This window comes from Prionailurus viverrinus, chromosome E2, assembly GCF_022837055.1.
Source record: "Prionailurus viverrinus isolate Anna chromosome E2, UM_Priviv_1.0, whole genome shotgun sequence".
Classification (NCBI taxonomy): domain Eukaryota; kingdom Metazoa; phylum Chordata; class Mammalia; order Carnivora; family Felidae; genus Prionailurus; species Prionailurus viverrinus.
In genome coordinates this window covers 44,093,994-44,237,798 of record NC_062575.1, presented here as the reverse complement: position 1 = coordinate 44,237,798, position 143,805 = coordinate 44,093,994, and the positions used below count along the sequence as shown (strand labels likewise).

General features: G+C 44.3%; 3 protein-coding genes, 3 long non-coding RNA genes and 3 pseudogenes across 9 annotated transcripts; 3 read left to right on the top strand and 6 right to left on the bottom strand.

Moving 5' to 3' along the window:
• Positions 1-5,316: 5,316 nt before the first annotated feature.
• Positions 5,317-19,464, bottom strand: ZNF599 (zinc finger protein 599). Its single transcript, XM_047836807.1, has 4 exons — positions 19,142-19,464; positions 16,155-16,281; positions 15,711-15,806; positions 5,317-7,817 (listed from the first exon to the last, which is right to left on the bottom strand). The coding sequence occupies exons 1-4, from the start codon at positions 19,157-19,159 to the stop codon at positions 6,292-6,294; spliced, it is 1,767 nt and encodes a 588-aa protein (XP_047692763.1). The 5' UTR covers positions 19,160-19,464; the 3' UTR covers positions 5,317-6,291.
• Positions 19,465-23,953: 4,489 nt separating this feature from the next.
• On the top strand, positions 23,954-24,129 carry LOC125153840 (uncharacterized; annotated as a pseudogene).
• Positions 24,130-35,624: 11,495 nt separating this feature from the next.
• LOC125153631 (uncharacterized) lies at positions 35,625-39,444 on the bottom strand. The gene is made up of 3 exons (XR_007147526.1): positions 39,215-39,444; positions 38,320-38,437; positions 35,625-35,722 (listed from the first exon to the last, which is right to left on the bottom strand). It is a non-coding gene; the product is annotated as an uncharacterized LOC125153631 (long non-coding RNA).
• Positions 39,445-46,971: 7,527 nt separating this feature from the next.
• On the bottom strand, positions 46,972-57,465 carry LOC125152558 (histo-blood group ABO system transferase-like; annotated as a pseudogene).
• On the top strand, positions 56,885-57,017 carry LOC125153841 (uncharacterized; annotated as a pseudogene).
• Positions 57,466-76,561: 19,096 nt separating the features above from the next.
• Positions 76,562-78,436, bottom strand: LOC125153633 (uncharacterized). Its single transcript, XR_007147528.1, has 3 exons — positions 78,383-78,436; positions 77,870-77,908; positions 76,562-76,852 (listed from the first exon to the last, which is right to left on the bottom strand). It is a non-coding gene; the product is annotated as an uncharacterized LOC125153633 (long non-coding RNA).
• A 14,782-nt stretch (positions 78,437-93,218) lies between these two features.
• LOC125153629 (uncharacterized) lies at positions 93,219-116,570 on the top strand. Of its 2 annotated transcripts, XR_007147521.1 has the most exons (4): positions 93,219-94,262; positions 108,804-108,932; positions 114,636-114,710; positions 116,485-116,570. It is a non-coding gene; the product is annotated as an uncharacterized LOC125153629 (long non-coding RNA). The 2 variants fall into 2 exon arrangements; XR_007147520.1 differs by lacking the exon at positions 108,804-108,932 and having other exon boundaries at positions 93,225-94,262.
• A 2,182-nt stretch (positions 116,571-118,752) lies between these two features.
• Positions 118,753-128,751, bottom strand: LOC125153552 (zinc finger protein 181). 3 transcript variants are annotated; one of them, XM_047836830.1, is made up of 5 exons: positions 127,989-128,751; positions 127,231-127,305; positions 122,515-122,635; positions 122,191-122,277; positions 118,753-120,991 (listed from the first exon to the last, which is right to left on the bottom strand). In XM_047836830.1, the coding sequence occupies exons 2-5, from the start codon at positions 127,237-127,239 to the stop codon at positions 119,514-119,516; spliced, it is 1,695 nt and encodes a 564-aa protein (XP_047692786.1). In that variant the 5' UTR covers positions 127,240-127,305; positions 127,989-128,751; the 3' UTR covers positions 118,753-119,513. The 3 variants fall into 3 exon arrangements, with proteins under 3 accessions (XP_047692786.1, XP_047692787.1, XP_047692788.1); XM_047836831.1 differs by having other exon boundaries at positions 122,191-122,274; positions 127,231-128,750; XM_047836832.1 differs by lacking the exons at positions 127,231-127,305; positions 127,989-128,751 and having other exon boundaries at positions 122,191-122,423; positions 122,515-122,641.
• A 10,498-nt stretch (positions 128,752-139,249) lies between these two features.
• Positions 139,250-142,594, bottom strand: LOC125152375 (major allergen I polypeptide chain 2-like). The gene is made up of 3 exons (XM_047834175.1): positions 141,404-142,594; positions 140,708-140,889; positions 139,250-139,464 (listed from the first exon to the last, which is right to left on the bottom strand). The coding sequence occupies exons 1-3, from the start codon at positions 141,462-141,464 to the stop codon at positions 139,384-139,386; spliced, it is 324 nt and encodes a 107-aa protein (XP_047690131.1). The 5' UTR covers positions 141,465-142,594; the 3' UTR covers positions 139,250-139,383.
• Between the last annotated feature and the right edge of the window lie 1,211 nt (positions 142,595-143,805).

Sequence of the window (143,805 nt, the reverse complement as noted above, 5' to 3'; positions counted from 1 at the left end):
GTGGGAACAGAAGGGTCTCGTGGCACGCATGCATTTCTTCTCAGTGGTGCAGCCTTCTCCAATAGTAACAGGGTTCCGTGATTAGATGGGCTCCAGGTGCTCAGACAGGATGCAGGAAGAGCAGTCCAAACACAGTTATGGGGTTGGGGTTGGCCCCTCCCATTGCAAAACACCTACCCCTTCAGGTAGGACCCAGGAGCCCTGACTGCAGATAGGAACGTAAAGGCCCCCAGGCGGAGCTATGGAGTCCAACTGACTGCAATAGACGTACCCTGCTTGGAGGGGTCCCAGGTGATCTGAACACAAATGTCTTATGGCACATGTACCTCCTCAGTGATGCTCTCTCCTCCAGTAGTAGTAGGCATGTCATGGCTGGGCTGGCTCTAGGTGCCCTCATTATAGGTAGGAAGGAAAGCGTTTCCAAGGACAGATTTGCCGTCTACAGTGCTGGCCTCTCCGATTGCAACAGGGATGCAATAGGCTGACAGCGTCTCCCAACACGAGCTATGGCGCTGGGTGTCCCACAGGGTCTTGCTCCAAAGCTGAGTGTTCCAGACAAGGAGCTGCAGCCTGGGACATACACACTGACCCCAAAGCTGCCACGATCTCAAAGGGCGCGCAAGCCCCGTAACCCCAAGTGGGTCTGAAGTGCTACTGGCAGAAGGTGAGCTGCAGTTCTCAGGGCCGTGCGCGTCGGCGGCAGCTCCAGAGCAGGACAGAGCGGCCGTGCCAGTGGGGAAAACAACTGAAGTGTCACCAAAAGCTGGCTGGGTGCAGAGATGTAAAATTTGGAATATGGGAGCGTCGGACTCGCCGGAGCTGACTGCCGTTGGGTTCCAGGGCCGCAGTTCGGGCTAAGGTCCTGCTGGGGCTGCCAGGATTCCCAAAGGGAAAGAGCTGTTAAAGCTGTCAAGAAGAGGCCAGAACCAACAGGCTGGGAATTGAGGATGTTACCTATATTGACTTCATCAGAGTCCAAGGCAGGCTTGGAGGGTGCGTCTGAAGAGTCCCGGAGTGAGGCTACTGCAGAGGCAGTGGTGGGTGGGCCAGAAAAGACAGGGGCATTGAAGAGAGTAGCTTCCTATTGCTGCCCATATAGGCTCCCAAATTGCAGCTAAAGGGTGACCCCTGCCCCAAAAGGAAGGGGGGAGTTTCCAGTAGGGCCGCTGGCCATCTAAGCAGGTGGGCTGGTGGCAGCTGTGGCCTTTGCAGGGGTTACTTGCTCCACGCTGAGAGCGGCCTGGTCACGTGGGAGGGAGCTCACGCTGGATCCTGGTGGAGACCTGGGGATGAAAGCCTGGCAAGGCAGAGTGCTGTCTGTGGCCGTCAGACCAAAGTCCAAAGCACCCTCTGAGGTCCGGTCTGCAGATGGGCTGACTGGGCCATTGAGGGGGACTGCAGAAGCAGTGATGAGCTGGCTGGTAAAGACAGGGGACACTAGTGAAAGAGACTTGAAGAGGAGTCTGTAAGAAAAAGGGAAGAGAATCCACACACATAGATGTAGGTGACTCGGTTCTCCAGAGGGCAGGCCTGAAGGAGAAGGTGCTAGGAGGTGGTAAGCGAAGTAGAAGACGCTGCAACTGTGGCTGTGGAACTGGAACGCAAAGGGCCTCTAGTCTCATTATTAAGCAGAACCCCAAAGATGGGCCAGAATCTATAAAGAGCGATGGTAGGAATAGGAAGAGGACGGTTAGACCCTCTGCGTCTCATTTCGTGATGGAGATCTGGTGTGGGAGTAGGCAAAGGGGCAGGTAGGATTGGGGCCAAACAGACAAGTAGGGCAGGTCAGTGACTGCTGATTTGGTAGTTTCTGGAATCTGCAAGGGGAAAGTGGCCAATGGCGAAATAAGCGCATTCCCTGTGAGAGCGGGCGCGCCGAGGGGAACTGCTGTCTGAGGTGGTCTGAGTTGTATCCTCCAACCCTGTGGCTGCATCTTCCTTGCGGTGCTGTGTTTTCTCCAGGCTGATGTCTTCGGCAATGACCGTACAAGGAAGGTGGGGGGCGGAAGCCTCTCACTTCGACCCCACGGCGGTGGCAATAGCAGCAGCAGTGGCAAAACTCGTGGCGTTGGCATTTTGTTTCTAGGACCTGCAACCAACCGGTGTGGCTGGGGAATTTCTCCTTGACAGACTCCCTAAAAGCCTTTCTCTCTTGAGTCTTTTTCTTTGACTTCATAAGGTTAGAGAGCTGAGTCCGTGGCCTTCATCAAGCTCTTCCTTCCTCACCCTCTCTGGTAGTAGGGGCAGGAAATGGCGGGGCTAGACACATCTGCTGCCCCTCTGCCTCACTCCTGCAGACAAGCGGGAGGCCTCCAACAGGGCTGTACCGCCTTTGGGTAAGGAGTTCACGGAAGGCGTCTGTGGTGTCTTGCCCAAGCTACCTTCTTGGAATAGAAGTTTCCCTTCTGAGGCTCAGGATGCTCCCAAACGTGCGACAACTTCTTCTGTCGCCAGAGACCTAGATCTTGATGGTATGTGCTCACCCCTAAGGGGGCCCCTTTCTGGAAGTCCCGACTTTTGCACGCTTTTCTATGGTCTTCTTTTGATATCCCCTTCCTTCACGCCCCTGGTGACTTCAGCTCAGTGTTTTTTTTTTCTTAAAGTGAAAACAATGTTAATTCCTTTCTTTCTTCGGAGAGAGGGAGCATGTGGGAACAGCAGAGAGAGCAAGACAGAGAGAATCCCCAGCAGGCTCTGAACTGGCAGTGGGGAGCCCGATGTGGGGCTCAAACTCACAAACTGTGAGATCATGACCTGAGCTGAAATCAAGAGTCGGATGTTCAACCGACTGAGCCACCGAGGCGCCCCTTTAGCTCAGTCTCCTTTAAACAAGGCTCTGGAGGGTGACTGGATGGCCCTGGCCTTACAGAGGTGACTACCTGATTAGATGACAAAGGAGGAAGGGAGTCAGTGTGTGTCCAGGAGGAGGGATCTTTAGCATTCCCGAGTGGACAGACACTATGAGGCACACGCAGAGAGCAGCGGCTCCTTCGGAGCGTCCCCCCGGGGCCACCAGAGAGGAGCACTGAGGCTGCCTGATCCGACACCACCCATTTGGCAAAGGGCCAGACCCAGGCAGAGATGCCTGGGGAAAGGGCCAAGGAGAGGTGCAGGGTGATCTCAGCCGGAATGAGAAGCACATGTGTGGGAGGGTGGGGGGACAGGGCGAGAGAGAAGCTTGCTGGGGCAGTTGCCCATGAAGGACGATTTGTGTGCTGTTGGGAGTGTGGTATGAAATGTGGAGGGCTCTCCTGGCTCCGCGCTCCTCCTTGGCAAAACGTGCACCGTTCGGCCTGAGGCTTGTGGCGCAGCTCTGGAACCTGGGACAAAAAAGCACACCGGCTAAGCCCACACCCACAAAGGGCGTGAGGAAAAGTTGCCAAAGGCAAAGGGCAGGGCCCAGAGACCGAATCCCGGCAGGACTTTCTAGCATTTCCTGACCTCCCACTGCTGGGTGCAGGTTCCAGACGGGCCTGGCAGTTTGGCGAGACTGTTAAAGACTCTAAATTCCGAGAGCCCACAGGACTGCCACCTCGGTGGCTAACTGGAGGGCAGAGGCAGAGGCAACCTGTGGTTGGGAGTCAGCCGGCCCATTTCCCTACGGTCACCAGAGGACAGAGCCTGCTCAGGGCCACGGCAGGGGAGCATCCTAGATCTTGCCAAGAAGGCTGTGACGTGCCTGAAAGAAAATGCATATGTTAGATAGATGAGCTTCATTCAGTCATGAGTCATACTGCTATTAACTCTGAGTCCAATGTTAATGAATCAACAGTATAGCACATCCAAAAGGAGGAAGAAACTCACTGGTCTGTAGATGAAGCCACTCAAGAAAGTGTTCATAGTAACTTGTATAGTGTGTGGTGAAGCAATGAGATGTGAAAGCAGCTGAAGTTGTGGATTTGTGAGATGAAGAAAAAAAAAAAGACAGGAGAGCATTATTGTGAGCTGAAAGCCAAAACTGAGAGTCATGTTACCCAGATGGGGAAAATGTTAAAACCCTGATCCGCCAGTGCTAGTTGGCTTGCACATTTCAAGAGGCAATACATTATAAACAGTGTTAAGGCAGGTCCTGCAGATCAGGAAACGTTACAGGAAAAGCATTAGGGGGAAGAGTAGGTTTCAATGCCAACGAGACCGGCTTGTTTTACTAGGCTTTTGGCAAAGGAACGTATATAATGCAAATGGCCTCCAAATCACCAGTCTTCAAATTATTCAAGTATCGTGCAATCTTGCAGTTGTGTGTCAATACCAACAGCAACCAACTTTAAGTACGAGCCCATAAAGGTGTAGAGAACTTCAGATCCACCAGAACTTAAAAGGAAACTCTGGTTCAGGAGTTCGGCATATGCCATACACCAGTCCGCTGCAGGTGGAACAAAAAAAATCTGAGAGATGTCAGAAGCATTCTGGGATGCTTCCACAACTGCTCATCCAAGAAGCTATATTTACTGCTATCTCCAGGGCAAATACTTTGCCTCCAGGGTTGTGTTAATTTTGGAGAATGCCCATTGGCCCATTGTTACGAACTCGCAAATGCCCACCCCAACCTAGATGTTCTTTTCATGCCCCTAAACACTGTCATCCAACCTCTCAATCAGGACCTGACATAAAAGCTTTCGTGGTACGCCACATGAGGGAGCTTTATTACTAAAGCTTACAACACCAACAAAGAAACGTGGTGGTTACCATGATGGACTATTGCAGTCAGTCACTATGTGTACTGTTACTGGTTACTGTGTTGGCACAGTCTGGAGACTGTCCCAACAGTGGCACAGCTTGGACAGCTTGTCCCAACAGCTTGGCACAGTCAAGCAGACTACTTTCAGGAACTTGGGAAAATGGCAAAACTGCCTGGAAATTTTCAAAGGCTTTGAAGGTGTTACCTAAAACATAAAGAACAGTGTCAAGTACATAATGCCTATCACATGACAAGTGAGTGGAAAAACTCCCAATGACGTGAGGGAAGATGTGGAAGAAATACTGACAGAGGAGGTGGTAGAACCCACAAATAAAGACCCAGGAGAGATAGCCAAACAAGGCACTGAGGTCAGTGATGATGAGGATGGTGATGAAAATCACTCTACCACTGAATGAGTCGCCTTTCTCGCAGCAGCCATATATCAGAAATTCTACTTTGGAAAGATGTTCCAGGACATAAAAGAATGTGACCCAATGGTTGAATGAAGCCTCATGCAATTTTTCAAGCCACTTCACAAAAGGAAACTGCTGATGTCAACAAGTGACAAGAGTCAAATTCCTGAGGTAGAACTGATACCCCACACTCACTGTCTTCCTCTTCTGCAGAATAAATACCATCAACTATGCCAAGGTCAAGAGGTTTCTTCGGAGTGCACTGCTCTATCACCACATATCCAACAACTCTATCAAAATTAGTTTTAGTTAATGTCAATCTTTGATTAATTTTAACCTTTTTTCTGGACTTTCTTCGCATGACTGTACAGTATAACACAGTGTATGTGTCCACATTACTGCTTACTGTGTTTATTGTGTGTGAATACTAAATTATGTATACTTTTTGTGTGTATCACTGAGTTAAAGCAGTATAGTAACAGACTAAGTTACACAAAATGATGTAATTGAAATATTTTTATTGTAAGGAAATACTGCATATAATTTATTTCTAGGGAACATGTATTAAATAAATGTCTTTTAAACAGAAGAAAAAATTCCATAATGGGTTACGCATTGATTGGTTGATGAAAATGTGAACAGAGGCTCACAGGAACCTTAGGAGCTATGGCTCAGTATTCACCAATTCAGTGTTTGTGATCAATGTACAGAATACAACTACAATGAATAACAAGAATTAACTCTGTGTGTGTGTGTGCGTGTGCGTATTTAAGTATTTCATGACTCAGGCCTCTACATCTCTCACAAACATTTATGCTCAAGGGTAAAAATCACAATGTTTTCGAATAAAGAAAATTAAAAAAAAAAAAAACAAAAGCTGGCAGCAGAGCTGCCTTCAATGGTCCAACTCTCCTGACTACGGGTATATAATAAACACATAAAGGAGATGAGGTATTTTTCATCTCTCATCCCCCCCATATCCCCACCACCCCCCCAATGACAAATTATCACAGGGATAATCACAGGATTATCACAGGAAACTTTCACAGGGATGACGATTATGTTTCTCTTCAGTATGAATTATCAGATAGTAAAATACTTCTCTGGCCAAAATGTTTTCCTGAATAGTTATATTCAAAAGAAAAGGTATTTCACCAGTACGAGTTCCTTAAAATTGAAGTAAATGACTTGCAAAGGCCTTTACACTCTGGTATGAATTTTTCGATGGTGAGTAAAGGATGAACTGTGGCTGAAGGTTTTTCCACATACACCACATTCGAAGGGTTTCTCTCCAGTGTGAGTTCTCGTGTGTTGAGTTAAGGCAAAGTTGTCACAAAAGGCCTTCTTACAGTCTTTGCATTCATATGGTTTTTCTCCAGTGTGGATCCTATTATGACGAACAAAATTTGCCGGTTGGGTAAAGGCCTTCCCGCATTCTCTGCATACATAGGGCTTTTCGCCAGTGTGAATCCTCATGTGTCGAGTAAAGGAAGAACTATAGTAAAAAGCTTTTGCACACTGTTTACACTCCAAGGGTTTTTCCCCAGTGTGGGTCCTATTATGTCGGATAAAAACCGAGTGGTGTGTAAAGGCCTTTCCACATTCACTGCATTCGTAGGGCCTCTCACCAGTGTGAATCCTCATGTGCTGAATTAAAGAAGAACTGTCACAAAAGGCTTTCCCACATTCCTTGCATTGAAAGGGCTTCTCTCCAGTATGAGTCCTCTTATGCCGGACAAAAGTGGAGCGGTGAGTGAAGGCCTTTCCACATTCACTGCACGCATAGGGTTTCTCTCCAGTGTGAATCCTCATGTGTTGAATAAAGGATGAGTTGAGGCAAAAAGCTTTTCCACATTCTTTGCACAGAAAGGGTTTTTCTCCTGTGTGGGTCATATTATGCTGGATAAAAGTGGAGCGGTGAGTAAAGGCCTTTTCACATTCACTGCACTCATAGAGTTTCTTTCCAGTGTGAATCCTCATGTGTTGAGCAAAGGAAGAGCTGTAGTAGAAAGCTTTCCCACATTCTTTGCACAAAAAGGGCTTTTCTCTAGTGTGCGTCATATTATGCTGGATAAAAGAGGAGCGGTGGGTGAAAGCTTTACCGCATTCTTTGCACTCATAGGGCTTATCTCCAGTGTGAATGCGCTGGTGCTCTGTGAGGTGAGACCTGCGTTTGAAGGCCTTCCCACACTCCACACACTTGTATGGTTTTTCCCCAGTATGAAACCTCGTATGTCGAATGAAGTCGGCCATATAACGACAGGCTTTCCCACATTCGCTGCATTTATAGGGCTTCACTCCGGCGTGAATCTGTTGATGCCGAACAAGGGCCCAATTCTTGCTAAACCCTTTTCCACATTCTTTGCATTTATACAGATTATTCCTTGCATCGGTCACAGGGTCTTTTCTGGGTCCTTGGCAATCATGTTCATGTAGGTCACCTTGTATAGTGACTCGCTCCTGTAAAATGGTTAAACACAAACTATCATCTGTCTCCAAATCATCATGTTTATGGCTCAACTTCCTAGGGCATGTCTCCTTGTGGGGGTCTGTTCCTGGCCTCAAGTTTCCTTCCTGCATTTCTGATAGCTTTTCCCGATCCCTGGCTTGCCCCAACCTGGAATCCCTCGAGGCTCCCTGTGTCATTTGTTCCTCAAAAGGGGCTTCCTCAGTGAAGGCCAGCTGAGAAGCAGTAAACTCTGTGGTCTCAGGTTTTGCTTTTTCACCTGAAGGAAATCCAATACAGAAAGGTGTCTATTAGCGACGTCAATGCAGAGCAAATAAAAATACCATCTGAGTGGAAGAATGAAGATGAAATCAAATCCTTCTGACGCCTGTGGCATTTACACATCTATCACGCTCAGGTTTACAATTTCTTTCTTCGCTAACGCACGCACTCTTGACATCTTTAAAAGCTAACCCGGGAAGAAAAACTTGGGCACGGCATAGAGGATGCGGAGTGGAGACGACTCCTCACTCCCCAGAATGGAGGAGGGTGGGCAGAGCAATGACTACACTGTGCGTAACGACTGCGCCCTAACACGTCATGGTATGACAGCACAGGGTACACATAACTTGGCCCACGTGGGAGACAGAAAGAGATCAGTGGAGGCTACCCAGAAAAGGTTCTATGGGAGCTTATTTCCAGAGGAGTGTAGGGGCTCCCTGACAGAAATAGGAGAGAAACTGCAGTGGATGACAAAGTACAAGTGTGCAGTGTCTTGACAGAATGCTGAATGCCAGGCAAGGTGAGGAGGATGAGAGCACGATGAAGATGAGGATGGAGAGGCAGGTGGGGACAGAGGAGACACGAAAGCTCGCGGTTCTGGGCTGTGCGATAGTGGGGGATGGTGAGAAGCTAGCGGGTGGGCATACAGAGTCTACTTTGTCTGGGTAAAGACTAGGTGAACAGATGCCAAATAGATATCATCTAGATGAAGAGAATTATAAATGTATCACATTAATGAAGATCTATGTGAAAAGGGAGATTAGTCATATAAAGTTCTCCTTAAATTCACCTACAAATTCCATACAACTTCAGATTAAGCGTTTAGCTTATAGAGTTTTTCAAGGATAGTGACAAGCTCATTGAGGAATTTATATAAAAGAACGAACACACCAGAATATCTCCACAGAAGAATAAAGCAGGGACATTTGCCCTTTGAGGAATTAGGATTATGATGATTAGATGCATCAAGGCAGTATGATGTAGGCATAGATTTAAGATAAACTGCCGAACTATCAAAGGAAAAAACAGAATTGAGAACTCAGAAATGTACGTATATACTTTGATATATGACAGAAGTAGCAGAGCGGCCAATGGGAAAAGGAGGGACTGTTCAATAAACGGATCTAGAGAAATCATTTGCCATATGAAATTGCATTCTTAACTTCACACCGCATAAAAAACTAACTCCAGACTGATTAAGACCTTACTGTCAGAAGCTCAACATTAACAGTTTTTAGTAAATAGTATAAATGAATATCTTTTAGATCTTGGCAAAGTGAAAGATTTCATAAGATACAAAAGCATTAACTGTAAAAGAAAAGACTAGTCAAATTGACTAAATATAATTTTTTAAAAGGCTAAATATCAGATAAAGTAAATGAGAAGAAGAGGGTCATTATAGAATGATAAAAAGATCAAAACATCAGGAAGATGTAACAATCCTAAAACGCATGCAACAAATATCAGAGCCTCAAATCAACCCAAAAACGGAGTTCAAAGGAGAAATAAAACCACAATTACAGGTGGGAAATTCAACAGTCCACTTTTTCATCGCAGAAGATACATATTGGCCAATGAACACATAAAGAGGGGCACCTGGGTGGCTCAGTTGGTTGGGTGTCCAGCTCTTGATTTTGGCTCATGTCGTGATCTTGTGGTTCATGGGATCGAGCCCCATGTCGAGCTCTGTGCTGAAACAGAGCCTGCTTGGTATTCTCTCTCTCTCTCTCTCTCTCTCTCTCTCTCTGTGCCCCTCCCTGGAGCACATTCTACCCCTCTCTCTCTCAAAAATGGATGAATGCACATTAAAGAAAAAAAAATATGAAGAGGTGATCAACTTTCTTGGATATGAGGAAAGGGCAAAAAGACCACAATGAGATACCATATATTTACCTGACTGAAAATAAGAACATGACAATATCAGGTGTTGGAAAGGATGTGGATCCATGAAATCGTTATTATAATGCAGGTAGAGAAACAGCAGGGCAGCATCTAGTAACGTTCTCCTTTTGCTTACCTGATAATAATCGAAAAATTCTAGCCCTTGGGAACACTACTAAGAGAAATTCCTACACATGCATGAGGATATAGTGTATGTGAATTTTCATGGCAGCACTCTTTGTGGGTGTGAAAAACTGGAAACAAGAAAATGCCCGTGAAGATAAATGAATACACTGTGTTATATTCATGCAAATGACTACAGAAGAAAAAATAAGTGAACTATACCAACGTGCCGGGTGAGTCTTAGCAATATACTGTTGAATAAAAAGTACAAATCACATAAGACAATGTAAACTATGATATGCTTTTTATAACATTCAAATAAAAAAGCAAAATATACACAAGTACAATGAAGTAATTTTTAAAGTTGTTTTGAGAACGTCAGTTTATAATGGTATTATAAAAATGTGTGCATGGGATACACGAACCCCTATGTTTATACCAGCATTATTTACAATAGCCATGGTATGGAAGCATCCATCGACTGATGAATACATAAAGAAGATGAAATACACAAACACAAACACACACACACACACACACACACACACACACACAATGGAATAAATACTAAGCCACAAAAAAGAGTGATATCTTGCCATTTGCAACAACATGGATGGAACTAGAGAGTATAGTGCTAAATGAAATAAGTCACTCAGAGAAAGACATATACCATATGATTTTGCCCATATGTGGAACTGTAGAAACAAACGAGCAAAGGGAAAAAAAGAGACAGACAGAGACAAACCAGGAGACAGATTCTTAACTATAGAGAACAAACTGATGGTTACCAGATGGGAGGTGGGTGGGGGGATGGGTTAAATAGGTGATTGGGATTAAGGAGTGCACTTGTGGTGATGAGCACCAAATGATTAAGATAAGAGTGTAAAAACATATGTCCATATCTTGCATTTATTTACTTACTGTGGTAAAATTTATATAAAATTTACCATTTTAAGATGAAACAATCTTAAAATGTAATAGAATAATTAGATGAAGTGGAAACATTCCTTGAAATATTCAAATTACCAAAACTGACACAAGAAAAAACAGAATATATGAATAGCCCTATATTTACCCTCAAAGCAAATCTTGTTATGGATGGAATGTTTGTGTTCCCCCAAAATTCATGTGTTGAAGCCCTAACCTCCAATGTGAATTTGAACATAGGGTCTTTGATAGAAGCAATTAAGGTTAAATGAGGTAATAAGCGTAGGGCCCTGATCTGATAGCATTAGTGTCCTTATAAGAAGAGACACAAGAGTGTTCTCCCTCTTCTCCCAACCATCCCCAGCACACACACCACATCTGGAAAGACTATGGTCTCCCTTTGTCTTCTTGTGAGGATACCAATCCCATCATGGGAGCTCCACCCTCATGATCTCATCTAAACCCAATCATCTCCCCAAATACTGACCTCCTAATATCACTCTGGGGGTTAGGGTTCCATCATATGAATTTTGGGAGGACACATAAAATGTTCCTAACGGTGTTACATGAGAAAAATCATACAAATCAACTAGCCCAGTATATGGCAAATATTCAATAAGGTGTAGACCACCATTTATTATCATTATTATAGGTGTTACATTTGCCAGTCAGAATGTCAACAGTAATGTAAGAACATTTTCAGTACTGCAGCGCTGAGAAACACTACTGAGTCTCAAAGAGTAAAGGGGAAGATGCCACCTGCTCCCCAGTATGCACAGCAGTGAGGACTACTGGGAATGTGAAATGGTGCAGTCCCTTTGAAACTGTTTGGTGGTTTCCACTGAAGCTAATCATATACCTAGACCATGATCCAGCCAGTCCACTCATTTGCATATTCCCAACAGAAATGTGTGCCATATCCAACAAAAATATCAAGAATATTCGTAGCTGTGTTCTTCACAATATTCCAAAAAATGGAGCCCAAGCCAAATAACAGTACAATGGGTAAATGAAATCTATTCATTCACTGAGACACTGCACAGTAAGGAATAACTCCAAATTTGCAACCGCATGACAGACTTCGGAGCAATAATGATTATCAAAAGAAGACACACATAACAGTATCATGTATTGTGGGGATCCATTTATAAGTCTTCAAAACTCATCTACAGTCACTGAGTTGAATGCCCATTATTTTTGTAGAAGGAGATATTAACAAGGAGGGAGCACAAGAAGCCTGTGAGGCACTGGAAATACTGTATTTTTTTGACCTGTGTGGTGGTACTCGGGTTTATATGTGTAAAACTTCAGGAAGATGAACCTTTAAGATTTGCACATTCACTATGTGTAAGTTACGCTTTAGTACAGCAATTAAAGAAAATAGTAAAAAATACTAAAGGGGAGGCCTAGACATCCTGTGTAGATGTCTCTTCAGAGAATGAGAAAACTCCTCCCGGAAGCTTGGTTGTTCAGGTGAAAGAGAGTCATCAACATTTAGAAGCTGTTGGAGAGCCAACAGCAATTTTTTTTCATGTTTCCCCCAGGGTCAGAAACTTCACTGTGTTTTCTGAGAGAAGATGAATTAGGTGAGAAGGTGAAGATACAGAAGAGGCAAGAAATAAGTTGAAGACTCAAGGTCCCTGATGCAGCAGACTCTTGTTTGGCTTCCTGTAATTCCTAACTTGTGATGCTTACAACCTATTACGATCCCTCTAGCTAAATGCTACAGGGCCTTGATTTTGCTTCTAAAGAACAGAATATGGCATTTGTAACAATGTGGATGGAACTAGAGTGTAGTATGCCAAGAGAAATAAGTCAGCCAGAGAAAGGCAAATGTCACATGATTTCACTCATATGTGGAATTTAAGAAACAAAACAGATAAACATAGGGGAAGGGAAGGAAAAATAAGATAAAAACAGAGAGGGAAGCAAACCATAAGAGACCCTTAAATACAGAGAACAATCTGAGGTTGGGGGTGGGGGTGGATGGGCTAAATGGGTGATGTGCACTAATGAGGACCTTTCTTGGGATGAGCACTGGGTGTTCTATGTAAGTGATGAATCCCTAAATTCTATTCCTGAAACCAATATTACACTATATGTTAACTAACTTGCATTTAAATTAAAAAGAAGAGAATATGCAAAATGACGGAATGTAAGAGATGAGGTTTTGTGTCCCATCCATCTTGCTGGAGTCTCTCCCACCATCACTTGATCTGAAGAAGGAAGCTGACGTGTTGTGAGGTGCGTATGACTGTGGCTTGCAGCCGACCCCAAGTTGTGCCTGGACCTCTGACCCACGGAAGGAAAACAGTAAATGAGTGGTATTTTAACCTGCTATGTTTGTGGTAATGTTGCCACACGGCCATAGATAACTAACACACCTGAAAAGGCAGGTGAAGGTGGGATCTAGATCCATGCTGTAGATAAGAACTCTGCTGCAGAGGTGAGTCTGTAAGGGTGAAAGAGCAAGAAAACCAAGCACGTAGCCTCTATTCTCAGTGTGAAGTAGGCCACAATGCTGAGTTACCAGTAACGAGGCAGGTGGCGATATCTGGAAGAAGGGGAGTGGTTGGAAGCAGACGGAAGACACAGAGCAGACCAGAGGCACACAGCAGATCCAGGGAGACCAGTTAGACTTCTGTCAGAGTCATGCAGGCAGGAGACGACTACAGCTTGGACTAGGGTGCTGATGCAGAACTGACAGAGTTGGTGAAGGTGACAGATTCAGGAGACATGGATGATGAAACGTGATCAACATTCAGGAATGGCTGGATAGAGGGTATGAAGAAGGTAGAGGTGTCGCGGGGTCTACTTTAGTTGCTGGCTTTCTTGACTTATTCGATGGTAAGACCATTAATTGAAAATTGGGAGATGGGAGGCGTGAGCCAAATCGTGAGGTCCCTTTTAGGATGAGAGTGTGAAGTACCTCTGGGATATTCAAGTGAAGATGTGGAACTGCAGAGGGGGGTGAAGATGTGAGATAGATTCTAGGGGTGAGGAGGGGGTGGCCAGATACTCACTGGCTGAGCAGCCAGAAGGAACACGAGAGGAGAGAGATCATGAACCGGCATTGGCACCTCTCTATCCACGTGATGGGTCCACCTGCCCTGAGCAGCTCAGATGTGGGGCTGACAAGGCAAATGTCTCCCTGAAGTTTTATAAGACAGGAGGGCAAGAAGACAACAAGGCTAGGGATTGTTTCTGAATATGTTTCACAAATGGGCGGACGGATGCATGCACGGATGTACTGAGGAATAAATGAATGAATAGGGAAGGTGGAAAAGGGAGGGATGCAAGGTACAGCTGGAGGTAGTAATCTGCAGCAAAAGAAAGGTCTATCTTTTCTGAATTCGGAAGGGAGTCTGAGATAACATTATTCATTATGACTAATAATGCATGAATATTACTCACCTGTAACCTTTCTTACTTTGTCACTTACTTTGGGTCAGGCAGTTAACAAACTTGTTAATTACAAGTTTCCTGCTATCTAATTACATTTCCAAACGATCCAATGATGCAGAAACTATCATTACTGTGTTTTCTAATGTAGGCTAGTTTAGCAGACCGAGTGTATGTTCATCATATTGCTGGCCCCTTCCTCTTGGGCACAGAGCTGAACCACATTTCCCAGTCTGATGCAACATGTAGCCTAATACCCAGCTCTTGTCAATGGAATGTGAATGGAAGTGAAGTATGTGTGCAGGCGGATATGACTACACATCTTCCTCAACCTAGGATGGGGTTACGTCCCAATAAACCCATCAAAATGCCTTTCATATACCTAACCTACCACACATCATAGCTTAGCCTGGACGACGTTAAACATGCTTGGTACACTTACATTACCCTACAGTTGGGCAAAATCATCAAAAGGAAAGACTGTTTTCCAATAAAGCGTTGATTATCTCGTGTAATTTACTGAATATTATACTGAACGTGAAAAACAGAATGGTTGTGGGGCGCCTGGATGGCTCAGTCAGTTAAGTGTCTGACTAGCTCAGGTCCCGATCTTGCGGTTTATGAGTTCAAGCTCCGCGCTGGGCTCTGTACTGACAGCTCGGAGCCTGGAGCCTGCTTCAGATTCTGTGTCTCCCTCTTTCTCTGCCCCTCCCCTGCTCACACTCTGGCTCTCTCTCAGTCTCTCTCTCTCTCTCTCTCTCTCTCTCTCTCTCAAGAATAAATACACATTAAAAAAAATTTTTTAAGCCAGAATGGCTGTAAGTGTATTGGTTGTTTACCTGCAGGATTGCATGGCTAACTGGGAGGTGCAGCTCACAGCACTGCTCAGCATCGGGAGACACTACCCTGCTGCAGTATCACCAGCCCAGGAAAAGATCCAAACTCAAAATTCCAAGTCCAGTTTCTACTGCATGTGTACCACTTTCACACCATTTTGAAGGGGAAAAATCCTAATTTGCACCACTGCAAGTTGGAGGCCGTCTGTCCTCTCCTTCTCTCCTATTCCCCTTGGCGAGTTGGACGGTGCCAGGGCAACCTTATAGCCCCATACCGACAACAGAATGCACCTGGGTCCCTGAATACGTGGTACAGAGTTCCCCTGCTGATCCACATTAACCATGGCATGAATGAGAAAAAAACTCGTTATCTGTTGACTCACCTAGATTTGGGAGTTTATCTTTTATAGCAGAGAGTTAACTTAGCCTAACTTGTCTATCAAAGGTATAGTGAGGTCATGCAACTTCCCCAGGGTCATGAGGCTGGTGAGTGGCTAAGCATTTAGAGCCGTGTCTTACTCAGTATACCACATTCTAACCCTAATAAAGGCAGAGTGTGATGAGGAGGAAAGACAGGGGAAATACGGCTGGAGTACTCCATCATCAACCAAGACCCCATGAACACCCATGGAATTTCAGAAACAGAGATCCCCCGGTAATCTGTCAGTTGCCATGAAACCCATCTGCCATGACACCCACCTGCCAGATTCTCAGCCACCTACCTGTACAGGTGCTTTTGGAGACGCCTCTCTTCCCTGTCCATAGTTCTTGCCCAGGCTCCAGTGGGTAGATCAGTTCTGGTTTGGGAACAGGATGTCCTGTGCATGGAAAAATAAATGGGGCATGGGTATATAGGTAAGGACAAAGGAAAAATTCTCAAGTATACACAGTTCAATCTCATGAACCATGAGATCATGACCTGAGCCAAAATCAAGAGTCAATCCTTAACCGACGGAGCCACCCAAGCACCCCGGAGAACTGTTTCTTATACAACAATCCCTGTCATAGACACAGGGATAATAATCAAAAGGTTAGACCAGAATTATGGTGAGGCTGTGAGGAGAGAAGAAGTTGGGTCCCAGAGGCCTTCTCAATCAGCCATGCTTAGAGAAAGAGGATGGAATGAAAGTCCACGGGTATCACTCAGGAGAGTGATGAGGTCTTACCCAGTGAGACCAGGAGCCCACAGGTCTCCAGCATCACCTCCTGGTATAAGGTCCTCTGGGCCAGATCCAGTTGTCTCCATTCCTCTCCAGTGAAGGTCACAGCCACGTCTTCGAATGACACTAATGCCTGCAACGTCAAAGAGAGGTGGTGGGTGGCTGTACACTTAATAAATGAGATGATAACCAATTGCTTGGCCACCAGCGCAAGTCCAGAAAGACCTGAGGCCTGAACCCCTGAGTAATTCCTGAGAACCTAGTTCTGTGCTGGGCTCAGGAGAGAGGCAGAGAGGCAGATGGTGCCTCTGACAGAATAAAAGGTGTAGGAGAGAAAAGCCTCCTGTGTAGGAAGCCACTGGAGAAAGACACAAACAATGCTTATCTCGTATGGGTTGTGAGCAGCAGATCGAAAGTGCTCTGGGATGTTGGAAGAATGGGGAAAAAGAACTCAAATAATGACAGTAGCAGCGGAGCCTTTCTGGTCCACACTGCTTGCCTGCATCTGAGGGCTTCAGATGCTGTGTTAAAGCAACCAAAAGCCCGTAGGTCTGGAGCTAGACTCCTGGAGTTTAAATCCAGTCTTGGGGGCACCTGGGTGGCTCAGTCAGTTGGGCGTCTGACTTCGGCTCGGGTCATGATCTCACGGTTCGTGGGTTCGAGCACCGTGTCAGACTCAGTGCTGACAGCTCGGAGCCTGGAGCCGGCTTCGGATCCTGGGTCTCCCTCTCTCTCTGTTCCTCCCCTGCTCACGCTCTGTCTCTGTCTCTCTCTCAAAAATAAATAAACATTAAAAAAAAAATTTTTTTTTTTAAATCCAGTCTTGTGAACCAACACATGCTAACTTCTTTCAACCTTGATTTCTCTATCAATACAGTAATAGTTTATGCTTCATCAGGCTGGTGTGGGAATTAGAATGTTCTAAAAGCAAACACTGCAAGAGTCCAGCACATGCAGTGCTCGATGGATTTGTGAATTTCTTAACTGTTTCACAGCCCACGAGGTAAGCGCCATCTTCTCCGTTTTTCAACCAGCAAACTGAGGCTCAAGCCATGTCAACCAGAGTTGTCATGCCTAATGAGACGGGGCAAGATTTGAACCCAGGTCCCTCTGGTCCAGCCATGGGGGGGGAGGGTTAGATTTAATCTAAGTATGAAAGAGTCCCAGAGGGAAAAATCTTTCTTTCTTTTTTTTAAGTTATGTATTTTGAGAGAGAGAGAGAGAGAGAGAGAGAGTGCACACATGCGTGAGTGTGATGGGCAGAGAGCAAGGGAGAGAGAGAATCCCAAGCAGGCTCTGCACTGTCAGCACGGAGCCCAAACTGGGGCTCTGTCTCATGGACCGTGACATCATGACTTGAACAGGAATCATGAGTCAGAGGCTTAACCAACTGAGCCCCCCAGGCGCCCCAAGGGAAAAATCTTTCACTCATCAATCACTTATTGGGCACCGGTGCAGGCCCAGCACTTTCTAGGCCTAGGGACAGAACAGACAACAGGACCTCACACTCCAGGGCTGGGGAAAGGTCCCCAACAAGAAACTAAATAAATGAACAAGATCAAGTCACACGGCCCTAAGGGCTCCAAGAACCAACAAAGGACAGTGAGGTGACTGAAAACATTAGGGGACTTATGTCCCCAAGGCAGGGCAACCCGGGAAGGCTCCCCTGAGGGGTCACTGGAACAGGCGGAAGTGAAGTCGGGGAGCGGGCCAGGTAAGAAAAGATGAATAACTAAGCCAAGTGGTCGGAGGCAGGATGAGAGTAAACAGGGTGACGTGCTAGAGAGTAACTGAGGGCCTGTTGTGTGTTTACATCCCCAGAGACACAGCATTCCTGTACACCGTCATTAATGAGAGTCACTTCACAAGCACAGGTTTTCCCCACTATCTGAAAGCAAAGTGTTCCTATGAAAACTTTTCTAAGCCAAAAGGGCAGTAAAGTGAAGAGTATCCCTCACTTTCTGGAAGTTCCCTTTACTGCCACTTTGCTTTTAAGAAAAACTTACATTGGCAACTCTTTTCACCAACCAAAAGAAATCCAAAGGCTAACGTAGGTCTGTCCTAAAAGCCAGTGGCAAAATCCACACCTTTGGAAAGTGTAGGAACCTGTATAAGAAAATGTGTTCAGCAGGAAAATGGATTCACTGCAAACCAACTTCACTTGTAATACACAGACGGCACCTGCAGAGTTCAATCCAGGGACTGTCTTGTCTTCCCACCTGTCCAGGAAACTTCTACTGCTATCAGAAAAGCAGCAATTCAGTCCGACTTCAGCCAGGTCACGATCTCGCGGTCCGTGAGTTCGAGCCCCGCGTCAGGCTCTGGGCTGATGGCTCAGAGCCTGGAGCCTGTTTCCGATTCTGTGTCTCCCTCTCTCTCTGCCCCTCCCCCGTTCATGCTCTGTCTCTCTCTGTCCCAAAAAAATAAATAAACGTTGAAAAAAAATTAAAAAAAAAGAAAAGCAGCAATTCAAAAAACGCGACTCCCCCCCTTACTTCTGCTCTAGAGCTCCCATCCCCTACAGACCTGTGGCAGGGACGGGCCAGACTGTCCCTGGAGTGAGCCTAAGAGCAGAGCAGGGTCAGGGAAGTCCCTCTCAGAAGCGCATCCAGAGTGATGTTCTCTGGGTCATGCTGAGCAATGAAGGGCACACGTCACAAGTGTACCCTCTCTGATTCCCTCAACTGAGAAAAATCGTTAATACACGGTATTCCAATTTCAGATTCGACGGAATGGAGGCCAAGGGCAGTGAAAGGCAAGCTGAGGTCAGAGGCAGAAATGGGGGTCTCCCCTGACAACCCCTGGCCTGGATTCAGAACCCGGGGTTGGAAGTAAGTAAGATCTGCTCCTCTCCCGCCCCCATTCCTCCAAGACTCCCAGATCCAAGAGCATTAAGAAGGAACGGGCAGGAGTCCCAGGATCTATATCCCATTGAGTGGAACCGTGCGAACACCGACCGCAGCGCGCGTGGGCATGTGGGACCCACCACTCACCAGCGCCGGCGCCGCCATGGGGCCCACGGCGGAGCGAGACTTCGCGAAGCTGCGACTAACGCCCGTCCCAGCGGGCTCAGCCGACCCCTCGCCCCAGCCCTGGGCCGGGTGGTCTGGCACCTCGGTCTCCGCTGTGTAAACGCGCAACAAGGTCCAAGGGGCCGCCTGCGGGTACCGCAGGGACGAAGGGCTGGTGCCGAGGCGGGGGGCAACCCCGTTACAGGTGAAGTCAGGGCTCAAATAGCTCAGTCTGCAAGCCCCTTCTGGGAAGCAGCCTCCCCCGGCGCCCCAATTACAAGCTCCGCTAAGCACAGACCCTTTACAACCAAAGGAGGTCCTAGAGAGGACGCCAGAAGTCCCGCCCACTCTGCGGCAGGAAACGCCCCTCTCCGCTCTCCGTCATTGGCTGAGCGCCCGCCTCTGACGTCAGAAACACTCCCTGCTGGGTAATGTAGTTTCTGACTGAATCTTAGTGATGGGGAGTGCACTTCCCGTTCTCTGAGAAACGTCGTGTTTAAGTTCCAAAGACAGGGCTATGGCTTTTAAGAGGTTGAAGGAGAAGCACATAGAGTTTAGCAGCCCTTCAGCCATACATAAAAAACAGATCCAGAATCCAACCACTTCTCCCACTTCCATGGCCCCCATACTAGTCCAGCCACCACCAAAACGTACCTGGACTAGTGTAATAGCCTCATCCCTTGCCTTCCTGCCTCCTCCCTTACTCCCAGAATCTGTTCTCCACTCCGCAGCCAGAGAGGCCACATAACTTCACTGTTCCCATCACATTCAGGAACACATCCAACCTCTCAGGCTACCACTCCACACCCAACTCTTACTCTCCTGATCTGCCAGAAAGAAAAGAGAGCCGTGATTCTCTGAACATTCCCAGCTCAGCCTCACCAAGTATTTGGACATGCTGGTACCTTTGCCTGGGATAACTTTCCACTGGTTGCCGGACATAGGAACCGTTCCATATAAACTCAGGACCTTGGGCTTGGGGTTTCCATAAGCATGTTCCCAGCTGAGGTCGAAGAAGATGAGGCTCTGCCTTCTAATTTCAGCTCAATGCTGTAAATAAGAGTCCTGTGAATGATATAATTACTGCCACATTTTTAGTGAGGTTGAGCTTTTAGTTGGTGATTTTGCTGTTTAAAATGGGCCGTAGACACAGTGCTCAAGTGCTGTCTGGTGTCCCAAAGCACAAGAAGGCTGTGATGTGCCTCATGGAGAAAACACATGTGTTAGATAAACTGTGTTCAGGCATGAGTTACAGAGCTGTCAGCTATGAATTCAATGCTAATGAATCAACAATATATATTAAATAAAGTGTCTCTAAACAGAAACATATATAAAATGACATTAAACATTGATCTATTGATGAAAATCTTGTGCAGGGGCTTATAGGATCCTAACCCTCCAATTCCCCTAGGAGCAGTGATTCCATATTCACTAATTCAGTGTTTGGGGTGACTTTACAGAACATAAGCTATGGCAGAAAATGCGAATAGACTGTAGCTGGTTTCCAGGGACTATTTAGGGGTACATGCAAATGTACGTCGGATCATGTGTAGACCAACGTTGGAAAGTGCTGCACAGAGAACAGTGGAGAATAGGTGAGAGATGGAGGCCAGACAGGTGGGGGACTCAACAGGGACCAGAAGTCAGAGTAAAAATGACACGCTGGCAAATGGGGAAGCAAAGGTAGAAATTTGGTGTGGCTAGTGACTTTGATAGGGAAAAATCTGTTATGAGATGGCCAACAAGGACTGATAGGGGAATTCCAGTCCCTGCCCGAAGACTCCTGTTCCGGGTTTTTCTTCCTACCCCGCTTGCCTCGCTCTCGAACAGGCTATAAATTGTCCCTGCTACTGATGCTCTGGGCTCACACCTCTGGAGAATGATCTCCTCTGAGCCCACCGGTGGAAAATAAACCTCCTGCCTCCCAAGATCTCCGAGTGCCGCTTGGTTCTTCTGCCCAGTGATCCAGACCACTATCCCTTACAACTTTGATATGAAACAAATGGTAAACATGGGGCAGTTTGCCAGTACATTTCAACTAAGCCTTTACATTATACCCTCCCCGGGTCCCCACTTAGCAGGACCTGGCCCACTGTGACTTCCCTGGCTGCAGCTGTACTTGTGTCTGCCTGGCCAAGCGCTGGGGGCTTCCGCCTGACCCTGCGCCAGTCGGGAAACTAAACGGGACCTGGAGGACACACAAGTCCTAAGGAAACATAGGGAAGATGAACAACCTAGCACACACAGAACGTGGGAACTACAACTAACATAAAGAACTGTTGAGGAAGTATCTCAGGCATAGCCTGGCAGTCCCTACAAGCATTGACCACGTCAGTGCCCAAATTCTTGGCACAGGCAGACCTCAGAAATATCAGGCGGAGGGAGGGGGAAGAACTTGGGGTAGAGAGGTGCCGCACATCCGGACACAGTCACCTGACTAGAGAGAGGCCAAGCTGGGTGGGAATCATTGAGCAGACTGGAAGAGTTCTGACTCCTAAAACTTCTGCTGGGCTTCCAGGCAGCAGACAGCAGGGCTGCTTGGGAGAGGGAACAGTGGAAATAGCCTCTCCCGGACACAACACTCAACGTAGGGAATCTGGGAATGAAGCAGTCCTCATTCCCATGGTCTGACTGTGGGAAGGATAGAATAGTATCTGGGTAAAAGGGGAAGTGAAGAGCCCAGGCCAGGATGGGGTGAAAGTGAGGGCCTTAGCAGGTGAGACTATAAGGGCAAAGTTCTCCAGCATCATGTCATGGTAGAAGAGTCTCTGAGCCTCATCAAGAAACTCCCACTCTCCCTAGGAGAGGGACACAAACACATCCTCAAACATCACATGGTCCTGCCATGATGGAGACAAGTAAGCCAGTGGTCAGCCTCTCTCCTGAGGAACCCTGTACTACCCTCCACGTGCACCCACTGCTCATGCTTCTGCCCAGATCCCCAAATCAGGAACATGGGCCGACTCAGGCCCAGGCACTCAGGCCGTCTCAGGCCCATGAGAGGTGCCCACTCTCTCATCATGGTGATATTGACCACTGTGTCCAGCCCACAGCCTCAAGAGGCAGGGGGAAGATGGATGCCATCTGAGCTCTGGGCCGTCCTTCCTGAAAAGAACTGAATTGCCAGGTCCGAGGTTGAAGATTTACCCCTATGCTTCCTTCTAAGAGTTTTGTAGTTTTACCTCATATATCAGATCTATGCTCCATTTTGAGTTGAACATTTTATACGGAGTCAGGTAAGGTTCCAACTTTATATCTTTCATGTAGATATCCAGTTGTCCCATCACCATTTGTTGAAGAGACTATTCTTTCCCCATGGAATGGTCTTGGCCATCTCGTCAAAAATCAATTGATCATATATATATATATATATATATGGGTTCATTCTTGGGCTCTCCTATTTTACTGCCAGCACCACACTGTTTTAATTACTATACATTTGTAGCAAGTTCTTTTTTTAATGTTTATTTATTTTTGACAGAGCTTCGAGCTTCGAGCTTCCAGCACAGAGCCCGACGCGGGGCTCGAACTCACAGGCCGGGAGATCATGACCTGAGCCGAAGTCAGACGCTTAACCGACTGAGCCACCCAGGCGCCCCCATTTGTAGCAAGTTCTGAAATCAGGAAGTATGAGCCTTCCAACTTTGTTCTTCCTTTTCCAAGATTGTTTTGGCCAGTCTTGGTTCCTTGAATTTCCATATGAATTTGAAAATCAGTTTGTCGATTTCTACAAAGAAACTAGCTGGGATTTTGATAGTTGAATCTGTAGATAAATTTAAGGAGTATTGCCCTCTTAACAACATGGTCACATGAGCACGGATGTCTTTCCATTTATTTAAGTCTTCTTTAGTTTCTTTCAGCATGTATGTGACTTTCCATATACAAGCTTTGGTTACATTTATTTCCAAGTATTTTATCCTTTTTGATGATTTTATAAATGAAATTGTTCTCTTAAATCCATTATGGGTTGTCCATTGTTGGTGTTACCAACACTCAAAATCAGTTAGTTGATTATGGATTGATTTCTTTAGCTTTTTAAGATGTTATCCTACTGCCTTGTGGTATCCATGATTTCTGATGGGAATTGGCTGTTGATCTCAGTAAGAATCCCTTCTACCTTTTGCACTGCTGGTGGGAATGCAAGCTGGTGCAGCCACTCTGGAAAACAGGATGGAGGTTCCTCAAAAAAATTTAAAAAATAGAACTACACTACGACCCAGTAATTGCACTACTAGGTATTTATCCAAGCGTTAGAGGTGTGCTATTTCAAAGGGGCACATGCACCCCAGTGTTTATAGCAGCTATCAACATAGCCAAAGTATGGAAAGAGCCCAAATGTCCACTGATGAATGAATGGATAAAGAAGATGTGGTGTACACACACACACACACACACACACACACACACACTGGAGTATTACTCGGCAATCCAAAAGAATGAAATCTTGCCATTTGCAACTACGTGGATGGAACTGGAGGGTATTATGCTAAGTGAAATTAGCCAGAGAAAGACAACTATCATATGACTTCAATCATATCCAGAGTTTAAGATACAAAACATTTACCTGGCAGGGGAGATACCATGATCATGAAAGTGGTTTTCCCAGGGGCGCCTGGGTGGCGCAGTCGGTTAAGCGTCCGACTTCAGCCAGGTCACGATCTCGCGGTCCGTGAGTTCGAGCCCCGCGTCGGGCTCTGGGCTGATGGCTCCGAGCCTGGAGCCTGTTTCCGATTCTGTGTCTCCCTCTCTCTCTGCCCCTCCCCCGTTCGTGCTCTGTCTCTCTCTGTCCCAAAAATAAATAAATGTTGAAAAAAAAAATTTAAAAAAAAAAAAAAAAAAGAAAGTGGTTTTCCCAGGGCGAGGTCTACACATTGCACTCAGAATGTGCCGACCCCTGTGATTTTCCTAAATGTGGGACACTCGACTGCATAACTTGTGGTAGTGGGGGACTGTGTTTGTGCTTTCCCCTAAACAAAAAAAAAATTTTTTTTAAGATACAAAACAGATGAACATAAGGAAAGGGAAGCAAAAATAATATAAAAATGGGGGGGGGGGTGCAAAACAGGAGACTCCAAAAAATAGATAACAAACTAAGGGTGCTGGAGGGGGTGTGGGTGGGGGAGATGGGCTCAATGGGCAAGGGACATTAAACAGGACACTCGCTGGAATGAGCACAGGGTGTTATATGTAGGTGATGAATCCCTGGATTCCACTCCTGAAATCATTATTGCACTATATGCTAACTAACTTGGATGTAAATTTAAAAAAAAAAAAAGAATCCCTTCTACATGATGAACCACTCCTCTCTTGGCTTTCACAATTTCTGTGTTGGGTTTATGACAATTTCATTATAATGTTACTGGGTGTGGATCTCTTTGAGTTTATCCCATTTGGAGATTTGTTGAGTTTTTTGGTGTTCAGATTCCTGTCTTTCTAAAGTCTGGGGAATATTCAGCCATTTAAAAAATTTTTTTAAGTTTATTGATTTATTTTTCAGAGAGACAGAGACAGTGTGAGCGGGAGAGGGGCAGAGAGAGGGGGGAGAGAGAGAATCCGAAGCAGGCTGTGCACTGTCAGCCCAGAGCCCAACGTGGTGCTCGAACCCACAAAATCATGAGATCGTGACCTGAGCCAAAACTGAGAGTTGGACATTTAACTGACTGAGCCACCCGGGTGCCCCAATATTCAGCCTTTTTTCTTAGGATATTCTTTCTGCCTCCTCTCTCACTGTCTCTACTCTCCTTCTAGGATTCCCATTATGTTAGTATCCTTCATGTTGTCCCACAGATACACAAGGCTCTGTTCATTTTTCTTTGTTCCTTTTACTTTCTTCTCCTTAGCTTAATTTCAATGGACCTATCTCTAAGTTCACGGATCATTTCTTGTGTCTCCTCGAATCTGCTGTTGAAGCTCTCTGATGAAGTTTTCATTCTATTATTTATTGTGGGTGGTCACTGAAGTCTCCGTTTTATTAGCTTAATGGTCAGATAGCTATTTGATAGGGACTTCTTTAAATGCCTGGCGACAAAGACAAAAATATGCTCTCCTATCCTTTATAAACTTCTTGGAGTAGGGCCTCTCCTTCCCTGCTTAGTCATGCCTTTTACATTTCGGCCTTAGCCTTCATTTTCTTTATGTGGAGCCTAAAGATCATCCAGAGGTGAAACCCTGGGGTCTTTTCAGGTGTCTTCTAAGCACATACTTGCCCTGGGAATGTACATGGCCTTCTAGATTCTCTGGTATATGTGGGAGCTTTTCAAAGCCCTTAGTAATCCTTGTACCTCCTTCTCCAACTGGCTTCTTCCTAGAAATTCGGGTCTGTCTACTGCTTCCAATGTCTGTTATCCCAATTCCCTGGCACCAGTGGCTAGTATATGCTTTTAGTTGTTTTTGGCAAGTGCTGCTTGGAAGACTACTCCAGCCTTGAGAAAACTCCAAGGCTGCCAAAAGAAAGGCAAATAAACCCCTGTGTCAAACCCTCAGAGAGCTGCAGTTGGATCAAAACGCACAACCACAATTCTCTGAGAATTTATCCATATGGCCCCCTTCATAGGAAAAACACCCATCCCCCTCTGTCAGTAGAAGCCAAGTTGACATCAACCAGAAAATGTTTCATTCCCAAAGTTTCCATTGTCTGAAGGATCCTAATGGAGAACAGCCAAGACCCGTTGGTTAAGAATATGGTCTATGGGTCTGAGGTTGTCTCTAGTGAGCAAACTCATGTTATAAAGAAAAAATGAGGGTGGAGTTTTTTAGGGTGCCATCTTTCTTTTTTTTTTAATTTTTAATGTTTATTTTTGAAAGACAGAGAGACAGAGAGACATAGCATGAGCAGGGGAGGGGCAGAGAGAAAGGGAGACAGAGATTCCAAAGCAGGCTCCAGGCTCTAAGCTGTCAGCACAGAGCCCAACACAGGGTTCAAACTCATGAACCGAGAGATCATGACCGGAGCCAAAGTGGGACGTGTAACTGACTGAGCCACCCAGGTGCCCCCCAGCTTTCATCCAAGTGAGGAATATAATCCACATTTCTCAGTTGGTCAAATCTATCACATTAATATCTAGGGAATATGGATTTTAATTGTACTCGTTGACATCTAGAGAAAAATCAAAATAGACATACTAACTTCTTCCTTACCCCCTCATAGTTAACTCATATCTCCCATTTAAAATTAACATTGATATGTCCTATAACCATACAAATACTTGTTCATTGAAGTAATATCTCAAAAGTAAAATAAATGAGAAACCACAGAAATGTTCAATGACAGGGAATTTGCTGAATAAACAAAGCCTCATTCACACAGTATATGACTCAGTACAGCAGCTTCAAGCCATTACAAAAGGAAGAGAAGGGAAGGGGGAGAAGAGAAAGAAGAAAAAGATGAAGGAGGGGGAGGAGGAGGAGGAGGAGGAGGAGTTGTTAATATATTCCAGTACAGTCTCTCAATTTTGCAACTACTTTTCTAAAGAAGCAGAAAATAATGTGTTTGGGAGTGTCCTTACATAAAAAGAAAACATTTCAAAAACAAATAAAATTAAAACCTAATATATTGGGAAAGAGAAGGGACATGCTGAACATAGTGAAGGGGCACATTTGAGAGACAAACCTTTTGGAATCAACATTGTTTTACGATTTTTGCTTGCCTTGGGTAAATGTAGCAAACAAAATTAACCTACAATAAAAAAAGTTAGGGGCGCCTGGGTGGCGCAGTCGGTTAAGCGTCCGACTTCAGCCAGGTCACGATCTTGCGGTCCGTGAGTTCGAGCCCCGCGTCGGGCTCTGGGCTGATGGCTCAGAGCCTGGAGCCTCTCCCTCTGTCTCTGACCCTCCCCCGTTCATGCTCTGTCTCTCTCTGTCCTAAAAATAAATAAACGTTGAAAAAAAATTTTTTTTAATAAAAAAAAAAGTTAACCTACAATAAAAGTAAAAATGAGTCATAATAACATGAAGCAGAATTTTAAAATGACAGCACGTTGCAATAAGTACTTTTCCTCTACCCACAGAAAAATTATGTCCTTTTATTGTATAAAAGAGAAATTCGATTACACATCTGTCGGAGAATATAGCTCTCAGACGACAAAAGATGCAGATTCGGGCTTCTGCTCCAGGATGGAAGAGAACATTTCTACAACAAAAAAGCTTGGTGAACATCAAATTTGTGACTCTTTATTTTCAAACCCGTCCGAGAGCTACGAATGCAGAGCAAATAACTGGCCTAAAATTTAAAAAGAGACTTTGCCTTAACAGAGCAGATTTGGGCTCGTGCTCCCCTTGTGTAGATGCACTAATCAAACACCCTGGTTCGACCAGACTGTCTGGATCTCAGCACTGAAAGTCCCATGTACTGGAAATGCCTTTCCTGGGACAGAAGTCCCAGTGTTCCGTGACAGGTGCAGAAGTTTGCAGCAAACCCACACACTAGCCAAAAAAATAGGAGCTGAAAGCAAAACCGTTTTTAATGCCAGGTATGGTAGAGATTATTGGCTCTCTGTAGTTGCTGTGGCTGGCCTGGTTCACACCTGAGTGATTCTGCGATGAGGCGTCCCGTGTAAATTATACCCTAACCTAATGTATTTTGCCACAGAAAGTGAAGCAGTTTCCTTATCCACGTTGGTCCCGCCTCGTATCATTCTTCTGTCTCAGTTCTTTCCTCTTGTCACATGTCTATCCCTGTATTTGTTTTCTGTCACTGCTCTAAAAGAGAAATGACCACAAATTCTGTGGTTTGAAAACACATGATTTATTATCTTGCGGTCTCTGAGCCCTTGAACTCCTGATCAGAAGTTCGAGGGCTCTGCTGGACGTTCTGAATAAAAATTCACAGGGACAAACTCAAGGTATTGGCAGGGGCTACAGTTTTCATCTGGGGCCCTGGGCCATCTTCCGCAATCACTGTTTTGTTTTTATTTCCGGAATTCGTGTCCTGCTCAGGGTTTCCATGCGTCCTCCTTGACTTTGAAGCCACAACAGTGGGTCGAGGGCTCCTCTCATGCTTTGAATCTCTCTTACTTCCTTTTTGATCGACCAGCCAAAGAAACTACTCTGCTTTTGAGGGCTCCTGAGATTAGAATAAGTCCACCCAGATAATCCAGGCAAATCTTATTTGAAGATCAACTGATTAGTAATTTACTGACATATACAAAATCTCATTTGCCACATAACACAGCATTCATGGGAGTCACACCTGGGGCAAAATATCATGGGTTTCAAAATTCAATCTACATGTTCCCTTTGATGTATACATTTGTTTATATCAAAACATATAGATATATCTACAGCTTCTTTAGCAGATTTATATATATATTTTAAATTTTTTATCAATTTTTTAATGCTTATTTATTTATTTTCTTAACGTTTATTTTTGAAAGAGAGAGACAGAACGTGAGTGGGGGAGAAACAGAGAGAGAGGGAGACGCAGAATCCGAAGCAGGCTCCAGGCTCTGAGCCGTCAGCACAGAGCCCGACGCGGGGCTCGAGCTCACGAACCACGAGATCATGACCTGAGCCAAAGTCAGATGCTGAACCAACTGAGCCACCCAGGCGCCCCAGATTTATATTTTCTTATTAAGAATAATAAGAAATTCTTAATAAGAATAATAAGAAAATAGGGGCGCCTGGGTGGCGCAGCCGGTTAAGCGTCCGACTTCAGCCAGGTCACGATCTCGCGGTCCATGAGTTCGAGCCCCGCGTCGGGCTCTGGGCTGATGGCTCAGAGCCTGGAGCCTGTTTCCGATTCTGTGTCTCCCTCTCTCTCTGCCCCTCCCCCGTTCACGCTCTGTCTCTCTCTGTGTCAAAAATAAATAAAACGTTGAAAAAAATTAAAAAAAAAAGAATAATAAGAAAATATAAGTAGGTCTGAAATTATTTGTATGACTGTAATAATTTTCCACACAACTCAGCTAACGAGTATCTTCACGTCACTGTTACGGGCTCTAGATGCCAGGCACCTTTACACAGCACAGCTTGACTCCGATTATGGTTTGTCTAAGTTCCAAACAAAGACTTTAATCATGATACTTTGCTTCTAAATAATGCAGATTTTCCCTGGTTTTTGAAAGCAAGTGAATCATTTTGGAGACGTTTTTACTTACTTGTATGGGTATCTTCTCTGTTTCACTTGATAGTCACCTGGAGGCTTACACACTGGGTCTGTGAGGAATGAATCCTGGCCTGACATCTTACCCCTGTCGGTGACAACAGAGATCTCATGTGTAAAGGACCTGGGATTGAAGCCTAATATCCAGACTTTCTTAAGTGTTACATTTACGTAACTCTAGTTATTTCTTGTTTTCCGTGCAGCCACGTATTTTCTTCGCTGCATTAAAATTCACGTGTTTGTGAATGAAAAAGTCGGATTCCACACGGTTGCACTTCTGTAAGAATACACTTCTATTTGTCCCCAGTTTCTCTTAAAGAAACTCTTGGTGTGTGCCTAAGTTCGCCAGGGTTGCCGTGACAAACTATCACACATCGGGTGGCTTAAACAACAGAGATTTCTTTTCTCACAGCGCTGGAGGCTAGAAGTCCAGGATTAGAGTGTTGGCAGGTTTGGGTTCCTTCGAGGTCTCTCTCCTCGGCTGGCAGACAAGCTACCTTGTCACTGTGTCTTCACAGGGTTGTCCCCCAGTCTGTGTTGTCTGTGCCCTAATCTCCTCTTCTGATAAGGACACCGGTCATATTGGATTAGGGTCCACCCATATGAGCTCCTTTTACCTTCATTGCCTTTCAAAAGCTCTGTCTCCAAATAGACGCACATTCTGAGGTAATAGGGGCTAGGCCTTCAACTTACTTTGAGGAAACACGATTCAGTCCGTGACGTTGTGAATTATGGCACAGCGCTCAGAAACTTACAACTATTTATGTAGGCTTTCATGGATCCTTTTACAATTGTTACCCACGCAACCACCACTAAAAGCAATGCGAAGAATATTAGTCATGTCCATAGTCCTGACAACTCCATCCCAGTCACCATGTGCTCCTCCCCCAACACCAAGAGGACTTCCATATCCTGACTTGGAAAGTCAGTATTACCTTCCTTGTTGGACAGGTTTTCCTATTGGGTATGAGTCCCAAGAATATGGTTTCGTTGTGGCTGTTACTGACCTCTATGTGAAGGGAATTATAATTTATGGGCTCTTTTTGGTCAAAGTAAACATAAGACGCACCCACGTTATCTCGGGTGTATGTGCAGTACCCATGTTCATTGCTGTTGAGCTGGCGAGTTATTCATTCCGCTGCTGATGCTCCTTTGTACCGCCCTGTTACCAGTAACACACCCACTGGTTGTTTGGTTATAACCACTGCTGCCGTGAGCCTCAGTCCATGTGCTCTGATGCACACAAAGTGCATTTTGTACCGCAGTAGTTTGCGCACTTAAAAATGTTCACCGGGAAGATATAAATAAAAATGCCCAGGAACTTAATTGCAGGCTTTCAATATGTAAGGCCAAAACTGACCAAACCAAAGGATAATGCACAAATTACAATCGTGTTTGGGGATGTTAATGCTTCTTTCTCACTAGTTGTCAGACCAAGTAGACAGAAAGCAAGTAAGAGTTCAGAAGATTTATCTTGACTTAGTGGCATTTGTAAATCACTATATCCAACAGTAGCTGAAATACTTCTTTCTCAAGTGAACGTGGAGTGTTCATAAAGTTGGCCTATATGGGGTCAAAAACTAAGTATCAACAAATTTCCAAGGATTGAACATATAGAGGGAGGTTTTTTTTTCCTGAACACAGTGGAATTAAAGCAGAAACTAATAAAATATCCACAAAATCTGCAATTATTTAGAAATAACATAAAACATATGGTTACGTGACGAATGCATCAAAGAAGAAACAACCAAAAAATTAGAAAACAGTTTGAAATGAATAGTAATTAAAGTGGAGCAAATTAAACTTTATGGAATGTGGTTAAAGCAGGGCCGAAGAGAATGTTACAGCATCAACTGTTTACATTAATCAGTAAGATGTAACAACAGTGATTCAAGTTTCCATCCTAGAACCAGAGAAGCAGAAAGCAAGTTAAATCCAAAATAGAAATAACAGAAATCAGAAATAGAAAATAGACAGCACAGAAAATCAACAAAATTAAAGTTAGATTTTTAAGAGACTGATACGATTGATAAATGTCTACTGAGATTAATCGTAACATCAAAAGTGAAAATTCAAATTACTACCAATATCAGGGGGAAAGGAGGCATTGCTACAGACCAGGAATTGTTAAAAGGATAACAAGTGATTATAAACACCTTTTCAGGAAGAAAATTGCAGATGCAAATAGTTTTCCTGGTGAATTTCATCATACACATAAGCTATTTTACCCGTGTTCCACAAACTCTCAGAAAATAGAGAGGGGACAGACTCTCCTAATTCATTCTATGAAGTTAATACCACCTTCATACCAAAACATAATAATAAAGAAATGTACAGATTAATATACCTCAGGAAAACAGATATGACAATCTTTAATCTTTTAGGAAATCAAAACTTGTCACATGCAAAAAGGTAACCAAGAATGGCCAAATGGAATTTGTAGCAGGAATTCGAAGTTGGTTTAATATTTAAAATCAATCAGTGTAATTCACCACCTTGAGAGAATATGCACATCTCAAAGCTGTGGGGAAGTAATTGATGAGGCTTAACACAGCTTTCAAAAAAATCCCTCAGTACGGTAGGAATCGGAGGGAATTTCCTTCATCCCAAGGCAAAGCAGGGTTAAGGAGTTACCACAAGAGATTATGCCTTGGGACACAGACTTGTAAGCCAGAGTGGATTCTGCGCCCCACTGCAGTGCAGCTTGGGTCCTTGCACCCGGGAGAGATTGCTCACGGTCAGCTGTGTGGTTTGCCACAAGGCTAAGACAAATGCCCCACGGGATATGCTGGCAACCGCTGATCTCTGTCCTACACCTTCTGAGGACACTGGAGCCCAGGGTGGCCTGTGGGTGCCTTATGAGTGCTACCAATTCAGACCTAGTAGGCAGCGTGTATGATGCTTAGAGGTGTGCCAAGGTGCTGAGCGCCTGACTATAGAAATGGTCGTCCATGATGCCCCACATGATGAGGGGGCACCATAGTCGGGTGGTGAATGCATGAGCTCTGCAATCAGACAGACTGGGTTCAAATCCTGGCTGCACTGCCACATGGGGGACCTGAGCAAGGTTCTAAGGGTTAAATGCTGTTTGTAATTTGTAAAATGTGTAAAAAGAGGTGAAGAGAACCCGCCTGCATGGAAGGGATATTGTGGGGTACGGCATCTGGGCACATTAGGGCACCCCACCCGCCCCCACCTCAGGACATTTTGCAACCCAGCCTGTGATGCTTGGGACTCACGCTTTTCCAGGACCGCCACAAAGGAGGTCTGTCTTGCTCCAGGACTGGCACCAGTCTCCTTAGGAAAGAGCCCAACCTCATACCCTCCCTCCGTCAGGTTCTCTCTTACACTGACCTAGAGCGAGCCAGGCCCCCACCGCAGCAAGACGCAGCTTGCCCCAGTGCTGGGCTCTGAGCAGGCTCTGCTTCCTCTGACCCCGGGACAAATGGCCAGTGGACCCAGAGGCAGGGATGGCCACAGCTACGGCCCTGGGCCAGGTGCCGAGGGGGCTGTAGACCCCAAGCCCTGGCGGTCCCCGGGCCGCTGGCAAGGAGCATCTGCAGTCCTGAGCTGTGCCCGCAGAGTGCAGGGGCACATCTGGTCCCCAACACCTGCAACCAGGTGCGGCTATCCCAAAGGGACTGCAGAAGGGACACCGGCCCTGCCTTTTTGCTCTCTAGTGCCCTTTCTTCCACTCATCCTGGCCAGTCCTTTCTCTGTCACACATTCCAGGGAGGAGTCACCAGCATCAGGCTGAACAGTGCATGGTTTGCCTCGGGAGAGCGGTAGTTGGGAGGCACGTCAAATTACGTATATTCGTTCACAGGAGCAGACGTGAACACGCTGCTCTAGGTGGGCAATTTGTTAAAGCAAGCTTCTGCCCTTCCGCAACTCAGCTCCTGTCCCCTGACCAGCTGGCACCCACCCATTCGTCCAGTCCCGGTGTTCCTGCCTCACTTCTACCGATACCTCAGTTTTCACTGGCCAGTCCATCACAGATTCCCTGTCACTTCCACTGAAGCAGTCAGTGCATCCGCAAACATGACCTCCAGCCTCTTTTGGAATTGGCCGTAACCAACATGGGCTCAGCTCCCCATTTCCAGGCATTCGCCTCCTGATTCCCCCGGGATCCACTGTGAGTTATCTCCTCCTGACGCAGGAAAATTCGGTGTGCAACACGTCCAGTCTGTACTAGTCCACTGCATTTACGACCAGGAAACCTACCCCCAATTCTGAAGCTTTCCTTGAGCCTAGGAGCCACCCCTCAGTCACATTCGGAGGCCCTGATGGGCAGTAGCAGAGAGGCACTCTCCCCAGTGTCTGTCTGTACCAGTCGATCCGTAACTGGTTTCGCAGTTACCTGCTTTCCAGCGGTCAGGACCTCAGCCACCTGGGCTTCCAAGCAAGCCTGCCTTTGCCTCTGATGAAACTGATATGGCCACAAAGCCCCTCCCAGGGTCCATGTGACATGCCCCGCCCGCCGCCGATAGATTTGCTAGCTCTCACCCTATGGGCAATCTGGCAGTCCCAGTACAAGCTCCAGATTTAACCTCTACTGACGCACAGGCACCCAGTGGGAGCACAGCTCAGTCAGCTTCTGCACGTCTGACATGCCCACGTTCCCCCTTTGGCATCGGTCAGCCGGGCTTTGGTGGCACCTCCGGGGTTGTCTCCATTTGCACAGCTGCTGCTCCCCGTGACCTGGAGCCATCATCAGGACGCCCAGCACTAGGCACGGCTCAGCTTTGGCTAACATCACTCCAGGCCCCTTTCTTTGCAAGGGACCCGCAGCTCTTTGGGTAAGGACGCTCTGGGGTCAACGTGTCCGCCACCCGCCCCAGCTCCATGTCTGAAGCGCTCAGCTTCAGGAAAGGCCTGAGGGCCACACCGGGCACCTCAAGTCTTGTTGGGGAGGCCGAGGCCTGAACATCAGAGTCCTGCCAGCCGGTAGCACCTCTGTTTCGTCTGCAGAGAATAAGGCTCCCCTGGGAGACACGTTCCTTCTTGCCCCACGTCAGACCACCTGGAACCCCCAGGCACCCACACCTGTTCCTACTGGAGGAGACGCCATCATTGACAACACACGTGCCTGACGACACTTCTGTTCCTTCCTGTGTTCCAGGCACCCGACCACCATCTGGTGCAAACGCATCCCTGCAGTAAGAGGGCAGCACCGCACCTGCGTGTGGAGGTTCTCCTAGTCCCACCTGGAATCAGAGCACTTGGGTTCCACCTGGCCGGAGCACAGGGACACTTCCAGTGAGAGGGGCCGGGACAATAACTGTGGTGGAGAATCAGTCATCCTTCCGGCGGCCGGCCAGCACCCTTGGGCCCCATATGACCACAGCAAACCAGTCACTATTGGAGAAGCCTGCACCCCTGAGAAGAAACACATGTCTGGAGATACTTCTGTCCCTGCCTTCTGTCACTCCTCAGGACCGGCTGGCCAGGGCACCACATGTGTGGCTGGAGGAACTGTTGTCCATGAATACAGTCAGGGCGCCTGGGGTCCACAGGTCCACAGGACGGGGAGTGTAGTAGTGGGACAGGACAACCGTAGGGTTTGGGGACACTTCTGTTTCCAACATCGCTCAGAGCAGCTGGCTCATGGCCAGAGCACATCTGTTGCAGTCAGATGGGACAACATCACTTTTAGGAAGACATTTGCAGTCTTGCCCTCAGTCGGAACACCTGGGCCTTCCCAGCCAGGATCCCCCCGCCCCCCCCACCTTGACTTCGTAGAAGCCACCACCACGGAGAAAACACCTGTGCTTGGGGCACTTTTTTACGAACTTTTGAGCAGGTCATATGTGCCTCTTCAGTGGGTCCGGCCAGGAGCAGCCTTGCTTTGGGGTATCCTTGTCACCTGCCCAGGGATTCCTTGGGGACACAAGCGTGGGGGCAGCAACCCAACCATTGTCTTCTCGGGCAAGAATAGGATCTCGGCAACCAGGAAGCAAAATCCTCCTCTCCAAATGGCGGGCAACCACCGTCCCCGCCTAATGGATTTTCTGTGCTGGGAATGGTCTCAGGCCCAACTAGTTATATCAAACAATCTTAACCTGTGTTTCATTTCCCTAGAGCAAGCGGGAGCCCCACCAGCTCAGTGTTTGTGTAGGTATCGAAGATTGTGGATTCCGCTGAGACTGGCCAGAGGTCAACACACTGCCTTGAAAGGTCCACAGTGGAGAGAAGGGAGAGATCTATGAATATCAAGCGTGCGACACTCTGGTTTTGACTGTTGGCTTGGAAGAATCCAGCTCTAGGCCAGTTTTCCTCTAGTCTCAAAACTGGCAGGACACCCACTGCTGCCTACAGCTGTCCCTCTCCTCTTACCCATTGGCTTCAACGGGTCCTTACCTTCTTTCCCAGATATAATATCCTCACACATACGTCGTTCTTGTCCAGTTGTCCTCCGCTTACGTATATGGCGGCTTTAACTCAACGAGGGAGGAAGAATTGACCTGTAGGTGGCGATGGGTTGAGGTGGCGATGGGGTGAGTCTGCAAAGCTCCGGGGCCCAGGAAACAGGGGGTGGAGGTGCCCCACTACTGACAGCATGAGCTGCCCTCCGAAGTCTGTGCGGTGAGTGTGAGGGACAGCAGCCCAGGAGAAAGCCAGGTGCAGACGGGGGAGATGGGGCGTGACTCTCTCTCTCCTCTTCCTCCTGTGCTTCTCCGAATACCTGCCCCCACTGGAGGCCACGTCACCCTCACCAAACAAACCACACTGTTCAACTTTAGTCATTTAGAAATAGTCTTGGAAGCATTTAGAATCTTGGACTCACTTAGACATGAGTCTTCCTTAAATTTTGACTCTGCCAATAATCCCCACGCGTTCACGCTTTGCACAGTGAGCTCGGGCTTGGCGGGAAACAGGAAGACTCATGCCTGCTTTATAATTTTGTAAAATTTAAGTCGGGGGCCAACCTACAGACATTGTGCTCATGCTGCTTTAAAGAATCAGAAATGGTTGTCTTTTCAGGTTAAACCACTGCATAAGTTCTATTTGGAAAACCGACACGTCTTCCCCTCCTCTGACCCACGGAACTATCAAACTGCAAGATATACAAAGTCACTCAAGCTTGGCTCACCTTAGAGTCATGCTGTGTGGCCACTAGACTTTCCTGCTGAAAACAGAATCTTTTCTAACACATTTCCAACCCACGGAAACCAACTTAAGATGGGGGAAAGAAAAAAACGCCGGCATGTCCCTCAGTCTCGTACGTATATGTTATTAAACATTCGTTTGGTGGTGACTCTGTCCTACACATCGCGGTTGACCTTAGTGATACAGAGTTTACAGGTGTCCCTCGCTGCACAGGAATGTACAATATGGTGAGAGTCGGATGAGTCAACCGAATATCACACGGGAGGGGCAGTGGTGGGGGTTTCGGAGCAGGTAGGAAGGACATAAAACGAAGTCTGGGACGGATGGGACATCAGTTACACCTCAAGAAGAAGAAGGAAGTGGCCAGGTAGACACGGATTACTATCAGGCTGGGGAAATGCCACATGAAAAGTCAGGGAAGGAAGAGCAATCATGACCCAGTGGACACCAGGTAGAATGTTTTCTGCGACTACAATATAATTAAAGTAGAATCAATAAGAATATGAGTAAGAATTCTCAAATATTCAGAAAGAATGCAAAACACACTTTTTCATCACGAATGTGTCAAAGAAAAATAAGGAAAATTGGAAAAAAATTTTTCATTTTTTTCATGTTTATTCATTTTTGAGAGAGAGAGAGAAAGAGACAGAGACAGAGTGCGAGCTGGGGAGGGGCAGAGAGAGAGGGAGACACAGAATCTGAAGCAGACTCCAGGCTCTGAGCTGGCAGCACAGAGCCCAGCATGGGGCTGGGACTCAGGACCGTGAGATCATGACCTGAGCCGAAGTCGGACACTTAACCCACTGAGCCACCCAGGTGCCCCAGGAAATATTTTAAACTGAATGATAATTAAAGGAGGCCAAATAAAACTGTGTGAAATAAATAACACAGCTAAGCAGAATGCTTCAGAGAATTTTGCAGCTTTAAGTGTCTATATTAAAAAACAAGAATAATCAAAAACAATGGTTCAAGATTCCGTCCTAAGAGGAGCTAGCGTATATTAAATCCAAACGAACTGGAAATGAAGAAATAATAAAACTAAGAGTAGAAATAGAGATTACACAGCCCTGAAAACTAAGCTAAAGGAGGAATTTTTAAAAGGTTGATGAAAATTTATAAACACCTACTTAGACTGCAAAAGAAATCAGAAAATTCAAATTAGCAATACTACCAATATAAAAGGGGGTCTGACTGGCCATCTGCAAGACAGGAAAATGATAACAAGAGATCATAAACACCTTTCAAGGAAGAAATTTCCACCTCCAAGGGTTTTCTTTCCCCCCGGATGAACTCTATACAATCTAAAATGACATTATTTTACCAATGTGACACAAATCCTTTCAGAAAGGAGAGAAGGAAAGTTTGCTAAGTCATTCTAGGTCCAAATCGCCAAAGAGAAGAAAATTACAGGGGCACCTGAGTGGCTCAGTCCGTTAAGCATCAAACAGTTGATGTGGGCCCAGGTCATGATGCCACAGTCGTGGGATCCAGCCCCGCATCAAATTCTGTGCCAATAGTGCACAGCCTGCTTGGGATTCTCTCTCTGCCCCTCCCCACTTGCACTCTCTCTCTCTCTCTCTCAGATTAAATCTATAAACTCAAAAAAAAAAAAAAAAAAAAGAAGGAAAAGTGCCTCTAGGCATAGAACACATGATTGCCCATGTAGAAAATCCAAAGGCACGTACAAAGAAACTATCAAGAAGCACGCAATGAATTGAGTTTCCAGTATAAAGGCCAATACACAACAGGCAATTGTTTTGTCTGTGTACCAGCCAAGACCACCACGTGTATACGGCCCATTGCACAATATATGTGTATATGCACACATCACACTTGTCACTGGGAAATATTGGTAAGTTGTCATTTTCAGTCAGGACCCTGACAGCCGGTCTATGGAATTACTGTAAGTGATGTGGGTGCCCTTGGGTGAGGCTTGAGACCCTGCACCCACCTGCCATGTATCGCCTGTCCTTGTACCCGCGGGGCCATTCACAGACAGCTGTGTGGTCGGCAGTGCGTCTTCATTGGAAAGAAAAGCCTGACGGTGCCGTGCTGACAGCTGTTGCTCTCTGCAAAGGTAAAAGTAAGGAAGAGAAATACCAGGTGTGCAGATTGAAAGGGAAGGAAAACTAGCTCTATTCATAAAATCATGATTCATAGGAAACATTATATATTGTAGAAAATCTTAAGGAACCTACAGGGAAACTATCAGAAGTGAGGTGATTTTCACAAGGTCCTAGGCCACAAGATCATATAGAGTATTTCCTGAAAACCACCAATGGACTATTGAAAAATGAAATTCACAAACCCCATCGAGTACTTACAAATTGGCAAAAGCCGTGGAAGACCTAGAGTCCCAAAACCATAGAGCAGTGGCTTCAAACTTTCTCGAAAAAAAGCCCGATAATAAATATATATTATAGCTTTGTGGATGACAGATCTCTGTCACATATTTGTCTCTCTCTCTCTCTGTGTGTGTGTGTGTGTGTGCGCGCGTGCGTGCATGCCCGCGTGCAGGGGTGTTACAACTAAAGCTGCCAGCACGGTTCTTAGCTCTGGGGTCTTACAAACACAGGCCATGTGTGGAATCTAGCCCACAGGCCTCAGTGTTATCCTAGTACCAAATATTGCCGAGAGAAAATTCCAAAGCCCTGAATAGATGGAGATACAGAGCATCTTTGCCGCCTGGATAAGTTAGCGTTAGTAAACTGCCCAGTCGGACTAGGATTCCGAAGCCTGGTCTATGGACTGATTCTAAGAACTGTCGGTGCCTTCCGGGCAGGAGTTTCCGGGGCAGGGGACCCTGGGCCCCTCCCCGTCCCGCGTGTGCACCCCTGTCCCTGCACCTGGGAGAAGACGCCTCACTGACAGCCGCGGGGTTTGCTGCGCGACTCAGTTCCGGGAGCAACCTGCCACCGAGATGTTCTGACCACGCGTGGCCCCGCCCTCATCTTCTGAGAGACGGAGGCCCGGTGTGCCCAAGGCGCACTTGCAAGTGCCCCCGAGTTGGCCCTCCGGGGCGCTCATCCATCACTCGTGTGCCCCGGCGCCGAGCGCCCTAAGCACCATCGAAACAGAACACAATGAAGTCATTCGTGACGTGCGCATGACGAGGACTCGCCAGGATCTGATGGTTCCAGGTGTGCCAGGCAGCCCTGGTCAAGCCCTGGCAGGGCCGCCACCACCTGGGCGAGCCGAGGCAAGTTCTGGGCCTTGAAGACCGTGTGCCCACATGCGTAGAGCTAAGTGAAGAGGCCCTGCCCTCCCGGACCGGCTGACGTGGGGGCGGCGGGCAGGCAGGTCGGGGCACCTGGGTGCCACCGCAGGATCCCGGCGGCCCAGCTGCGGGTGCCGCGGGCTCAGCTTCCCCGGGCGGCCGCGCCGCCGCCGGCTCCGGGATGCCGGGCCACCCCGTGAAGCATCTGGAGGTGGCTGTCCCGGGCCCTGGGCCACCCGCACGCGGCGGCGGGGCGCCGGCCTAACTGCTGTCCTCTGCGGCGGCGCTTAGAGAGACGCGCCCGGGGGCTCTGGCGCCCGGGGCCGCTCTGTCCCGTGTCGCTCAGCACCTGGACGCTGGCCCCGCTGCCGCCTGCCCGGCGACCTGGGGCTCAACCTCCCGGGGCCAGCTCCCCCACGTCCCCCTCATCCGGCCGAACCTGGCTGGCCCCGCCGCTGAGCCCGGTCCCCCATCGGAGGGTCCCGGCTGCCGGGACTCGCGTGCGACAGGCGCCGCCCTCGGGGACCCAAGGGAAAGGGCGGAGGACCCAGGGCGCTGAGGCGGCGGTTGGGCGCCCACGCCGCGGTCGTGGCCGGTCCCACCGAGCGAGGCGACGCCTGGTCCCTCCAACTGCAGCCCGGTGCGCGCGGCCAGAGGCTAGCGAGTCCCGCGGGGCCAGACCGTTGGCCTCGCCCTTTGCCCTCGTCCACTTTTCTGGAGCCCGTGCATGGCCCCCTGCGCGCCCGTTCTCTGTCACCCGGCCCGGTGGCCCTCGCGAGCCTGGGGCGAAGGGCGCGCTAGCCGCCGAGGGGTCGCAAGCTAGGACACCCCGCTGACTTTTCTACAGAGTCCAGGGATTCGCCCGCAAGCGGACGGCTCTTCGTGACACCTTGTGCAGGCAGCTCCCCCGCCCGCCGGTGCCCCCCAGTGTCCCCATGGATCCTGGGTCACCCCTGCCCCGCCCCTCACCTCGGATGCTTGCAGCCTCCCCGGCCTGCACCCCTCGCTGTTGGGTCGCCCCCCAGAGGCCGTATCTGACCCCGCGGCCCTGCGGCTCCCCTCGGGGTCCCTGCTCAGTGAGCAGGCGGGACTCCCAGAGAGAAGCCACTGTGTCTGCTGGCACCTCCAGTGTGTTCGCCGCTCAGGAAGGATAAAGATCCTTCCCCAAGGGCGCAAATACTCTCCTCGGCCAGCCCTCCTGCCCCACCGGGGGAGAGGAACTTCTATGAAGCTCTGCTGTCCCAGTCACTCTCCCAGACCCTCTTCCAAAGGAGGCTGACCTGAGAGACACCTGGAAGGGCGAGGACAAGGATGAAAAGTGGCAGTGGCAGTGGCAGGATGATGAGAGAGGGGCCACACCAGAGCTGGAGCACATCCCATCCACTTCTAAGTCCTTGGAGACCACATCTTTCTTTCTTTTTTTTTTTTTTTTAATTTTTTTTCAACATTTATTTATTTTTTTGGGACAGAGAGAGACAGAGCATGAACGGGGGAGGGGCAGAGAGAGGGAGACACAGAATCGGAAACAGGCTCCAGGCTCTGTGCCATCAGCCCAGAGCCTGACGCGGGGCTCGAACTCACGGGCCGCGAGATTGTGACCTGGCTGAAGTCGGACGCTTAACCGACTGCGCCACCCAGGCGCCCCGAGACCACATCTTTCTGGTGAACTCCTGGATTTCAAGGGAAACCTCCGTTTCTAAGAATACTCTGTGGTAAGGGTAGATGAATTCCAGACCATGGGTCAGGTATATGTGTCATCTCCGGACCCTCCAAAACCTCATCACATGTCCGGAGATGACAGCCAAGGAAGAATTCTAGAAGACACCTTTGGTGCAAAAAGGTGATTTTATTAAAGCACAGGACCGGGCCCGTGTTGGCAGGAAGGGCTGCGGTGGGATTGTGTAGAAAGGCTGGTTATATATACCATGGACTTGAGGGAGGTAAAGTCACAAAAGGGAAGTTTCCAAGGACTTTCAAATGCTAAAGACTCAGACATCAGTGCAGGCCTGCTGTTGCCAAGCTAAGGTGGTTTTTCCTCTAGCAAAGCATTAACATCAAGTAGGTAGGGAGTCCCTGGAGAAATGTTTTCCTCTGCCAGCCTCAAGTATTTGTCAACGGGCCCCAGGTTATAAGGAAATTCAACACTGTCTGCCATTCCCTTCTTGCCTTTGTTCCCTACATCACTCTGGAGGGGAGGGTGAGGTTGGGGCTCCAGGAAACTGAGTCTATAGGGCTCTGGAGATCCGCTGGCTGGCCGTTGATAAGATTGCCTTTTTCTTGTAATTTACTAAGATATGTGTAAACTAATGAAGACCCCCCCCCACCTCCGTCCTGCAGGACCGTGATCTCTATCAGTTAAGCATTTGTTTTCTTTCCTTTCCTTTGGTCTGGGGCAGCCAGCAGTGACTAAGGGATATCACACAGATCCCACCTGTGGGGGTGGGGTGTGCGAGCTTGTATGTTGCCCTCATCCTGCCTTATGCTCCCCCATCTCATATATATATATATATATATATATATATATATATATTCCTTTTTAGACACATTACAAGAACAATAAGAGATTCACATTCTTTTTAAAATTTTACCTTTCATTTTATATGTATGTTTAATGTCTTTTTTTTTTTTTTAATTTTTTTTTTCAACGTTTATTTATTTTTGGGACAGAGAGAGACAGAGCATGAACGGGGGAGGGGCAGAGAGAGAGGGAGACACAGAATCGGAAACAGGCTCCAGGCTCTGAGCCATCAGCCCAGAGCCCGACGCAGGGCTCGAACTCCCGGAGTGCGAGATCGTGACCTGGCTGAAGCCGGACGCTTAACCGACTGCGCCACCCAGGCGCCCCTGTTTAATGTCTTTAAATGCTCTTAAAAACATTTTCAATATTCCACCACTCTCATTTCACTTTTAAGTGGCTTTCTTTTTTTGCTGAGTTAGATTACGTTCTCGGGCTTTATTTAGGAAGTGGCCATCATTGTCATGAAGATGCTTTCCTTGCTGGTGGTAATGATGTGAAATGTTCAGGTCCAAAGCAAATGGTCAACAAAGAATTCTTGCAGGGTTTTCGGTGCAAAAAGGGAGGCTTTAGGAAAGCACAGGGACAGGACCGTTGGGCAGAAAGAGCTGCACTGGGTTGTGTGAAGTGGCCCATTGTATACTTTCAAGTCGGGAGGGGGTTAGGGATAGCAGAAGTGTAACGAATTTGGAAGGAAAGTTTCCAGGTCCTCCAGGTGCCCACTGGTGTTAGGAAAAGGTCATTTATTACTTTCTAGAAACACCTCAGTCATGAGATACTTCAGATGTATGTCAGTGGATCATATGCTTGGAGGACGATTGCTAACATACATCTGGGGGAGGGTGGGTAGAGATAAAGGAAGTTTCCAAGGGAATTTTTATTATGTTAAAGGAGACTTACAGGATCCAGGAGGTTGGACTAATGTTAAGCTAAGATTGCTTTTTGCCCTTAGCAAACTACTAACATCCAGGCAGCTGAGTTCCCAGAAGGTCACTGTCTGTCGTCTCAAGGACTTGTCAGTTGGCTGTAAGTTGTAAGGCTGTTCAATTGTTTTTCTTCTGCCTTTGTTTTCCACATCAGTAAATGTGGCCTGGAAGCTGGAAACAGGAGGAGGAAGAGGTGCTTCGTGAGCGTCCCCTGGGCCCTGGGCAGGGCTTCCCAATCCCCTCAGAGGAGCAACCACAGCCCCCTGACAGACCCCCTTCTCTCCTGGTCCTCAGAGCTAGTTTGCCTTTGGCACAACGGAACAATGGCCAAGGTACACAGAACATTAGACCTGCTTTCTTCAAACTTAAAACACGGTGAAGGCAGATCATTCCAGGTAGAGTCCACATTAAAAAAATTTTTTTTTTGTTTATTTGTTTTTGAGACAGAGAGACAGAGCGTGAACGGGGGCGGGTCAGAGAGAGGGAGACACAGAATCTGAAGCAGGCTCCAGGCTCCAAGCTGTCAGCACAGAGCCCCACGCGGGGCTCAATCACACGGATCGTGAGATCATGATCTGAGCCTGTCAGATGCTTAATCGACTGAGCCACCCAGGCGCTCCGGTAGAGTCTACATTGTAAACAACAGATGGCTTTCAACGGGAGATGGTCACACTTTACAAAAGCAACCAATGTTTTGGCTAAAGCCCAACGTGAGAAATGAGAAGGGATAGAGCCACAACCCTTTGGCTGTTCCTTTGCAGCTGAGTTGCGAGGTCAGAGGTGGGCATGAGGCCTCTGGGGGTAGACAGGGCTTGAAAGGTCTGAGAGGCCAGCTCTGGGAACCCCCTCCACTCTGAAGATGTGGCTGCAGGACAGAGGGAGGAAGGGGACAGGAAGGCCTGAGAGCAGGATTTCCTTCTGCTGCCACAGGGTCTGAAGCTCCACTAGCCCCACAGGGACACTGCAAGTTTGCATTAGGGACTGTAATAGGTCAACTTATGAGATATCAGGAAGCTTGTTGTATATAAGTTCGGCTTAAACTCACCTTTCATGAAAAATTGAGATAAAAGCTTATGTGGTTCCCTATTAGGGTTATCGGAAATTACTCACCGCCCTATCTCGCTTCTGTAACTTCGCCTGCTTGCTAAATAGATACCTTAGGTTGCAAAACGCTCCCCCACCCCTTCTACCAAGATCTGGCCTAGGCACGACCAACATGCAAAAAGTCACGAACTCACTGCCCCACCGTATCTTAGGTGTCTAACTATGGCCTCTGTAAGTTTAGAAGGACCCCCGAGTATGAGATCCTGAACCAGTGTTTGTTTTGGGCTTTCACAGAAGTGCTGTTCCTGTTCCCTAAATATTAGTTCTGCTTAAAACCACATTTGCTGAGTTACTGAGAAATAAAACTTCCTCTTAACTGCTTGTTTGAGCTTCTGGAAACCTGCTCGGCGTAATCACCCTTCCCCATTTTCAGGCACGGCATCCTGTTCGAACTAGATAGAAGACTAATATTGTAAACCACATGATTCAGCATTCAACTAGCTAGAGTCATCAAGTTATATTTTAAAATTCTTCAGGACTGTGTGATTGGTGCCCGCCTTATATTTTAAAAACCTACAACATTGTGTGATTGGTGCCCGCCCTTTCAAACTGCCACCCTTCGCAACCCGATTGGTCGATACAGGCTTTATAAGACATTCCCAAAGCTTGTTCGAGGCCAGATTTTCAGGACCTGTTGTATTTCCCTGTCTGGCCTGGCCATAATAAACTTGTTCTGATCCTGTTTTTGCTGTCCGGAGTTCATAAGTGATCGTGACCTACAACAGGGACAAAATACGTTCCCGAATGTTCTTATGGAAAATTGGTTACTCAGCAGTGGCACAGAAAAAACATACAATTTAGAATTAGAGTTTAAAAGCAAGAAAGATAAAGATAAAAAATAAAAATAATAATAATAATATTAAAAAAATAAAAGCAAGAAAGAGCCACTAACATCAGGAAAACTGAACAACCACAGAAGAGAAATAAAGATTGCTAGTGGTGACTTCCCTCTGTGTTTTGCGTGTGAAAAGGAAAAAGCAGGTCAGGGAAATGCAGGATTCCAGGCTCTGGATGAAGGACAGTGAAATCCCTTCTAAATAAGAGAGGTTTCCGTGATAATTATCATCTAAAAGTACATATGTTTTCAGAAAATAGGGAACTAGCAAGTCCCCAAAGTTACTAAATTGCTACCTTGAGTGTGGGGCAAGGCAAGCAGGGAGGGCATGGGGGAAGCCAGGAGAGACCTGCTTTGCTCCACTGGACAGACAGCAGCGCTGTGGGATGAAGAAACCAAACGTGAGGAAAGGGGACCTTGGTGTGGCTTCGTGGTGCCCTCCCATCTGTACCCTAAAGGGACTCTTCAACTTCACAGGTTGTTTTCAGCTTCTGAAATGAGGTGATAATTTGGCTTAAAGCCGAAGACTTTTACCTACTGCTCAGAGAAAACATTCACGCATCATATATTTGAAAAGGGTTAATATCCAAAATATATAAGGAACTCTTACAACCCAATAGCAAAACAAACAAACAAACAATCCGAATAAAAAATAGGCAGAGGATCTGAATAGACATTTTTCCAAAGAAGACATACAGATGGCCAACAGACACATGAAAAGCTGCTCAACATTACTCAGTATCAGGGAAATGCAAATCAAAACACAATGAGATATCACCTCACATCTGTCAGAATGGCTGTTATGAAAAGGACAAGAAATAACAAATGTTGACCAGGCCCTGCAGAAAAGGGAACGCTTGGGCATTGTTGGTGGGTATTTACCTCCATCAGGTACAGCCAATAAGGAAAACCATATGGAGATTTCTCAAAATATTGAAAACAGAACTATCATATGATTTGGCAATTCCACTTCTAGGTATCTACTGAAGAAAATGAAAATACTAACTCCAAAAGACAGTTCTACCCTGCTTCACTGCAGTATCATTTACAATAGCCAAGATTTGGAAACAACTTAAGTGTCCATCCATAGATGAATGGATAAAGATTTGGTATATCTATACACACACACATACACACACACACACACACACACACACACACACACACACGACTATTCCTCAGCCATTAAAAGGAATGAAATCTTGCCATTTGCAACAACATGGAGGGACCTTGAGGGCATGATGCTAAATTAAATTAAGTCAGAAAGGTAAATACTGTATGATATCACGTACATCAGGAATCTAAAAAACAAAACAAACACCAACAACAAATCAAACTCAGAGACCGAGAACACATTGGTGATTGCCATAGCGGGAATTGGAGGGTGTGCAAAACCGGTTAAAGGGGTCAAAAACTATAAACATCCAGTTAGAAATTATTCATGGGGATATAATGTACAGCATATGCCTATAATTTGTATTGTATTGCATATTTGAAAGTTGCTAAAAGAGTAGATCTTAAAAATCTTCACCCCAAGAAAAAAATGAAAAAAAAATTTTGTAACTATGCGTGGTGAGGGATGATGTTGACCAACCTTATTGTGGTGATCTGTGTGTCTGAAGGCTTCCTACCTTGTTCTGGAAAAGATCTCGTCTCTGATCCTTTGTCAGGACAGACTCAGACCACCCACCTCCTCCATCCTGAGGGGTGGTGGTATCACACCGTGAGAAGCTAGAGGTGGTGGAAACCCTGGGAATTTGTGCCTGAATCCAAGAATCAGGCCAGCCTAAACGTGTGTGCATTCGGTGGTTGCAGGAGGGGTGGGGAGGGGATGGTATTAGGCCTACGTTAGGAGAGGTGGTTCTAGGCCTCCATCAGGTAGGAAAAGCAGAGTCATACCCTTTGTGCTACAACTGGTTTAATGAAGAATACCATGCCAGAAGGAAGGCAGACTCAGGCTAGCTGAGCATTACCTCTCTCCGAGCCCTTCCTAGAAGTTCTGCTCATCAGTCTTTCAGTTGGTAATTCATCTCTAAGACCTTAAATCTTCTCCACTTTATGATTTTGGACAAGTTAAGTTTTTGGGGTTTAAAATAATACGTTAGCTGCTGATTCCACAGGTAGTCGGGGGAGAGGACCTTGGAGGGTTTGTGGTAAAGCAGATACTCGTTCCGGTGGCTCTCACCATGCCTCGCAGCTTTGATGTGGTTGGCTCGGTCGGCCATTTGTGCCTCGTGGCGGGCCTTGCCGAGCCTGTAAACCTCTGGCACTGGCCCCCCAAAAAGGCCCCTGTGTAATGAAAGTCCCCCTCATCTTCAGGAACATGGGCTTGTGACTGAGGCCAACGTTCATAGGGGAAGTGGGTCCGACTGAGCCCACGGTAGCCAGGAGGCAGGGTGCGGAACAGGGAGGAGAGGATCTCCACGCCCGTGTGGTCGCTGAACTTCATGTCCGCATCCACACACACAAGGTAACCCGCTTCCCGGTGGAAGCGTTGCTGGGGAAAATTGATTATCTCCGTGTGGTGCGTGGAGATGTCCTCCCAGTGGGCATGGCTCTGGACCTCGAGGATGATTGTCTGCCTTCCTTTTTGGATGTTAATATGAGGAACGTGGTCTGGCCGGTCAGTGAAGATGTAGTCGTTCACCCCGTGTCCCGCCATGAAGTACATCTCTGCAGTTCCAGCAATATCTTCAGGTGGGTTTTGGGTTTTTTAGCAGGAAACGTGATGAATCCAATGGTGGCATTCTGGAGCCGGCACTGCTCATTCAGGATGTCAGTTTTGAAAGTCCCCTCCCAGAGGATGGGAGCCAGCCGAGGGGTCATGACAAGGACGTCCTTCCTAGAGGGTGTTAGCACCTGTGGCTGTTGATACACCATCCTTGGTAATTTTACACTTTTCAGACCATTGTGGTCTCTAACAGCCATGCTTGCATCAACCTGGACGCTTTCCAGCTTCTGGCTTCTTGGGTTCAGGTAACCCTTAGACCTGAAGATAATGATGATAAGAACTATGAGAAGAAGAAAGGTCACTCGATGAAGTGAACGGCATTTCTGTGTTGCAGCCAGTATGTGCATTAGCTGGGCCATGTCTGCATGACCCAAGGATGCACCTCTTGTCTCCTCCAAGATACAAGGGTACTTGTGTCTCCTAACTTTCCCCTCTCGGTGGCTGAGGCAAGTTGGAGCTGATCGCCCGACCCTAAAGCACCCACACTCCCACTTCCTGCTCCCTACTCCAGCAACCCAGGTTCCCCTGGGGCCTGAACCGGTGCAAGTGAGTACCTGAGCACAGGGATGTCCTGGATGCCCTTGGAGAAAGGAAGGATCCGAGGAGACCCTAATAAATTTAGGTTCCTTCTGAAGTGCTGTCAAAGAAACCAGGTGTCAGGACTTAGCCAACAGACAGCTAGAACTTAAGGACGAGCAGGAAGAAGGCAAGTCAGGGCCCCCGAAACAGATTCAGGGGACTGGCTCAAGGTAGACCACTGAGCAGGTAAAGGCCAGAGACTGTGACGAAAGCAAGGCAGGGCAGTAGTCACCAGTGATGCCCTGGTCAGGACTTATGGTGTGGCCCTCCCTTGTTAACAGCTGAGAGCTAAGCACCGAGTTTCCTGAAAAAATCCTCAAGGTCAAGATCAGACTGTTTTCAAGATCATATCCATACAGCTAACATGGGCAATTGCTCGGAGGCCTGATTTGGAAGCCATGGTGGAGGGAACAGAAAACCTACAGATTAGAAATGCTTTCCTTCATTCTCTTAATAATTACTTAAACTCCACTAGCATTTGCTTTTTATGCTACAGGCCTCACGCCGTTGTTAGGATTAGGCTGCTGAGCTTAATGTGCATTATCTTGTTCAATCCTTACAATAAGCTTGGGGGATGGGTGCTATGTTACCCACGTTGTACAGGTGGGTGACTGGCCCACAAGTACATGGCTGGCGGGTAAGTGCTGAAGCTGCCTTAGCAGCCCGATTTGAGAATATTCTGTGTTCTGTCCCTTCGTCTCACTTGTGTCTTCAAGGTTTCCCTTATTGGGTTCTTTCTAAAGTCAGGTTCTTTGGTTTTCTCGCTGAGCCTTCACATGTCAGCTGTTCCTCAGACAGACGCCTCAAGACACGGCCTTTTGTTGACGCAGGGCTTATCCTATTGCCACTTCATACACCTCCTCCCGCTGATGTCCTGGGAAACTCCAAACATATGCCTCCTAGAAAATGAAGCCTCAGACACAGACTTCTGATGCCACACTGGGGAACCAACAGCAGGTGAAAAAGGGCCCCTTGGTGGAGAAGGAGCACCTGCCACCTGCACCACGAAGTGGGCTGGTGCTCTCACGACACCTTGCTCTCTCTGTGACACCTTGCTCCTGCTTTCATGCAGAAGTGCTGGCTGGAGATGTGGGTCTTCAGGGGTTAAAAAGTCTTCTTAGAACAGTTCTTATTGTGTTGGAAGAGGGAGGGAAGAGTGTTCTGAGTGTCTTTTACTGCAGTCATCTTCTCTTTGTGGTGTGGATCATGACATTTGCCTGGCTGTGCATAAGAATGACAGTGTACCGCCAGCCTCACGACCCTTCCGCCACAGCACTTCAGGGGGTCCAGCATAGCATTAGTGGCCCAGCGTAATTTTTTCCAACATCTCTGACCTGCTCACAGTTCCCCAGCAGGCCTGCCTCCTCAGAGATAACCTGCCTGGGTCCCACTAACACCACAAAGAACAAGCATAGCCCATAACAGGCAGAGAGTCCATGCAGATGACTGCAGTGAAAGGAAAAGTGACTCAGACACAACAGCAGGGCATAACAAACACCCAAAGGATACTCTCCTGATGTGCCAGGTCTGGGTGGACAAGGGATACTGCACTGCAAGGTGCTCTAGGACCTCTTCTTCATAAAATCACAACCTTCGATAGCAAAAGACACCGCTAACTTTCTTAACACAGAGAAAGAGACACACAGAGGCAGACAAAATAAGGAGAGAGAGAAATTTACCCCAAATGTAATAACAGGACAAGGCCACAGCCAGAGATCTAAGTGAAACAGATATATGTAACATACCTGATAGAGAATTTAAAGCAATGATCATAGGATACTCACGGACTTGAGAAAAGAATGGAAGGCATGAGTGAGATCCTTAACACAGAGAAGGAATAACACAGAAGAGATAAAGGGCACAATTAAACAACCATAGTTGGTGGAATGAACAGCTGGATGGAAGAAGTGGAGGAATGAATTAGTGACCTGGAGATAGAGTAATGGAATGGAATGAAGCTGAACAAAAAAGAGAAAAGGCTTATGTAGAATGAGAATAGACTTAGGGAACTCAGTAACTCCATTACACAATAACATTCATGTTGTAGGAATCCCAGAGAAAGAGAGAGAAAAGGGGCAGAAATTTTATTTGAAGAAATAATAGCGGCAAACTTTTAATCTGGTTAAGGAAACAGTACACCAGATCCAGGAGGCACAGAGAACCCCCAATAAAATTGACAAGAACAAACACACACCAAGACATATTGCAGTTAAACTTACAAAATACAGTGATGAAGAAAACATTTTTAGAGGAGCAAGACAAAAGAAGTCATTAACCTACAAGGGAAAACCAATAAGGCTAGCAGAAGGTTTTTCAGCAGAAATTTGGTAAGCCAGAAGGGAATGGCATGATATATTCAAAGTGCTGAATGGGAAAAATCTGTAGCCAAGAATACTTTATCCAGCAAGACTATCATTCAGAATATAAAGAGAGATTAAGATTTTCCCAGGCAAACAACAACTAAAGGAGTCATAACCACTAAACCAGCTCTTCAAGAAATATTATAAGGGACACTTTGAGGGGAAAGGAGAGACCAAAAGTGACAGTATGAAGGTAGGAAACACAAAAGCAGTATAAATGAATATTTCTGTAAAAAATCAGTAAAGGAACTCACCAAAAAAAGAACATAGAGTATAATAACATATATCTAAAACATGGGGAGGAGAGGAGAAAAGAATGGGTTCAAACTTAAATGACCATCAACTTGATAGAGACTGCCATATGCAGAAGAGATTATATACAAATTTAATGGTAATCATATATCAAAAACCACTAATAAATATGCAAAGAATAAAGAGAAAGAAATCCAAATATATGACTAAAGAAAATCAGCAAAACATGAAAGAGAGACAAGAAAGGATCAGACAAAATCTTCAGAAACAACCACAAAATGTGTAATAAAATGGAAATAAATACATATACTATCAATAATTACTTTGAATATAATTGGACTAAAAATTCCAATCAAAAGAAGGGTGAAAAAATGGATTAAAAAAACAAGACCTATCTATATTCTGCCCACAAGAGACCCATCTTAGACCAACATAGGGGCATCCCAACATAGGGGCATCAAGCAGTTAATAACAAACATAAAGGAACTAATCAATAACAGTATAAGAATGGTAGGGGACGTTAACACCCTACTTACATCAATGGACAGATCATCTAAACAAAAATCAACAAGGAAACAATGGCACTGAATGACCCACTGGACCAGATCGATTTAACAGATATATTCAGAGCATTCCACCCTAAAACAGCAGAATACACATTCTTTTCAAGTGCAAGTGGAACATTCTCTAGAATAGATCATATATTAGACCACAAAACAAACCTCAGCAAATTCAAGATACAATTCATACTATGCATCTTTCCTGACCACAATGCTATGAAGTTAACCACAAGAAAAAAAAATCTGGAAAGGCCACAAATACATGCAGGTTAAATAACTTGTTACTAAAAAATGAATGGGTCAACCAGGAAATCAAAGAGGAAATTAAAAAGTACATGTAAACAGAGGCACCTGGGTGGCTCAGCCAGTTAAGCGTCTGACTTCAGCTCAGGTCATGATCTCACAGTCCGTGAGTTCGAGCCCCGTGTCAGGCTCTGTGCAGACAGCTCAGAGCCTGGAGCGTGCTTCGGATTCTGTGCCTCCCTCTCTCTCTGCCCTTCCCCTGCTCACACTCTGTCTCTCTCTCTGTCTCTCTCTCAAAAATAAATAAACATTAAAAAAAAAGTTAAAAAAAAAAAAGTACATGGAAACAAAAGAAATGAAAACACAATGGTCCAAAATCTTTAGGATGCAGAAAAAGTGGTTCTAAGAGGGCAGTATGTAGCAATACCGGCCTACCTTAAGCAAGAAGCAAGAAAAATCTCAAAATAAACAACCTAACGTTGCACCAAAAGGAGCTAGAAAAAGAACAACAAACAAAACCTGAAGTCAGCAGAAGGAAGGAAATAATAAAGATCAGAGCAGAAATAAATTATATAGAAATGAAAATAACAATAGAACAGATCGATGAGGGGCGCCTGGGTGGCTCAGTCAGTTGAACATCCGACTGCGGCTCAGGTCATGATCTCGCGGTTTGTGAGTTCGAGCCCCGCTTTGGGCTCTGTGCTGACAACTCAGAGCCTGGAGCCTGCTTCGGATTCTGTGTCTCCCTCTCTGCCCCTCCCCGCTCATGCTCTGTCTCTCTCTCTCTCTCTCTTTCTCTCTCTCTGTCAAAAATAAATAAACGTTAAAAAAAATTTTTTTAATTAAAAAAAAAACCAGATCAGTGAAACCAGAAGCTGATTTGGTTATTTAAAAAAATGAATGAAAATGATAACCCCCTTCCTAGATTTATTAAAAAGAAAAGAGAAAGAACCCAGATAAATAAAATCACAAATGAGAGAGGAGAAATAACAACCAACACCACAGAAATACAATTATAAGAGAATATTATACAAAACTATATGCCAACAAATTGGACAACCTGGAAGAAATGGATAAATTCCTAGAAACATATAAACAACCAAAACTGAAACAGGAAGAAAACCTGAACAGACCAATAACCAGGAAAGAAACTGAAGCAGCAATCAAAAACCTCCCAGCAAACAAAAGTCCAGGACCAGATGGCTTCACAGGTGTATTTTATCAAACATTTGAAGAAGAGTTAATACCTGTTCTTCTCAAACCATTCCAAAAAATAGAAGAGGAAGGAGAACTTCCAAATTCATTCTATGATGCCAGCATTACCCTGATTCCAAGACCAGACAGATACGGACTCCACTTGTAAAAGAGAACTGCAGGCCAATATTCCTGCTGAACATGGATGCAAAAATTCTCAATTCAAACACTAGGAAACTCAATCCAACAATACATTAAAAGAATCATTCGCCACCTTCAAGGGATTTATTCCTGGGCTGCAAGGGTGGTTTAGTATTCACAAATCAATCAATGTGCTACACGACATTAAAAAAAAGAAAAGAACCATATGATCCTTTCAATGGATGCACAAAAAAGCATTTGACAAAATACAACATCCATTCATGATAAAAAACCCTCAACAAAGTAGGGTTAGAGGGAACATACCTCAACATGATAAAGGCCATATATGAAAAACCCACAGTTAATATCATCCTCAATGGGGAAAAACTGAGATATTTTCCTCTACAGTCAGGAACAAGACAGGGACATTCACCCTCACCACTGTTATTTAACAGTTTATGGGAAGTCCTAGCCACAGCAATTAGACAAAAAAAAAAAAAAAACAATAAAAGGCATCCAAATTGGTAAGGAAGAAGTCAAATTTTCACTATTTCAAGATGATATGATAACCTATATAGAAAACCTGAAAGACTCCACCAAAAAACTGCTACAGTTTCAGTAATGTTGCAGGATACAAAATCAACGTATAGAAATCTATTGATGAAAAAAATTGAAGATAACACAAAGAAATAGAAAAACAGTCCATGTTCATGGATTGGGAGAACAAATATTGTTAAAATGTCTATATTACCCAAAGCAATTTATACATTTAATGTAATCCCTTACCAAAAATACGAACAGCATTTTTCACAGAGCTAGAATAAACAATTCTTTTTTTCCCATCAATTCTAAAATTTGTTTGGAACCACAAAAGACCCTAAAGTAGCTAAAGCAACCTTGAAAAAGAAATGCAAAACCAGAGGCATCATTATTCTGAAGTTCAAGTTATATTACAAAGCTGTAGTGATCATGACAGTATGGTACTGGCACAAAAACAGATACATAGATCAATGGAACAGAATAGAAAACCCAGAAATGAACCCACAACTATATGGTCCATTAATCTTGGACAAGGCAGGAAAGAATATCCAAATGAAAAAAGACAGTCTCCTCAACAAACGGTGCTGGGAAAACAGAACAGCAACATGCAAAAGAATCAAACTGGACCACTTTCTTACATCATACACAAAAATAAATTTGAAATGGATTAAAGACCTAAATGGGAGACAGGAAACCATCAAAATCCTAGAGAAGAACACCTCTTTGACATCGGCCATAACAACTTCTTGCTAGATATATTTCCTGAGGCAAGGGAAACAAAAGCAAAAACAAACTATTGGGACTTAATCAAAATAAAAAGTTTCTGCACAGCAAAGGCAACAATCAACAAAACTAAAAAGTAACCTACAGAATGGGAGAAGATATTTGCAAATAACAAATCTGATAAAGGGCTCGTATCCACACAAAATATATAAAGGTCTTATAAAACTCAACACTCAAAAAAATGAATAATCCAATTAAAAAATGGGCTGAAGACATGAATAGACATTTTTCCAAAGAAGACCTAATGACACATGAGGCCAACAGACACATGAAGAGAGGCTCAACACCACCCATCATCCAAGGAAACAGAAATAAAACCACACTGAAATATCACCTCACACCAGTCAGAATGGCTAAAACAACAGGTGTTGGTGAGGATGTGGAGAAAGGGGAACCCTCATGCACTGTTGGTGGGAATGCAAACTGGTGCAGCCACTTTTCCTTATTGCTTTCTTAATACCATTTTCTTTTCTCTAGCTACTTTACTGTAGGAATACAGTACATAACACATATTACAAAATACATGTTAATCAACTGTTTGCATTATCAGTAAGGCTTCCAGTCAACAGTAGATGAGTCAAAAGATACGTTATTTTGCAGCTGGGTCTTACAGAGAAAAGATCTCAGGATCCCCCAGGGTTTCCCTACATTTAAAAAGGGCCACTCCTCAGTAATGAGGGATCTGAAAAATAAGCATCATGAGATTAGTGATCCTTCTGAAATGAAAGGAGGAAAGTTCATTCCCTAATCTTCTAGGTTAGGTTAGGTTCCTTCCAAAGCTTACATCACAGAGCAAAGAGGACATGCAGTAATTCATTTCGGAAGTCCTAGAAATGCTATTCCTGGAGAGCCAATCTCATTGGATCCCCACTTCTTTCCTCCCCCAGTTTTATGCATAGCCCCACCCCCCACGGTGTGTCAGTGCCCCATCCCCCACATTGTTCAAGGATCAGACATAATACGAATCCTTCTCAAACTTCCCAAAAAACAGGAGAGGAAGAAACACCTCCACATTCATTTTACAAGGCCAGCATTACCCTGATAATAAAACCAGACAAGGACACTACAAGAAAAGAAAAACAGGCCAAAACCCTGATGAACATGGATTCAAAAACTCTCATCAAAATATTAGGACAACAAATTCAACAGTACATCATAAGGATTATATACCATGATCAAGTGAGATTTATTCCATGGATTCAAGAATGATTTGGGGCGCCTGGGTGGCTCAGTCAGTTGAGCATCCGACTTCGGCTCAGGTCATGGTCACGGACTCGTGGTCCATGAGTTCAAGCCCCGTGTCGGGCCCTGTGCTGACAGCTTGGAGCCTGGAGCCTGTTTCGGATTCCGTGTCTCCCTCTCTCTCTGACCCTCCCCCGTTCATGCTCTGTCTCTCTCTGTCTCAAAAATTAGATAAACGTTAAAAAAAAAATCTTTTTTAAAAAAACAATGATTCAACGTGGGGTGCCTGGATGGGTCAACTGGTTAAGCATCCAACTTTTGGTTTCTGCTCAGGTCATGATCTCATGGTTTGTGAGTTTAAGCCCCACATCTGGCTTGGCACGATCAGTGTGGAACCTCCTTGGGATTCTCTCTCTCCTTCTTTCCCTGCCCCTCCCCCACTTGTTTGCATGCTCTCTCGCTTTCAAAATACTTAAAAAAAAAAAAAGAACGATTCAACATCCACAATTAATCAATGTGATACACCATATTAACAAAATTAAGGATAAAAATCATAAATCATCTCAATAGATGTAGAAAAAACATTTGAAAATATTTAACATCCTTTTGTGACAAAATTCTCAACCAACTGGGTACAGAGGAATGTACCTCAACATTATAAAGGCCACATATGATAAGACCACAAGTAACATTACACTGCATGGTGAAAAGCTAAAAGCTTTTCCTGTAAGATCAGAAACAAGTCAAGGATGCCGATTGTCTCCACTTTATTCAACATAGTAGAAGGTCCTAGCTCAACCATTAGATAAAAAATAGAAATGAAAGACACCTAAATAAGAAAGGAAGGAATAAAATTTTCCCTATTTACAGATGACATGTTAAATACAGAAAAGAGTCCATCAAAAAACCATTAAAATAAATTAATTCAGTAATGTTGCAGAATATAAAATCAATATATAAAAATTGGCTGCATTTTTATAGACTAACAAAAAGAGTAATTATGAAAAATCCCATTCACAAAAGCATCACAAAGACTAAAATATTTAGGAATAAATTTAACCAAGAAGGTAAAAGATCTATATGCTGAAAACTACACAAAATTGATGAACAAAACTGAAGAAGTCACAAATAAGTGATATTATGTGCTTATGTGCTTAATAAGATATTATGTGCTTATAGAGTGGAATAATTAATGTCATGAAAATGTCTGTATTACCCAATGTGATTTACAAATTCAGCGCAATTCCTATCAAAATTCCAATGGCATTTTTCACAGAAAAAAAAAATCCTAAAATTTGTACAGAATCACAAAAGACCCCAAATAGTCAAGGCAATCTTGAGGAATAACAAAGCTGTACTTACCTGGCAGGAGAGATACCATGATCATGAAGGTGGTTTTCCTGGAGCAAGGCTTATCCATCGCACTCTGAATGTACTGATCTCTGTGATTTTCCCAAATGTGGGAAGTGAAACAGACTCTTAACTATAGAAAACAAACTGATGGTTACTAGAGGGGAGGTGGGCAGGGGTATGGGTTAAATAGGTGATGGGTATTAAGGAGGGCACTTGTAATGAACACTGGGTGTTGTATGTAAGTGATGAATCACTAAATTCTACACCTGAAACGAATATCACACTGTATTTTAACTAACTGGAATTCAAATAAAAACTTGGAGGGGCACCTGGGTGGCTCAGTCAGTTAAGCTTCTGGCTTCAGCTCAGGTCACTATCTCACAGTCCGTGAGTTCGAGCCCACATCGGGCTGTGTACTGACAGCTCAGGGCCTGGAGCCTACTTTGAGTTCTGTGTCTCCCTCTCTCTTCACCCCTCCCCTGCTCTCTCTCTCTCTCTCTCTCTCACTCTCTCTCTCTCAAAAATAAATAAACATTAAAAGGCACCTGGGTGGCTCAGTTGGTTAAGCCTCCAACTTCGGCTCAGGTCATGATTTCATGGTTCGTGAGTTTGAGCCCTGCATCAGGCTCTGTGCTGACAGCTCAGAGCCTGAAGTCTGCTTCAGATTCTGTGTCTCCCTCTTTTTCTGCATCTCCCCTGCTCACACTGTCTCTGTCTCAAAAATAAAAATAAACATTAAAAAATTTTTTAATAAAATAAAAACTTGGAAAAAAAAGCAATGAACACTTCCTAATTTCAAACTATATTGTGAAGCTATGGTAATCAAAACAGTATGGTATTGGCATAAAAGAAGACACAGAGACCAATGTAATAGAATAAAGAGCCCAGAAATAAACCCATTCATACATGGTCAATTAATTTACAACAAAGGGGCCAAGAATATACAATGGAGAAAGGATATTCTCTTCAATAAATGGTTCTAGGATAAGCAGAAAACTACATGCAAAAGAATGAAACTAGACCCCTCTATTACACCATGCACAAAAATCAATTCAAAATGCATTAAAGATTTGACTATAAGACTTGAAAACATAAAACTCCTAGAAAACATAGGGGGTAAGCTCCTTGACATCAGTCTAGGCAATAATTTTTGTATTTGACATCAAAAGCAAAAGCAGCAGGGGCACCTGGGTGACGCAGTCGATTAAGCCCCTGACTCTTGATCTTGGCTCAGGTCATGATCTCACAGTTGGTGAGTTCAAGTCCCACATCAGGCTCTGTGCTGACAGTACAGCACCTAGCTTGGGATTCTGTCTCTTCTTCTCTCTGCCCGTCCCCCACTTGTGTTTTTTTCCCTCTCTCTCTCCTCTCAAAAAAAAAAAAAAAAAAACTTAAAAAAATAAAAAATCAAAGGCAGCAAAAACTAAAATAAAAGAGTGGAACTACATCAAACAAACAAACACTCTGTACAGCAAAGGAAATCGTCAATAAAATGAAAAGGCCAAATGGGAGAAAATATTTGCAAACTTGTAACAGGTAAGAGGTTAATATCCAAAATATATAAAGAGCCCAAAATATAAAGAATATATAACTATATACACAACTCAATAGTACAAAAAACCAAACAATTCAATTAAAAAATGGGCAGAAGGTCTGAATAGATATTTTTCAAAGGATGATGTATAGATGGCCAAAAGGTACACAAAAGGTACAAAGTCAGTAATCATCAGGAGAATGCAAATCAAAATCACAATGAGATATCACTTCACACCTGTCAGAATGACTGTCATCAAAAAGATAAGAGATTAACAAGTATTGGTGAGAATGTGGAGAAAAGGGAATCTTTGTGCAGTGCTGGTGGGTGTTTAAATTGGTGTAGCCACTATGCAGAACATTATAGAGATTCCTCAAAAATTATAAACAGAACTACCATTTCTGGGTATATATCTAAAGAAAATACAAATAGGATCTTGAAGAGCCATTTCTACTCTCATGTTCACTGCAGCATTATTCACAATTGCCACAATATAGAAACAACCTAAGTGTCCAGCAATGGATGAAGAGATGAAGATGTGAATATATATATATATATATATATATATATATATATATATATAGGAATTCTAAATATGTATTTAATTCAATATATTTAATTCAGCCGTAAGTAAGAAGAAAATCTTGCCATTTGCCACAATGTGGATTTCACCTTGAGGGCATTGTGCTAAATGAAACATGTCAGGCCAAGAAAGATAAATACTGTATGATATCACTTATATGTAGAATCTAAAAAAGTCAAACTCGTGGAAACAGAGAAAAGAATGGTGGCTTTCCCGGGGCTTGGGGGTGGGAGAAATGGAGATGAAGAGATGTTGGTCAAAAAGTAAAAACTTTCCATTAGAAGATGAATTAGTTCTGGCAATCTAATGTACAGCATGATGTTATAGTTAATAATACTATATTATATACTTGGCAGTTACTAAGACAGATCTTAAATGTTCTCACCTCAAAAAAAGAAATGGTAACTTATGTGATGAGTTGGAGGTTTTGGCTCATGCTGTGTTGGCAATCATGTTGCAATATATAAGTACCAATTCAACAGGTCGCACACTTTAAGCTGACAAAATAGTATACGTCAATGATATCTCAATCAAGTTGAAAAGAAGATAAAATTCAATTAGTTTTCATAGTAAAAAAGGCTGCATCTTGTATGGTTCCAATGGTCTAACATTCAGGAAAAGGCAAAATTGTGGAGATAGTTTTAAAAAAAAAGTGGTTTCCAGGGTTTGGAGGAGGAATAAATTAGCAAAGCACAGATTTTGAGAACAGTTAAATATTCTGTATAATAATATAATACAATGCAGTTGGGCTCTGTGCTTACAGCGTGGAACCTATTTGGGATTTCTCTCTCCCTCTTTCTCTCTCTCAAAAATAAATAAATAAATGAATAAACAAACAAACAAACATTAAAAAGGGGGGTTCACATCCAGGGCTTATAAAGAATTATAACCCAACAACAACAACAAAACAAGGCAACTAAAAAATGGGCAAAAGGCTTGAATAAACACTTCTCCAAGAAGATATACAAATGGCCAGTAAGCACATGAAAAGATGTTCAACATTAGGGAATTGCAGATCAAAAACACAGTGAAATACCACTTCACTACCCTTAGGACAGCTACTACCAAAAACAGAAAATAAAAATTTTGGATAAAGAACATGTATCTATCTATCTATCTATCTATCTATACACACACACACACAGACACACACACACACACACACATATATATATATATAGGAATATTGTATATATAATATATTATATATGTAATGGAATATTATTCAGCCATAAAAAAGAATGAAATGTTGCCATCTGCAATGATGTGGGTGGAGCTAGAGAGTATTATGCTAAGTGAAATTAGTCAGTTAGAGAAGGACAAATACCATGTGATTTTACTCACAGGTGGGACTTAAGAAGCAAATCAAATGAGAAAGGGGGAAAAAAGGGAGAAGCAAACCAAGAAACAGACTCTTAACTACAGAGAACAAACTGATGGTTATAAGGAAGGACATGGGTGGAGACAGATAAATAGGTTGCGGGGATTAAGGGGGCACATGTTGTGACGAGCACCAAGGGTTGTATGGAAGAGCTGAATCACTGAATTCTAAACCTGAAACTACTATTACACTGCGTGTTAACTACCAGGAATTTATTTTTCTAAGGCTATTTATTTATTTTTGAGAGAGAGAGAGAGACAGCATGAGCAGGGGAGGGGCAGAGAAAGAGAGGGAGAAGGAGAGAATCCCAAGCAGACTCCGCACTGTCAGCACAGAGCCTGATGCGGGACTCAAACTTGTGAACCGTGAGATCATAACCCAAGCCGTCATCAAGAGTCAGACCCTTAACCGACCGAGCCCCCCGGGTGCCCCCACTAACTGGAATTTAAATAAAAACTTTAAAAAATTTTTGGTGAGGACATGGAGGAACTGCAACCCTTGTATAATGCTGGCGGGAATGTAAAACGGGGCAGAACTATGAAAAGTAGTGTGGTACCTCCCCCTCCCCCAAAATTGAAAATATAATTACCATTATGATCCAGAAATTCCACTTCCGGGTACTAACCCAAAGAAGTAGGGACTTGGAAGTTATTTGTACACCCATGTTCATAGCAGCATTGTTCGCAATAGCCAAAAGGTGCAAGTGCCCGCTGAAGGATGACAGGATTAGCAAAATGTGGCATATATATTCAGCCTTAAAATGCAAGGAAATGCTGCCACGTTTCGACATGGATAAAAGTTGAAGACATTATGCTAAGTGAAATGCCAGTGATAAAAGGACGAATACTGTATGATTCCACTTATATGAGGTAACTAGAGCAGTTAAATTCATAGAGACGGAAAGTGGAATGGTGCTTGTCAGGGGCAGGGGATAAAGGGGATGGGGAGTTATTGTTTAATGGGTAGAGTTTCAGTTTGGGAAGATGAAAACAGTTCCGGAGATGGATGGTGGTGATGGTTACACTTATGTTAATATACTTAATGTCAAGGAATTGTCTCTTAAAAATAGAGTGCAAACTTTGTGTTCTGAATATTTTACTACAATGAATAAAACGATGCCTGAAGCCTCAAGTGTCTCCCATACCTGAATGTTTGCACAGTAACAGAAAACGGATGCACAGACCAAAAGTGAAAACATAAAGTTTGCTTTTTTTTGCATCAGAGGGTAACTGGGGAAGTGTTCTGGGTAAGGATGAAGGATTTCTGGGCATTCCTCAGGTGACCTCAAAAAGAATTCTGTTGAATAATACGTTTATCCTTCTTTTCTACTTTGAAAAGAAAAAAGGCATCAAAGAGAATCTTCCGGCTAAGATAACGGCAAACCCAATGCCAATGTGCATTTGCCAATGCCAATCTTCATCACAAGACCTGGCATGAGTACTGTGTATAACTGGGGTAATGGATCTAGGAGTTTTCTTTTCTGAGGGACATATCTCAATTCTGTTGCCTCTGTAATGGGAGGCACCCAGAGTTTTTTCCCTATATTCTCTCTCTGCTTGGGTCGTAGGCCCTGAGCAAGTGGCTAGTGCATCCTTCTGCCTGGAATCCCAAGGATTCCCATGGGCTGAGGCGAGGAGGGTGCCATAAGAACATGTTGCCAGGACAGTCTGGGCATCTACAATGCATGGCCCCTAGATAAATAAAAGATAAAAGAAAACCTCTCTACCCAACCAAGGTTCCCTCGGAAGATCAACAGCCATGCCCTGCCCCCACCCTTCACCCCCACTCTTCACTGGCCTTCTATTTGGCTGCCTTTCCTTCCTGCTTAAGAAGCTGTACCTGGTTCACTATGTTAGTTGTGTTCTTGCCAAAGCAGATTCTGAGACAAAGTTCTGGGGATAGGATGTTTATTTGGGGTGTGATTTCAGGGTGAACAGATATGAAACTGGGAGGGGGAAAAGCCACCGCTATTAGCAACTAGGTCTCAAACCTGCGGCCAGCCCTCTCAGAGACAGTATGAAACGTATCTCAGAATCGATCCGCTAGAGATCAAGGAGGTGTGTATTTTTTTAAAGGCTGCTCTATGGATATTAAGTTCCCCTGCACTTTCAGAGTGAGCCTGACAATGGCCTGCCAAGCTCCCACGTGGAAGAGAAAGCTGCCAAGCAGTAAGAAGACATACAAGTATCTGAGGAGGCACCATGTCTGCTGGGGGGCGGGGGAGGCTGTCCACTATCGCTGCACATGAACTCGGGCAGGTGAAAATGGGGGGCGGGGGGGGGCTTCATGATTAATGGAGGAAATGACATGTCAGCAGCAGACATGAAAAGACAAATTGTGGCTTTCACCTCCAAATCCTAAATTTTGGTATCAGAGATTTAGAAGGATGTCCTGTCATGATAATTTCCCCAACACCAGATTTGATAAAGATTCTACAGTTTGGAAGAGGGAAGTGAGAGGGGAGGCAGCACATGGAAAGCACCAGTGCTACTGATGCCTAGTAGCCCTCAGGCAGTTCTGTGGAAGTTGGGCAACAGCCAAGATATTATCTGTGTTGTGAGAACAAACTACCCTTCATCATCTCTCCTCGTCTTTAGACAAGGCACCCATCATACCTGTACGCTCATCTATAGGTGAGAGTACTTATCCGAGACCTTGCACCCGTCCAACTCATCTGGATGGCTAGCACCGTTCCAGTAAGCCCCCGGAATGGGTGAGCAGTGGAACATACCTCCTGGTTCACATGCACTTGGCTGAGTGTAGATTCTCTGCCCACAACCTCCCTGTGCCACCTTCTTTCCCCTTAGCTTCTACAGAGACAGAGGCTCATACCCCATTTTAGAAGCAGCCTCTACCCATGATGTGGAGTGGGGTTGAGGGGTGAGGGCAGCCCCAGGGCCACCTCTCATCCTGAGAAAGGTGGCCTTCCACTGCCACCGACAGAGCACACATCACAAGAAGATGAGTGACTGCCAGTGTATCCAGTTTAGGGAGGATCCCATAGGCTCCTTGGCACGAGGATCATAGGAACACTCATCCTGAGAAGGTCCCGGTGGTGAAGGCCTCGCAGGCTCTTTCCTCAGGCAGCTCTCAGTGGGCCATCGCTGAACGAGGCGAGAGTGGGACAGTTAGACTCCAGAATCACGGCTACGGAGCAGAGCCACAGGGGGAGTTCTGAAGCCCTGGGATCCAGGAACCCAGCTCTGTATATAAGACCCACCTTGTGGTAAGAGTATGTGGAGGCAGCTCAGTCCACCACAGAAAAAAACTGAAATGTAAGAGGCAGTTTCTTGGTCCTGGCCAGGCTCAGCACTTATCCTGCAACCAAGAACCGTATCTTTGTTCTTTTTCTCCGTGTCAGTTGCTTGGGACAGGAGCCCCTTCGTACCAATGATTTTACTTTGCACTCACCACAGCCATGGAAATGGGAGGTACGTTTTCCCATTTTTTAGATGTATATCAGAGGCCCAGAGGACTGGAATATATGCACAGACACAAGTGAGTTCACCGAGCCCGTCTCTCCAACAGGGGGCGGTAGGAGCAGATTCTGCTCCTCAGGAGCCATCAACATTTCTTCACACACTTTCTCTCTCTGAGCCTCCGTTTCCTCACTTGTAAGACTGTGAGCATTACTCCCATTTCTCAAGGTGGCTGAGAGGCTGAAATTTGGTAGATAATGCGTGTGACCTGTGGGTCCTGGTCCACAGAAGTGCTCAGACACTCTAGCTGCTGTGATTGTCGTCTTCCCCACCTTCCCAACCCTATAACAAGTTCAGTTGAGGAACTGCATCCTGAGGGCATTCACATCCAGCCCCAGCCAGAAGTCACAGGTGCGGTCCGTGCGGTATCCCCCCAAAGAGCCCAACCTCTAGCCCAGGGGGTAAGCACTTGCCGGCAGATTTGCAAGGCTTTATCGGAATCTCCAGTCAGACATCTGGACGCGGCAGGTTGCTGAGACTACCTATATCAGGCAAATGGCTTCTTTAGGGCTCCCGGCCAGGAGGGCTCCAGTAACACAAAGGACATGAGTGGCCTCAAGGAGAAAGAGACACCAAAATCATTGGACACTTATGGAAAGGGGCCTGACACCTTGTTTGGAGTGTGGCTTTTGGATCTGAGCAAGTAAAGGTGGATTCCTCTCAATCTCGTGCATAAGAGTATCCAAAGGTATGCCTGAAAAGCTCTCTTAAGGCTCCCTCCAATACAGCAAAAAGAGGAGGAAGGGGTAACTCGTCCCATCTGGAGGGATAGGAGTGGGTATTCTGGGGCAGGACAGAATGAAGTTGCTGAGGAGGTCTTGCCAGTATTCCAGATGAGTCTATGGGTTTCTGGGAGAGGATGGGGGCTGCAATGAACCTGCAGCAATTTATTGTTCCAGGTCAGCTTCCTCCTGCTGTTTTTCCAGGGACTAGCAGCTTGAAGCAGGGCCCTGTCCCCATCGGGTATGACAGCAATTGAGAGAGGATATGTTCTAGTCCCTGTCTTGGTGTGTAACAGGTCTAGGGAGCAGGGGGCCCTTTGGAGAGTGTGTCCTGGCATGTAAGCCACAGAATGACCCCCTGGATTCTACAGAAAGAGGTAAAATGAGCATATTAGGGGAGCATGGACAAAGGGTTGGGGGTGCTAGGATAAAGTCTGGACAATGTAAGTGGCCAGTGGCAGTGGCGACGGTCTAAAGAGGATCCAGGCACTTGCGTTGCTGAGGCTGGAGTCAGGAAGGCAGACATTTCTAGAATGTCATGTAGCGGGAACCATACAGTGTGTAGCTTTTTAAATTGGCTTCCTTCACTTAGCAATATCCATTAAGGGTTTCTTCCATGTCTTTTAGTAGCTTGGTAGCTCATTTCTTTTTTATCACTGAATAATATTCCATGTTACAGTTGTATCAGTTTGTTTTTCCACTCATCTACTGAAGGGCATCTTTCTTGCTTCCAGGTTTGGGAAATTATTCATGGGAAGTATTGTATGGGGACATATGTTTCAACTCATTTGGGTAAATATCAACTGGATCGTATGGTAATAGTGTATTTAGTTTTGTAAAAAAAACCTGCCAAACAGTCTCCAGAGTGACTGTACTGTTTTGCATTCCCAGCAACAATGAAGGATTCCTCTTGTTCCACACCCTTCCTTTGTTTGGTGTTTCTGTTTTGAATATTGGCCATTCTCCTTGTTTTTTAATTTGTAATTTCCTAATAGCACGTGAAGTTGAGTATCTTTTCAGAGGTTATTTGCCATCTGTATATATTCTCTGGGACTATGTCTATTCTGACATATTATACCCTTTTTAATTGAGTTTTTTGTGTTATTATTGTTGGGTTTTAAGAAATTTCCATATTCTTAATACCAGTCCTTTATCATATATGTGTTTTGCAAAGATTTTTCTCCCAGTCTGTGGCTTGTCTTCCCATTCTTTTAACACCATGTTTTGCAAATCCTGAGTTTTCAATTTGAATAAAGTTTAAATGATGTTTTCTTTCACAAACTGTGCATTTGATGTTATCAAAAAAAAAAAAAAAGTCATCACCAGGGGCACATGGGTGGCTCAGTCGGTTAAACGTCCGACTTCGGCTCAGGTCGTGATCTGCAGTTTGTGAGTTCGAGCCCCTCGTCGGGCTCTGTGCTGACAGCTCGGAGCCTGGAGCCTGCTTCGGATTCTGTGTCTCCTTCTCTCTCTGCCCCGCCCCCACTTGTGCTCTGTCTCTATCAAAAATAAGTAAATGTAAAAAATTTTTTTTTAATAAATATAAATAAATAAATAAATAAATAATCATCACCAAACCCAAGGTCACTTTAATTCTCCATCTTCTAGGAGTTTTTGTGGGTTTTTTGTTTGGTTTGGTTTCCTACATTTAGGTTTGTGACCATTCTGAGTTAATTTTTGTGAAGGGTATAAGGTCTGTGTCCAGATTACTTTTTTTTTAGATGTGGATGTTCAATTGTCCAGCAGCAACTATAGAAAAGACTATCTTTTTCCCACTGAATTACTTTTGCTGCTTTGCCAAAAATCAGTTGATGATATTTATGTGGGTCTACTTCTGGGCTTTCTTTTCTGTTCCATTTATCTGTCTATTTTTTCACCAATATCCTACTGTCTCGATTACTATAGCTTTATACTACGTATTGTCAGTCCTCTGTTCTCCTTCAATATTATGCTGGGTATTCCAGATCCTTTGCCTCTTCATACAAACTTAAACTTAAGGATCAGTTTGCCAATATCCACAAAATGACTTGCTAGGATTTACACTGTGATTGCATTTCATCTATAGATCAAGTTGGGAAGAACTGACATCTTGACTATACTGAATCTTCCTATCCATGAACATGGAGTATCTCTACATTTATTTAGTTCTTTAATTCCATTCATTGGTTTTGTAGTTTTACTCACAAACATCTTATATATATATCTATATATATAGTTACATTTACACTCAAGTATTTCCTTTTGGGGGAAGCTAATATAAATGGTATTATTTTTAATTTTAAATTCCAATTGTTCATTGCTGGTGTATACAAAAGCAGTTAACACTTTTGAATATGAACTTATATTCTGAAACTTTGCTATAATCACTTATTAATTCCAGGAGTTCTTTTTTTCTTGATTATTTAGGATTTTCTATACAGACAATATAGTCACCTACAAACAAAGATTTTCATTTCTTCCTTCCCAGCCTAAATATTTCTATTTCCTTTTCTTCCCTTATTGCCTGAGTTAGGACTTCCCATACTATGCTGAAAAGGAATGATGAGAAAGCATATTCTTACCTTGTTTCTGATCTTAGCAGGAAAGCTCCTAGCTGCTCACCATTAAGTATGATGTTATTTGCAGTGTTTTTGAAGTTGTTCTATATAAAGCTGAGAAAGCTCTCCTCTATTTCTACTTTGCTGAGGTTTTTTAAAATAATGAATGAATGCTAGATTTTTGTCATATGCTCTTTATGCATCTATTGATATGATCATGCGATTTTTATCCTTTAGTCTGTTGATGTGATGGATGACACTAATTGACTTTCCAATGTCAGACTGCATCCTTGGAATAAATCCCACTTGGCTGAGGTGTAGAACTTCTCATACCTTGTTGGATTTGATTTGCTAATATTTTGTTGATTTTTGTACTTATGTTCATGGGAGATATTGATCTGTAGTTTTTTCCTTGTAATGTCTTTGTCTAACATTGGTATTAGGGCAATGCTGGCCTCATAGAATGAATTAGAAAGTATCCCTTCTGCCTTTATCCTCTGAATGAGATTGTAGAGAAATGATATAACTTCTTAAATATTTGGTAGAACTCACCAGTGAAACTACTTGGGGCTGGTACTTTCTGTTTTGGAAAATTATTAAATATTGATTCAAACTCTTTAATAGACATAAAAAGCCTATTCAGTTTGTTTTGTCTTGCGTGAATTTTGGCAGACTGTGTCTTTTAAGGAATCGGTTCATTTCATCTAAGTTATTAAATTTGTAGGCATAGAGTTGTTTATAATATTCTTTTATTATCCTTTTAGTATCCATGGAGTCTGTAGTGCTGTGAACTCTTTCATTTCTTTCTTTTTTTTTTTTCAACGTTTATTTATTTTGGGGACAGAGAGAGACAGAGCATGAACGGGGGAGGGGCAGAGAGAGAGGGAGACACAGAATCGGAAACAGGCTCCAGGCTCTGAGCCATCAGCCCAGAGCCCGACGCGGGGCTCGAACTCACGGACCGCGAGATCATGACCTGGCTGAAGTCGGACGCTCAACCGACTGCGCCACCCAGGCGCCCCTCTTTCATTTCTGATATTAGTAATTTGTGTCTTCTCTCTTTTGAACTAGCCCAGTTAGAAGCTTATTGATTTTGTTGATATTTCAAATAATTAGTTTTTGGTTTTGTTGATTTTATCTGTTGATTTCCTGCTTTCAATTTCATTGACTTCTACCCTCTTATTATTTCTTTTCTTCTTACTTTGGATTTAATTTTCCTTTCTTTCTTCAATTGCTAAAGTTTCTGGTTTAGATGACTGATTTTAGATTTTTCTTCATCCCACAAATTTAGGTAGATTATATTTTCATTTCACTTATTTCAAAATATTTTAAAATTTCTCTTGAAAGTTCCTCTTCGATCCACGCATTGTTTAGAAATGTGTTGTTTAATCTCCACATAGTCTGAGATTTTCTAGCTATCTTTTCTAGTTTAATTCCATGGTAGTCTGAAAACATGTTACATGATTTCTATTCTTTTAAGTTTAAATTGTGTTTTATGACTCAGAATGTAGTCTCTTTGGTGAATATTCCACATTTGAGAAGAATGTGTATTCTACTACTGTTGGATGACATAGTCTATAGATGCTATGTATAGCAGAATAAATAACTAATGGTGCTCTTAAGCTCAGTTATGTCCTCATTGATTTTCTGCCCATTAGATCTGTTCATTTTTTTTGTAGAGGGGTGTTGAAGTCTTCAACTATAATAATGGATTCATCTATTTGTACTTGCAGATGTATCAATTCTATATTGGATTTTCATTTTCATTCAGTTAAAAGTATTTCTTAATTTGCCTTATTATTCTGTGTCTGAGTCTTCATTAATATGTTGTCTAATTTCCAAATGTTCATGGATTTTCCCAGATCATGTACTTTAATGATTTCTAGTATAATTTCTTTGTGACCAGAGAAATACATTCATGATTTTAATCATTTTAAATTTGTTGAGATTTTAGTTCCTAGAATATGGTGATCTTGGTGAACATCTCTTGGGTACTTGAAAAGAAAGTGTATTCTGTTATTGGATGGAGCAGTCTAAAAATAAATGTGAATTAGTTCAAGTTAGCTGACTGATTTCTTCAAGGATTCTATATCCATACCAATTATTTTTTTTAATTTTTTTTCAACGTTTTTTATTTATTTTTGGGACAGAGAGAGACAGAGCATGAACGGGGGAGGGGCAGAGAGAGAGGGAGACACAGAATCGGAAACAGGCTCCAGGCTCTGAGCCATCAGCCCAGAGCCTGACGCGGGGCTCGAACTCACAGACCGCGAGATCGTGACCTGGCTGAAGTCGGACGCTTAACCAACTGCGCCACCCAGGCGCCCCCCAATTATTCACTCAATTGTTCTATCAATTATTGAGAAAACTGCAGAAATTTTTTATTGTAATTGTGGATTAGTCTATGTTTTACTTTAGCTTCTCACTTATTGTTTACATAATTTAAGGTTTGTTGTTAGGTGTATACACATTTATGATTATCATAATCTCTTAGAAAAGGCCTCTTTATCAGTCTTTTATATACTTATTTTACTTCAGTAATATTCTTTGTTGATAAACCTACTTTGTATGATTTCACTATAGGCATAATAGTGTTGTTTAGACTAGCGTTAGTGTAGCCTATCTTTTTCCATCCCCTTACTTTCATTTAACTTTTCATTTTGAGGTCACTGTAGATTCACACACAGTTGTAAGAAACAAAGAGATAACCCATAAGTTTCCCCCTTGGCATCAACTTGCATAACTATAGTACAACATCAAGACCAGAAAATTGACATGATACAGTTCACCAGGCTAATATTTCAAGTTTACGTACTCGTGTGTGTTTATATCTACACAATTTTGTCAAGTGTAGATTTGTGTGACAGTCAAGACACAAAACTGTTCCGTCACAAGGATCCCTTTTATAACCACAGCCACCTTCCTCCCTCCTTAGATACCTAGTTCTTCTCTGGCAACCACTAATCTGTGATTTTAAAAATATTACATAAATGGAACCACACACTATGTGCCCTATTGATATTGGCTCTTTGCACTTAATTCCCTTGAAAACCATTCAAGTTGTAGCATGTATCAATAGTTTGGTACTTTTTATGCCAAATAGTATGGATGGACCACAGTTTATTTAAGCATTCACCTACTGAATGACATTGGGGCTATTATGAATAAAGTTGCTATAAACATTTGGGCACAAGTTTTTGCATGAACTTAAGTACTCGTGATCTGGGGCATACAGTCAAGAGTGCAACCGATACATGAAATAAGTCAACCAAAGAAAGACAAATACCATATGATATCATGCACATTTGGAATTTTTAAAAGCAAAGGAACAAACAAAGAAAAAAAAAGAGACAAAAAAACAGATACTTCAATACAGAGAACTGGTGGTTGCCAGAGGGGAGGTGGTGAAAAGGATTAAGAGTACACTTAGAGCACTGAGTAATGTACAAAATTGTTGAATCCTTATATTGTAACACCTGATACTAATATAATGCTGTATTTTAATTATACTTCAATTTAAGAAGGAAAATTTAAAAATACAAAAATAATAAAAAATAAAAATAAAGCAATTTCACTTCTATACGGTACCAAAGAACAACTGGAAATTGACACAAAAAATACTTTTTAAAAGAGCCTCAGACATGAAATTTTTGGAGATAAAATGTACAAGAAATATAAACAGAAAACTAGAAAATACTTCTGAGAAAAATTAAATATCTAAATAAAGGGAAATATATTCTGTTTTTATGGACTGAAACACTCAATATTGTTAATGTGTTAATTATCTTCAAATTAATCTAAAGCAATCCCAGTCAAAATCCTAATATATTTTCATTAGAAGTTGACAAGGGGGTCTAAAACCATATGGAAATGCAAGAGTTAGAATAGCCAACACAAATTGGAAAAGAAAAACAGAGTTAGAAGACTATATTACCCAATTTCAAGACATATTATAAAATCATATTAGGACTTTAAGATACTTGCCAAAGTACAGATAAAGGGATGAATGAAACAGAATAAAAAATCCAAAAATAAGGTCATGTAAGAGCAACTGATTTTTTAAGAGAGGTGCAAAGCCAATTCAGTGAGAAAAGATACTCTTCAACTAATTTAGATGGTGCAATCAGATGTCCTTTTTTTAAGAGAACTTTCACCCCATGTTTCACACAATAAAGGAGAATTAACTGAAAATGAATTATAAATCTAACTATAGATCCTCCTTTACATTAGAGATTTTTTTCTCTTGAGTTATACAGATTTCTTTTATATAACTGAAAAAATGGGTTCAATAAAAGAAAAAAAAAAAAGACAAATCTGACTTCACTAACATTAAAGATTTCTGCCATAGGAAAGACACTGTTAAGAGATGAAAAGAGAAGCCGCACACTGGATGCCTATCTAGGCAAACCACATATCTAACGGGTTTCCCATATGCAGAATTTATTAAGAATTCTTAAAACTCGGGGCGCCTGGGTGGCGCAGTCGGTTAAGCGTCCGACTTCAGCCAGGTCACGATCTCGCGGTCCGTGAGTTCGAGCCCCGCGTCAGGCTCTGGGCTGATGGCTCGGAGCCTGGAGCCTGTTTCCGATTCTGTGTCTCCCTCTCTCTCTGCCCCTCCCCCGTTCATGCTCTGTCTCTCTCTGTCCCAAAAATAAATAAACGTTGAAAAAAAAAATTAAAAAAAAAAAAAAAAAAAGAATTCTTAAAACTCAATAAAATAACAAAACAAATGTTTTAAAACGAAGAAAAGATTTTAACAGACAATTCACTAAAGAAAATAGGAGAATGTCATTAATCGTATGTAAAATTTCTAAAAACACTAGTTGCTAAGGGAATACAAATTAGAGTCACAATGAGATATCACTACACACATCTGGGAATGGCTGAAATTAAAAAGACTGACCTACCAAGTGTCAATGAAGCTCCAGAGAAGCTAGAACTCTCATCAGTTGCTGATGGGAATGTAAAATGGTAAAACCACTTTGGGACAGTTTTGTCAGTTCACAGAATGACAAACACCAATCCCTTGATTTAGGCATTGTACTGCTAAGTATTAACCCCCCAAAAAGACTGGTTCATGAATGTTCATAACAGCTTTATTTATAATAACCTCAAACTGGAATCAATCCAAAGGTTCATTAACAGATGAACAGAATAAGAAATTAGGGTATGTTCATACCAGAAAACACTACTCAGTAATAAAAAGAATGAAGTACTCAAACATATGACTTGAATGAATTCCAAATAATTGAACAAAATGAAAAGAGATAACAAACAAAAAAGAATAATATTTTATAATTCCATTTATATAACATTCTAGAAAAGGCAAACAAGTCTAGAATGAAAGACAGTTAATCTCTGATCATGGGGATAAGGAGCCAGGAAGGAAGACAGGGACTATAACGGGTCATGAGGTAACTTTGAGGGTGATCTATATATTCATTATCATTATTATGGTGGTTTCACTGATATATACATATGTTAAAATATCACATTTTAGGTCCAGGCTCATACAGGCACCAGTAGCAGGTGGTCCACACACTGCTGCATCGTGAGACTCTGGGAAGATTGATGTCATCAAGATGGCTGGGTAGGAGCTACAAGCCTTCATCCTCACACAGAAAAACAACAATTAAAAAAACTATCCACAACTAAAAATAGTTTGGAGAGGACTCAAGAGTTCAATTAAGAACCTACAGGGGCACCTGGGTGGCTCAGTTGGTTAAACGTCTCTTGATTTCAGCTCAGGTCATGATCTCATGGTTTCATGGGTTCAAGCCCCACATCCCTCTCCTTCTCTCTCTACCCCTCTCTCTCTCCCTCTCTCTCTCTCCCCCTCCCCTGCTCATGCTTTCTTTCAAAATAAATAAGTAAACAAAACAAAACAAAAAAGAACCTACAGTAACACAGTAGAGCAAAAAAATGAAGACTAATCTCACAGGATGGACTGCCGGGGAGCTCAGCTTACCTGAGATGTCCGGAGATGGCTAGCAGAAGAGAGAAGGGGCAGAGACCTTTCATCAGTATCAACCACATGGTGGGTGCCATCATTGACCCCCAGAGCCTGCTCTGCAAGGAGCCTGGCAGCCCTTGCCACCGAGAACTTAAACATCCCCCACATCAGCCACACCTGCAGCTTTTACGGCAGAGAACCTTGCGTTAATCAGCACAGACCCATACTCCGTTCCAGAGAGGACACCAGCAGTTTTTGCCACAGCCGTGCCACCCTGGAACCCTCGGGGAGGGCATCGCTGCTGCAGGTCCTTCCCTCAGAGGGAGCTGCTATTACGCTACCCTGGGAACAGGGCTGCCAGGCCCCCCCCTGCCTACATATGCCCCGGATCCCAGAGTCCTTGCTGCTCTGCGTGTGCCGACACTTCAGATCTCAGATGCGTAGCTTCCCCACGTGTGCCCACATCTCGGGCAGGAGAGCCACTGCTGCTTCAGACCGTCCAACGCCCAAAGCCACTGTTGCTCCACTGGTACATGGGCTCCAGTCCCCGGCTCTGTGGCTGCCCTGCACATGCCCGTGCCTCAGACATCGGAACCACTGCATCCGTAGGCTAGCCAGTTCCCAAGACCCCAGAGACATTGTTGCTCTGTGAGCACCCAACTCCAGACTCCAGGTCCATGGCTGTTCCATGGCACGTATGCACGGGACACCAGTGCTACCACAACCACAAGGGTGCCCGAAAGCCACACCTGCTACCAAGAGGGATCCCCCTGGCCACAACATGGGCTATGAGAGGAAAAGAGACGAGGTGGTCCTCAGCACTTTTGCCACCAAAGATCCCAGTGGTCTTTGTCGGCCCTGTGGACACCTTACAACACTGGCTGTTGAGGACTGCTGCAATCCTCACTGTCGCTGCCTCAACTGAAAGAGCTTCGTGGAGACTATGCAGCCGGGCCTTCCCCGGAGCTGGAACCGCCACACCCCACCCAGCTGGTGCCCTTGCACTCACCTACCAGGGAAGGTCTTTCCCACGCAAACCAGTCCGTAAAGTCTGGAAGGGGTGACCCCCAGTCCGTAAAGTCTGGAAGGGGTGACTTTCAACCAAATATACAGATGCTAATGCAGGCTACAGGAAACACGCACTTCAAACGAGACACAGTAATTTCTGACAAGTGACCAGGAGGAAAAATGGAGATTTATGAACTGCTGAACAACAAATTCAAAATAATTTTAAGGAAGCTCAGCAATCTATAAGAGAACACAGCAAATTCAATAAATTCAAGAGAATGATACAGGAGCAAACTGCGAAGTTCAACAGGCAGACTGAAATAATAATAATAAAACAAACAGAAATTCTGGAGCTGAAGAATACAATGAATGAAATGAAAATGGCAATAGAGGTTATCAACAACAGACTTGATCAACCAGAAGAAAGAATCTGTGAACTCAAAAACCGGTCATTTGAAATTCCCCTATCAGAAAGAAAAAAGAATGAAAAAGAGTGAAGAAGGCCTCTGTGCATTATGGGACACAAATAAACAGTATTTGCATTATGGGAATCACAGAAAAAAAGAGAGAGAGGGAGGCAAAAAGCTTATTTAACACATAATGGCTAAAAACCTCTCAGGGAGGAGATATGGATGTTCAGGTATGGGAAGCTCAAAGGTCCCCATATAGATTAAACCCAAAGAAAACTTCACCAAGCCGTATTATAATAAAACTGCCAAAAGTCAAAAACAGAATTCTGAAGGCAGCAAAAGAAAAAGGTCATCTCATCCAAAGGAACCCACATAAACCTACATCCCTATTTCTCAAAAGAAACCTTGCAGGAAAGAGTAGGATGATATATTCAAAGTGCTGGGGGAACATGTGATAACCAATATTTATACTTTACCCAGCAAAGCTGTCCTTCAGAATGAGGAAGAGATAAAGATTTTCCCAGAAACACAAGGCTGAGTGTATCCATGATGGCTAGGCCTACTCTACAAGAAAAACCAAAGGGAGTTCTTCAAGCTGAAATGAACAGACGCTAATTAGTAGCATGAAACCATATAAAAGTATCAAACTACTGGTAAAGGTAAATATGTAGTCAAATTCAGAATACTCTACTACTGTAATAGTGATGTATAAATCACTTAACTCTAATACAAGTGTTAAAAGAAAAAAAGTATTTAAGATAATCATAGCTACATAACTTAGTTAATGGATATACAACATAAAAAGATGCAAACTGTGCCGTCAAAAAATTAAATGTTAGGGGATGCTCTTTTATTTAGAGCAGAAACGAAGAATGAAAGAGCCTGGTCAAGGACGCCAGGGTGAGTGTGAAAGACTTACCCAGTGAGGCCACAAGTGCAAAGATCTCTAGCACCAGAGCGCGGTACAGGAGTCTCTGAGCCCTGTCAAGGAGCTCCCGCTCCTCCTGAAACCAGTCCACAGCCACATCCCCCAAGGTTACAACAGCCCACCATGATGGGGAGAGCAGTGGCCCTGAGCCACCTCTCACTGGGACCCTCCGTCTACCCCCCAGACATCCACTCCATGCACATCCCCTCACAGGATCGACAAGGCCCGGATGCTCCTGGTGCTAGCTCTCTCCTCCTTCTTACTGATTCCTGTGTCACCCCATATCGTTCCCACACAGGCATGATGGCAAATAAAGAAATGTCATTCAAGCACTAGGCATGGCATGAAAGGCTCCACCTCCTCTCCTGCCAGCAAATTCCCCAGGGGTTCCCAGATCATGCCTCTGAGACACAAGCAAACACGGGTTCAGCTTTCTCCCTTAAGCTGCTAGGAGTGAGGCCCTGGGACCCTCAGTTCTCCCTCTCTCCACTGACTCATCACTCCATGGACCATATTGCCCTCCCATCCATCACCCCCATGGTCACGGCCACCTCCTCCACCCCAGCCCCCATCCAGGGTATGTCCCTGGCCTCCCCATGTTCCATTCTGCCCTTGGCACCCAAAGAGCACTTGGCAAATACAATGAAGATCCATCCTGCGCTGGTCCCCGGGTGGCCCACACTGGCAGGGGAAGCCCCCAGCCCTGCTTTAAAGGCCTCTGCACCACATCCTTTCCTGCTTCGGCCTCACCCACTGGAACCACATTCAGGGGTCCACACCTTAAGGCCCTTCTGCTGCTGTGCTGCACACACTGTCCCCTCACTAGTCTCAGCCTCCCTCTTTCCAGTCAAGCCTCACCCAGCACTCCCACCACTGTCCCCTGGCCTTGTGTGTTCCTGAGCTCATCTACCAGCCTGTGTAAACCTTTCCAGGCCCCACAAGGTCACCACAAAAGCCTGGCCAGCCCTCAGAGGGCTGAGGAAGCACTGGCCTTGGCCTCACTGTCATCTCACTCCCGTTACTATCGTGCTTCCACATCCATCCCATGCGCACTGCTCTGTGGAAGCCTCAAACCCCCACAAGCCCCACCTTCTTCCCCACAGCCACCACCCTCCCTCAGCTGTCTTTGTGATGCTCACCAACACCACTCAGGTGCCCAAGGTACAGACCCAGTCCTCTGGCCTTGTCCTCCCCTTCTCTGCCCCTCAGTCACCATGACCTGAAGATGTCCCTTCCCAAATGTGACTCACAGCTCTACCCTGGTCCCCATATAGGACATCACCTCGTGATGTCTGGAACTTGAGCCCTTACCCTCAAATCCAGACATGGGCATCTTGCCGTCCATTCAATGCCTCCACTCAGAAGTCTCCGGAACTTCTCACACTCAACAGGTTTGAACCAAACTCCTGATATTCCCTCTGAAAATTATTCCTACTGTTGGGAAAATGAATAAAGTTTTATACCATGAGATGGCGACGGGACTAAAACAAGCTCTGGTCTCTAGCTTAGAGACCCCTCTTCCGGGTTCTTCTTGCCCTGTTTGCTGTGCGGGTAAACCTGCCACAGATATGGAAGCTGACAACTATAAATTACCCTTCCCCCCTTCATCCGGGATTCAGATCTTTGGAGAAACGGTCTCCTCTGAGCCCACCCGCCGATGTTAAATAAATCTCCGATCCACCAAGATCTCCAAGTGCCGCTTTGTTTTTCCACCAGCGTTCCAGCCTGGTTCCGTAACACTACAAATGACTTCTCCATCTCAATAGAGGGTAATTCTTTTCTTCCAGTTGCAAAAGCCACAACCCTTGGAATTATCTCCAGCTCCTCTCTTTCTCTTTAACCATCCATATCACAAAGCAGTCAGACCTACTTTACAAACCAACCCAGAAGCCATAAGTTTTTCCCCCTGCCTCCACAACCAACATCCTGATCCAGTCATTACCAATACTTATTTGGACTATTCAGTACCTTCCTCCCCCACCCCTACTCTCTGTTCTCCAATCTGCAGCCAGAGGAAGTCTGTTAAGACCTAATTCAAATGACCTCCCTTCTCTACTCTTAATGTTCCAACATTCCTAACATCCTCAGAATAGAGGCATAGTTCCTGAGACTGCCATTCTAGACCTGATTCCTACATTTTTGCTCCTTGGTCCCACCAGACATATTGGAGACGTGCAGTTCCCTGAATCCTGCCAACTCAGTTTCACCTCCAAGTATCTGCAAATGCTGATCTCTGTGCCTGTAACACCCCTAAATAGCATTCTCTTGGTTGTCAGAAATGGAAACCCCTTCATATAATGCCTGGTGTGGGTTCAGGACCTTGAATCTCAAGGAATCCAGGGGCCCCAGTCCCAATAGCCATGAGGGTGGCAGGTACAGCATTCCAGGACACCCCTGAGACTATATGGGTAAAGATGGGGTGGGTGAGGGACTGAGATACCCCCCACTCACCTGTGCATGATCCACAAACATTTCTGCAGCCATGGGTCCCTGTGAGAAGAGTAAGAAGACTGTGAGTGATACGTATCCATGGTAGGGTCTCAAGGGTTCATCCAAACCTTCATCACTGCCCTGAATCAAGGTGACCTCCATTTGAATGTCTAATTTAGAAGCCTCAGTCATTAGCTTGACCTCATTGGCTGTGTGATTTGGGACAATTCAACCTCTCCTTGCTTCAGTGTCTTCTTCTGTAAAATGGGGATAGTTAAGGGAACCAACCTCATAGGGCTGGTGTTGGGATCAAACACATTAGTCCATATTAAGTGCCGAGTGTGTGCTATGACTATCATACTTGTCATTGTTCTCAATGCAAATTAAGTGATGGATTTTGAAATTCTGAATGTTTCGGGTATTTTATTCATTTAAGAAAATATGATATTTAACACTTTTGATTTTAGTATATTAGTACACTGCTTAGCTGCGTATGAAGGGTAAACCAAGTATTAATTGCTTTTAAATTTTTACCTTGCTCGGGGCACCTGGGTGGCTCCATTGGTTAAGCATCTGACTTCGTCGTGATGTCACGGTTTGTGAGTTTGAGCCCTGTATCGGGCTCTGTGCTGACAGCTTGGAGCCTGGAGCCTGGAGTCAGATTCTGACTCCCTTTCTCTCTGCTCCTTCCCCGCTCGCGCTCTGTCTCCTTCTCAAAAATAACGTTAAAAAAAATTTTTTTTAATTTACCTTACTAAATCCATTTTAAATTTTAATTGACTACCTATAGGAACACATTTAGAGAAATAGTGATTGCTTAATTTTAAAACAAATGGTGTTCCTTAAGTTCATTAAGCTAAAAATAGGGGGTAGGGAGGATAGGCCTTGGCAGGTGGGCAGATGATAGTGCTCTATACTTAAAATAGTCCTCTTTCCTTAGGGTCTACCTTGTATCATTTCTACCCCCTTACCAAGACAGCCTTAGCATTTCCTCAGCTTGACTAAGTGTTAATCAGGTTTCTTCCTGACTATAGGCTCCTAAACTCCCTTTTCTTAGAGCATTTACTTTAGGAAACTTGCAATTGTAAATTCTTTCTCCGTTTTTTTTTTCCCCCCAAATATATGTAAATCTTCTCCTGGCCCAGTTTTCAACCCAGGAAATGACTTTCTCAAGGACTTGGGAACCATCTCTTTGCAATGTGAACACCAAAAAACACAGCAGCCCTATCTCTCAGTCTCTGTGGGCCAGGAGAAGCCTAACTTCTACAAATACCAATTAGAAAACACATACGTCTTAATCACAGAAAAAAGGACGTGCAATCTCAGGAGTAACTCCCTGTGCCCCGCAGATCCCACTGATCAACCTCCCCATCTGACATCCTCCAGCACTTTTCCAATGGCTCACTCCAGCACTTAAAAACCCTCCTGCCTTTCATTTCATTGGAGTTGAATTCAGTCCCTCTCTCCTACTGCAATAGCCTTGAATTGTCTTCCTTGCTTGTTTCAACTTTGCCCAGGGGGGAGTTTTACTTTGACAGTCCTCTGGCTACCCATCTTGGTCCAGCCTCATGGTAATGCTCCCAGACTCTGTTACAGGAACTTTCTCAAACTTTCCCCACTTCCTCTCATCATCCCTCCCCAAAGTCCCTTCCACACTTAGCGGCCTTTGGGAACCTTTTAAAATCCTATCTCACATCAGGTCTCTCGATTCAAAACTCTCCATGGCCCTCGGAATGAAAGCCTAACTGCTCAGGCTGCCACACCACTCACTATCTGTTTCCTGTATACAGGAAACAGGCTGCAGGTTTCCCCAAACACTCCACTCAGTAGCACTTACAAGCCTCTGCACGTGACAGTCCCTCTGCCTGTAACACTATTCAACTCCTTATCACGCCAAAAGTCAAAAATGGGCATCCCAGCCAGGAAGGCGCCACAGTCCCGAACAAAGGGCGTGACTGAAAGCGAACTGCATAGGGACTCATCCGGGTCTTTGGGATTCAGAGATGGGATTCCCACTGGTGTGGGTTTGAGGGATACAGTACCAACTTGCACTGGCTCCATCAGGGCACACAGGACCATCAAGGCCCGTCAGTAAGGCAAAGCCGGGAGTTGCCAGGAACCAGGCCACAGTGCTGCAGGCTCAGCCAAACACACAGTATCACGCCAGGCGGCACTCTCACCAAGTCTCAGCACCGCCTCTGTCGGTGGGGACACATTTACTTTCATGCCTCCCGCTCACTTTATCTTGGGCTCCAACAATTATTTAAGAATCGGATCAAACGGCCAGGATCAAGAGTGATAAAAAGGACTACTGCCAAGAGAAGCCGGAAGTCCCGTCTTGGGCGATTCCCCCCTCTCAGAAAGGCGTCTGTCCAGGGCCTTCATTGGCCCAGCGCTTGCAGATGCACGACGCAGGGGCATCTGGGTAATGTAGTTCCCAGGAGCCTCCGACCTTAGTGAGACGCGCTCCCGGCAGGCGTGGGGCACGAACCTAGGAAGGGGTAGACGCTGAGAAATGGTGCCCCCCCCGCCCCCCCCCCGCCCCCGCCAAGCTCTGAGAACTGGAGGGAATTTCGCTCTTGTTAAAGAGACACCCTCCGATTTCCATGAAGTGTAGTATGCAACTGATCATGGATGTTTAGAGATCTGATTTTGGATGTCCTCCAAAGCTGGAAAATATCCCAATGCCAGTCTGATACAAAATGTGTTCCCTATTAGGTGGGAGCTAATAGATGCTGTTTTGATTCTTTACAAATATATGTGGACTGAAGCTTTAGAGTTCACTTTGTGAGCCTCAGTTTATTTCCTCAAGTTGGAGAGAGGAAAACACTCCAGACAAGGCTATGAGGGGCATCTTTCAGGAGAAATTTTAGGTGAACAAGAGAAAGAGCGGACCTATGCCGGCAGACTCCATCTTGTTCTGTGTCCTCCACCTTGAATGACTATGTCCCCGACATGGCCCCTTTTCCGGGAAAATCGCAGAAACCTCAGACCACGCCTCCTCCCCTTGAGTAACCTCCCTCTCACCCTTTCAAACTTCCCGATCAAAACGTGCCCAGCGACCTGCGTAACCGGACTCCAACCCTTCCCCAGCCAATCGGCCGAGGCCACAGCCATTACCTCACCAACTGCCCCTAGACCCCTATAAAACCTTTGTGCTTTTGAAACTCGCTCTCTCCCCGGCATCTCACCGCTGTGTCGGTGTAGGTAGGGGATTGAGCTCGAGCTAGCTCGAATAAAGGCTCTTTGCTTTTGCATCGGACTCGGCTCCCTGGTGGTCTTTGGGGATCACGAATTCTGGGCATAACATTTGGGGGCTCGGCCCGGGATCCCCAAGACCCCCAAGGGACTCCCAACCCGGAGAGCCTGACTGGCCACGGTTAATGTCTGTTCCGTCTTTTCTGTGTGAGCTCATTTCTGAAATTCTGGTAGTGCCCGACGCAGTCTAAGTGGACGCACTGGAGGACCACGGGCCAGGAGTTTCAGAAGACTTTCAGATCCTCCCTTTTGGAGGGACGTGGAATCCCCTCATCAGTCTTGGCGGGACGTGGAATCCCCTCAAAGGTCTGAGAGGAGGCAGGTCGCTCCCGCCAGTCAGTGCGAGGCTGTCGACTAGCTTTCAGTTTTGCTTCCATGGAGTTGGAAGACTTTCTAGGGGCCCTCTGTTTGTCTGTTTCTGTGTTTCTCTGTTTTGTTCTGTGGACTTACTGGACGGACATTATGGGACAGACTCAGACTACTCCTCTAAGTATTATGATTGATCACTTTAAGGAAGAATTAATTGTTCCTCCCCCGTATAACCCCCCTAGGATGCCGGAAGAACACCATCCTCCCCCTCCAGGGGAGGCAGACGCTGTTCCGAGAGCAGGAGGCGGAAACGCTCCAGTGGGAAGCCCGCCCTTTACCAGACAAAGGGCTCAGAGGGAGCAATCCGCCTCTGCCGCCGACTCCAGTATTCCGCCCCTGCGAGACACCAGACCCCCAGACACGGAGGGGAATCAGCCCCATCACTATTGGCCTTTCGCCACTAGAGACCTCTACAATTGGAAAGCTCAGAATCCTAAGTTTTCTGAGAAACCGGCAGGGCTTATTGATTTATTAGACTCTGTTCTTTTTACTCAACAGCCCACGTGGGACGATTGCCAGCAGCTTTTGCAGGTCCTGTTCACGACTGAAGAAAGAGAAAGAATCCTCAGTGAGGCCCGAAAACTAGTTCCGGGCGCAGATGGGAATCCCACCACCAACCAGGCTCAGATAGATGCCTCCTTCCCCTTAACTCGGCCCCAGTGGGATTTCAACACGGCAGAAGGTAAGGAGAGGCTCCGGGTCTACCGCCAGACTCTAATGGGGGGTCTCCGAATGGCTGCTAGAAAGCCAACCAATTTGGCCAAAGTAGGAAATGTGCAACAGGGAAAAGATGAATCTCCGGCTGCCTTTTTAGAACGGATCATGGAGGCATTCCGTACCCATACCCCCATGGATCCAGAGGCTCCGGAAAGCAAGGCAGCTGTCATCATGGCCTTTGTAAACCAATCGGCCATAGACATTAGGAAAAAATTACAGAAAATAGATAGACTAGGAGAAAAAAGTCTGCAGGACTTACTGGTGGTAGCCGAAAAGGTATATAATAACCGGGAGCCTCCTGAGGACAAGCAGGCTCGCGCCATGGTGGCTGCCAGCAGTAAGCAGACTCGAGACCTGGCCAGAATACTACTAGCTATCACTGCGGACTCCCCCGAGGAACGAGACCGCCGTCTCCGGCAGCTGGCAGGTGATGCAAGAAAAGGTAAAGGAACCACCAAGGGGGGGGAAGCAGAGGCTGCAGAAAGATCAGTGCGCATACTGCAAGGAGATAGGGCATTGGGCCCGAGATTGTCCAAAAAAGGCCGGCGGGAAGGGAAGCAAGACTGATCGAGTAAAAGCCCTAGAGCTAGATGAACTGAGTGATTAGGGGAGTCGCGGTTCGGACCCTCTCCCCGAACCCAGGGTAACTCTTAAAGTGGAGGGGACCCCTGTTGACTTCCTCATCGACACTGGAGCACAACATTTGGTCCTCGGCACCCCACAAGGAAAACTAGCAAGAAGTCCTTGGGTACAAGGGGCAACTGGTATGAGCCAGTATTCATGGACTACCTGAAGAATGGTAGATTTGGGGACAGGCCGGGTATCCCACTCCTTCATGGTAATACCAGAATGCCCCTACCTGCTGTTAGGACGGGACTTACTGACCAAGATTGGAGCTCAGATAACTTTCAGACAAGGGGGACCTCAGGTCACCGATGGCAAGGGCCACCCCATCCAGGTCCTGACCATGAAACTGGAGGATGAATACCGCCTCCACCAGGAGGCGCTCCCGAGAGAGGATAATATAGACAGATGGCTACAAGAATTCCCCTTGGTTTGGGCAGAGATGGGGGTGGGGGGGTAGATAGGACTAGCCACTCCCAGGACCCCGGTCTTGGTAGAGCTCAAGCCAGGAGAAAGTGCGGTAAGGATCAAACAATACCCCATGTCTCAGGAGGCCTGGAAGGGGATCCAGCCACACATCCGGAGACTACGAAGCCTAGGGGTACTAGTTCCTTGCCAGTCTCCCTGGAACACTCCCCTACTGCTGGTCAAAAAGCCTCACACAAATGACTACCGACCGGTACAAGACCTCCGGGAAGTAAATAAGAGGGTCGCAGACATACACCCAACTGTTCCCAATCCATATACTCTCGAGCTCCTTGGCGCCCTCCAAGGTCTGGTATACTGTACTAGATTTAAAGGACGCCTTCTTCAGTCTGCCACTGGCACCCCAGAGCCAACCCTTGTTCGCCTTCGAGTGGCATGATCCGGAGGAGGGCTACAGTGGGCAACTCACCTGGACACAGCTACCTCAGGGATTCAAAAATTCACCCACCATCTTCGACGAGGCACTACACGAGGACCTGGGTGAGTACAGAAGGGAGCACCCTGGCCTCACCCTCCTGCAGTACGTAGATGACATCCTGATTGCTGCTGACATGGCCAAAGACTGTGAGCGAGGGACCCAGGACCTGCTGGCTACCCTGGGGGCCTTAGGGTACCGGGCATCCATGAAGAAGGCTCAGATATGCAGGGAGAGGGTAAGTTACCTGGGATATATCCTGGAGGGCGGACAGCGGCGGTTATCAGATGCCAGAAAAGAAACTGTCCTAAAGATCCCTACTCCCACCTCCCGAAGAGAAGTGAGGGAATTCCTAGGATCAGCCGGCTACTGCCGCCTCTGGGTTCCAGGTTTTGCTGAGATCGCTAGGCCCCTATATGAAGCTACCAAAGAGGGGAAAACATTTAAATGGGCTGAAAAAGAAGAAACTGCCTTTAATCAGTTAAAAAAGGCCCTCCTAAGTGCCCCAGCCCTGGGCCTACCAGACATTACGAAGCCCTTCCACCTCTTTGTAGACGAACATAAGGGAATAGCAAAAGGGGTTCTAACTCAAGCCTTAGGCCCCTGGAACCGCCCGGTGGCTTACCTGTCCAAGAAACTAGACCCAGTGGCTGCCAGCTGGCTGCCATGCCTAAGAATTATTGCAGCGACAGCACTCCTAGTCAAGGACGCAGACAAACTGACCCTAGGACAGGAGATCTGGATCATGACCCCACACGCCATTGAAGGGGTCCTGAAACAGCCTCCTGATAGATGGATGAGCAACACACGTATGACTTATTACCAGAACCTCCTACTCAACCCTCCATGGGTGCGGTTCCACCCCAGTGCAGCCCTCAATCCTGCAACCCTGCTGCCCGACCCTGCCCTAGGTGCTCCACTACATGACTGTGCGGGAATCCTGGAACAAGTACATGGATTCCAGATGGACCTGACCGACCGGCCCCTCCCCGATGCCGAGGCTACTTGGTTCACTGATGGCAGCAGCTTTGTGCGGGATGGACACAGGTATGCGGGTGCAGCGGTGGTCACCGAAACGGACACCGTATGGGCGGAGGCTCTACCCTCCAGGACGTCAGCCCAGCGAGCAGAGCTCATAGCCCTCACCAAGGTGTTAACGTTGGGAGCTAGAAAACGGCTTAACAACTACCGGGCTTGGGAGACCCAGTTTTACCAGACCAGCCCAAATACTCCCAGGAGGAGTTACAGAGGATCAAACTCCCCATGGCCCAGGAGATAAAGGGATGGTGGTATACAACTAACAAGGAGCTCGTGCTGCCAGACCGGCTCGGAGCCTCAATATTAGAGCACATGCATCGGTCTACTCACATGGGGGCCCGAAAATTAAAAGACTTAATCCGACATGCCGGAATCAAGATTCACCAACAGGACACCAAAATAGAGCAAGTTGTATCTGCCTGCAAGACCTGCCAACTCACCAACGCGAGAGCCACATCAAATAAAAAAAGGAACCAGGCTCAGAGGCACCAGACCGGGAGCCCAATGGGAAGTCGACTTCACTGAAGTCAAACCAGGAAAGTATGGTTATAAATATCTTTTAGTATTTACAGACACCTTCTCTGCCTGGGTGGAGGCATACCCAACCAAGCATGAAACGCCTCAGACCTTGGCTAAGAAGCTACTAGAAGACATCTTACCCAGGTATGGTTTTCCTGCCACCATAGGACCAGACAATGGACCAGCTTTTATCTTGTAAGTAATGCAGGCAGTAGCCAAGGCGGTGGGGGCAAACTGGAAATTACATTGTGCTTATAGGCCCCAGAGCTCAGGACAGGTAGAAAGAATGAATAGAACCCTAAAAGAGACCCTTACCAAATTAGCCATGGAGACTGGCGGGGACTAGGTGACTCTCCTACCATATGCCCTTTACCGGGTTAGGAACACTCCTTACACCTTGGGTTTTACTCCCTATGAGATCATGTTTGGCAGGCCACCCCCTATTATTCCCAACCTTCAAGCTGAACTTTTGCTGAGTTTAAAGAGCAAGAACTTTTTCTTTCCTTGAGAGGGCTCCAGAGGGCGCACGAGGACATTTGGCCACGCCTCCGTGCCATCTACGAGGCTGGCCCGACCCCGACACCTCATCAGTACAGGCCGGGAGACTGGGTCTATGTCAAGAGGCACCACCGAGAGACCCTCAAGCCGCGCTGGAAGGGACCCTACATCGTGGTGCTGACAACCCCCACCGCTCTCAAAGTAGATGGCATCATGACCTGGGTCCTTCACACCCACGTTCGGCCAGCGGACCCCTCCTCGATCCGGAAGGACTTCGTCACGTGATGGGCCGTCAATCGGGACCAACACAACCCGCTCAAGCTCAAGCTACAGCGCCATTTGACCCACCTAATATTGGTAACTCTATTAGCTCTGCTTGTCACTGCTCATGCTGCCGGGAGTCCCCATGCCCCCCAAGACATCACCTGGCAGATCATAGACACCAGCTCGGAGACAATACTTAATCAGACCTCCCAGAGCCACCCCAGGGATACTTGGTTCCCAGAACTTTGCATAGACCTCCAAACTGTTCCCCTTGTCACCATACGCTCCCAGATTACAAAATAGAAATGCAGCCGGTCCCATGATTGGGTCCACAAGCTACATGGCAAGGGAGGAATGAAAGAGCGGACCTATGCCGACTGACTCCATCTTGTTCTGTGTCCTCCACCTTGAGTGACTATGTCCCGACATGGCCCCTTTTCTGGGAAAATCACAGAAACCTCAGACCACGCCTCCTCCCCTTGAGTAACCTCCCGCTCACCCTTTCAAACTTCCCGATCAAAACACGCCCAGCGACCTGGGTAACAGGACTCCGACCCTTCCCCAGCTAATCGGCTGAGGCCACAGCCATTACCTCACCAACTGCCCCTAGACCCCTATAAAACCTTTGTGCTTTTGAAACTTGCTCTCTCTCCCCAGCATCTCACCGCTGCGTCGGTGTAGGTAGGGGATTGAGCTCGAGCTAGCTCGAATAAAGGCTCTTTACTTCTACATCGGACCCGGCTCCCTGGCAGTCTTTGGGGATCACAAATTCTGGGCATAACACAAGGGTTGTGCTGGGCCACTGGTTCAAACAGAACACTTCCCAGTCTATTTCCAATCCAGGAGCAACACTGTCTTATCCTGATAATATTTCTTAATTCATAAGCTTATGTATGTTAAAAACAAAGACAAACAAGGGGGGAGGCAAACCATAAGAGACTCTTAAATACAGAGAACAAACTGAGGGTTGATGGGGGGTGGGGGAGAGGGGAAAGTGGGTGATGGGCATTGAGGAGGAGGGCACTTGTTGGGATGAGCACTGGGTGTTGTATGTAAGCCAATTTGACAATAAATTTAAAAAGACAGGCGAACAAAAACAAAACACCAAACCAGAACCAGACTGCTTTAAGTAGTAAAAACAAATTTTCTTCAGGAATTATTGCAATAGGGACACTAGACTTCAGACTCAATGGAACTGGGCTCAATTCTGAATACAAGTCAAAGTCAGGATTTATAGCTGTAATATAATGATTTATAAAGAAATATATATTTCAGGGGCACCTGGGTGGCTCAGTTGGTTAAGCATCTGACTTTGGCTCAGGACATGATCCCACAGTTCCTGCATTGGAGCTCCATGTGGGTCTCTGTGCTGACAGCTCAGAGCCTGGAGCCTGCTTTGGATTCTGTGCCTCCCTCTCTCTCTCTGCCCCTCGTCCACTCCCTGTCTCCCTCTCTCTCGCTCTCAAAAATAAACATTAAAAAAAAGAAATATATTTCATCATTCAAATCATGTGTATATATATATATGTGTGTGTGTGTGTGTGTATGTTTATATATGTACACACACATATATATATTTCTCAGTTATGTTTACTCTTCATCCACAGTTCCTAAAAACTCCTTAGAGCCATACATGTAAAAGGGGTGTCTTGTTATTAATGAGGGTGACTCTTAGACCTCATCCAAGGGCAGGGCTAGTGACAGGAAAACCAACCCTGTAATCAGGGAACTGGAACTTTCAGCCCTGCCCCACCCCCACCTCTGGGAAGGGGAGAGAGGCTGGAGGTTGAATCAGCCAATGATTTAGTCAATAGTGACTATCGATGAGGCCTCCCTAAAAAAAGCAAAAGGACTGGGTTTAGAGAGCTTCCCGGTTGGTGAACAGGTGGAGGTTTGGGAAGAATGGTGGGCTTAGAGAAGGCATGAGAGCTCCACACCCTTTCCCCAGACCTCCCTCTCTGTATCTCTTCATCTAGCTGTTGATTCATGTGGGAAATAAGTTCAAGAATTCCCTGAGCTTGCACCAGTGGGTTAACAAGGCTTAGGACAAAAGCGTCCAGAATAGCTAAACAGGGTAATAGACCACCACAGTAGGGTGAAATTGCCCAGAGCGGAGCTAATCTGCAAAAGAAAGGTGCCTCATTGACCCTGAGGTAGCATGCTCTGTCTTGTCCCCTAGGCAAGTTAAGATAACAGACAAGGCGCCTGGTGTCCAGTGCCTGCCATAAACAGCCATCTGCTTGGCGCTGGGATCTTGTTTTGTATTGACCCAAACCCCTAACACCGCATATCTTCAAAACCCTCTTTCACATACTTGAGTGTGTGATAGCTGTTAATGATAACTGTTTCATTGTCCACCATGTTTGTTAGCCTTCTGATCCAAATAAAAGAGGAGGAAGGACCCTTACTCAGGGCTCTTGTCTCTACCCGGACATTAGCCCCTCTCACATTTAATTCTGCATCTGCTTTCTGGCTGGACAAGAGAGAACTCCAGACTCAAAGTCTGCGACAGATTCAAATCTTTTATCACATCTTTTAATAAACTGGTTAATGCAAGTGAGTGTTTCCCTGAGTTTTGCATGCTGCTCTAAATATTTAAAAAAAAACTAAGGAGGAGGTTCTTGGACACTTCAGTGTGTAGGCAGGTGGTCAAAAGACAGGTAACAGCCTGGGGCTTGTGATAAGTATCTGCGGTGGGGGGTGGAAGGTGTCTTGTAGGACTGAACCCTTAGCCTGTGGAATCTGTTGCTATCTCCAGGTAGACTGTGGCAGAGTTGAGCTGAAAATTGCTTGGTGTTGTGGGGAGGAAACCTATGCGTGCATGTTGAAATTGCAGCTGGGTACCCTAAAAGAATATCCAAAGAACAGGGTGGAGGTCAGTGAGTAGAAAATTACTGACAGGAAATATCAAGGGTAAGAGGGATTCTGGCTGAATAGACTTGATAGGAGTCTTATTGAAGGCAGGCCAAGTTGATTGGATAGAACCTGGTAGATTGTGGGGGATAAGGAATTTGATTGGATATTGAGTGTAGGGGATTTTAGGTAAACCAGCTTAATATTTTTGCTACAACTGGGTAATGCAGGCTGGACAGGGAAAGCCAAGGTTTTACTGTACATGATTTGCAAATATTTTCTCTGAACCAGTAGGTAAAAGTCTTCGGCTTTAAGCCAAATTATCTCATTTCAGAAGCTGAAAACAACCTGTGAGGTTGAAGCGTCCCTTTAGGATGCGGGCGGGGGCAGACCACAGAGCCACACCAAGGTCCCCTTTCCTCACGTTTGGTTTCTTCACCCCACAGCGCTGCTGTCTGTCCAGTGGAGCAAAGCAGGACTCTCCTGGCTTCCCCCATGCCCTCCCTGCTTGCCTTGCCCCACACTCAAGGTAGCAATTTAGTAACTTTGGGGACTTGCCAGTTCCCTATTTTTTGAAAATATGTGTATTTTTAGATGGTAATTGTCATGGAAACCTCTCTTAGAAGGGATTTCACTGTCCTTCATCCAGAGCCTGAAATCCTGCATTTCTCTGCCCTGCTTTTTCCCTTTCACATGTAAAACACAGAGGGAAGTCACCAATAGCCCTTTCTTGCTTTTAAACTCTAATTCTAAATTGTATGTTTTTCTGTGCCACTGCTGAGTAACCAATTTTCCCTAAGATCATTCGGAACGTATTTTGTCCCTAATGCAAACTTGCAGTGTCCCTGTGGGGCTAGTGGAGCTCCAGACCCTGTGGCAGCAGAAGGAAATCCTGCTCTCAGGCCTTCCTGTCCCCTTCCTCCCTCTGTCCTGCAGCCACATCTTCAGAGTGGAGGGGGTTCCCAGAGCTGGCCTCTCAGACCTTTCAAGCCCTGTCTACCCCCAGAGGCCTCATGCCCACCTCTGACCTCGCAACTCAGCTGCAAAGGAACAGCCAAAGGGTTGTGGCTCTATCCCTTCTCATTTCTCACGTTGGGCTTTAGCCAAAACATTGGTTGCTTTTGTAAAGTGTGACCATCTCCCGTTGAAAGCCATCTGTTGTTTACAATGTAGACTCTACCGGAGCGCCTGGGTGGCTCAGTCGATTAAGCATCTGACAGGCTCAGATCATGATCTCACGATCTGTGTGATTGAGCCCCGCGTGGGGCTCTGTGCTGACAGCTTGGAGCCTGGAGCCTGCTTCAGATTCTGTGTCTCCCTCTCTCTGACCCGCCCCCGTTCACGCTCTGTCTCTCTGTCTCAAAAACAAATAAACAAAAAAAAATTTTTTTTAATGTGGACTCTACCTGGAATGATCTGCCTTCACCGTGTTTTAAGTTTGAAGAAAGCAGGTCTAATGTTCTGTGTACCTTGGCCATTGTTCCGTTGTGCCAAAGGCAAACTAGCTCTGAGGACCAGGAGAGAAGGGGGTCTGTCAGGGGGCTGTGGTTGCTCCTCTGAGGGGATTGGGAAGCCCTGCCCAGGGCCCAGGGGACGCTCACGAAGCACCTCTTCCTCCTCCTGTTTCCAGCTTCCAGGCCACATTTACTGATGTGGAAAACAAAGGCAGAAGAAAAACAATTGAACAGCCTTACAACTTACAGCCAACTGACAAGTCCTTGAGACGACAGACAGTGACCTTCTGGGAACTCAGCTGCCTGGATGTTAGTAGTTTGCTAAGGGCAAAAAGCAATCTTAGCTTAACATCAGTCCAACCTCCTGGATCCTGTAAGTCTCCTTTAACATAATAAAAATTCCCTTGGAAACTTCCTTTATCTCTACCCACCCTCCCCCAGATGTATGTTAGCAATCGTCCTCCAAGCATATGGTCCACTGACATACATCTGAAGTATCTCATGACTGAGGTGTTTCTAGAAAGTAATAAATGACCTTTTCCTAACACCAGTGGGCACCTGGAGGACCTGGAAACTTTCCTTCCAAATTCGTTACACTTCTGCTATCCCTAACCCCCTCCCGACTTGAAAGTATACAAGGGGCCACTTCACACAACCCAGTGCAGCTCTTTCTGCCCAACGGTCCTGTCCCTGTGCTTTCCTAAAGCCTCCCTTTTTGCACCGAAAACCCTGCAAGAATTCTTTGTTGACCATTTGCTTTGGACCTGAACATTTCACATCATTACCACCAGCAAGGAAAGCATCTTCATGACAATGATGGCCACTTCCTAAATAAAGCCCGAGAACGTAATCTAACTCAGCAAAAAAAGAAAGCCACTTAAAAGTGAAATGAGAGTGGTGGAATATTGAAAATGTTTTTAAGAGCATTTAAAGACATTAAACATACATATAAAATGAAAGGTAAAATTTTAAAAAGAATGTGAATCTCTTATTGTTCTTGTAATGTGTCTAAAAAGGGAGCATAAGGGATGGGGGAGCATAAGGCAGGATGAGGGCAACATACAAGCTCGCACACCCCACCCCCACAGGTGGGATCTGTGTGATATCCCTTAGTCACTGCTGGCTGCCCCAGACCAAAGGAAAGGAAAGAAAACAAATGCTTAACTGATAGAGATCACGGTCCTGCAGGACGGAGGTGGGGGGGGTCTTCATTAGTTTACACATATCTTAGTAAATTACAAGAAAAAGGCAATCTTATCAACGGCCAGCCAGCGGATCTCCAGAGCCCTATAGACTCATTTCCTGGAGCCCCAACCTCACCCTCCCCTCCAGAGTGATGTAGGGAACAAAGGCAAGAAGGGAATGGCAGACAGTGTTGAATTTCCTTATAACCTGGGGCCCATTGACAAATACTTGAGGCTGGCAGAGGAAAACATTTCTCCAGGGACTCTCTACCTACTTGATGTTAATGCTTTGCTAGAGGAAAAACCACCTTAGCTTGGCAACAGCAGGCCTGCACTGATCTCTGAGTCTTTAGCATTTGAAAGTCCTTGGAAACTTCCCTTTTTTGACTTTTATGAAAGTCCTTGGAAACTTCCCTTTTGTGACTTTACCTCCCTCAAGTCCATGGTATATATAACCAGCCTTTCTACACAATCCCACCGCAGCCCTTCCTGCCAACACGGGCCCGGTCCTGTGCTTTAATAAAATCACCTTTTTGCACCAAAGGTGTCTTCTAGAATTCTTCCTTGGCTGTCATCTCCGGACATGTGATGAGGTTTTGGAGGGTCCGGAGATGACACATATACCTGACCCATGGTCTGGAATTCATCTACCCTTACCACAGAGTATTCTTAGAAACGGAGGTTTCCCTTGAAATCCAGGAGTTCACCAGAAAGATGTGGTCTCGGGGCGCCTGGGTGGCGCAGTCGGTTAAGCGTCCGACTTCAGCCAGGTCACGATCTCGCGGCCCGTGAGTTCGAGCCCCGCGTCAGGCTCTGGGCTGATGGCACAGAGCCTGGAGCCTGTTTCCGATTCTGTGTCTCCCTCTCTCTGCCCCTCCCCCGTTCATGCTCTGTCTCTCTCTGTCCCAAAAAAATAAATAAATGTTGAAAAAAAATTTTTAAAAAAAAAAAAAAGAAAGAAAGATGTGGTCTCCAAGGACTTAGAGGTGGATGGGATGTGCTCCAGCTCTGGTGTGGCCCCTCTCTCATCATCCTGCCACTGCCACTTTTCATCCTTGTCCTCGCCCTTCCAGGTGTCTCTCAGGTCAGCCTCCTTTGGAAGAGGGTCTGGGAGAGTGACTGGGACAGCAGAGCTTCATAGAAGTTCCTCTCCCCCGGTGGGGCAGGAGGGCTGGCCGAGGAGAGTATTTGCGCCCTTGGGGAAGGATCTTTATCCTTCCTGAGCGGCGAACACACTGGAGGTGCCAGCAGACACAGTGGCTTCTCTCTGGGAGTCCCGCCTGCTCACCGAGGAGGGACCCCGAGGGGAGCCGCGGGGCCGCGGGGTCAGATACGGCCTCTGGGGGGCGACCCAACAGCGAGGGGTGCAGGCCCAGGAGGCTGCAAGCATCCGAGGTGAGGGGCGGGGCAAGGGTGACCCAGGATCCATGGGGACACTGGGGGGCACCGGCGGGCGGGGGAGCTGCCTGCACAAGGTGTCACGAAGAGCTGTCCGCTTGCGGGCGAATCCCTGGACTCTGTAGAAAAGTCAGCGGGGTGTCCTAGCTTGCGACCCCTCGGCGGCCAGCGCGCCCTTCGCCCCAGGCTCGCGAGGGCCACCGGGCCGGGTGACAGAGAACGGGCGCGCAGCGGGCCACGCACGGGCACCAGAAAAGTGGACGAGGGCAAAGGGCGAGGCCAACGGTCTGGCCCCGCGGGACTCGCTAGCCTCTGGCCGCGCGCACCGGGCTGCAGTTGGAGGGACCAGGCGTCGCCTCGCTCGGTGGGACCGGCCACGACCGCGGCGTGGGCGCCCAACCGCCGCCTCAGCGCCCTGGGTCCTCCGCCCTTTCCCTTGGGTCCCCGAGGGCGGCGCCTGTCGCACGCGAGTCCCGGCAGCCGGGACCCTCCGATGGGGGACCGGGCTCAGCGGCGGGGCCAGCCAGGTTCGGCCGGATGAGGGGGACGTGGGGGAGCTGGCCCCGGGAGGTTGAGCCCCAGGTCGCCGGGCAGGCGGCAGCGGGGCCAGCGTCCAGGTGCTGAGCGACACGGGACAGAGCGGCCCCGGGCGCCAGAGCCCCCGGGCGCGTCTCTCCAAGCGCCGCCACAGAGGACAGCAGTTAGGCCGGCGCCCCGCCGCCGCGTGCGGGTGGCCCAGGGCCCGGGACAGCCACCTCCAGATGCTTCACGGGGTGGCCCGGCATCCCGGAGCCGGCGGCGGCGCGGCCGCCCGGGGAAGCTGAGCCCGCGGCACCCGCAGCTGGGCCGCCGGGATCCTGCGGTGGCACCCAGGTGCCCCGACCTGCCTGCCCGCCGCCCCCACGTCAGCCGGTCCGGGAGGGCAGGGCCTCTTCACTTAGCTCTACGCATGTGGGCACACGGTCTTCAAGGCCCAGAACTTGCCTCGGCTCGCCCAGGTGGTGGCGGCCCTGCCAGGGCTTGACCAGGGCTGCCTGGCACACCTGGAACCATCAGATCCTGGCGAGTCCTCGTCATGCGCACGTCACGAATGACTTCGTTGTGTTCTGTTTCGATGGTGCTTAGGGCGCTCGGCGCCGGGGCACACGAGTGATGGATGAGCGCCCCGGAGGGCCAACTCGGGGGCACTTGCAAGTGCGCCTTGGGCACACCGGGCCTCCGTCTCTCAGAAGATGAGGGCGGGGCCACGCGTGGTCAGAACATCTCGGTGGCAGGTTGCTCCCGGAACTGAGTCGCGCAGCAAACCCAGCGGCTGTCAGTGAGGCGTCTTCTCCCAGGTGCAGGGACTGGGGTGCACATGGGGGAGGGGGAGGGGCCCAGGGTCCCCTGCCCCGGGAACTCCTGCCCGGAAGGCACCGACAGTTCTTAGAATCAGTCCATAGACCAGGCTTCGGAATCCTTGTCCGACTGGGCAGTTTACTAACGCTAACTTATCCAGGCGGCAAAGATGCTCTGTATCTCCATCTATTCAGGGCTTTGGAATTTTCTCTCGGCAATATTTGGTACTAGGATAACACTGAGGCCTGTGGGCTAGATTCCACACATGGCCTGTGTTTGTAAGACCCCAGAGCTAAGAACCGTGCTGGCAACTTTAGTTGTAACACCCCTGCACGCGCGCACGCACGCGCGCACACACACACACACACACACACACACACACACACAGAGAGAGAGAGAGAGAGAGAGACAAATATGTGACAGAGATCTGTCATCCACAAAGCTATAATATATATTTATTATCGGGCTTTTTTTCGAGAAAGTTTGAAGCCACTGCTCTATGGTTTTGGGACTGTAGGTCTTCCACGGCTTTTGCCAATTTGTTTGTAAGTACTCGATGGGGTTTGTGCATCAGGAGAGGTTAAATCTGGAGCTTGTACTGGGACTGCCAGATTGCCCATAGGGTGAGAGCTAGCAAATCTATCGGCGGGGGGGGGGGGGGGGGGGGGGGGCGGGGCATGTCACATGGACCCTGGGAGGGGCTTTGTGGCCATATCAGTTTCATCAGAGGCAAAGGCAGGCTTACTTGGAAGCCCAGGTGGCTGAGGTCCTGACCGCTGGAAAGCAGGTAACTGCGAAACCAGTTACGGATCGACTGGTACAGACAGACACTGGGGAGAGTGCCTCTCTGCTACTGCCCATCAGGGCCTCCGAATGTGACTGAGGGGTGGCTCCTAGGCTCAAGGAAAGGCTCAGAATTGGGGGTAGGGCTCCTGGTCGTAAATGCAGTGGACTAGTAGAGACTGGACGTGTTGCACACTGAATTTTCCTGCATCAGGAGGAGATAACTCACAGCGGATCCCGGGGGGAATCAGGAGGTGAATGCCTGGAAATGGGGAGCCGAGCTCATTATGTTCAATATATGTTCAATAGTTATGTCAATTATATGTATAATATAAAAGCTTTTAACTTTCTCCAATATAAGCTTTTAATTTTATTTGTTTTTGAAATTGTTTCTTTTTATGTAAGGAAACCCAAAAACATCTCATTTTCTGCTTCTTTAGAAAAGAAGTTGCAAAATGGAAAGACTGTAGTGGAGCATATTAACAACTCCCACTCCTCTTCCTCCTCCTCCTCCTCCTTCATCTTTTTCTTCTTTCTCTTCTCCCCCTGCCCATCTCCTGCTTTTATAATGGCTTGAAATTACTGTACTGAGCAGTACACTGTATGAATGAGGCTTTGTTCATTCAGCAGACTCCCTGTTGTTGAACATTTCAGTGGTTTATAGTTTATTTCACTTTAGAGATATTACTTCAATGAGTAAGTGTTTGCATGGTTCAGGACAGATTATCAATGTTAATTTTAAATGGGAAACGTGGGTTAAGTATTAAGGGAATAAGGAAGATGTTAGTATGATATTGTGATTTTCCTCTAGATTTCAATAAGTAAAATTAAAATCCATACTCCCTAGATATTAATGTGATGGATTTGACCATTTTAGAAACGTGGATTATTTTCCTCACTTAGATGAAAGCTGGAATCCTGAGAAACTTCACTCTTCTTTTTATAACATGAGTGTGTTTACTAGAGACAACCTGAGACCCACAGACAATATTGTTAATCAGCTGGTCTTGGCTGTTCTCCATAGGGATCCTTCAGACAATGGAAACTTTGGGAATGAAACACTTTCTGGTTGATGTCAACTTGGCTTCTATTGACAGAGAGGGATGGGAGTTTTTCCTCAGAAGGGGACAATATGGATCCATTCTCAAAGAATTGTGGTTGTGTGTTTTGACCCCCCTGAAGCTCTCAGAGGGTTTGACACAGGGGTTTATTTGCCTTTCTTTTGGCAGACTTGGGATTTTCTCAGGGCTGGAACAGCCTTCCAAGCAACACTTGCCAAAAACAACTAAAAGCATATACTAGCCACTGTTGCCATGGATAGAGAGAACAGACATTGGAAGCAGTAGACAGACCAGAATTTCTAGGAAGAAGCCAGTTGGAGAAGGAGGTACAAGGATTACTAAGGGCTTTGAAAAGCTCCCACATATACCAGAGAATCTAGAAGGCCATGTACATTCCCAGGGCAAGTGCATGCTTAGAAAATACCCGAAAAGACCCCAAGCTTTCGCTTCTGGGTGATATTTAGGCTCCACACAAAGGAAATGCAGGCTGAGGCAGGAATGTAAAAGGCATAGCCAAGCATATTAGCACTGCTTGAGCATAAAATAGTTGAAAGCTTTTAAAATACTTGACTTTGGAAAACATGATTCTATTAAAAGAGAATATTCACTGGTATCAAGATCATAACTAAAGTATTCAAATTGGGAAGTGCTTAGTTTATTAGGTTGGGCAAAATGAAATTGCAGATATTTGGCTCTTTTTGACCTAAATGAATGATAATTTCATGTGGTTCACCTAAAATAAAGTGTGAAAAAAGTAGTATGCTATCCTATTATTTCAGTAGAAACGTGTGATATGTTTTTACACGAGCTTTTGAAGCAAAGCAAAATGAGAATTAGCAAAATGTCTGATATTTGATATGGTTTCTTACCAACAAAAATGCGTTTTCCATTTAAAAAGATGCTTATTGGGGCGCCTGGGTGGCGCAGTCGGTTAAGCGTCCGACTTCAGCCAGGTCACGATCTCGCGGTCCGTGTGTTCGAGCCCCGCGTCGCGCTCTGGGCTGATGGCTCAGAGCCTGGAGCCTGTTTCCGATTCTGTGTCTCTCTCTCTCTCTGCCCCTCCCCCGCTCATGCTCTGTCTCTCTCTGTCCCAAAAAATAAATAAATGTTGAAAAAAAAATTAAAAAAAAAAAGATGCTTATTACTTAACTGCTATTTGGAAAGATTAACATTCCAATTTGACATAAGGTCAGAGAGCAAAGTCCACAGCTGAGAGTGTTGACGCACTGGAGGAATAAAAAAATGACTCTCTGATGACTACACTGATGGCTTGTCCTACAAACTGACAAAATGCCCCCCCCACCGTCCCATTTTCTCTTTTCGGATGCTCAGGACACACATTCCAGCTTCTCTTACACATGATATGGAGCCATGTGAAAGAGTTGTGGCTAATAAAAGATTGTGAAGTGTTATCTTCACTACATTTTCTCTTTTGTGCTCGAGTTTGCTTCCTTGACCCTAGTAGTTTTGTTTTTTTCACTTTAACATGATTTAGTGCTCCCTTTGGGAATGTAGTTTCCGGTCATGCTGATGGGGTCTCGATGAGGAATGGGACCCACTGCCCCTGAGCTGGACGTCTGGGCTATATCACATTCACACATTTGTAACTGTGCCTGACTATCCTGAAGCCAGCAGGAAGACAGGAGAAAGAGTGAGGCCCTGGTTCCTGGGAATTAGAAATAAATAATGACCTATCAGCTTATCCCACAAACTTGGAAACCATGTCAACTTCCCTGTTTACTTGGGCCTCTGGGCACTTAGTCCTGATCTTCCCAAGTATTGAATCATATGGTTCTGAATGACTGAGGAACAAGCAACAGGGCCAACAAGTAAGGGTTTCATGCCATTATTCATGGCTAGCCTTGACAGTGGGAGCCATTGAAGGTCTGGAATGGTACTGAATCCTGCTTATATTTGCCAAGCACAACCTTGATGTCATGTGGTGAATAACACATAGAGAGGCCAAGGAGAGATTTATGGCATGAGGCAGGGAGGTGGTGGTGGTGGCTGTGGGTCTGGAAATATGAGAGAGGTGCCATCTGAATGTGTGTGTGGAGAGAGAATAAACTGATGTTACCAGGGCCTGGGCATTGGGGAATTAAAGGTGAAGAAGGGACCCAAGTGTGGTTGGATTTAGGAGGCACCATCTTGAAGACCTTCTGGGAATTGCCTGGCAGGATGGGTGGAGCCCTGCATGGCAGGCCCAAAGCTTAAATGATGTCTATGTGCCCACCTGCCTAATGTTGCTGAGGGCCAGACATAGGAATTAATGATGCATGAGGTCTCATTGGCACCAGGGTGATAACTCATGTGAGTTGTGCAGCTTGGGAGAATGTTGAGCATGGTGTCAATATGTGGGGAGATGGATTGGGGGTCTTTGGGAGAGATACTGTTCATGGCTTCAGCTCTCCCATCATGGCAGGCAGTGTAACCTGTGAGGACATGGCTGTGTATTTTTCCTGGAGGAATAGGCTCCCCCAGAGGAGGCTTAGAAAATCATATATTGCAGTGTGATGATGCTGAAAAACTTGGCACTTATGGCCTCTCTAGGTAAGACTCAGATCCACCCCAGTGCTTCAGGCCAGGCTCTGCCTTTCCCTTTTCCCTGTGGGACAGATTAGTCAGAACCATGCACAGTGCTTCCTTCCCCAGTTCCCTGGGTAGGTGCTCTGGTTGTTGGGGAGTTATTTGCACTGCCCTATCCTCTTCTCATGCAGCCCCATTACCGGCTGCCACAAAGCCTTGCAGGAGGGAAGGGGTCAGGAATCTTGCAGTCAACCTTTTGGATCCCACCTTGCTTTCCCTCTCTGGCCAGGTGGCCTCTCTGCCCCAGGTTTTGATCCCCTTTTTTAGCTGATATATCCCTATATCTGCCTAGTCTAGGAATTATAGTTACTGACATCGTTGTTAATACTTACGTAGCTCATGGGCTATTCTTGAAATGTCCTCCTCTGAGGTTCTTTTTGTAATATTTAGTTTTCTTTCCTATGGTCTGTTGCTCTGAGTTGCTCTGGGACAGCCCTGGACACTCACCTGTCACCAATACGAGGGTCCTGTTGACATTATTTCATATTCTCTCTGCATGTGCACATTGTTTTTTAACCTGTGCCTCTCTCATATGTCAGACCCCACAGCCACTACCACCACCTCCCTGCCTTAGAACTTGCATCATCCACAGAGAAAGAGGATCTCTTTTGCACTGCTGGTGGGAATGCCAACTGGTGTAGCCACTCTGGAAAATGGTATGGAGGTTCCTCAAAAAACTCAAAATAGAACTACCCTACAACCCAGCAATTGCACTACTAGGTATTTAGCCAAGGGTTACAGGTGTGCTGTTTCGAAGGGGCACATGCACCTGAATGTTTATAGCAGAGCTATCGACAATAGCCAAAGTATGCAAAGAGCCCAAATATCTATCGACAGATGAATGGATAAAGAAGATGTGGTGTATATATACAATGGAGTATTACTAGGCAATCAAAAACAATGAAATCTTGCCATTTGCAACAATGTGGATGGAACTAGAGAGTATTATGCTAGGTGAAATTTAGTCAGAGAAAGACAAATATCATATGACTTCACTCATATGAAGAATTTAAGATACAAAACAGATGAGCATAAGGGAAGGGAAGCAAAAATAATATAAAAATCGAGAGGGGGACAAAACTTAAAAGACTCTTAAATATAGAGAACAAACAGAGGGTTGCTGGAGGGATTGTGGGAAGGGCGGATGGGCTAAATGGGTAAGGGGTGTTAAGGAATTTACTCCTGAAATCATTGTTGCACTATATGCTAACTTGGATGTAAATTTAAAAATTATTTTTTTTTCGGGGCGCCTGGGTGGCTCAGTCAGTTGAGCGTCCGACTTCGGCTCAGGTCATGATCTCGTGGTCCGTGAGTTTGAGCCCCACATCGGAGCCTGGAGCCTGTTTCAGATTCTGCGTCTCCTTCTCTCTCTGACCCTCCCCCATTCATGCTCTGTCTCTCTCTGTCTCAAAAATAAATAAACGTTTTAAAAAAAATTTTTTTTTAAGAGAAAAAAAAAGTGCACTCATTTTCTCCACATCCTCACCAAAGCCTGTTGTTTCTTGTGTTGTTGAGGTGATATTTCAGTGTAATTTTGATTTGCATTTCCCTGATAAGTGAAGATATCCATCTTTTCATGTGTCTATTAGCCACCTGTATGTCTTCTTTGCAGAAATGTCTGTTCATGTCTTCTTCCCATTTCTTAATTGGATGATTTGTTCTTTGGGTGTTGAGTTTTATAAGTTCTTTATGTATTTTGGATATGTCACATGCAGATATCTTCTCCCACTTCGAAAGCTGCCTTTCAGTTTTGTTGATTGTTTCCTTTGCTGTGCTTTTTATTTTGATGTAGTCCCAGTAGTGTATTTTTTCCTTTTATTTCCTTTGCCTCAGAGACATATCTAGAAAGAAGTTGCTATGGCTGATGTCAAAAGAAGTTACTTGTGTTCTCTTCTTGGATTCTCTCCTCACATTTAGGTATTGAATCCATTTTGGTTTTATTTTTGTGTATGGTGTGAGAAAGTGGTCTAGTTTCTTTGTTTTGCATGTTGCTGTCCAGTTTTCCTAACACCATTTGTTAAAGAGACCATCTTTTTCCCATTGGATATTCTCTCCTTCTTTGTTTAAAACTGACCATATAATTGTGGGTTTATATCTGGATTTTCTATTCTGTTCCATTGATCTATGTGTCTATTTTTGTGCCAGCCATACTGTTTTGTTGACTAGAGCTTTGTAATGGAACTTGAAGTCTGGAATTGTGATGCCTCCAGCTTTGTCTTTCTTTTTCAAGATTGGTTTGTCTATTTGGAGTCTTTTGTAATTCCATACAAATCTTAGGATTGTTTGTTCTACTTCCATGAAAAATGCTATTAGTATTCTGATGGGGTTACCTAAAATGCGTGGATTGCTTACGGTAGCACGGACATTTTAACAATATTTGTTCTATCAACCCATGAGCATGGAATGTCTTTCCATGTCTGTGTGTCATCTTCAGTTTTTTAAATCAGGGTTTTATAGTTTTCAGAGGACAGGTATTTCACCTCTTTGGTTAGGTTTATTCCTAAGCATCTAATTATTTTGGGTGCAATTGTAAATGGGATTGTTTTCTCAATTTCTCTTTCTGATGCTTCATTATTGTACAGAAATGCAACAGATTTCTGTAAATTGATTTGTGCCCTGCAGCTTTACTGAATTCATTTCTCAGTTCTAGCTGTTTTTCAGTGGAGACTTTCAGGTTTTCTATAGTATCATATCATCTGCAAATAGTGAAAATTCTACTTCTTCCTTACCTATTTTGATTCCTTTTATTTCTTTTTGTTGTCTGATTGCTGTGGCTAGGACTTCCAGTACTGTGTTGAACAAAAGTGGTGAGAGTGGACATCCTTGTCTTGTCCTAATATTATGGGAAAGGCTCTCAGTTTTTCCCCATTAAGGATGGTATAAGCTGTGGGTTTTTCATATATGGCCTTTATTCTGTTGGTGTATGTTCTCTTTAAACCTATTTTGTTGAGGGTTTTTATCATGAATGGATGTTGAACTTTGTCAAATGCATTTTCTGCATCTATTGAAATGATCGTATGTTTCTTATCCTTTCTCTTATTGATGTGATGTATCACATTGATTGATTTACAAATGTTAAACCACCCTTGCAACCTAGGAATAAATCCCACTTGGTCATGGTGAACTTTTTTTAAATAAGAGAATGAATTAGTAATTTATTTTTAATTTTTTTCTAAGTTTTAATTTAAATTCCAGTTAGTTAACATATAGTGTAATATTAGCTTCAGGTATAGAATTTAGTGATTCATCACTTGCATACAACACCCACTGTTCATCACAAGTACCCTCTTTAATACTCATCACCTGTTTAACCCATCCCCCGACCACCTCCCCTCCATCAGTTTGTTCTCAGTAACCATCAGTTTGTTCTCTATAGTTAAGAGTCTGTTTCTTGGTTTGCCTCTCTTTCCCCCCACTATATCCACTTGTTTTCTTTCCTTAATTCCACATATGAGGGAAATCATATGATATTTGTCTTTATCTGACTTACTTTATTTAGCATAATGCTCTAGCTTCATCCACATCTTTGCAGATGGTAAAATTTTATTCTTTTTTATGGCTGAGTAATATTCCATTGTATATATGTGTGGATATATACATATGTATATACATATATGTATATGTATATATACGTGTGTGTGTGTGTGTATATATATGTGTGGGGGGGGGATATATATATATATATATATCCCCATCTTCTTTATCCATTCAACAGTCAATGGACACTTGGGCTGTTTCCATAATTTGTCTATTGTTGATAATGCTGCTATAAATGTTGGGGTATTTTGTTTGTTTGTTTTTTTAATTTTTTTTAACATTTATTTATTTTTGAGACAGAGAGAGACAGAGCATGAACGCGAGGGGCAGAGAGAGAGGGAGACACAGAATCTGAAACAGGCTCCAGGCTCTGAGCTGTCAGCACAGAGCCTGACGCGGGGCTCGAACTCACGGCCCGTGAGATCGTTACCTGAGCCGAAGTCGGACGCCCAACCGACCAAGCCACCCAGGCGCCCCATTGAATCAGTATTTTGTATCCTTTGGGTAAATACCTAATAGTGCGATTGCTGGGTCATAGGGTAGTTCTATTTTTAACTTTTTGAAGAACCTTCATACTGTTTTCCAGAATGGCTGCACCAGTTTGCATTCCCACCAGCAGACTAAGAGGGTTCCCCTTTCTCTACATCCTTGCCAACACCCATTGTTTCCTGTGTTGTTAATTTTAGCCATCCTGACAGGTGTGACATCTCATTGTAACTTTGATTTGTATTTCCGGATGATGAGTCGTATGATTCTTTAAATGTATTATTGGATTCTGTTTGTTAGTATTATATTGAGAATTTGTGCATTGGCCTGTACTCTTTTTTAGCGGTGTGTGTATCTGGTTTTTGTATCAGGGTAATGCCTCAGAAAGAATATGAAAGTATTATTTCCTTTTCTACTTTTGGGAATAGTTCAGAAGAATAGATATTAATCCTTCTTTAAATGTTTGGTAGATTTGACCTGTGAAGCCATCTAGTCTTGGACTTTTGTTTATTGGAAGTTTTTTTGATTTACTGACTCATTTTCTTTGCTGGTTATCAATCTGCTCAGATTTTCTATTTCCTCCTGTTTTTTTGGTAGTTTATGTTTCTAGGAATTTATCCATTTCTTCTAGATTGTCCAATTTGTTGGCATATAGTTTTTCATAATAATTCTCTTATGATTGTTTGTATTTTTGTGATGGTGTTTTTTTACTTTTCTCTCATTTGTAATTTTATTTATTTGAGTTCTTCCTCTTCTTGATAAGTCTGGCTAAAGGCTTATCAATTTTATTGATTTTTTTTTTCAAAGAACCAACTCCTGGTTTTATTGATGTTCTCTTTTTTCTCTGCTCTAATCTATATTAGTTCCTTCCTTCTGTGGGTTTTATACGTTGTTTGTTGTTCCCTTCTAGATGCTTTGGTTGCAAGGTTAGGTTGTTTGAGATTTTTCTTGCTTCTTGAAGTAGGCCTATATTCCTATAATTTCCATCTTAGAACCACTTTTGCTGCATCCCAGCAGTTTTGGACCAGTGTGTTTTCACTTTCATTTGTTTCCATGTACTTTTTAATTTCTTTGATTTCTTGATTGACCCATTCATTATTTAGTAGCATGTTCTTTAACTTCCATGTATTTGTGGTCTTTCCAGATTTTTTCTTGTGGGTAACTTCTAGTTTCATAGTACTGCAGTCAGAAAAAATGCATGGTATGGTTTCTATCTTGAATTCATTGAGGTTTATTTTGGGGGTTAAATATGTGATCTATTCTAGAGAATTTCCACGTGCACTTGAAAAGAATTGCGTATTCTTCTGTTTTAGGATGGAATCTTCCGAGAATACCTGTTAAATCCATCTGTTCCAGTCTGTCATTCAAAGCCATTGTTTCCTTTCTGATGCTCTGTTTAGAATAACTGTCCATTCATGTAAGTGAGGTGTTAAAGTCCCCTATTGTTGTTGTATTATTGTCAATTAGTTCCTTTATGTTTGTTATAAACTCTTTTATGTATTTGGGTGCTGCTATGTTGAGTGCATAAATATTCACAACTATTATATCTTCTTGTTGGATTGTCCTCTTTATTATAGTGTCCTTGTCACTTGTTACAGTCTTTGTTTTAAAGTTTCCAAAATAGGGGCGCTTGGGTGGCTCAGTCAATTAAGCGTCTGACTTCAGCTCAGGTCATGATCTTGCATTTCATGAGTTCAAGCCCCACATCAGGCTCTGTGCTGACAGCTCAGAGCCTGGAGCCTGCTTCAGGTTCTGTGTCTCTCCCTCTCTGCCCCTCCCCTGTTTGTGCTCTCTGTCTCTCAAAAAATGAATAAATGTTAAAAATAAAATTTTTTAATAAAAAAAATAAAGTTTCCAAAATAAGCATTGCTGCTCTGGCTTTGACATCTGTTTGCACTTTACATGTTTTTCCATCCTCTCACTTTCAATCTGCAGGTGTGTTTAGGTCTAAAATGGGTCTCTTGTAGGCAATATATAGGTGAGTCTTGTTTTTATATCCATTCTGTCAACCTATATCTTTTGATGGCAGCATTTAGCCCATTTACATTCAGAATAATTATTGATAAATATGTACTTATTGACATATTATTACTTGTTTTGTGGTTGTTTCTGTAGATTTTCTCTGATCCTTTCTTGGTTTTCTCTTTCATGTTTTGCTGATTTTCTTTAGTGATATATTTGGATTTTTTAAAAAATTTTTTCATATTTATTAGTGTTTTTTGACATATGGTTACCACTAGGCTTATATATAACTTCTTCTGCATATAGTAGTCTATATTAAATTGATAGTTGTTTAAGTTCAAACTGATTCTTCTCTCCTCTCCTCCCCACATTTCAGGTATATGTTATTATATTTTATATTCTTTTTTGTGATTTCCTTGACTGACTTGTGACAGAAATACTCATTTTTACTCCTTTTGTTTCCTACCTCTGTACTGTCAGTTTTGGTCTCTCCTTTCCCCTCAAAGCATCCCTTTTAATATTTCTTGCAGAGCTGATTTGGCTATCACGAACTCCTCTAATTTTTGTTTTTCTAGGAAACTCTTCTATCTCTCCTTCTATCCCAAATAATAGCCTTGCTGGATAGAGCATTTCTTGGCAGAAGATTTTCCCCATTCAGCGCTTTGAATATATCCTGCCATTCCCTTCTGGCTTGGAAAGTTTCTGCTGACGAATCCCCTGTTAATCTTATGGGGTTCTCTGTGCCTCCTGGATCTGGATATCTGTTTCCTTCCCCAGATTAAAAAAGTTTTCAACTACTCTTTCTTCCTATAAATTTTCTGCCCCCTTCTCCCTTCTTCTGGGACTCCTATAATGTAAGTGTTATCATGTTTGATGGAATCACTGAGTTCCCTAAGTCTATCCTCATTTTGCGGAATTCTTTTCTCTTTCTTTTGTTCAGCTTACTTTCCATTACTCTGTCTTCCAGATCACTAATTCATTCCTCAGCTTCTTCCATTCTGCTCTTCATTCCATCAGGTGTGTCTCTCATTTCATTTATTGTGTCCTTTATCTCTGCTTTGTTATTCCTTATCTCTGTGTTATGGGTCTCACTCATGTCTTCCACTCTTTTCTCAAGTCCAGTGCGTATCCTTATCTTTGGTTTAAATTCTCTATCAGGCATTTACTTATTCTGTTTTGCTTAGATCTCTGGCTATAGATAGCCATGTCTTATTCTTTCATTTGGGATAAATTTGTCTCCTCATTTTGCCTGCTTCTGTGTTTCTGTTCCTGTGTGTTAAGAAAGTCAGATAAAGGGGTACCAGGGTGGCTCAGTTGGTTAAGTGTCTGACATCGGCTCAGGTCATGATCTCGTGGTTTGTGAGTTCAAGCCTCTCATCAGGCTCTCTGCTCTCAGCACAGAGCCTGCTTCAGAACTTCTGTCTCCCTCTCTCTCTGCCCCTCCCCACCCCCTCTCTTTCAAAATTAAATAAACATTTAAAAAAAAGAAAGCTAAAAAAATGTCAGCTGTGTCTTCTGCTCTTGAAAGTATGACTTTATTCGTCCGACTTCAGCTCAGGTCGTGATCTCACAGTTCGTGAGTTCAAGCCCCGCGTCAGGCTCTGGGCTGATGGCTCAGAGCCTGGAGCCTGCTTCCGATTCTGTGTCTCCCTCTCTCTCTGCCCCTCCCCCATTCATGCTCTGTCTCTCTCTATCTCAAAAATAAATAAACATTAAAAAAAAAAAAAAAGAAAGTATGACTTTATGAAGAAGAGGTCCTGGAGTGCCCTACAGTGCAATGTCTCCTGTTCAGAACCTGGCACTTCAGGAGAGTATCCTACATGCGTTGCTTATGCCCTGCTGCTGTGTCTGAGTCAGTTTTCTTTTCAGTGCAGCTGTCTACACTGACTTTGCCTGTTGTGGGCTGTGCTTGTTCTCTGTGGTGTTAGTGGGACCCAGTCAGGCCACCTCTTGGGGGTAGTACCTGCCTAGGAACTTGGGAGCAAATTAGCTAAATTTGCACTGGGCCGCTAGTCCTATGCAGGATCTCCCTAATCACTGTGGTGGCTCGATGTGCCAGTCTGAGCATGGTGCACAACATTGGCTGGGGTGGGAAGCTAGGTGGAGTGCAGTGGTTGGGCCTGGCATGGTGGCTGGGTGCAGCAGGTGGCAGCACCTGTGCACCTGGTGGCTCGGCACAGTGCACACTGGTGACAGGGTGCATGACTGGTCACAACCCACAAAGGTGGTCGGGGCACATGACTGGGTGGGCCATCTGATGGTTCCTGGTGGGGCATGAGTTGTGGCTGGGCACAGAATGGGACACTTCCCTGGCATGTGTGATTGGGTAAAACATGGGGGTGGCTGGAGCACACAACTGGGTGTGGCATGGTGGATGTGCACTTGAAGTCTGGGCAGGGTGCTCATGGCTTTAACAAATTTAAACCCCTGAGCCCAGGGCCTAGGCTAGTAAGCTTGGAATGGGCAAGTCCTCAGGAGAATCCATGGGTGTGGCACACTGCTAGTGGGTTAGGTAACAAGTTCTGTGCAGCCCTGCTCCCTGCAGGTGTCTCTGTGCTTATGCTAGGGGGACAGGGAGGAAAATGGCATGTGCCAGCTCCCTTGTTTTAGGAGAAGTCCCCCTAACACACTCCAAAATCAATATGAACAGATCTGTCTCCTATTTGCCCCCAGCATTGTGTAAACTGCCATTTTTATGTTGTCTCTCCATGCAGGCTGATGCCCTTTTAAGGGCAGCAACCCAGTTATCACTCACCTTCCTGGCTCCCCCAATGCTGAGTTAGCTGACCTCCAAACCTCCAGGTTCCAAGTCCCACTGGTTTTACAAACTCACAGAATTCAGCCCCTCTGGTTTTTATTGTTTTATTTTTTTTATTTGAGAGAGAGAGAGACAGCGCGCACGCACACACAAGTGGGGAAGGGCAGGAGGAGAGGGAGGGAGAGAGAGAGAGAGAGAGAGAGAGAGAGAGAGAGAGAGAGAGAGAGAGTCCAACATAGGGCTCAATTCCACGACCCTGGGTTCATGACCTGAGCTAAAATAAAAAGTCAGATGCTCAACTGACTGATACACCCAGGCTCACCTCAGCCCCTCTGTTTTTTAAAGCCAAATGCTATGGGGCTTAGTTTTCCCCCATGTGAGCTCCCTGGTGTGAGGGCCTGTTTCTCTGCCCTCTTTGCAAGTGCAGCTCCTTCCCTCCTTCAGGCAGCCTCCCTTCACCTTTCTGACCTTTCTAACCTTTGAGATACAGCTTCTTCCCTGTATTTAGTTGTGGAGTTTTCCTGCCAGTCTTTGGATCCAAGTTGAAAATGTGGGACAGGATGAGCTCAGCTTCCTCCTGTTCCACCATTTTCCCAAGCTCCAGCCTTGGTGAAATTTTCTTGTGCTCCTTTGTTCTGTAGGTTTATAGTTTCCACCAATTTGGAAATATTTCAGTCATTATTTCTTCCAATGATTTTCTGTCCCTCTACTTCTCTTTCAGGGCCTTCAGTTATATATGTGTAGTAGTTCTTTTGAAGTTGTCTCACTGCTCATTGATAATTTTTTCTTTTTGAGTATTTTCTGTTTCATTTTGAATAGTTTCTACTGCTACATCTTCCAGTTTCCTGATCTTTTCTTCTGCAATGTCCACTTTGCCCTTAGTGACATCATTTCATACCACAATTTATAGTTTTTATCTCTTTTAGTTAGATTAGGGTCTTCCTTAAATCTTTCATGTCTCTACTTAACATATTCAGTCTTCTTGATTCTTGGACATATGGAACACGTTTTGTTTTTGTTTTTTTAGAGGAAGAGAGAGGGGGTGAGTGGGGAAGAGGGGCAGAGGGAGAGATAAAGGGAATCCCAAGCAGGCTCCACACTCAGCACTGACGCAGGACTTGATCCCACAACCTCAAGATCATGACCTGAGCCGAAATCAAGAATCAGACACTCAACTGACTGAGCCACCCAGACACCCCTACATTTTTCTATTTTAATGTCTTCCACTTTGTCATTCTGTGCTTATTTCGAATGATTTGTTTTTCTCCTCAGTTGGGTTATATTTTGTTTCTGTGTATCACCACTTATTTTTTATTAGATTTCAGACATGATCTGTGAATATGTTTGTATTTCTGTAAATATTCCAGTGGGAAGACTGGCGTCTTTGCAAAAATTACTTAAACAAATGTAAACTGACAACTCTGGAAGTACCTTTGAAAGGTGGGTCCTCAGAAGGGCCATGAAGACGTCTCTCTATTCTCTGCACTTATGCACCTGTAAGTCTGTCTTCTAGTATGTCTCCTGGCGGCTCAGGTGATTGCTGATTAGCATTTATGTTTTAGTAAAAGGAAACCTTTCAAATGTATAGCATTTGTATAGTCACGAGTAATCTATTCATACTCCTTCTATTTGCACTGAGTGTATGTGTATCTGATATATGGAAGTGTAACTAAATGGCTTAGAGGACCAAACTCTGCTCTGTCTCCAACCAGGTTATTTCTTAGGAGTCCACCTTCAGCCTAGAGGGGTAGGTTGAGTCTCCCCAGACAGTTTGTGAACAAACAACTAGTGTGAATCAGTTTCCACTGTGGAGAATCTGGGTAATTTTAAAATAGCTCTGGGCCTTTTCTCCTGTGGAAAAACTAGAAGACCCTCCTATAGAGGCTGGAAGTCTGCAAGAGGGCCTTCTAGAGGTCTTCCATTCTTCAGTATACCATAGCCATACCCAGCATTTTTTCCCCTTATTAATGACCCAGTCTGTCCCTGGGGCATGAAGAGGGTTCTCTTTTATTTCTAGATTCTCCATTGCTCTTGGGATGAAATCCAAACCCCTAATATATCACGAAAAATAGTTTAAGCTCCAACCCCTCCCCTCTCTACCTTGATGAATGCTGTCCCAACCACCCCAAACTATATCTTCCCAACAGACCTTCTTTCCCTCCCTAAATCCCAGTCTGTCCAGCTATCAGGCTTTTGTTCAGGTGTTTCTCTCTGCCAGGAACAATGTTCTGATAATTTGCATTTACCCCAGGTTTCAAGGTGATGCTAATGTTGCAGGTCCAGGGACCATACTATAAACTACTGATTCATTCAATTATTACCAGAATTCACATATTCTCTGAACATTTCCCACGTCTATGTCTTAGGCCTTATTTCAATGCCTCATTTCTCCCAAGATTTACAATGAGGAAATGGGTTTGTATGTTCCGTATCAATTCCAAAAGTTAAATAATTACATAATTAGCAACCTAAGGTCATCAACAAATGGTTGCACACTTCGTTATTTTCGTGCATAAGTACTGACTGATTATCAATGAGAAATCCTGTATGAGACTATTATTCCTACAAAAATAATGTTTAAAGGAGAAATAAAACTCCAAATAACTAAGCAATGTGTTTACATGTTAGAACCTGCCACCCTTCCAAAAATCAGGTTCTTCTCAGTGTAATTGGTGAGTTCTTACAGACTTAGTTCTGTATTTTCTTGACATGTTCCATTCCAGTCTTAGTGTGTAATTTCCATTAACTTCTCTACTACTGAATTCCCTCAGAGATAAGTTAGCTCCATTCCAAAAGAGACAAAAGCTAGCAGGTACGGTTTGTGGCACTCTGAAAATTACCATGAAATATATATTATCTTATAGAAGATTTGGATCATTTGCTTAAGTTTTTCCCTTTTACCTTACTTCTAAAGTTCAGAAGTACAAAGCACTGAACTTCCCAAGAACAAGAAGGCTATGTTATTATGCATTGAGTTTTTTTTTCTTTTTATTGTAGGATATATACCATTTTAGTCATTTTTAAATTTACAACTTATTAGTATGAAGTACATTCACAGTGCTGTGCATCCATCAGCACTATCCATTTCCAGAACTTTTTCATCATCCCAAACAGTAACTGTTCAATTAAACAACAACTTCCCCTTCCACACTGCCCTGAGCGGCTGGCAACCTCTATATCTCTATGAATTTCCCTACTCTAGGTACCTCATATAAATGGAATCATACAATATTTGTCCTTTTGTGTATGGTTTATCTCACTTAGCATGTTTCCAAGGTTCATAAATATTGTAGCATGCATCAGAAATCTATTCCTTCTAAAGCTGAATAATATTCCATTGCATGTATATGCCACAATTTGTCTATCAGTTCATGTGTTGATGGATATCTAGGTTGTTTTTCATCCTTTTCACCTAATGTAAATAATGCTGTCACCATACATGTTGGTGATCAATTATCTAAGTCCCTGCTTTCAATGCTTTAGAGTATATATCTAGAAGTGAAACTGCTGAAATATATGGTCGTTCTATATTTAACCTCTTCAGGAATCACAATAGTGTTTTCCACAAGGGCCATACCATTTTACATTCCCATAAGCATTGCACAAAGGATTCCATTTTCCCCACAATGTCACTAACACTTATTTTCCCTGTTTAAAATATTCCTCATAGTCATCCTGGCAGTGATATCTCATTGTGGTTTTGGTTTGCATTTCTCTAATGACTAATTATATTGACCATTTTTCATGTGTTTATTAGCCATTTATAGATCTTCTTTGGAGAAATGTTTGTTGCTAGTCTTTTCAGTATGTTTGCATCCGTATTTGTAAGGGACACTGGTCTGTAGTTTTCCTTTCTTACTTCCTTTCTTTCTCTTTTTCCTTTTCTTTTCTCTTTCTTCTTTCTTTCTTTCTTTCTTTCTTCTTTCCCTTCCTTCCGTCCCTCCCTCCTTCCCTTCCCTTCTTTCTGTCTTATAGTATCTTTGTCTGATTTTGGTATCAGGACAATTCTGGCATCATAAAATGAGTTAGGAAATGTTGCCTGCTCTTCAACTTTTTCAGAGTGTCCCTCCCCTTAAAAGGTCTTGGCATCTTGTTGAAAATTAATTGACCATATGTGTGAGGGTTTATTTCTGGGCTCTCTATTCTATTCCACTGGTCTGTATGTCTGTCCTTATGTCACTGCCATACTGCTGTAATTAATGTAGCACTGTAATAAATTGTGAAGTTGGGTAACTTTATTCTTTATTCTTCTTAGGATTGTTTTGGCTATTTGGGGCCCTTTATAATTCTGTGTGAATTTGGGGATTGACTTTACCTTTTCTAAAAAAAAAAAAAAGGCAGCTGGAATTTTAATAGCATTGAATCTATGTATCTCTTTGGGTAGTATTAACATCTTAACACTGTTAAGTCTTTCTGGGTTTTTCTGAACATGAGATATCTTTCCATTTATTTGGGTCATCTTTGATTTTGTCCAGCATTTTTGTTTTGTTTTGTTTTAAGCATACAAATCTTTCACCTTGATTAGACTTACTACCAAATATTTTCCTCTTGTAGGTACTATTATAAATGGAAGGAATTTCCTAATTTCCTTTTTGTATCATTCATTGCTGTTCCATGGATATACAATTGACTTGGGTATCGATTTTTCCTTGCAACTTTGCTGAATTCATCTATTAGCCTTATTAGTTTTGGGGAATTCTTTTGTGAATCCTTTCTATGTACGGGATCATTTCAACAGCAAAAAGATAGTTTTACAACTTCCTTTCCATTTTGGGTACCTTTTATTTCCTTTTCTTGACTTATAGCTCTGGGATAAAACTCTGAGAACAATGATGAATAGTAACTGTGAAAGTAGGTCTACTTGTCTTTTTCTGACCTTAGAGGAAAAGCTTTCAGTCTTTCACCACTGAAGATGATTTTAGCTGTGGGTTTTACACATAGCCTTCATCATATTGAGGAGTTTCTCCTCTATTCCTAGTTTTCTGAGCATTTTTATCATGAAGGTTATTGAGTTTTGTCAAATGCCTTTTCTGCATAAATTGAGATGATCATGTGAGTTTTCTCCTTCATTTTATTAATGGAATGGATTACATTGGTTGATTTTCTTCTCACTCTTGCATTACTGGGGTAAATTGTACTTGGTCATGGTGAATAAATCTTTTAATATACTCGTGGATTCTATTTGCTAATATTTTGTTGAGGATTTTTGCATCTATATCCACAAAGAATACTGCTCTGTAATTTTCTTTTCATGTGATTTCTTTATCTGGCTTTGGTATGAGAACAATGTTCTCATAGAGAATTTTTTTCCTCTAATTGTTTAGAAGCTTGAGAAGAATGATTGGTGTTAAATCTTCATTAAATATTTGGTAGAATTCACTTGTACAGCCATTTGGTACAGCACTTTTCTTTGTTGGGAGGTTTCTGATTACTGACTCAATCTCTTTACTTTTTATAGAGTAAATCTGGTTTTTTTTAACTTTTATAAAGCAGATCTGTTGAAATATTCTATTTCCTCGAGTCAGTTTAGGTAATCTTTGTGTTTCAAGGAATTTGACCACTTCTTGATTATATAATTTGTTGGTGCACCAATATTACACTGTATGTTAACTGGAATCTAAATAAAAATGTAGAGAAAGAAAATAATTTGTTGGTGTACAGTTATTCTTAATATTGTCTTATAATCCTTTTTACCTCTGTAAAGTTGGTAGCAAGATCTCCATTTTCATTTCTGGTTATTTGTGTTTTCTTTTTTTGTGTCAGTCTAGGTAACGTTCTGTCAATTCTGTTGATTTTTTTCAAAGAGCCAACTTTTGGTTTCACTGATTTTCTCTGTGTTTTTCTATTTGGTTTATCCCCACTTTGTTTTTTATTATTTCCTTCTTCCATACCTTTTTGGTGTAAAGTTAGGTTATGGATTCTCAGATCTTTTCTCATATAGGCAATTTATGTTACAAATTTCCCTCCTAGCACTGCTTTTGCTATACGACATTAATTTTGGTATGCTGTGTTTTCATTAGTCTTTAAGTATTTTCTGATTTGTGATTTATTCGTTGACTCATTGGTTATTTTCTTAGTCCATTCAGGCTACTATAACAAGATACCAGAGATTGGATAGCTTGTAAGCAGGATAAATCTATTTTTCACAGTTCTTGAGGGTGGAAGTCAGAGATCAAGGTGCCAGCATTGTCAGGTTTTCAGGTTGCAGGATTTGTTTTGTATCCTCACAGGGCAGAAGGAACAAGAGAGTTCTGTGGGATCTCTTTTCTAAAAGCACCCATCCCATTCATGAGGGTTCTACCATTATGACCTAAGCATCTCTAAGAAGCCCCACCTTTTAATACCAACACATCACACAGTAGGACTTCAACATAGGAACTTGGGGGAAGACACATTCAGGCCATAACAGTTATTTATGACTGTATAGCTTAATTTTTGTATATTTGTGAATTGTCCACTTTTCCTTAATTTCTAACTTCCTCCTGTTATGATCAACAAAGTTACTTTATATATGTTAAAGCTACTGATATTTGTTTTATGGGCTAATACATAAATCCATCATGAAAAATATGCCATGTGCAATTGAGAAGAATGTGTATTGTGCAGTTTTGAGGTGGAATGTTATTTGTCTGTTAGGTGTAGTTGGCTTGTTGAGTTGTTTATGTCCTTTATTCATCTTTTGTGTGGTGATCCACCCATTATTTAAAGTGGAGTATTGACTCCACTTATTAATTATAGACTATTAATGCAACAGTCTATTTCTCCCTTCAATTCTGTCAACTTTGCCTCACATATTTTTATGGGCCTGTTATTAGATGTGCAAATGCTTATAATTGGTATATATTTTTCCTGTGTTGAACATTTTAGTAATATACAGTGACCCTGTCACTTGAAATCTTTCAGATTTAAAGTCTATTTTGTCTGATATTAATATAGGCGCCAGAGCTCTGTTTTGGTTACTCTTTGCATAAAAGAGCTTTTCCCACTCTTTTAACATATTTGTGTCTTTGGGCCTACTGTGACTCACTTGTAGACAGCATCTGGTTGGAACATTTTTCTAATCCATTCTGCCAATCTCTTATCAGAGAACTTAATCTACTTACATTAAAAGTAATTACTGGAGAGCAGGAACTTCTGCCTTTTTGCTCTTGGTTTTCTATATGACCTACAGCATTTTTATCCCTCATTTCCTCCATTAGTGCCTGAGGAAGCCTGGGTGACAACTGAAGTGAACTTTGCAAGGTGAACAGTAGTCCCTCTGACAGATGAGCATGGTAAAAGGGGGGATAAGAAGGGCATTCTAGGCTGAAGGAACAGCATGCTAAAGGGAATATTTTTTTTGTTGTTCAAAAAGGCATGAGAGGACCTGTGTGGTTGCAAAAGAAACCTTAATCTTCTGAGACACAATACTGTCATGGGGCAGTTGCATGGACTCTTGGGAGGGTGTTCAAATTTAGCCTGTTTGAGATGTGTGACTCTGGGAAACTTGCTAGAGCTGTCGAATCTCAGGCTGCTGACAATGCCATGGAGATGATTATGACACTCACCTTATAGTCAGTGGGAGGATTAATAAAAGTAAGAAAAACACACCAAGCAACTCACATGTACCAGCACTCCACTGTTTGCTTTAGGAGTATTTTCTCTTCAATTCTCAAAAACACCTGGTAAAACAGGAATTAATCTTGGTTCGATGTAGAAATCAAGGCTTGAGAAATGAAAGGACTTCCCCAAGGTTATACAGGTATACATCATTTTCTTGCACTTCACTTTACTGTGGTCTGCGGATATTGCATTTTTTACAAACTGATGAAGGTTGGTGGCAATCCTGCATCAAACAAATGTCAACATCATTTTTCAAACAGCATTTGCCTTTTCATGTCTCTGTCACATTTTGGTAATTCTCACAATATTCTTTTTTCTTTATTATTATATTTGTTATGGTGACCTGTGATCAGTGATCTTTGATGTTATAGTTGTCATGGTTTTGGGGTGCCAGAAACTGCACACATATAAGACCATGAACTTAACCAATAGTGCGTTCTGACTGCTCCACTAACCACCTGCTCATCTCTGTCTGGTCCTTAGGCCTCCCTGTTCCCTGAGACACAATATTGAAATTAGGCCAACAGATAACCCTACAACGGCCTCTAAGTGTTCAAGTGAAAGGAAGAGTTACACATCTGTCACTTGAAATCAAAAGCTATGATTAAGCTTAGTGAGGAAGGTGGTCAAAAGCCAAGTTAGGCTGAAAGCAGCTAGGCCTCTTGCACCAAACAGCCAAGTTGTAAACGCAAAGGAAAATTTCTTGAAGAAAATTAAAAGTGCTACTCCAGTGAACACAGAAATGTGTGAACAGAAGTCACAATATTCCCATAAACCAAAGCCTGATCCAGAGTGCGAACTCTTCAGTTCTTGGTAGGCTGGGAGAGGCGAGGAAGCTACAGAGAGGAAATGGGGCTAACGGAGGTTGATTCGTGCAGTTTAAGAAGCCATCTCTGTACAAGGTGAAGTAGTAAGTTCTGATGTGGAAGCTGCAGCAAGCCGTCCAGAAGATGTGGCTAAAATAATTACTGAAGGTGGCTACACTAAGCAAAAGATCTTCAATGGAAAAAGATGTCATCTAGGACTTTCATAGCTAGAGAAAAGTCAATGCCTGGCTTCAGTTTCAAAGGACAAGCTGACTCTTATTAAGGGCAAATGCAGCTGATGACTTTAAGCAGAAACCAGTGTTCATTTACCATTCTGAAAATCCTAGGACCCTTAAGAATTATGCTAATTCTGCTCTGCCTGTGCTCTATAAATGGAACAACAAAACCTGATGACAGCACATGTTTACAACATGGTTTACTGAGTATTTTAGGTCCACAGTTAAGACATACTGCTGAAGAAAAGAAGGAAGGGAGGGAGGGAGGGAGGAAGGAAGGAAGGAAGGAAGGAAGGGAGGGAGGGAGGGAGGGAGGAAGAAAAAAGAAAAGATTATTTTCAAAATATTACTGTTTAATTGACAATGTCTCCCTTATTCTGACTTTTCTCCAAAACCATCTTTAGGGCACCATTCTTCCTTCCTGCAGCCCAGGTGGATTTTTGTCTCATCTTCTTTTATCTGGTGCTCTTTGCGTCTCCTTGGGAGTATTACAGGGTAATAAACATATTCCCTCTGGAAATGGCTCAAATATGAAAGGTGGATGTGTTGGAAGGAAATGGGAGTGTCTTATAAGGACCCCCCGAAAAGTGAAACAGTAAGTAGATAAGAGTGATGAAATTAATAGCTAATACTCACTGAATGCTTTTGAGGTGCAAGACACTGCAAACATTTCATACAAATTAACTCATTTATCTTCCTAAAATCCTGTGAGGTATTACTATCACCATTTATAGATGTTGAAGTAATTTGTCCAAGATCATATAAAGCCACTAGACACGCAACTTGGATTTATAGTCGGGTGACATGACTTCTGGTCTTCACACACATGCACACATACACTTTTGAGCTCTTGAAAGGTATAGAGTGTCTTTTATTTACCTGGCCCACAGATGTTCAAGAAATGGTTAACAGAAATGATGGAGTAGGATTCTCCATCAGTGACACTGTAACATCATGATCTTAGCCCAATCTGCAACAAGGTAATACACTCTCACCACTTTAAGTCCTCACCGTCTTGATTTAACTCTGGCTTTCTTTTCCTAGTTCAGTATCACTGTGAAGAGAGGGGCCAAGATGGCAGAACAGCATGGAAGTTTTTTTGTGTGTGTCTCGTCCCTGAAGTGCAGCCAGATCAACATTAAACTATCTTGCTAGAAAACCGGTATGAGGATTAACACAACAATCTGCACAACCTCAACCACAGTATCACTGTGAAGGCACTTTAAACCAAGAATTGTAAAACGTTATCATGTGCATGCTTATGCTTTTTAATTGTATGTGTTTAATTCATTCAAAGTTTGAATATTTGGATGAATCCTCTCGTAACAAAATAACAAGGTAACATCATGTAGTGAAAGCAAATAAAATCTAGGGATTAAAGTACTACTTCAACTGTGTGGTACCAGTGCTCGAGACAGGAGGAAGGACAAAGAATGGGAGAAACAGAACACTTGCCATTATCCCACAACTGTACATATATAGTGGCCAATCTATCCATAATTATAACAGTTCTTAATCCTTGACACCATGCTGTGCTTAAGTCTCTCAAAGATCCTTCAACATTCCTTAGAATTTTACAATGTCTTAAATAAAACTAAATCAAAGGAAAGATAAATGTCTGCTCTTTAAAAACTCACCATCCCATTCCAAATCTACTATCTCTATTGAGAATTGCTATGGAATGTGCCTTCATCTCTTGGCTTTGTTAGGGTTGCACAAATACTAGAGTATTTTGTCTAAAGTGGAAACCCTATCACTCATTCCACATCACAATTACATGTGATATAATACTCCTTTTTAAAATAATGTCTTTCTTATGACACGAAACACCATAGAGAGCATAACCTGAAATATAAGCTATATGAGTGCCGTTTACTCCCAAGTGTCCAGACAGTCCTAATCCAACCCAGACAGGATTCTGTACTATCCTTCTCGTCACAAGATAGGAAACCATGAGACAAGTAAGACTATTCCATTTATCTAAAACTTAAGACTACTTGAAGCCAGCCCCTTTACAAACCATAATTACCTGTCAAGGTTCAGTGTAGAAAATAAAATGCCTCTCAAGCATTTCAAGAAGGCACATATTACAAGTAGCTGTTTTCAAACTTGGCAGGCAGGCTGGAGGAAGGGTAATGGGGACAGCTCTGTACTATTAATTTCAATGTAAACTCCCGTAACTATGATCCAGGATGGAGAAATGACTGTTGCTGTTATCAGTCATGCTCCCAGCAGGGATACCTTAAAGCCACAAAGCATGAAACTCGACTCTGGATCATGGAGTCCAGATAGAGTTAACATGACAGAACAGGCCTGTGTACTTTGCCTAGAACGACTCCCAGAGTGTATGTGCCCACACACAGGGAATTAGTACTCATCCTTTAAGATTCAGATTGAAAAGCACATCCACCATTAAGCCTGCTCTGATCTTTCATAGTTTGTTGTTTCTTGGCTATGTTCTCACTGCACTGGTAAAAATTAAAATGTGTGAATTAAGCCAACTGGAAATGGACTGTGAATTATCTTCACGAAAATAAGGATATTCTTAGCACAGAGATCAAGCCATTTTTCTCTAGCTTAGCTAGTCTCCCGCTAAAGCACACAGCAAGGCTTAATGCTTCAAGAGGAAAGTAAAAAACTTTGCAAGAAATATCAGTGTCACAGTGAAAGAGTTCATTATATACAAACTGATTTTATTAGAGACCAAAAACTTTATTCACACCACCTTTTACTTCTTTTGCAGCTTTAATTTTTAACTTTAAAACATTTCCTGGATCCACTGGGTGACTAAATTATCTTCACATGCCCATTAGCTAAAGAAACTTCTATGCAGGACTCGAGTAAAATTGTTTGCTATTGCTATAAGAAATGCATATTCATTTATAATCTACTCATTTGCTCTCCTGTAGAACTGCTTACAAATAACATCATTGTAAAGAAAGATTTACACATAACTCCTACGTCCTTCAGGCTGTTCTAGCATTAATCTTGTGAGGTCTAGCAAGATAACGCAATGAACAGTTTGCTACATTTCTCATACAAGCTTTCTCTCCAGTGTGAATTGAGACAGAATAAGGGATACACTTTCACTGAAGGACTTCCCACAATTTTTATACTCATATTGCTTCTCTCCTGTGTTCAATAAGAGATTCATATTGCCTCATGTCTTTCCCATATGCTACATATATAGGGTTTTTCTCCTGTGTGTACTTACTTCTGTCAATTAAGGGATTAACAGTGGCTAATGGCTTTCCCGTATTTATTGCCTTTATGAAGGCAATAAACATTCTCTCTACAGTGTGAACTGTGATAGACAGTAAGGCTTGTATTACTGCTAAAGACCTTCCCACATTCATTACATTCAAAAGACTTTTCTCCAGTATAAATTTTCAGGAAGGATCTATGGCTAAGTGTATTATGACAAATATCGCATTCATACAGTTTCTCGCTTATATGATTTTTCACACGTAGAAAGATTCATATGGCCTAAAGGCTTTTCCACACTTATTGCACTACTGGGTTTCTCTCCATTATGGATTTTCTGATGGGCAGTAAGATTTGAACCTTTGCTAAAAGCCTTCCCACACTCATTACATTTATATGGCTTTTCTCCAGTATGAATTCTCTGATGTACAGTAAGGTTTGAACTACAGCTGAAGGTCTTCCCACATTTAATACATTCATAGGGCTTCTCTCCAGTGTGAATTCTGTGATGTTGAAGCAGGGATGACCTATGACTGAACGCTTTCCCACATATACTGCATTCATAAGGTTTCAATCTAGTGTGATTTCTTAAATGCATGTTCAGTGATTCTGGCTGGCTGAAGGATTTCCTGCATTTCTGACATTCAAAAGGTTTTTCTTCATTATGAATACTCTGATGCTGAATAAGAAATGACAAGCTGCTAAAGACTTTCAGACATTTGTTGCATTCGAACTGTTTCTCTACAGTGTGAATTCTCTGATGTCGAGTAAGGTGTGAGCTACAGCAAAAGGCTTTTCCACATTCACTACATTCATAAGGTTTCTCTCCAGTGTGAATCTTCTGATGGTGGATGAGAGATGACCTATGAATGAAGGCCTTCTCACATATTCGACACTCATAGAGTTTTTCTTGAGTATGAATTCTCAGATGTTCAATGAGATGTGAAACACGACTGAACGACTTTCCACAGTTCATACATTCATACGGTTTCTCTCCAGTGTGAGTACTCTGATGATTAGTAAGTGATGACACGTGGCTAAAGGCCTTCCCACATTCAATACATTTGTAAGGTTTCTCTCCACTGTGACTTATCTGATGCCGAGTTAGGGATGAGCCATGGCTAAACGTCTTCCCACATTCATGACATTCGTATGGTTTCTCTCCGGTATGAATTCTCCAATGGCGATTAAGGATGGATTGCTTGCCAAAGGCTTTCCCACATTCATTGCATGTATAGACTTTCTCTCTATTATAAGAATGGTTAAGGGTAAGAGATTTGCTCTGGCTGAAGGCTGCCACACTTTCTTTAGGATTCAAAAGTTTCTTTCCACCATTGATATCGTCATTTTTTATAACAGGTTTTTTTGGTAAGCTCTTCTTGAATATATCACGTTTATGTGATTTCCCTTCAGCAGAAATTCTTTGTGGTTCAGAAAGAATAGACTTTAAATGGAGGATGCTTCTAAATTTGTGAATACTTTCCCCAGTGGGACTTTCTCTAAAGGTGAGGGTCACAGGTCTGAAATGTTCTACCTGATTTTCACGCTTCCCCTCCAACGCCTCTATAAATTCCCAGTCCTTGTTAAAATTTGAAAATTCATGACTTTGTTTTGTAATTTTTTCTATTATTACCATCTGGGGTGAATCTTCATCATAAATATCCTCCTTCATTAATAATTCCTTGTTTTCCCATCTTGAGTCCCAATCTGAAATATATCAAGAAAGCAAAACACTGCTTTTTCTGTACTTCTTAAAAAGAAACTTCTATGGAAGGATTAGAGAACTAGAGGAAAAATAGAGCACATCTTCATCCCCAGAAAGCACATAACTGACAATTCTCATGTATTCAATCATTTCTGAACAAAGTTCAAATGGAGCAGAAAACAGAGACAGCTTACAGAGACGGGAACAGAGAGTAATAAGGAAAATGAGTTAAATACAGGCAAACAGTCTATGGAAAAAAAGTGAAACTGTAAGGAAAAAAAGGCACACAAGGTATTCTGGATTCCAAGCCAACATTCTATTCTGTACCTACATTTATGTGAAAGACCACATTTTGGTCTCACAGCCTTGGTTCTCCAACCTTCAGTTATTCTCAATTTACTGTCAGTTAGTATGCTTAAAATGCACAATTTATTTTCTTAAGTTTATTTATTTATTTTGAGACAGGGGAGGGGCAGAGAGAGGGAAAGCGAGAATCCCAAGCAGGCTCGATGCTGAGTCCGGAGTCCAACATAGGGTTTGATCCCATAAACCATGAGATCATGCATGACCTTAGCCAAAATCAAGAGCTGGATGCCCAACCGACTGAGCCACCCAATCTCCCCAAAATGCACAATTTACAGTACTGCGTTACACAGTTAACAACGAACAAAATAAATATTCTTTATCGCTCTAAAAGATTTAGGCTTTGTTTGTGTAGGATCTGTGTAAAATCGTATCATTTATTGGACATTAGAAAACATTGTTCCTAGAAACGTTTTTATACATTCTTTACTCCCTCTATCACTCATGTCCACATTTGACCCTCGAAGCTCAGCCTTAGGGGAAAACTCATTTGCCATCTAACTGACAGCCTTTCTTTGCCTAAAACCATTTGTATATTTTTCCTTAAGTGGACTTAAAGAGAATAATTTGCTTTATTTTGTTGCAAATAAAATAACAATCTGAATTATAATGATGGCAAAACCTCCATTTTTGATTAGATAACATAAGTAATGCAGAAAGATAATAACCCGGGGTGGAGGAATGGCTGTTTTGAAATCTAAGGATCCCTCATATGTTACATTTGGGATCTCTGAAGAGAGTACCCCTAAAATATGCAAAAATGCCTCCATACTTCCCACAAGCATGTTTAACAAAGACTTCTTTTGCCTGATTCTCCACGACTCATCTGGAAACATACCTTTTGACAGTTTCTTGTCCACCATCCAAGGTTCTTTCCCATCCTCCAATAAACTGATCACATACGGCTTAGGTATGGAAAGACCTGCTTACAGGAAAAATACAGAACCTGTTTAAACTGTGGTCCTCATGAAGGAGAGGCCATCATCATAAAAGGAACGAAAGGAAGTTTCACTGAAATGGGAAGATAAGCTTCAGGCAGGGCACAACAGAACTCTACACATCCTTGGGAATCTGAAACAAAATTTCAGCCATTTACTCAAGAGGATCTCCAGTAATTGACAGAAAATCTCCCCCAATGGGGTAGAGAAGGAGCTATGCTTACCTAGAGAAACCAGGTTCTCATAATTCTGGACCATCACATCCTTGTATAAATCCCTCTGAGCAGAATCTAGCCATCCCCACTCTTCATGAGAGAAGTCTATGGCCACATCACTAAATGTCACCTGAAAGAGCAAACATATTTAGGCTCAGTCATAGCCAGGGCCACTTCTCTCACTGACTAAGGGACAAAATTACCCTAGTTGTAGAAGAAAGGGAACAAGATTTAATAGTTATAGCAATGATCAGGGATCTAAGTTACATAGTAATTGGATAATTATGTGTTTGGCATTGTTTTACAATAAGGGTAAGAGAAATATGAGAGTTTTTGCTTCAGGAGAGTTTTTTCTGCCAAAGGGAAGAAAATTCTAAAATTTTTAAAATCAGCATTCAACATGTGACAGCATACAGTCAAGTACTTAGTTGTATTTTTGTTATAGCTTACATGACAGGTAAATAAAAAATGATGATCCAATAAGGTTCAAAAGAATGATCCAGTATGTTCAGAAAAAAGACATCTTTATATTAAAGAAAGATTCATATATAACTAGTTTATAAACAAAAACCATTTATGGTATATAATTAAACCTGTAATTTAAAAAAATTGAGACCCATGGGCAAGAAAACTAAAGAACAGTTTCATGCCATAGGCAGTCCTTGAATTGGACCTTAAAGTACAGGCAAAGAAGGGCACCTGGGTGGCTCAGTCGGTTAAACATCCGACTTCGGCTCAGATCATGATCTCAGGGTTTGTGGGCTCCAGCCCCACGTCAGGCTCTGTGCTGACAGCTCAGAGCCTGGAGCCTGCTTTGGATTCTGTGTCTCCCTGTCTCTCTGTTCCTCCCCAACTTGTGCACTCTCTCTCTCTCTCAAAAATAAACACTAAAATTAAAAAAAAAAAAATTTGAAAAGTACAGGCAAAGAATCAGAGAATACATTTCAAGGAAAATATTCTAAGAAAATAGTACCCATTCATGATATTATTTAAAATAGCAAACCTTTAGAAAAAGCTTAAATGTTCAGTAACAGCTTACTCATTAGTCAAACTATAATATGTGCAAAAAATGTATACATTTAAAATGGCATTATTATTATCTTTCATTGAAGACATGGACATTGTTTGGCTATGATACATTTTTCACTCCAAGTGGCTGATTCAATATTCTATTATTTTATTTGGATATTCGGCCTGTATATTCATTAGTGATACTGGTCTTTGGTTTTATTTATTTAAGTGTATTTATTTACTTTAAAAAAATTTTTGTTAACATTTCTTCACTTTTTGAGAGACAGAGACAGAGTGTGAACAGGGCAGGGGGCAGAGAGTGAGGCAGACACAGAATCAGAAGCAGGCTCCAGGCTCCGAGCTGCCAGCACAGAGCCCAACGCAGGGCTTGAACTCACGAACCGTGAGATCATGACCCGAGCTGAAGTCACAGTTCAAGTACATTGGTCTATTGACCAATGTCAATAGACATTTCAGGCTGGATTATCGTGGTGGGAGCTGTCCTGTGCATTGCAGAGTGTTTAGTTAGTAGCACCCTTAGCCTCTACCCATTCCCCTGCACCCCAGGGCTGTGACAACCAAAAATGTTTCCTCCAGACATTATCAAATGTCCCCTATGGGTAGGGCTAAAGGAGACAAAATCACCCCTGTTGGAGAACCACCACTTTAGAAAATTTTCACAGTTCCTTGAAAGATTCTTAGCCCTATCTACCTGTGCTCAAGATGTTCTCTCAGGGTATAACTTCACTTCTATCTCTGCCTCCCTGGTACCCTGGGTCACCAAAACCAGTTCCAGCCTTGCCTCCTCAGGGATGCTTCAACTCTTCCTGCCCCTTCAGTTGCCTGGGCAGCCTGGGATGTTCATTCATCTTTGTCCCCAGAAGAACTTAGGATATTTATTCCAGCACCTATCTTAATTTCTTATGCTTTCTTACTTTTCTACCAGCCCTGTACTGGCTCAAAACAGTAGCCACTAGCCACATTTGGCTATGTACGTTTAAATTAATAAAAATTAAAAATTAAGTAAAGTTTAAAATTTAGTTCCTGAGTCACTTTAGTCACAGTTCAAGTACTCAATAGTCACACAGGGCCGGTGGCTCCATACTGGACAGTACACAAAAAGAACATTTCCACCACAGTTCTCTTAGGGGGTGCCTGGGTGGCTCAGTCAGTTAAGTGTCCAATTCTTGATTCTGGCTCTGGTCATGACCTCATGGTTCACAAGTTCAAGGCCCACATCAGGCTCCACGCTGACAGTGAGGAACCTGCTTGGGATTCCCTCTCTCTCCTCTCTCTGTCCTTCCTGTGCTCTAAATAAGTAAAACAAATGAAAGGAAGGAAGGAAGGAAGGAAAGAAAAGAAAGAAAAAAAAGAAAGAAAAAAAGAAAGGAAAAAAGAAAAAAGAAGAGAAGAGAAGAGAAGAGAAGAGAAGAGAAAAGAAAAGAAAAGAAAAGAAAAGAAAAGAAAAGAAAAGAAAAGTTCTCTTAGTATTGCACTAGATTACAAAGTCCTGTATGTCACGGGATAGGACGCTCAAACCTATGTAAGATTCTTCCCAACAGATAGTTCACAAGTGTTTACAAAATGTATCAATGAATGATTTTGGCAACTAGTTCACTTTAGCTTTTACTTAAAAAAAAAAAAAAAAGTTTTTTCCCCTAGTTATCTAACATTCCCAAGAAACCCAGACTCTGCCCAACGTGCACATATGCCACTAACACTATGGCACCAACATATGCCAGGCTTCACCTTCCACCTGATGATCCTACCCTTTTTTTTCAAGGATCCTAACTGTTTTTTTCAAAGTTCATTCACTCAACAACGATTTACTAATGTTCCGTGTAAAGCTGTTCATGTGACTCGTTACACATTTCTGCCCAGAGCCACACATACACAATCATGGGGGCTTAGTCAGCTTGTATGCCGTATCTGGCCTCAAGATCAAAACTGGCCCTTCTGTTCCTGACGCCAAGAGGGATTAATGTGCCTCATGTTCCTCCTTGAGCCAAATCAGGCTGGCCTCCTAGAATGGATCAGGAAGGGAAAAGGACTATGCAGATGCCAGGCTCCTGGGTGAGATATGATAAGAGAAACAAAAAACAGCTTGCTCAGCACTGCACTTAGGCAAACTTAATGACTAACCATAAATCACACAAGGGTAGTATATGTATATATTGCCCTGGCAGGATAGCTACTCAGAAGTCTCACCTGAGGGGAGGAGGCTCCTTCCAGGACCCTTGGGACTCCAACTGGGCTGGTCACCGCAGGGTTTCCCGAGCCAGAAGGTCAGATGTTTTAAGTACCTGATTTGCTGTATTAAGCCTTCTCTGTTCTTCTCTATACTTCTCTCCCTCTTTATGTTTACTATAATTGTTTAATTCCTTATATTCCCATTCCCTTATAATTAATAAAGTCTTCCTCCATGAAACCAAAAGTGCGGCTATGGTGAAAACTTATTATTTTGAACAACCAAGCATCAGTTTTGTGCCAGATGCCACTCTGGGTCCTGAAAACAGTCCAGACAGGGGGAAAAAAAAATCCCTCCTAGAGGGAGGAGACCAACAACGAGCATATGCACTTACTAAATAGCGTGTTATCTAGTGAGTGATAATCACTTCGGAAAACAACAAAGCAGTGAGGAGAAGTAGAAGTGATTGTTAGAAAAGTTGACTGCAGGTGTTAGCAAAAGCTTTCCTGAGAAAGTAACCACTGAGCAAAGCTATGAAGGAGGTTAAGAATCAAGCTTCTACATATCTGGGGAAAGAATATTCCAAGCAGACGGTACAGCAATTTCCAAGGCCTGGAAGCCGTAGCCAGTGGGGCTAGAGCTCACGGGAACAAGGAGACAGAGCAGTAAGATGAGATCGGGGGATAAAAGCGTAATTGCACAAAGCATTTTGGTTTCTTTCTTTTTTTTTTTTTTTTTTTTTTTTGAGAGAGAGAGAGAGAGAACAAATACAAGAAGCCAGCAGGGGAGGCACAGAGAGAGAAGGAAAGACAGACTCTTAGGTTCTTAGGTTTCAACAAGGATCCCGATGCAGGGCTCGATCTAACAAATGTGAGGTCATGACCCGAGCCGAAATCAAGAGTTGGACGCTTAACCCACGGAGCCACCCAGGCGCCCCTGCACAAAGCATTTTAAGTCACTATAGAACTCTGACTTGAGTTAGGGTCACTGAAGAGTTTTAAGCTGAGGAATGACAGGATGGTGGTGGCGGTGGTGGCAACGGTGATGTTGCAACCATTGGTGAGATTCTGTAGATATCCGGGATGTATTTCAGATTCAACTAGGGCGTCTGAATGTGTTACAAGAGAAAGGAAAGAATCAAAGATGACTCCAAACATCTCTTGACTTGAACAACTGAAAGGACTGGCATACCATTAACTGAGACCACATGATACTGCTTTGACAACTGTAAAGCAAATAGCCTAAAATTCTAAACATGAATTCTGAATTGTAATTAAAAAAAATTTTTTTTTGCTCAAGATTCTACAGAGGCTTCAAGCAGAAAAATGGCAGAAGAGGAGCACTGAGAGTAGACAGTACTTTGGGAGTTCTTCTGTGGGCTCCATCCTTTGCTATAATGAAAGGAATCATATAGATCCAGTCCCTAAACGGACTTCGTTAGGTAGGAACTGGTAAGAGAAGCAAAGCAAACACTCAAGAGTTCTGCTAAGGTGTTTCAGGAAGATCCGGGGACCTTACCGACTTACCTGCAACATGGCTTTGCAGTTTCCAAGTCAACACAGTCCTCTTTTCAGGCTCTTGTCTTAAAGAAGAGTAGCGTCCTGAGAAGGCAGATCAACACAAAAAAGAAGCCCTGAAAAATGAGGCTTATCTTGCAGCTCTGTAACACACTTGCAAGGAAAAGTACACTGGGAATCACTTTCTCAGACTCCATTCTTCCCCTGAACTAGCAGAGTGTTCCTTAGCACGAGGTAATCATTCACCAGGCGCCAACGGTGTGTAAATCTACTATATATGTGTGTGTGTATATTTATGTATGTGTGTGTGTGTGTGTGTATATAGGTATATATAGGTATATAAGTATACATTTATTTTATACACACACACACACGAGACAGGCTCACAGAACAACAGTAATCATGTGAAGAGCTCGTTCAATCTTCACAACTATGCATGGTGGACATTCACATTATTCCATATTTCTCTTCTAAAGGGTGAGAAAACTGAAACTTAGCGACACTGAACCCATCTGTTGAAGGCTGCACACGTGAAAAGCGTCAGTTTCATGACCGGATTGGCTAAAAACCACTGCGGATGGGGTTTTCTTTCAGTGCGTACCCTGCACACTCACTCGCCCGTTTCCTTGTCACAACTCCAGGAGGTAAGCGATACCCCTTTTACAGAGAGGTCCAGGAGGCTAAGGCCCAGGCGGTGCTCCCCCCGCGGGGTAGACTAGGCAGCAGCGTGCCCGGCGCCCCGCCGCCCTGCTGGGACTCACACTTGCCTGAGTTCCGGCGGGCCCTCCCTGGCCCCGAGGCCCGGGCCGGGCGGACCAGAGCCCGCACCTCCGCGGACCAGGGCCGCCGCCGTCGCGAGAACCGCACTATCCCTGGAAAATTCGGCCGCTTTCCCGACACTACCGCGGGGTGGACGGGGGACAGAGCCCACACCAGCTCGGCATTTCCCAGACGCCTCCGCGTCGGGGACAAGTTACCGGCGCTTCGCACGTCCCCCCGTAAAACCACACTTCCCAGAAGGCTGCGCGGCCGTGCGAGCTCCGGGCGCCCGGCGACAAAAACGGCCGCGCGGTCTGAGGAACGCCCCGGCGGATGGCTCTCGTCGCAGAGCTGCTCCACCGGGACGCGCACGCGAAGTATCCAGGGGACAACAGGATCGCCCTCTGCTTGCTTCTTAAGTACAATGGCGCCCGAACCACGAAACTACACTTCCCAGAAAATTAGGCGGCCGCGAAAGGTCTTCCGGGTCGCCGGTCTGCTCACGCGTACGTCCTCCTGCCGGGACGTGGGCCGCCCTTGCTTGGTGCTGGCGGAGAGCTGGCCTCTGCCAGCGGAAGGTCTCCTCTCGTACAAAAGCCTGGGCCACTGTGGTCAGCACGTGAGGGTCTTGAGTGTTCGGCGTCCGCTTGCCCAGTCCTGTCGTTCCCTAAAATGCCCTGTGTCCGGGCTTTCATGGCAACAGTTGTCAGCGCACAGACGCCACTTCCCGGAAATGTGTGCGGTCGCGTCGCGGCTCTGACACTGACTGCCGCCGTCACGTGTACAGGTCCTCGAAGGACTCAGAAATGACAGGCTCGAGCGAACGCTTTGAGGAAAAAGACCGTCACTCCTCCGATGACTGGCAGAGCCTCCCCCACCTCTGTCCCCAGAAGCGCTGACCTCGCCCCGCCCACCCAAACGCGCGCCACCTGCAGATGTCCGCCGGCCAAAGCAGCCTACTGCGGGTGTATCTGTGGGTTTATCCTTTACTTTCTTTTAATTTATAATTGTTGATTTCAATTGTATTTATTTTTAAATGATAAATTGTGTGGCTATGAATTTTCTTGTATATTTCAAGTACTTACGTGTATCAGATTCATCAGTGTGCCTCCACCTCGGTATGTATCTTGTAGGTGTGGTGCTTAATTCCTATAGCAAGAGTAGTTTGCAAAAACACTGTGACACCACCTAGATTCTTCTTAAGGCTTACAATATGTAAGAGGAAGAGATTTGCCAATGCAAAATATAGTCCCATCCACGTCTTTATTATACAATGACAAATTGTATTCCAAAATTGTACCAATTTGCACTCCCAGCATGGTTGATAGTTATTTTGGTTGCCAGCTATTACTGCCAGCACTTGATTTTGTGAAATTTTCAGATTTTGCCAGTCTGCTAGGTGTGAAATTGTGGCTCAGTGTGGCCTAAATTTGCATATCTTTTGTCGTTAATAAGGTTGAGAATCTTTTCATGTGTCTGTTGGCTTTAATATTTCCTTCTCTGAGAATTGCACATCTCTTGGTCATTGTTCTTTTAGAGCAAAAGCCTTTTCGATATTAAAATACATACCCTACGACCCAGCAATTGCACTACTAGGTATCTATCCAAGGGATACAGGTGTGCTATTTCGAAGGGGCACATGCACTCCAATGTTTATAGCAGTCCTATCGACAATAGCCAGAGTGTGGAAAGAGCCTAAATGACCATTGACAGATGAATGGATAAAGAAGATGGTGTGTGTGTGTGTGTGCGCGCGCGCGCGCGTGCTCACACCCAGCTGAGCCATCCAGGTGCCCCAGACAAGTTCTGGACAAGTTCAGACAAGTTCTGGGATTACTACCAGTCTGCAAACACTTTAAACTACATTTAGATATAACAGTCCCTGCGTGGTCCATCCAGTAAATTTTACGTACGGATTCTGCATTGTTGCTGCTTTTTCTCATAACCTTCCTGAGAGAATTATGAAGTCTTCCCATTATGAGCCTTCAGATATTTGGCACATAAATTAAGTTCACGGTGGGGTGAGGGGAGTGGCTAACCCTAAAAGACTAGATGGGGCTGGGGCAGAGGTGAGAAGTTTAAATAGAGGGCTAGTCCTTTTGTTTCAGTAGCTCTTTATGTCCAGCTCTTAAAGAACTTGCTTCAAAGCTGAAACCGTAACATGTGAGCACTCCAAAAAGGATAGAGGCACTCTAATGAGTAGAGAATAAAGAGAAATCCAGAGGCAGGTGGAGCGGGAAGTCACAGGCGTAATAAGCAAGCTGGTTTTAAATATGCCAGTCAGGGGCGCCTGGGTGGCGCAGTCGGTTAAGCGTCCGACTTCAGCCAGGTCACGATCTCGCGGTCCCTGAGTTCGAGCCCCGCGTCGGGCTCTGGGCTGATGGCTCAGAGCCTGGAGCCTGTTTCCGATTCTGTGTCTCCCTCTCTCTCTGCCCCTCCCCCGTTCATGCTCTGTCTCTCTCTGTCCCAAAAATAAATAAACGTTGAAAATAAATAAATAAATAAATAAATATGCCAGTCACTTGAGAAAGGAAATAGGGCCAAAAGAAATCAGTAAGGAGATAGGAAAATACATGCCATACTGAACCCACTCCTCCACTAGCCCTGCCTTCGTTTTCTGTTACTCACTATTTACAGTAAATGGTTTTGCTGCTGGAAATTAATCCAGGGCAAATTTGAGAATATGAATTTGGGAGAAGAAAAGCTGGTTCATACTGATTCTGAAACTGTTCCAAGACTCATGGCAATAAGTAAGTTTGGAACTCTAGCTTCCAGAGACATCAAAAAAATGACATAATTTTGCCAAGGGGAGAGAGATTCCTGCTGAGACCTCTGGTAGAGATCCTTATCCTTGTTATTGTCCCATCCTCCGTCTGTCACTTTGTAATAAGCCTACACACATGCACTATAGGCCAAAGTTTTGAATCCAAGCGTCTAGTCCCAGTTCTGTCACTGATTAGAAGACCTCTCCATTCCCAATCTGGCCCAGGCCTGACCCCAGAATGCCCAGTGTAGAACCTGTGCAGAGCCTCCAAAGAAAACCTTCATGTTCTCTCCTTCCATCCTTGAGGAACTCTGACATCCTACATCTCCGATTATTTAGATGACCAGTATTAGGTTCACACTAAAGGGTGAACTCAGTGGGAAGTGTCAAGTGTGCATACGTTGACCAACAGTGTATAGCCATTGCTTTGGGAGGTTGGCCAGGTTCCCTGAGGAAAACTAAGGGCCGGTGTCAAGAGCCCCGTTTGTGGGCACACCTGGGTGGCTCAGTTAACTGTCTGACTTTGGCTCAGGTAGTGATCTCACGGTTCATGACATTGAACCCTGCATTGGGCTCTGCACTGACAGCATGGAGCCTGCTTGGGATTCTCTCTGCCCCTCCCCCTGCTGACTCATGGTCTCTCTCTCTCTCTCTCTCTCTCTCTCTCAGAATAAATGAATAAACATTAAAAAAGAAATCCTAGTACTCACATGTAACAAGCGGCCAATTATAATGCCATGCTTTCCTAGCTTTTTCTTCATGTATCCACTCATTGTTATAAGCCCTGCCAAATCTCTCTATTTAACCCTACTTCCTTAAATATTGGGGCGGGAGGTAGCCTTCTATTGCCCAAAGCCACGTAACTCTTCATATTTACGAATGCCACTCATACGTTAGAGATGCCATTCTAAATGAACACCTATTATTAAAAGTGCATACACACAGTTAAGAGAAACCTGACCATGCCTATCATAAGCAGGTGATGAAGCAGTATATTTAGCACAACTGGGTCTCATCCTAAAATTGGATTCTGTTTAAAAAAAATAAGACTTTCTGAACTCTACACGAATTGGGGAACTTAAAATTTCAGACTGCAGGAAAGTTGGACAGAATACTACTTATTATAACCACACAATACCACCTTCAATTTCTCCAGCGTGGGAAAAACTTCTTGTCCTCTAGCAAGAAATGTAACATAACCCCTTAGAACAAAAGTCAAAATGTGTCATGAAGTAAAATAACTCAAGATCAACTATTACAGGAACTTAAATTGCTGGTGGAGCTGTCAATCTTTTGTAGATATCTTGAAGAGTAATCTATTTAATGTATTTTAAAATTTACAGTACATGTATCCTTTGACCTAGGAACACACTACCAGGAATCTTATCTATAAAAGGAACTAATGGCTATTCCACAAGAAATAAGAACATATGGGGCTGGGAAGATGGTGGAGCAGGAGGAACCTAAGTGCACCTCATCCCATAGACACAACTAGATGACACAATAGTGTAAATAACCCAGTGGACAATCTGAAGACTCGCTGAACAAACTCCACAACTAAAGATAGCAAAGAGGCCACATCAAAGAAGGTAGGAAGGGTGAAGACGTGGTTGGGAGCAAAGCTGTCTGTCGTGGAGAGGGAACCAGTAGCACTGAGAAAGGTGAAAAACAGACATTCATGCCAGGGAGCCCACAAACAGGGAGGATGAACAAGCAGAGCCCCCAACAGGCAGAGAGTCACGCAGATGACTGTCCTGCAAGGAAAAGTGACTCCAAACCACAGCAGGGTGGAAGCAACACTTCTCCTGAAGTGCCAGGTTCTGAACAGGGGACACTGCACTGTAGGGCACTCCAGGACCTCTTTATGAAGTCACTACTTTCCAAACAAGACTTCCAGATCACTGACAGACACATGAAAAGATGTTCAACATCCCTCATCATCAAGGAAGTACAAATCAAAACCATGAAGAGATACCACCTCACACCTGTCAGAATGGCTAAAATTAACAACAGAAGAAACAGAAGGTGTTGGCAAGGATGTGGAGAAAGGGGGACCCACTTGCACTGCTGGTGGGAATGCAAACTGGTACAGCCACTCTGGAGAACAGTATGGAGGTTCCTCAAAAAGTTAAAAATAGAACTACCCCATGACCCAGCAATTGCACTCACAAGTATTTACTCAAAGGATACCAAAATAAATGCATCCTGATGTTTATAGCAGCATTATCAACAATAGTCAGACTATGGAGAATGCCCAAATGTCCATTGACTGATGAACGGATCAAAAAGATATAGTATATATGTACAGTGGAACATTACCCAGCAACCAAAAAGGATGAAATTTTGCCATTTGCAACGACATGGATGGAGCTAGAGTATATTAAGCTAAGGGAAATTAGTCAGAGAAAGACAAATACCATATGATTTCACTCATATGTGGAATTTAAGAAACAAAACAGATGAACATACGGGAGGGGAGGAAGAGAAAAGAGGGAGAGAAACCCCAAGAGACTCTTTTTTTTTTTAATTTTTTTTTCAACGTTTATTTATTTTTGGGACAGAGAGAGACAGAGCATGAACGGGGGAGGGACAGAGAGAGAGGGAGACACAGAATCGGAAACAGGCTCCAGGCTCTGAGCCATCAGCCCAGAGCCCGACGCGGGGCTCGAACTCACGGACCGCAAGATCGTGACCTGGCTGAAGTCGGACGCTTAACCGACTGCGCCACCCAGGCGCCCCAAGAGACTCTTAACAGTAGAGAACAAACAGGGTTGATGGAGGGAGGTGGGTGGGGGTGGGCTTGATAGATGATGGGTATTAAGGAGGGCACCTGTTATGATGAGCAGTGAGTGTTGTATGTAAGTGATTCTACTCCTGAAACCAATATTGCATTGTGTGTTAACTAACTAGAATTTAAATAAAAATTTGAAAAGAAAAAAAAAGTACACAGACATTTCAAAGGAAAACAATAAAGGCATAGAGAAACATGACACAGGTTTATGTAACAGATGAAAAAAAAAAGGCAGGATGGAAATAGTTTCTGCCCAGATTGTGACTACATGAAATATGTATGAATAAAGACAAGGATGGAAGTTTAATTAATTAACTGGTTAACTGGGTAGTTAAAATAAAAATCTTCTGCATAGCAAAAAAAATTAAAATGAAAAGGCAACTTATGGAATTGAAGAAAATATTTGTCAACCATCTATCTGGTAAGGGGTTAGTATCTCAAATATATAAATAACTCCTACAACTCAATATTTTAAAAACCCTTTTAAAAAAAAAAAAAAGCAGAGAAAGTGAATAGACACTCTTCCAAAGAAAACATACAGATGGCCAATAGGCACACAAAAATGTGCTTGACATTGCTAATCATACACACACACACACACACACACACACAGAGATAAACTTACACAATGTTATGTGTCAATTATATCTCACTAAATTGGGGAGTGGAGGGAAGAAAATCATAAAAGCTTCCAGAGGGAAATGACACATTACATATACAGGAGTACTGTCATAAGAACGACAGCTGAATTCTCATGAGAAATTATGGTCTATGGAAGACATCTCTGGAGCGCTATGAGACAAAAATCTATAAAGCAGTCTAATTTGGTCATTTGTATCTTCTCTCGATCAATTTAAATTAGAAATCAGTAATCAAAAGATATTTGGCAAGTGTTCGAATATTGGGAAATTAAATCACATACTCCTAAACAATCCACAAGTCAAAAAGGAAATGAGAAATTAGAACGTACTTTGTTCTGAATGAAAATCAAAGAACACTCATTAAGAATTGTAGGATACTGCTAGCAAATTTATAGCACTAAATGCCAATATTAGAAAATAAAGATCTCAAATCAATGACTCTCTCAAGAAACTAGAAAAGAAAGAGCAGACAAAATCCAAAGTAAGCAGAAGAAAAATAACAGACTAGAGTAAAAGCCACTCAAATATATAACTGTAAAATAATAGACAAATTTATGAGACCCTATATCTGGCTTTTCAAAAAACTCATAAACATCTAGCCACATTGATCAGAATAAAAAGAGAGAAGATGCAAATGACATTTGTTTTTTGTTTTTAGTGTATATATTTTGTCTTTACATTTAAAGTGGGTTTCCTATAGGCAGCATATATTGGAGTCTTTTGTATTCACTCTAACAATTTCCATCTCTTAAAAAGAATTGTTAAACTATTTATATTTAAAGTGATTACTGATATATTGGATTTATATCTACAGCATTGCTATCTATTTCTCATTTGTCCCATCTGTCCTTTTTCTGCCTAATTTTGAATTATTTTATTTAGTTAGTTATTTTGAGAGAGACAGAGACAGCTCAAGTGGGGGATGGGCAAAGAGAGAGAGGGAGGGAGAGAAAGAATCCCAAGCAGGCTCCACATCATCAGCGCAGAGCCTGATGCAGGGCTCAAACTCATGAATGGTGAGATCATGACCTGAGCTGAGATCAAGAGTCAGATGCTTAACTGACTGAGCCACCCAAGCATCCCTTGAACTATTTTTACAATTCAATATTTTGTTATATATTCACTTATTTTTTAGTGATTTTAAAGTGGTTTGTCTTATTTTATAATATGCATCTTTAACTTATCACAATCAACATTCAAGTAATATTATATCTCTTCACATATGGTATAAAAAATACCATAAGAACAGTAAGCATCCATTCTTCTCCCCTGGCAGTTGTGCAATGTGTCATACATTTTATTTCTACATGCGTTATCAATCCCAATCTAGATTGTTATTCTATTCTTTTGTTTTAAAGAGTGAATTTTATTCCAAATAGAATTTCAATGTGAAAAAAAAGTATCATAAAAGTATTATACTCTCAGGGGTGCCTGGGTGACTCAGTCAGTTGAGCATCTGACTCTTGACTTTGGCTCAGGTCATGATCCTAGGGTCATGGGATTGAGCCCTGCACTGGGCTCCCCACTGAGTGTGGATCCTGCTTAAGATTCTCTCTCTCTCCCTCTATCCCCCTCCCCTACTCATGCTTTGTCTTTCTAAAACAATTTTTTAAAAGTATTATACTCTCTGTATGTATATATAATAATATATGTTATGATTATATTATATATATACACACACACACACACACACACACACACACATATCTTTGGGAAGGTCTTCTTTAAGGTTATAAAAATATTCTACAATTTTTTCCAAGACTTTTATGGGATTTTTCTGTCTCACTCTTTAAATATATAAGCCTTGGAGCACCTGGATGGCTCAGTCAGTTGAGTGTCTGACTCTTGGTTTTGGCTTAGGTCATGGTCTCATGGTTTCATGAGGTCAAGCCCCATGTTGGGCTCCATGCTGACAGTTCGGAGCCTGCTTGGGATTCTCTGTCTTCCTCTCTCTTTGCCCCTCCTCTACTTGCACTGTCTCTGTCTCTCTCAAAATAAATAAACTTAAAACATCTTTTAATATGTAAGACTTTAACTTATCTGGAGTTTATTTTGAAGAAAACTGTAAGTGAGGTATCCGATAGTTTGATTTCCCCAAATGTTCAATCAATTGATCCAGCACCATTCCATTTATGAAATAATCCTAATTTCTTCACTTACTTGCAAGTTACCTTTATCATAAAATCCATGATTATTTACATCTATGTCTGGCCTTCTTTTCGCAGTCCATTTATCTGCCTGTGTTTATGTTTTAATATTTCATAGGGGCACCTAGGTGGCTCAGTCAGTTGAGCATCCAACCCTTGGTTTCAGTTCAGGTCATGATCCCAGGGTCGAGCCCCGAGTCGGGATCCGTGCTGGGCATGGAGGCTGCTTGGGATTCTCTCTCTCCCTCTGACCCTCTCCCCTGCTCATGTGTGCTCTCTCTCTCTCAAATATAAATAAATAAATAAATTTTAGTATTTCATAGGCCTTGCTGCCCCTGATTTTGTTTTAAAATTTTTGTTCAGGGGCGCCTGGTGGCTCAGTTGGTTAAGTGGCCAACTCTTGATTGCAGCTCAGGTCGTGATCTCAAGATTCGTGGGATTGAGTCCCATGTCAGGCTCTGCACTGGACATGAAAACTGCTTAAGATTCTCTCTCCCTCTCCCTCTGCCTCTCCCCTGCTCACTCTCTCTCTTTCAAAAAAAATTTTTTTAAATAAAGTACTTTTTTCTTCAAAAAAATCCTGTTCAAAAATCCAGTTTATAAAAAATAAATAAACCGTTATTTTTGGAGGGAAATGACATATTTATGCTGTTCAAAATTCCCATTCAAATCTTTTGTTTATTTAAGTCCTCTGTATATTTGGGCCTGAGGAGGAATTTAGGGTTTTTTCAATATTAATTAATTCAACAAATATTTAGTGAGAGCCAATTTTGTGCCTTTAAGTGTTTTAGTACTGGGTTTGGAGATTTAAATTTGGAAGAAAGTAAGTCTGTATAGAAAAGAGATGCAAAGACAATGATCGCTTGTATAAGACACAAGTAACCAGAAAAAAAGCTGAGAAAGATGCCCCAATAAGAGAGAGAAAAACCAACAGACTATGATATCACGGAAGTCAAAAGAGAGAGACAGAGATCACTCATGACAAATGGATAATTAACTACTGGAACTTTGGCAATTAAGTCATTAATCCACAGGGAAAGGCTTGGCAAATCCATCTTCATTTCTTAAATATTTTGGTCATTTTGTTCAATGCCACTTAAAAAAAATCCATTCTTTCTCCATGACTCAATAAGCTGTCACTATTATATCTTAAACTTTCTTTGAGTCTATTTGTGTGTTTTCTCTTCTATCACAATGACCATCCATTTCTCTACTGAAACTAGATTCATTGTTGGTCTTATACCTATGTTGTGATACCTGGTAAGAAAGATCTTGCTCATGGTTCTTATTTTTCTAAATTGTCTTGCTTGATGTCCATTCAAGAATTTATTCTTGGGGCGCCTGGGTGGCGCAGTCGGTTAAGCGTCCGACTTCAGCCAGGTCACGATCTCGCGGTCCGTGAGTTCGAGCCCCGCGTCGGGCTCTGGGCTGATGGCTCAGAGCCTGGAGCCTGTTTCTGATTCTGTGTCTCCCTCTCTCTCTCTGCCCCTCCCCCGTTCATGCTCTGTCTCTCTCTGTCCCAAAAATAAACGTTGAAAAAAAAATTTTTTTTTAAAAAGAATTTATTCTTTTGGAGGAACTTTAAATCAATCTTCATTAGAACCAAGATTAATTTAGATGGCTTTGGGAATAGTTGACATTTCTATAGTGTCAATTTATCCCCTACATATACGGGATATGATTTAGCCCCTTATCAATTCAAATTCTATTTTGTACTTCTCAGTAAAATTGTAGACCTTTAGTCTGACCTGAACAGTTAACGTTAGGTCTAGCAGACTTGGTAGGTGTGAAACCCAGATGTAAAATGAGTAAACAGGTGAATTGAAATGCTTAAGTTCAACCACTAGGCCAGAGAAGAGCCAGATCTCCCCCATGACAGCCATTCCCTCTGGGTTAGTTTCTTCCATCCACTTCTTTTCTCCCTTCCTCCTGAGCCAAGACTGCATAGGGGTCATGGTTCCGCTGGCAGAACCCAAGAACAGCAGTGGAACTGAGAGTTCCTGCAGAAAGGTTGGCCTCCTCAGAAGACATCTACCAAAGAAGCAGAAAATGGTGGGGTGCCTGGGTGGCTCAGTCGGTTAAAGTGTCCAACTTCGGCTCAGGTCATGATCGCACAGTTTGTGGGTCTGAGACCCGTGTCAGGCTCTGCACTGACAGCTCAGAACCTGGAGCCTGCTTTGGATTCTCTCTCTCTCTCTCTCTCTGCCCCTTCCCACTTGTGTGCACTCTCTCTCTCTTTCTCTCAAAAATAAACATTAAGAAATTTTTTAAAAACGAAGCAGAAAATGGCAAATGCCACTGAGACACAGAGAGGATTTGTGATAAACCCAGTCAGGTCATCACCTGAGTCACCTTTAAATTGCCAGGGTGACATTTTTTTTTAACGTTTATTTTTAAGAGAGAGGGTGAGCGCTTGCACACGTGCAAGTGGGGGAGGGGCAGAGAGAGGGAGACACAGACTCCAAAGCAGGATTCAGGCCCTGAGCTGTCAGCACAGGGCCTGATGCCCCGCTCGAACTCACAAACCTTGAGATCATGACCTGAGCTGAAGTCGATCACCTAACCGACTGAGCCACCCAGGCGCCCCTGCCAGGATGACATTTAAGGGACTAGAGGCTCTGCTGCTGTGACAAATGCCAGAGTTGGAAATATGCTACATGGACAACATTTTTATCCTTCCATGGTGATGAATCCTGGGGTTACATGTATGTGATTTCATTTAATCCTCACACTTAATCCCCATTTTGCAGATGAGAGAATAGCCCGAGGAAGAGGAAACCGCTCACATGTGCTCCTCATTCAGCCTGCCTCCAGTCCCCATGCTCTCAATGAGCACATGTCACCTCCCTTTGCCATGTCCCAGGATCTCCTGCCAGGCCTCCCACGCTTCCCGCACAGAACACAGACACGGGGCACCCGGGGGTGCTAAGATGCAGTTTTTTTATTCTAGTCTGCCTGATTGAGAGTGAATTAGGTGAGGACAGGTGTCTGGATTCCAGCTTTAGGTGTAAAGAACAGGGCAGGAGGATGGGGCTCAGGAGGGGCATCAGCGGCAAAGATTCATCTCCCCAAAGTGTTCAGCTTGAGATCTTCTACGGTGTTCTGACTTGTTTCAACGATGCAAACTTTGCTGATGGTTGCCTGGGAGAGAGTAAGACGAGCAGGGACAGAAGGCCTGAGCGCATGGCAGCGCTATCCATTCCCCCAGGATCACCTCATGCCTCATCCCCAGTCCTTCCGCTCCGTCCCTAGCAAGAACCTCTAGCCCACAGACCGATTTCTGGAGAGAGGGCCGCGATCCGTCAGACCAGGATGGAGACGGCTCCCCCGTCACCCACGCACCTGTGCCAGGAGGGAGTCTGAACAACCAGTGAGGGAGGCAAGAAGAGGAGAAGATTCTGGAGGGCGCGATGGGGGCTGGGCCTGGGTGAGGGGCAAGAGAGCTGAGTCTGGGTCCATGCGATGTCTCCCTCACCCGAGACTCATCTGTCAGGTGTGCTGGATGTATGGAATGGGGATGTGGGTGTTGTGAACAATCCCATGCGCCCGGGGTGCCCGTAGTCGTGCAAGAAATTCCACTTCTTCACAAAGCTCTCATTTTACAGAATCAGCACTTAAGGGCAAGTAGAGGTAAGAGGCAGACTAGCCAAAACCGACCTAACTGTGCAACAAGAAAAATAACAGAAAAAGATAGTTCACCAGAAACACACTGACTAGCGCTGGGGTGCAGCTGCACGTAGCTAGGAGCTGCCTCGAGGGCCTCAGGCACCAGAACAACAGAGTGGAAAATCTGACTTTAGACCCTGAAATGATACAGATGGAAGTGAGACTCTGAACCAAAGGAATAGCGGCCATCAAGGTGGGCACAAGGGGAAGTAAAACAGAAGCCAAAAACCAGAAGCTTCCCAAAGCCAGGGAGTCCCTTCCTGGGAAGAGAGTCTGAGGGCAGGTGCCTTCGTTTCAATATTCCTCAACTAGAACTGACAAGGCTCCTACATGTGCAGGAGCTGAATGAAGAACTTTCTCTTTCCTGTGGAAGGCTAAAATCCTACTCCTGCAATTCTGACACCCCTAACCTAGAAAGAAAAAAATCCTATGAGTCAACACGCTTTCTATGCCACACCGATATTAGTCCCCTATTTTCCAACTGTGCGTAAGGTAATTCGCACACAAGGGACACGTGTGGTAGAACAGGCTGGGTGTGCACATGGCGTGAGGTTGCGTATTCTATGTGCTGTAGAGCGGAGCAAAGGTTTATGTGCTTGATTGTTTATAGCTCTTACCTGCCATGTAGCCCCTGACTGCATGGTCTGTATGTGGAATATTACAATCTGCTGCACGCGCAACGTGAAGGTTGGGGAGGCGGGGAAGGATAGGAAATTACCATGACTAGTGCATCCAAGACCCTGGATAAGAGTCCGTTCTCCACGTAGCAATCCTGGATTTTTTTCATGGCTGTTCTCTCTGGTTCAGTAGCATTGACTCTTATGAGGGAGAAGTCCAACAGTAATTCATTTCCACTGGCCACCGCAGTAAAGACGTCATAAAAAATGGGGCAAGTTTCCGCTGAAGACACAAACAGAAAACACCTTAACAAAAGAATCAGCAGAGTAGGAGGTTCCTGTTTGCCCAACACTTGAAAGCAACTCACATATGTCCAGGGTCTTCTGACTCACCTTCCGCAGAGACCTGCCCACTCCCAGGACTGCTTACATCCCAGACAGACAGAACATTTTCTATGAGGCACTCTCAGCAGAAGAGAGCAGCCGGGAGAGACCCCTGACCGGTGCCTCCGGGCATCCCAGCCTGCCTGTTTCTGCCTTTCAAATAAGCACCACTACCCCCAACTAACTATCCCCTATTGTGTGCACAACTAATGACCCCTCCATCTCCAAACGTCTCCCTCCATTCAATGACTAAAAACATCAGGGGGGTTCTGCAGGACTCCTGGACAATGATCTCCCAGCTGCCGCCTAACTTTGTGGCTAGAACCTGTTTGGAGATCACCATGGGAGGTAAAGGAGTGAGATAGAGCAGGGCAAGGATCAGGAAGGTCATCTGTCCCTCCATCTGCTCTCACCCATCTTGACGCCCAGCTCTTGGGTCACCAGCAATGCCAGCACAAGCAGTGCCCCCCTCATCGTGTCAGCTGCTAGAATGCTCTGCTCAGGACAGGATTTCTGCTGCTTTATAAACTACTAGCACCCTAAGCCCAGCCCACACCCCTCCTAGAAGCTCCAAAGGCCTGTGGGCAGGGACCTGGCACATGTGGCTCCCTCAGCCTTTGGGCTGTTAAGAGTGGGAAGCCCTTCCTACTCTTGAGGGCAAAGCTCTTGGAGAGGATGTGGTTTCTTCTTTGCCAAAGACCAACTGGAGGTGATGTGTCTAAGTGATTCCATGCTGAGCCAACTGCTCTGTTGTCCCAGCTCCAACTGTCACCCCTGTTTCCTGCTACTCCTTCCCTCAAACTATCCTGGCTCCCAAGTGCGATACCCTCCCAAGACAAAGAGATGAAAATCACAGGAGGGGTCAAGGACAGGTCTACACCACTACAGGTAGACAAAAGAGCATCCAAAAACCTTACTTGTGCCCAAGTTTAAGTCCTGGAGATAAGTATGGGGTGCTAGTCCCAACTCAAGCCTCTTGAACACCTTAACTGCTGCAGTCTGTGGATCAAGCCCTGAGAATGGGTGGACACCATCCTTGGGCTACAAATCACTCCCTACTAGGGGAGTCTCAGGACGCTTGGGCAGGTAGGCCTCCTCAAGGGCTGGTAATGCTCTAAATTAGGATCATGTCACCTGCTTCCCTCTCACCCTTAAGGAAGCAAATGCCTGGGCACCTTCTTGACTCCCAGTAGCTCCAGCTTTGGCCCTGTCTCACCCGCCTCCATCAGTAAACTTAATCCCAAGAGGAGGTTGGACTTACTAGCCCATCCAGAAACATTAGTGAATAGTTGTGGGGTTGTAAAGTTTGTCTCTTATGTCCATTGTGAGTTGGAGTTCCACATACCAAGGTGCCAGGTCAACCAAAGGTGCTTAAACGCTCTCAAGAGCTAAACTCAACCTTCTAATCTAGGAAAGTAGTTTATTGGCACAAACATGATGAGATAGTCCATGAAAATTATAGAAGGAAACTCCCAGTGGCCAAATCTGAAACAATTTGAGCAAACAAAAGAAATAACATTGTATTGGTTGATAACCCAAAGTATACAATTAAATGTGTGAGTCCATACTGATATAAATGTTTAAATAAATAAATAAGGAGATAAGAGACAGATATTCTTTACAAAAGCATTCTAGATAATACACATAGGTACTCTCCCTTAAGGAGGTGGAGCTTATTGCCTGCCCTCCTTGTGAGTGGGTTAGACTTAATAATTCATTTCCAAAGAGTAGGTAGGAGAAGGGGAAAAACCATGCAGAAACCTGGCCAAGCCAACATTAATCAAATGATCAAGGCTAACGTAACCAGGGATGATACATATTACCACGTGACAATACGACACGTCACCTCTTTGGTGTCTCCCTAAACCCCATACCTAAAGTTCAGACTCTTAAACTATGAGAAAAACAGCAGACAAAGTCAGCTTAGTGGACATTCTGTAATACCTGGTCCTCAAGACTATCAAGGCCATGACAAACAAGGAAAGACTAAGAAACTATCACGGACCAGAAGAGACTGGGAAAACATGACAATTAATGCAGTGTGTGTAGGATGTGGACGGGATTCTAGAACACAAAGAGGATATTAATGAACAAACTGGTAAAATCCGAATAAAGTCTGGAATTTAGTTAGTAGTAATATGCCAATGTCAGTTTTGACAAATCTTTGCAACTTTTCTGTAAGTCTAGAACTATCCCCAAATAAAAATGCATTAAAAAAAAAACAAACCAAACACTTGCATTAGGAAAGGATTGCATATACTGGCAAGACTTCAGCCAGCAAGTGCCCCTGACCTCGGCGAATGTCTCCACATGAAGAGATATCTCAGACGGACTTGTGGCACCCAGTGGGTCTGCACAGACATCAGCATCCTGACTGTGTTGCTCCAGCACTCCAAAATCTGGCTTCACCATCTCACAAAGCTGGGGAGAACTTGAAGGAAGGGCCTAGTGAAGGACAGCAGACGTGTGATCCTTGCCCAAGTGCCCTGACCACCCTGAAATTCTGTCCCAGTAAAGAAAGAGCAAGCATGGCCAGTCTGGGGCACATGAAGCTTGTGTTCCCAGGCGGATAGTTGCCCAGGAACCTCTGAGGAACATCTGCAGTGACCTGAGCTCGTCATGAGGTGACCATCATAGGTATGACCTTGGGGCCTCATGACTGGAGTGGCTCCATGGTGGCTGACAGCTGGAGTTCAGGACTCGGTTCCTCTTAGCCAAGAGCAGTTACCGGATGTGAATCCTGTTTGGCATAGAGTTCTGACTGGAACCAGAAAACTTTTGTCTTACCTTCAGCTCTGGGCTCCAGCAAACCTCC

What these genes read in the sequence shown, in the direction of transcription:
- ZNF599 (XM_047836807.1), bottom strand. An exon ending in TGGGCTCCTGGTCTCACTGG is followed by an intron (nt 15,807 to 16,154) that starts GTAAGACCTCAT and finishes TTCCATGCACAG; the next exon opens with GACATCCTGTTCCCAAACCA. An exon ending in CTCCAAAAGCACCTGTACAG is followed by an intron (nt 7,818 to 15,710) that starts GTAGGTGGCTGA and finishes GATTTCCTTCAG; the next exon opens with GTGAAAAAGCAAAACCTGAG.
- LOC125153552 (XM_047836830.1), bottom strand. An exon ending in TGAGAACCTGGTTTCTCTAG is followed by an intron (nt 122,278 to 122,514) that starts GTAAGCATAGCT and finishes TTTTCCTGTAAG; the next exon opens with CAGGTCTTTCCATACCTAAG. An exon ending in GGACAAGAAACTGTCAAAAG is followed by an intron (nt 120,992 to 122,190) that starts GTATGTTTCCAG and finishes GATATATTTCAG; the next exon opens with ATTGGGACTCAAGATGGGAA.
- LOC125152375 (XM_047834175.1), bottom strand. Translation starts at nt 141,464, where the DNA reads ATGAGGGGGGCACTGCTTGTGCTGGCATTGCTGGTGACCCAAGAGCTG. An exon ending in AGAGCTGGGCGTCAAGATGG is followed by an intron (nt 140,890 to 141,403) that starts GTGAGAGCAGAT and finishes TTGTGTCTTCAG; the next exon opens with CGGAAACTTGCCCCATTTTT. An exon ending in TCTTGGATGCACTAGTCATG is followed by an intron (nt 139,465 to 140,707) that starts GTAATTTCCTAT and finishes ACTCTCTCCCAG; the next exon opens with GCAACCATCAGCAAAGTTTG.